This window comes from Bombus pascuorum, chromosome 14 (genome assembly GCF_905332965.1).
Source record: "Bombus pascuorum chromosome 14, iyBomPasc1.1, whole genome shotgun sequence".
Taxonomy (NCBI): domain Eukaryota; kingdom Metazoa; phylum Arthropoda; class Insecta; order Hymenoptera; family Apidae; genus Bombus; species Bombus pascuorum.
In genome coordinates this window covers 2,263,482-2,407,660 of record NC_083501.1, presented here as the reverse complement: position 1 = coordinate 2,407,660, position 144,179 = coordinate 2,263,482, and the positions used below count along the sequence as shown (strand labels likewise).

General features: G+C 40.4%; 6 protein-coding genes and 1 long non-coding RNA gene across 16 annotated transcripts in view; 3 read left to right on the top strand and 4 right to left on the bottom strand.

Annotated features, from left to right (window-relative positions):
- Nucleotides 1–11,194, bottom strand: part of LOC132914241 (ras-specific guanine nucleotide-releasing factor 2-like) — a 56,770-nt gene extending 45,576 nt beyond the window's left edge. For 4 of the 5 annotated variants that reach the window (XM_060973178.1, XM_060973179.1, XM_060973180.1 and 1 more), the window contains exons 1-4: nucleotides 10,752–11,193; nucleotides 7,266–7,493; nucleotides 5,295–5,425; nucleotides 4,474–4,590 (exon numbers count right to left, since the gene is read on the bottom strand). In XM_060973178.1, the coding sequence (XP_060829161.1) occupies nucleotides 4,474–4,590; nucleotides 5,295–5,425; nucleotides 7,266–7,293 (276 nt within the window). In that variant the 5' untranslated portion in view covers nucleotides 7,294–7,493; nucleotides 10,752–11,193. Of the gene's footprint in view, nucleotides 1–4,473; nucleotides 4,591–5,294; nucleotides 5,426–7,265; nucleotides 7,494–10,751 lie in introns of all 5 variants that reach the window. The other variant, XM_060973182.1, reaches the window with a different exon arrangement.
- A 6,414-nt stretch (nucleotides 11,195–17,608) lies between these two features.
- LOC132914281 (ubiquitin-conjugating enzyme E2 N) lies at nucleotides 17,609–19,875 on the bottom strand. 3 transcript variants are annotated; one of them, XM_060973272.1, is made up of 3 exons: nucleotides 19,573–19,875; nucleotides 18,363–18,637; nucleotides 17,609–18,228 (listed from the first exon to the last, which is right to left on the bottom strand). In XM_060973272.1, the coding sequence occupies exons 2-3, from the start codon at nucleotides 18,605–18,607 to the stop codon at nucleotides 18,018–18,020; spliced, it is 456 nt and encodes a 151-aa protein (XP_060829255.1). In that variant the 5' UTR covers nucleotides 18,608–18,637; nucleotides 19,573–19,875; the 3' UTR covers nucleotides 17,609–18,017. The 3 variants fall into 3 exon arrangements, with proteins under 3 accessions (XP_060829255.1, XP_060829256.1, XP_060829257.1); XM_060973273.1 differs by having other exon boundaries at nucleotides 18,363–18,621; XM_060973274.1 differs by lacking the exon at nucleotides 19,573–19,875 and adding an exon at nucleotides 19,214–19,555 and having other exon boundaries at nucleotides 18,363–18,623.
- Nucleotides 19,876–20,434: 559 nt separating this feature from the next.
- On the top strand, nucleotides 20,435–52,662 carry LOC132914240 (S phase cyclin A-associated protein in the endoplasmic reticulum). 2 transcript variants are annotated; one of them, XM_060973175.1, is made up of 15 exons: nucleotides 20,435–20,679; nucleotides 21,229–21,452; nucleotides 21,619–22,991; nucleotides 23,065–23,807; nucleotides 23,873–24,353; nucleotides 24,429–24,611; nucleotides 24,684–24,935; nucleotides 25,023–25,463; nucleotides 25,539–25,648; nucleotides 25,843–25,966; nucleotides 30,508–30,671; nucleotides 42,213–42,636; nucleotides 43,685–43,876; nucleotides 47,134–47,307; nucleotides 47,530–52,662. In XM_060973175.1, exons 2-15 carry the CDS (start codon nucleotides 21,242–21,244, stop codon nucleotides 47,608–47,610), a joined length of 4,953 nt encoding a protein of 1,650 aa, XP_060829158.1. In that variant the 5' UTR covers nucleotides 20,435–20,679; nucleotides 21,229–21,241; the 3' UTR covers nucleotides 47,611–52,662. The 2 variants fall into 2 exon arrangements, with proteins under 2 accessions (XP_060829158.1, XP_060829160.1); XM_060973177.1 differs by lacking the exon at nucleotides 20,435–20,679 and adding an exon at nucleotides 20,702–20,969.
- A 38,228-nt stretch (nucleotides 52,663–90,890) lies between these two features.
- On the top strand, nucleotides 90,891–126,967 carry LOC132914260 (insulin gene enhancer protein ISL-1). The gene is made up of 6 exons (XM_060973226.1): nucleotides 90,891–92,783; nucleotides 116,286–116,472; nucleotides 118,918–119,222; nucleotides 123,082–123,383; nucleotides 123,531–123,737; nucleotides 123,888–126,967. The coding sequence occupies exons 1-6, from the start codon at nucleotides 92,645–92,647 to the stop codon at nucleotides 124,122–124,124; spliced, it is 1,377 nt and encodes a 458-aa protein (XP_060829209.1). The 5' UTR covers nucleotides 90,891–92,644; the 3' UTR covers nucleotides 124,125–126,967.
- Nucleotides 126,968–127,068: 101 nt separating this feature from the next.
- LOC132914261 (sorting nexin-4-like) lies at nucleotides 127,069–131,439 on the bottom strand. The gene is made up of 10 exons (XM_060973227.1): nucleotides 131,249–131,439; nucleotides 130,146–130,252; nucleotides 129,780–129,996; nucleotides 129,597–129,702; nucleotides 129,387–129,496; nucleotides 129,186–129,323; nucleotides 128,809–129,019; nucleotides 128,595–128,727; nucleotides 128,373–128,487; nucleotides 127,069–128,289 (listed from the first exon to the last, which is right to left on the bottom strand). The coding sequence occupies exons 1-10, from the start codon at nucleotides 131,324–131,326 to the stop codon at nucleotides 128,239–128,241; spliced, it is 1,266 nt and encodes a 421-aa protein (XP_060829210.1). The 5' UTR covers nucleotides 131,327–131,439; the 3' UTR covers nucleotides 127,069–128,238.
- Nucleotides 131,440–131,673: 234 nt separating this feature from the next.
- LOC132914283 (uncharacterized) lies at nucleotides 131,674–133,824 on the top strand. Its single transcript, XR_009659549.1, has 4 exons — nucleotides 131,674–132,025; nucleotides 132,314–132,397; nucleotides 133,406–133,560; nucleotides 133,645–133,824. It is a non-coding gene; the product is annotated as an uncharacterized LOC132914283 (long non-coding RNA).
- Nucleotides 132,971–143,206, bottom strand: LOC132914257 (synaptic vesicle glycoprotein 2B-like). Of its 3 annotated transcripts, none has more exons than XM_060973212.1 (12): nucleotides 142,589–143,206; nucleotides 138,606–138,668; nucleotides 137,920–138,081; nucleotides 135,809–135,971; nucleotides 135,447–135,568; nucleotides 134,871–135,115; nucleotides 134,533–134,693; nucleotides 134,209–134,401; nucleotides 133,883–133,997; nucleotides 133,632–133,791; nucleotides 133,423–133,550; nucleotides 132,971–133,324 (listed from the first exon to the last, which is right to left on the bottom strand). In XM_060973212.1, exons 1-12 carry the CDS (start codon nucleotides 142,611–142,613, stop codon nucleotides 133,254–133,256), a joined length of 1,608 nt encoding a protein of 535 aa, XP_060829195.1. In that variant the 5' UTR covers nucleotides 142,614–143,206; the 3' UTR covers nucleotides 132,971–133,253. The 3 variants fall into 3 exon arrangements, with proteins under 3 accessions (XP_060829195.1, XP_060829193.1, XP_060829196.1); XM_060973210.1 differs by lacking the exon at nucleotides 142,589–143,206 and adding an exon at nucleotides 138,762–139,318; XM_060973213.1 differs by lacking the exons at nucleotides 137,920–138,081; nucleotides 138,606–138,668; nucleotides 142,589–143,206 and adding an exon at nucleotides 137,748–137,912.
- Nucleotides 143,207–144,179: the final 973 nt, after the last annotated feature.

Genomic DNA, 144,179 nt, shown 5'->3' with positions numbered 1-144,179 from the left:
AATATCCATTCCGATCCCATCGCAAACGTTACAGCCAGGACAGAAGGATGAAGACGAAACCGAGAGAGTAGTTTCAACCACCTTTCGAGACTAAGTAAAACGGAGACAATGCTAGCCGTGAGACAATGGTACGCTAAAACAGGACGAGCACTTCGACGTAAGAACGACGATGTTCGCCGTAGTCATTGTTTCGTGAACGCTCGTCACGTCAAGGCTAACGGCTGCAATTGATTTCTCAGTGGAGGATGCAAGGATCCTCCGTTTGAAAGGAACCTCTCAAAGCTCGTCTTGCAAACGGAATTTGCGCACACCAACGCTAAACTAAGTGGTAATTCCAGTTCGATCAAAGAGCTTCGAAGAGATTTATCGAAACAAAACGATTTATTAAATAAATCCTGCTTATGGCTGAACAAAGACTGTTGCCGTATCTTCTTTCCGAATTATTTCTCTTTTTTCTCTCACGCATATACCGAGCACGCACATCTACGCTTTTGAAATTTTTACATTCTACATATCGAAAGAAAAATCGTTGTCTGATACTTTGCTCGAAAATCGCAAAATAATTTACCAATTTCCACTGTTACTCTGCGTCTGTTCGTTCGTCGTATTTCATTTCATGAATTTTACATCCTTCGTCATCTCCTTTTATTCCATGACACCGCGTTAATCTTCGTTGCGGTTCTCGTATCCCATCCCAATATTTTACATCCTCAATTTACATCGGTTTCTCCTGCTATTAATTATCGTTAAAATATATCCCGTTAGCCATTAGTTGAGTGACGTTCGTTTCCTTTACCGTACGTACATATAACAGCTCTCTACTTTTATATAAAATTGTTCCCAAGTCGACGTTAATTTCTTTGTTAAAAATTGATTATTTGTTTTATTCGTAAATACGTGTTTACTTTGCAGCTTAAAATGCAGATGAGTTGGTCGATGCTTCGAATGGAACTTGTTTGTTCAAAGATCCAAATGCAATTTGTTCGTTAATCAAACCAAGTGCAACTTGTTTGCCACAGCTTCTCCACTAATATGAAACACATGGATCGATAGATCGGCGAAAGTTTCTAGCTTCGATCATCTAACACCGGCGATGTTCCATAAGAATTAGTTTTAAAATATTCTCTACAGAAAAAAAAAAAAAAATTGCTACAAGATACTTTGCCTCTGTGCAACGCACGACAACTACAACAACCAAAAAAGGACTACTAAATAGCGTTAAAAACCCAATGTCAATTGAAAGCAGTTCACAGAATCAAACTCTGAAACCTTAAAACGTTTCAAACTTTGTTCGGAACAGAATTTCGTCAGAAATTGAATCTGTGTTTTCAATTATCGCCCAGCAGTAGTACCCTTCAAACTTTTTCCACCTCGAAACGGACTTGTTTGAGGTGAGAGATTAATTTACACTTCGATCTCTAGTGGTTGAAGGCAACGATCATGGTATATATATATATATATATATATACATATGTACATTGTACATCGAAGCAAGTTATTCCCTTAATATTTTATTCTTTGAAAAGGGATTTCGCTTCAGGAAGCAACGAGAAGTTCCTGTTGTGATTATCACCACAGATGCATTGAAGTTAAATTACTATTGGACTCGAAGAACGGTGTTCCAGGAATTCGATTGCTCAGTCATGAGAATGGTTAACAGTCAAACAGGTGTTACGTTATAGTTAGGGAAGGAACCGTTTGTTCGCCGACTCAAACTCGGAGATACGTTGATTATTTGAACAAGTTGAGCGACATTTGTCGTGACGACAAAAGATCGTAAATACGTCGACTGTTCCGTTTCGCTTTCTGCATGGCGGTATGACTTTTTTCCAACTATTCTACTTACGTACAGCGATCGTTAAGCGAATGACATCGAACAAATATAATTCTAGCACAGTTGCTTAATTAATTAATTCTCATAAAGTATCGTTACATTTTCGTTGTTACGACGATCTCGCGATAAAGTAATCGATACGATGAGCGTTCGATTTAATAAAAAACAGTTATTACATAGCAGCCTGGTTATTTAGCTGGTAAATTTTACGTGAAATATTTCCAATTTTAATTAAATTGAATCATGTCAGTAGCTGTAAAAATATAGGATATGAACTTTATAATGTACGATATGCAAATTTGTGCGTGCTCACGAAACGGTATAAAAAGTGTAATAACGGTGCGATGATAAGCGTTGCGAGAGATTCGCTAAGTTCGTAATCGTTCTTTTAAGATGAAAATATTGTACAACGCATGTCGAAAAAGGAAAATAAAAAAAGGATTGACCTGGTGAGGTCGAGCGACCTTTGAATAAATCGATAGATCGGCTTACGCATTAATACGTCATGTGCAATTAGTTTACAATCATAAGCGTGTAGTCAGAGAGTGCTTTATCCGGTATAAATCAAAATAAATATGTAACTTTGACGATAATAAGCTTTTTTCGTGCAGAGTATTGTTTTCTCTTTCGTATCGTCCTTGATGAATACGAGAACATAAACGTGAATAATTAAAGAATTATTTTATAACGAGAGAATTATTTAATAACGAAGAAATTATTTAATAATGAAAGAATTATCGAATAAACATCCCTATCGTAATATCGTGAACTAGCTGCCTTATAAATTATTAACGCACTTTAAAGACGAAGATTGCGTTTTAATAATTAACAACAACTTGTTCGAGATTAATCGAGTCTTTGCAAAATTTATTACGTTCCTCGAACAGAGACAATGCTTTCCAACTTTCTGTCAACAATGACCTGTCGTTTATTTCTTACGATGGCACGAGAGAAGAAACAGTCGTTACATTGTTCTATACTACCCAACCAAATCGCATTCGAAATTCCAACGTTGTTCCGAACAAATACAATGGACAGAAGAAACACAGTATGCAAAACAGTCACGTAAAATGAATCGTATCAATCAGTTCCCAACGTACTCTGCAGCGAGCATCCCTTTTTCGTAAATCGCAACCTAACTTTCAAATAGCAAGGTACTGTAAAACAACCGTTGGAAAGTACTTTCACGATAGTAGTACCGTGACAAAGGGAGATCTGCCAAACAAAATATTCATGGTTGCTCGTACTCCCTACCTGATATTTTCACCGATTCATTCTCACGCTACAGAAATACAACGTATACATTTTATCGTATTTAATTTATGCATTACATGTATATTTATGTAAAGATAAAAGATATCGTGCAACGTTTTCGCAAATTCCATCGCGATATGTGAAAAGTGAGCGGAAAGATTAATCTTTAAACAAATTCAAGCATGAAACGCCATTTTCATCGATGATGTTCGGAAATAGCGAAAAGGAAGGTATCATTCCGATACACGATGCTTAATGGCAAACGTTCGTTTCTATAAAAATATATTTATTTTATATCGTTAAGTTGACTATCCCAAAATTATCAGACCGTATAATTAACGAATATCCTACATTGGTATACCGTTGTCGTTGGAGATATGTCATCGGATATCAGGTTATCGAGAACACGGCTCTTTATCTCAGTGGCTGCTATAGATCGTGGTACGTACGCTACTTATTCACGTCTGCCCATTGTTCGACTTGTCGTTGCATCCAGACACCGATTCCACCGATCCTAGCTGTCTATAGATTCTCTCTTTTCTAAATATCAATGTTATCGTTCTCGCGATTATTTTATCATCGTTGCGCAATTATTCCGCGAGTCTAGAGCAGTGCCGTTTAACGCAACCGATCGCATAAAACGAGTTAAATCGCGCGTCGAAAGTTATACGCGTAATTTTGATACATTAAAGGCCGCGTAAATTGCACAACGACGCATCGTCTCTGCTCGATCGACTCTACGTGAATGCACAAGTCGACAAGTGAGGTCATGTTAATGCGAAGACAAAGGGCTGCGAACCCGAATCTCGTGTACCAGGGTTTGCGTCCACGAGTTTTTCTAAAAGCGTACTCCACTTACACGTGGCTCGTTTTGCACGATACTTGACCCCAATTCCGTGCGTGCACGCGAAATACATGGGTTTAAGCTTAAAGCATAGTGACAGCCGGTCTCGGTAATCTTCAAAGGAACAGCGAAATTATCTGTACTTTGAGGAAAAGGACAAATGGAATTAGCTACGTGTACCTGGGCGCACAGTTTCTCGTTACGGATAGTTGGGCGTCGATCCGAGACTATATCGTTACGCCTCTGCCTATCGTGGCGGTTTAAGAACGAGGGAAAATTTTACGTACTATATTACGAATATGAGATTTTTATGAGAAACGAGGGGAAAATAAAATATAGACGATACGCGTTAGTAAAATGTTCGAAAGACCCTTCTACGTATTTGCTCGTGCAGAACCGAGATTAATTACCCGGCACGTTATAAATCATTGTTCGAAGAAAATGTAGAGAGGTAGGTTCGCACAGCGAATAATACGTATGTAACTGAACCCACGTAGACAGAACTGACACTGCGCAGGTGGTAAAAGCGGTATACGCTTACCTGTTTATCTGGCTCTTTGCCTTTGGCTGTGATGAGGCGATCGCAGTAGCAACCCTCCAACAAAACAACACCGCTGGGCCTCGAACAGCTTTCATTTTCATAGTAGAATAGCAAATTCTGTAACATATATAGCCATCGTCATACGTCTAGAACGAAATATAACGACATTAAATTTAAAAGCAAACTTTCGACTATTTCTCGAAGCGAGGGAAAAAGAGCTCGCCTGATGACGTGAAAATTTCATTTGCATGTTACGCGCAACAGTTTCTATAGGGTAAATGTAAAAGTACTTATACGATAACACGAGTTGAAGCTTCGAAAAACTGTTTGTTGTTACATTTTAACGAAGCGGAATATACGACCACGGAAAAGAATGAAAAAAAAAAAAAGAGAGAAAAGATAGGAAACATCGGTGGAATTGCATTTAAACGAAAAATTTTGTTTCTACGAAATTTGTAATTGTATTTACCTAAAAGCGATGGTACGTAAAAAGGAAATTAATATATGTATTAATTATCTTTTTATATATTTTTTATGTACAAGAAAAGCAGTTTCAAGTAGCGACGAGTAAAATTTCTCGGCCAGGCAGATTTTCCTAATTAGTTTCGGATACGCTGGTATTGCTACTTATCACGCTAAACCACCAGTTATCTTGGAAAACTGTATCGTTACGTGCACGCGTGTACAACTTCCACGCGAAAAGTTTCTCCGATTCGTTCAAAGAACCAGAACAAAAGGACGACCACGTCTCGGATTTTTCCCCTTAAATACGAAATTTCGAAAGGATGCTCGACACGAAAATCGGCGTATGTATCACTCACCTGATATAAAACGAACCATCGTAATTGCCACTTGGCCGAGTCGGCGGTTCGTTTGTGCAAATATCCAGTGAACGAGTGATCGTAATGAGCTTTTTCCGACAGCATGATGAGCTGCGAGTCGTTCACCCTCACTGAAACATACAACGAATATCACACGTGAAATGGTAGGAATTGTAGCCGAATCCATAATTTAGTCGTTCGAACGCAACGTTCCCAGTTACGTTATGCGCGTTCTGATGCTGCCTAGTTATCGTGTCATTTTTCTTCTCTGATGAATTTATTCGCCACGTTACCGGTCGACTTAACGAGACAGTTTACTTGGAAAAAACGCTTCGCCCTCGTCGATCTTCTCTGCCACCAACTTTTTGCATTTTACGATTAAACTTCTTGTAATTTTAAACTTTTCATCGCGTTTTTGCAAGAAGATACGTCGAAAATTACACGATTATTAGAAAATGCAAAACGACCAGTCGTTAATTCTTCTACGTTCTTTTAAATAATGCATCCGTTGCGCGTATTCTAGCATAAATAATGATTCCGTGAGAAAGTTCGACGTCGCTAATTTCCTGTAAAAACAGATGCAAATGACTCCGTAGAATTTATACAATATAGCGACTAGAAGTTGGTAATATGAATGTGAATAGCGTTATTCGATAACGCAAATGTTCGTATGGGTTAAATTGGCATAGAGTTTGAAATAGGTCTATCACTCATGCGCGTAATCTGAATATTCTTGCATTGAATTAACACGCGGCATACAAACTTGTGACAAGTTTTCACGCACTAACGTTGAATATCGAATTCCATGCGCGATTTCCATGCGCCATGGAATGTACGCTGTTCCTGTTCCTACATCTGCGGTAGTAACACTGTATTATGCTTTGAACAAATCAGCATCCTTGGTAAAATATTCCAGATACAATTTTTTTTACCTATACAAACATCGAAAAGAAAAATTCAAAGTTTGATATTTGGAATTTGCAGTCGACACGAAATTATACGATTTCCTAATGTCCCTTGGTATCCTCGATCAAATATCTCTGTTGAAACAAACGTAGAAGCAATTAACGAGAAAGATCTCACAGCGATCCCTTCTGGCCGATCTTTCGGCGAGCAATCTAAGTTAAGGATATTCCGTGACGCGTGTCTCGCACGTTCTCGATCCACTGAAATCTGAAAAACAGCGAGATTTGTTGCAGCACAACTTCGACTTAAACCATTACGGTACAAGCGAGGTAAAAGTTTGCTCGTGCGTGAAAGTGAGTCGACAGACAGATGTGATTTTTACAGAGGTCATCCATCATGGCAAGTTACTTTTGGTAGACCTGCAAGTATATTTCTTCGTTCGACGAGAAGTTATTTTCGCTTCTCTGGGAATTGCTTTATTTAAAACGACGAATGATATTTCACCGAATTGATTCCGAAACAGACGAGAATCATTTTCTAACGCGTCTTCACCCTCTGCGTGAAAAATTGCTAAGTATTGGTTGACCAAAGGCCATGGAAACGTGAAACAGGAGTTACCCTCTGAAGTTGAAAAAGTACAAAACTGGCGAAAACAAAGGGACTCGATCGTATTTCTTTTCGTAATCCGATGTACGTAAAATAGTATTTTTGACGAATTTGTAAAATTTCCAGGCAACAGGAAACGTAAACGTTTGACCGAATCGTCACATACGCGGCTTGTTTTTTCTTTTTTTTTTTTTTTTTGTATGAAAGTGTAACGAATTATTTTTTAGTAAACAAGAGCCACGAAGCGATGGTCAAACGAATCGCGCGTGTTCTATGTAAAATATTCAACCGAAACAAATTTTTCAGTTTAATATTCGTATTTTATCCGACTGCTATATTTTCGCAATGCACGTTTGATAAAAGGTCGAGCTGCAACGAATGCTTTTGAAAGACATATCGACCGACGCATAAATTGAGTCGAGAATGTTGAAAATAGCAATGACTTCGCTCGCAACTTACCAGTTCTTTGCATCTTTGGGCTGAGCATGATCACAGGTCGTTGGCGAAGCTTCTTTTCGACGATCCACGCGATAAATATTGATTGTCCAGAATACCTTGTATAGGGTGCGATGACGTAGAAAATAGCACCGTGCTGTCGTGATGTTGCGCACGGACGTTTATCGTGGTATAAGTATCTTAGGAACTCCAATTTCTTGAGCCTCTTTGACAACGCGTCCCACCACGGTTCTAAACAAGGCAAGTAGGAGAAAAGAAACTGTTCAACTTCTTGAATTATCAGAAACTTACCTACACTTTATAATAACTTGTTGTTCTACTCCTTTTTGAATATCATGTATACGTATAAAATGGTTCGATAAGCAAAATAGATTACAATCGCGTTTTAAAGGAAGTTTCAAAATGAAAGTAATAATGGAACAGGCCATGAATTTTATAACGAGTATGGTAATGCGTCTCCTTAACAACTTTTTCTTTCTTACTTTTATTTCAAACAAACTGAACTAGCAATCGGTGTATTTATCCGTTTCAAATTAACGTGAAGTGCAGCTTCATTCTAAATAAATACGTCATTTTCCAATTAATATATCGAGCGATATATTATAACAGGATTAATCATACCGTGTTATCAAACAAAGAAGAAAAATATACGATCGTCGCATAAATTGTATGCTTAATAATCGAAAACTGTATAACCGTAAAGATCTTATTTATAAAATCTTATTTATCCTGTATCGAACTGTGACGTTACCGTGACAACTTTCGATATTCGTATTAACGTTTTTATCTTCTGCGCGTTTCATACGTTCTATTTCTCTACGGTTCTATCTTCCATTGCTTTTTCTCTATGTTCGAGCTTGTGAAACAAAATATGCGAATAATAGCATTCGTATGTTTTCTAAGACAGTTAACCGTATTTTGATAACGGTAACTTTATATCCACCGATATCATTGCTTTTCTAAGTCTGTGATACGCGTACGAACGTAACGATAGAAATCACGAGATATTTTAAAACCGAGTGCATAATTAACCGTATATGAAAAATCGCATAAAATTTGAGGCCGCGTATAGACAGATCCGCGTTTGATTGTACATAGCTTTCCAAGAATATCTAACGTTGGTTCTGCAAGTACGTGCATACAGTTGGGCAAATGGACGTCGCATAAGTACTCTTAGTCGAAACTTTCTTTGAAGTTGTAGCAACTTACGTTTAGTTTATTTATGGCTGAATTCCTAATTTAGTTCATAATTTAAGATGCAAGAAATTTATGCGCAGAGCTGAATCTTTCGAAACGTGAAATACTGCAATGTAACGTGTCAAAATAATTACACGTTCTAAAGATAAATGTAAAAATTATAGCAAAGAAATAGTATAGGTGCTACTTGTGTAGCTTCAAAGTTGTTTACCCTTCTATTTCTTACGTGCGAAAAGTATAAAAAGACGCGCTAGATGATTGCTCATAGCTTAATCTAATGTGTACTTTCTAATGTAGTGTAACACGCTTCATAAACATTGCTCAATACATTCAAACATTATGTAAAGTACATGTAAATGCAATTTTGTTTAATACGTCAATTATTTCATATCGTATATTTTTATAGAAATATTATCAGCGGAATAATATTTCTTTATATAATAGTCATTGACGGCAAATAATTACAATATAAATAAATATATGTATACTTGTGCGTAATGAAATATTTACAATTAATTAAACCTTAATTTTAATAAACTGGATTTAGTATTATTGCGCATACACGGCAGGATTTCCCATTATTCGTCATATAACAACATCATATAACAATATTACAAATGATACATTTAAATCATTATATTTTATTTTGTAGATTAAGCTTATATTTATTAATGACCATATTGCTGCGTAATATTTCTTCTATAATTCAAAAACGACTTCTATAATTCAATTTCGACCGAATTTTTTATTTTTTCCGGCTTCTATTTCCTCTCATTAGCGTAATAAATATATTTGATTTTATTCGATCAAATAACACTCAGTCGTGACACGATATCCACGAAAAATTTTTTTCGAAAAAGAATATTAATGGCGTTAGATAAAAATTTGACGGTTCATTAGCGTTTAATCGTTCAAATTAATCGTATCGCGGTAGAATCTGTTAGACTTTCGATTAAAAACGCAGTCGCCTCTATAGCGAGGTATCTAAATAATTAAAACAGAGGAACGTTTATTTTAAAACTCTCATTTGCTATTTTCCAGAGTCAACTAAAAATTCCACATTGCTCGTCGTCGTCGTCGTTTAACGCTGTTCGATGTGGCAAACGAATGAAACGTCCACGTATCGGATTAACAGTTTTTTATTTATCGGAATATTCATTTATTTGTCAGAAAATCCACACGCTCGCGTCCTGTGATTCATGGAATTTCATTACACGCGCATCATTATCTTTTGCTGTCGACACGCGGTCCAGAGTTTTACGTTCCGTTTCACAAACGAGATTTGCTTCAGGCCGGATATTACACTATCGTTCGCTACGTCCATATATATATACATATCTACATACGTATGTGCGTGTTGCTTGGAGACAGTATTTTAAACTTTTGTTATCCTGTGATTTTTATCATTCGGAATCAAAAATTTCCATCGGAATCCGTGGACGACTAAATTTTTGTCCGACGATTGTAACTTCATAATATGACAAAACTGAGTGTAAAATCGAGATATGTATCTGTGTTCCTCCATATGTGTCGGTATAAATAAAATGTGGAAGTTTGGCAAAGATAACATCTCTTCGTATGAATAGAAAAAGTAACTGGATAGATTCAACTTTTACATGATATTCTTTAAAACTTATTATTTCAATTTTTATCTAACTCCACATTTTGCGACGTAGCAAATAACGTTTTCAACTGACCGTAGATTAAATCATGTTCGTCTCCCGCATTAAAATCTACACGACCATTTAGAAAACAAAAATCCACCGAGACGTAAGTCGCTAGACTAAAAACGTAGTCGTCGTACGTGACCATTGGTATGGTTCGATTTCAACTCTGAAACTCGTGAAGTACGTGCATATACGCATCGCGAATGCATAAGATCAAACACGTTCCAACTCGAATAGACAACGTTTATGGAACACCGGAGTGTAACGGAACATCCTGCGACATACCGACAGCCGTATCAAAGGATACAGCTTCCTTTTCGGTATACTATTCATTGGGAATAACCATGCGACAGCATCCACTCGACGACGCGACGCCGTAATACAACCGCATCAAACGAAAGAGGCGCTCGCTGCGGCAAACGATGCTTCAGCGGATTAATCGCGCGCAATTCGCACCGTTCGAACCGCATCGTACGTTCCAAACGAATCAATGAGCAAAAGAGAAAAAAGAATCATAAACCAAGAATAAAAGGAGAAGAAGAAATCGCAGAAAGGAAAGAAAGAGAAGAAGAAACGAAGGAAGAGGGAAGTATAGTATAGCGAAGCGATTTTGGTGACACAGTACCTGTTACTTCTTCCCCCGATATATCTATCCTCTCCAGTTCTCGACTGATGTTGCACCACCTGTTCGTGCTCCAGATTCACAGTCCCCCCTCCACAGTAGTCTGCCTCTCTAAATATATATGTATTCCCTCGGCCACGGATGTCCGAGGATGCGGCGGCAGCGTCGAGGCGGATCCGGCGCGAACGAGCGTGTCTCTGGTCGGCTGGAGAGAAGGTGCGAGGACCGATTAAGCGATTATTAATCGAGTTGGTCCGGCGAGCAGCAGTAACGAGGTCGGGCCAGGTGACCAGGACGAGGACGGCCGTTGTACGAACGAGAACGTGGAAACTGGTGGCCCGTTACCGGCACCCGACATGGTCGAGGATGTTTCGGCATCGGGAGTCGCGACGTGCCTACCCAGAGGCATCGCCACGGGTTCACGGGGCTGCCTCCTCTGCTCTGCCTTTTCTCCAACCCCAGAAGCTGCGCGCTTACCTGTCACTGCGCACACTCCCGCTGAAAGCCACCCCACACGACACGGCATGGGCGGATCTATATGTGGGCTAATTGGGCTGCAAGAAATGGGATCAAGTTCAATACGACCGACGTCGCGCCGGAATTGGTGAATCAATGCTCGTTCCAACGTTGCAATATCATTCGGCCATTGGTCATTCCTTCTTTTCACCCTTTTTCAATCGTTCCATCGATTTCCTTCTGCCTCCTTTCCTAAAAATAGAAAAGAATCGACCGATTACCCATCTGAATCGATCTGCGGATTTCATCCCTTTATATCTCTTTCTATGGGTTCGTCTAGAGAACATATTTTATAAGGTTCGACCAACCATTCTCCGAGGTATACGTCGCAGAATTATTATTGCCAACGACATAGGTCAGGTATTTTTTTACAACGTTCGAAATAGTTGCGAAAATCTATAGACACTCGGGAGCAGACTTTTAAAATTATACCATATTTTATACGTTGTCAAGATTCAGAAAGATACGTATATGTATACAAGGTTGATCGCGCTTCAGCTGTTAGACAGTTTTAATTGAATTATGCATATGAAGATGCGAAGAAGAATCTTTCTGATAAAGTGTTCGTATCAGGAACTGGGTGTACCGATTTATCACGTATAAGGGGACATAAATTTTGAATATTTACCGTGCAAGGCTTTTGAAAAATGATGTCTGATACGTTTTAAAATTAATGGTAATCACCAAACGATTTCTTAAAAACATGAAACAGCTACGTTACTTGTGACGCGTACATGCTGCGAATTCCATGTAGATATTTTTCAATATTTTCGTTCGGCGAAAGAAACGAATGTTATTGCTCGAAAGCAGCAAAACACTGGAAAAATAAATGAAAGCGATCAGATATGAAAAATATCATTAGCGCGTAACTGGCAATAACGAGAAGAATATTGTGAAACGTCAGAGAATTTTGAAGACACATTCATTTACCACCTTTCCTTCGTTTTCACGATATTGAGCACTAAATGAAATTAACACGGCAAATGGAACAAAGGATTAAAAATCGGTGGACTTTAAAAGAATGTTTGCATTGTTTTCGGGATACGCTAGTTTAATATACGTGAAAGTAACTTTAATGCTTGTATCTCTTAGGCTTTGATATTTCCTTCATACGTCAAACCTTCGTTACATTTTCTCGATTACCGCGTCCATGTAGGGTGGCCTATTTTAATTTATAGGGTGTCCCTAGAAGGAAAGTACCGCGTTAATGGTGGTATGATTCTAAAGCAGGATAAGACTAAGATGCTACACGATACCGAAGCAGTAAATAACCGCTTTCGCGTTAAATACAAAATTGCCGTTACCCGATCGAATTGTAATAAAACACGCTGATATCTAACGCTACTTTTAATAATATTCTATATTATAACCAGGTTTCCAGAAAGAAGCACGTTATCGCGCGACGAAACTTGCTCTACTTTATTTTCTTAAGCCGCGCGATCAAACGGAACTTCATTCTGAAAATTGTACGATATCTGATAAAGGAAAGAACGAAACAGACCCTACAGTCACTTCATAAACAAAAAGCCAGTTAGTCACCCTATATCAATATCGGCGAGGATAGGAAAAAGGAGATATTCATTGATCGAGTTACTCGCCTCCGGAATATCCTGATAATCCTCACCAACCCTTCGAACCTCCTGTGTAAAGCTCTGCGTTCAATCTTTTTCCATTCGATATCCTTTCAGCTGATAAGGTGAATCGAGTCACCCTGTGGTAATGGCGAGCAGGCAGAGAAATTAGCTTGAGGCTCCGAAATTCTGGCATCCAACTCTGCATAACTACCCTCCCGACAACTCGACTCTCCTAAATATCCGTGTCTCGCATCCCCCGTTCCACGACGCCACGCAACGTGCCGATCTTCCCCTCCTTGCGATACCACCAACGATCCAGATCACGTCGGATCGCCGCTTCAGGAGAAGGTCTAACCGAACATCCTTCGACGGACTCATTCAAGGAATCTCGAACGCGCCCACCTGACTCCAACAGATTTTTGCTCTGTCGGTTCAAACGACCAAGTTCAAACCGTGAAAAATGTCTCTACAAAGCACGGAAAAATTAATCACGCCGCCGGCAATTTCGCATCCTCGGGGAATTTCATCGTTGGTTACGTCAAAGAGAAACTTTGTATTTCGGTTACCATGGGTTATTTGCTTAATTACGTTCTTCATTAGCGTTGCGTTAATGAATAATCGTTGCGTTCCTTCAGTGGTATTACCTTTATGAAGTATCTAAAACTCTTTCACCGTAACGTTGGAAACACATTTCATCCGGTGCAAATGGGAAAGTTGCACAGAGGTGATCACTGATCATGTACCATTGATATATGATTCTACGAAGCTATTGAGCTGCTCACATTTCGACCGAGGCTCTTAATATCGTTGTATTAGAATCATTCGTGCATTCGTGTTATGACAAAACGATAAGCACGTTTGCTTTAACGTTGCGTATCGTGAGATATATTGCGATTATTTTTATATCTTTTCTAATTATAAATTGTTATAATTCCTTAGAGAATAGCATTAGGTATCGTATTAGAATGGTATCAGAATAGAATTTGAAGTTATCGCAAGACTTCTGAATTAATATCGTTCGTAATATCAGATCTAATTCAAATACAAATTACCTTGAACTTTCAAAATGTTGATTGATATAAAAGAGTATGAATTCTTTCCTTTTTCCTTTACATTACGTTTGAGTGATATGTGAAATGAAATTAAAGGATAGACGAGACGTAGCTAGGGTGGATATCCAGATAACAACCTCCACGCGGTGAGACCTGAGCACAATCATTATTATAATATATCACAATATTAATTTTTGAAATATAAAACCATAAAACTTTTTGTCCAGAATTGTAACTGATAGTAGCTACATATAATTGATAGATGAATTATGACTTATATAGTAAATAGTACAATCAAAGTACATTAGACTACAGCGAAATTCTTATTGATTCCAGAAACTGCAAATTAGCGGATCAGAAAGCTTTTGAATCTTTCCTATGATGTGTAACGAGATATTGCTTCTTTTTAAATAAATGATTTTATTCCTAAAAATAATTTCTCTTCTAGCTTTGGTTCTGTACACAAGAGAGGCTGCGTTTCAGTCATTTGTTTCATAATGAAAATAAACAGATAATATTGTAAAAGTATAGAATTTTATATCTGTAATTATTGAGATGTATTGTAGTTTTATCTTGTAGCTTCAATGTATAATATGTGTACCACCACAAATGTTGTTATCTTATTCTACGTCGAATCGATAATGTTGGGAATGACACTAAAATGGTAAACGGACTCGACCGTAGAGCTTCTGAAATACATATGTATATGGTGTATCATGTGTGAGAAGATTATTTAATAAATTATTTATAAGATTCTCAATGAACGTCAACGTTAATTTTAATAAAATAGCTTTGACTACTTACTTAAATAGAGTTCCTAATAAATTACAAAATTTCCTTCGATACCAGATTTATTTCGTTTGATATATCATAAAATGATTATTTTAGTTATATATATATATATATCTCACTGTGTTCTTTTCTTACATTAAACATAAATATCCGATTCTCTGCTCACCTTCTAAACCTAAATATGTAAAATCAGAAATTAAATATCAGAATCATCCCAAATTACGTACACACGTTTCCTAAATTTGTAATATCATATGATCACATATAGGTTGCATAATAAAAAAATAGTTATAAATTTAATATTTAAATACATTAAAATTTGTATCTAGATGACGATAATCTTCTTTTCCTAGTTAATTGAATGCCAAAAGCTTCACATATTATTCATGCAAAACAATAACGCGATCTGTAAAAAAAGAAATTATAATTTTATTTATTTCACTTGTTGCGTGTTATTAATTTGCGTTATTAAAAGGAAATATCACGAATTAGTCTGAATTATCCTTTTAAAAATACGTTTTTCTTTTCAACATACCAAAACGAAGGATTTTATCGAAATGTGTATTTTCAAAAATATAACGCATTAAATACTCAGCTTTTAAATTTTGAAATTAACATTACGCGCTAGTAATTTAACAGTTCTGGTTCTATTTTGAAAAAAAATGAACTTCTCTTATTACAAATTATTACTTAAAATCTTTACGAAATACCAAAATTATTTAATGTAAAAAAATTTTCGAATTACTTTTAAATAAATTGCGGATCTTCAAGTGCCTTTTTCCATGAGAAATCCTAATTTAAATTTCATATATTGTCTGTATCTAGCTTTTCTATTTTTCTTATTATTGTAAAGTAATTATACATTCTTGAAAATTGGCAGCAATATATTGGCATGTTAATATTGCTTTGTAATATATTTATAATTACCTCTTTATTATTGCAAATTATCTACAGATATTTTTCTTTTCGTGTAACCGATCCCAGTGTCCTTTCGTCACATTTAAATTAAGTATTACTTTTATTAAAATATTACTAATATATTAAGTGAATACAAATTTTGAATTGTTCGGAAATATACCAACTGGTTGTTTAAGTTCTATAATGTAAATATCGATCGATCAAATTGAAGATCTATTAATAAATACTGATTAACATAAAATTAAATATGAGCAGTTTTGTTGTAACTATTTATACAGCAGTTTTTTTTTATATTCAAGCATGGATGAAAACAATGTCATACTTCAACTTTTATACAGGTTTATCTGTTATCAATGTCATATTTCAACTTGTATACAGGTTATATCTGTGTAATCAATTAAATGACATTAGCAATGTCATTTTTTCGTACATATGAAATCAATACATTTAACTATATGTTGTGCTAATTATTAATACCTTTCGGTAAACAAACTACATAAATAAATTCTCAACATATTGTCTGTCTCACTTCTCTTATCTTATTTTATATATTAAATTTGTTTTCAACGGCTAAAATTAACAATAAAAAAATGTTTTAATATCAATTCAAATTCGCCTTTCTTGAAATTAACTAAGAAAAAGAAGTCCGTTGAAGCGGTCTAAAGACACCAAAGTATATTACATTCACAACCATTATTGCTACAAACAATTGCTGGTTAACAATTGTTTGAAAGTAAAGTTCAAAAATTAGCTATTAAATATAGAAGTGAGGCCCTAGCTAATAAAATAATGTTAACCAAGGTCTTCTTGGACTAGTGTATCAAGGAAAATATGGGTAAAGCTTTTACTATTCTGATACTCAAAGTGTTAGGCAATTTCTTATTGTAAAGAAACCTTGATATAAAAATCAGGAGTGCAATTATCATTATGATATTAGGAAAAAAAAACTATTATTCATATTCTAAAACTGATAAACAGTCGATTAAGACAACAACAAATTTTAATCAAATGATATACTGTTTGCTTTAAGTTACTACTCTCATTATTCAAATATCATCAAAAATATACAGGGTTTTACAAAGGATACTTTCCACTTTGCTACACTTCTTCTGCTAGAAATCATCATATCTCGTAAGGCAACGTTTTAACAACAGTTAGATATTTGTTGAAAGTAGGCAATCTACTTAACTTTAAATTTAATATTTTAATTTAATTATATTATAGTTTAAATTATAATTATGTAATTTAATATTTTTACAGAACATTAAGAATGAGCACTTTTATTTGCTCGCAATTTAAAATATTCTTATATCTAAACTAAATTTCACAGATCATCAAAAGTACATGATTAGACGTAAGTAAATTTTTCAAACTGTTTCCAACTTGTTCTGATTCAACCTTTATAAAAAGAAAAGAAAAGAAAAAATAAAGAAAATTAACTGAAAATGTTGTCTTATATGTAATTATATATATATATACATATACATATTATATATATATATATATATATATATATATATATATATATATATATGTATATATATGTATTTTTACACAGTAAAAATATAGATTAACATAATCATAGGACAGATAATTTTTCGCAAGATCAAAATTTTAAGGACAAATAATTGAAATTTGTTATGAATATTCAAAATGTTTTCTTACATTACATTGATAAACAAAAATCTGCGATAATGAAATTGTTATAATAGCTATACACTTCAAAAATGGAACTTCGCATTCGCGGATTCCTTCAATATTTTTGTACGCTTATTATTTAAAATAGTTAATTATAAATAAATGCCATATGTGTAGATCCCAAATTCAGTATTAGAACTTTCATTTAACATTGTACATTCACGGAAATGATAAATACATTAAGATTATCAGACAACCAGTTAGTAGACATTGAGTACGGAAAAATGTAATATTAGTATAATATAATGAACGATCCAGTACTGCTTTTTTTTTAGGGATACATTAAAGGTATCAAAATAAAGGCTATAAATTACTGATTGCACAAGCCATTTTGTAATCGTATTTAAAAAAAAAATCTTTACGCAACATGCTACATTCACTTATTTTTACTACAAAGGTATATTTTTAAGTAAAAACTAGCAATTCGTTAAAATTATACCTTCTTCCTGAAATAGGAACCTTCTTACGATTGACTTTTTCAACGTTAGAAGATTCTTGACAAGTCTGTTCGACAAACCGTTGAAGAAATCTAAACACATTTTTGTATTCCCCGCGATATAGAAAATACAGTTTCATTCTGTTTACTCTTACAAAACTTTTATTATTTTTATAGCAAAATTGTGGACACAGGTGCAGGGTACGCAGCTGGTGCGGGTAAAGTGATCGGTAAACTCGGAAAGATAGGGGTGACATCACTTCGCATCATGGAAAATCTAAGATCAGTTGTCCATAGCATATCTCCGAGTCCATTCTTTGGCATTGCGTATTGCTTCGCTTTCATTTACTTTCCAGAGTTCAGCGACGTCATTTGCCAAAGGGTCATCTGGATTTGGTGCACTTAAAAGTGCTTGTATTGATAATAGAACTGTTCTGATTTGAAGAGCAGGACTCCATTTATCTTTAAGAATATCCAAACAAATCCTGCCCAATCTATACAACAAATATAAATATTTCTTGTGCATTGAATTTTATTTATGCATTACATAAATTAACTTACTGAAATAGCTAATATAATTAAACAAAATTGTCAAAATAATTGTCATAAATTACATGTCTATAATTACCTGTCTATATTTGGATGATAAATTTTTGTAATGAATCTAACTTTAGGAGCAGACATTGGATAGTCTTCTGGTAGGAACAACTCAAGTTTAAAAAGTCCACCTTCAAATGGTGAATCTTCAGGTCCAGTTACTATTACATGAAAATACCTAGCATTTGTATCATCTGGTACAGCACTGATGCCAGGAACTGGCTCTTGCATTAGTCTTTGTGTTTCTTTGATAATCCTTCTTGGTAGCGCAGCCATATTTGATGAAACTCCTCTAGAAGAAAATATCTATACATCTTTTAACTTGCTTTCTAAATAAGAAATCCAATTCATTACATAAAATAATTTTGCTATAAACAATTTTGCTACTTAGAAACAAATAAAAGATTAATGCTATATGTTTATTACATACAAATATAAATTGTATTATACAGGTGCATTAATGAATGAATAATATAAACTAATAGTACTACTTGTAATATTCTTTACTTAGTAAAATACGTACACTATTTCAATACTTTCACACATAATTTACAGAGACATGAATATTATGAATAAAATATAACGTGTTACAATAATGACTATAAAGGCTATACAAAATTACATCATAAATATAAAAATATAAAAGAAAATAAATAGGTTAATATATCTAGCAAAACTTATTGCAAACTGTAACAGATATATCATAAACATACAGGTACATTATAATAGAACTTATAAATGACTAACATAAGAAAATTTAGGTTATCAAAGAATGTTTCCTTTTATTTCTATAAATATAATATACATTACAAATAAAAATTAAATCTTAAACATCCAAATCATAAAAATTTTTCATAATTGTAATAATTAATACGGGTTTACCGCTAATTGACAGCTTCTCACGGTACGTATAATTCTGCCGAAACTAGTAATCCTTAAGCCTTAAACTATTATATACATACTACAACTAAACAAACGATGCAATACAAATATTCCTTGTATATGTTATTAACAACGAAATCAAATAAATCGTTCAGAAAATGGACAATGGTATAACAATTGAATTTTTGCTGAAATATTTCTGCCAACCTCCAAAGCTGTTGCAAGGCTACTGTGTATGCGTAAACAAAGAATTCGTGCACAGAGTCACGTACCATGTACAACTAAGCTGCACAGAGTATCTCACATGTGTAAGAATGTCTGAAATATGAATACTCTATGTATAACAGTAAAATACGTACGATTATCTGAAAATATCCCCGCGTCACCCCGCAAAGTGTGGCAGATTGTCCGCCTCTCTGGAAGCCTTTTCTTCTAGAAACCTCGAGATCGATTTTTAATCCTATTTTCGCAGCACTTTCGTACTTCGTGATAATCGGCTTCGCAGCCGACTTCAAAAATCTGTCTGGGATCTATGGTGCAACCCCAAAAAGATATTTCAACAAAGTGTTAATTAAATTTCCACACGTAAATGTGTGTTACAGTTACAGCCCTCGCAACCGCTTCTTGCGATTCATCTTATCACGCGTTGATGGCGCTGCACATCAATTTACTGCGTAAACCAATTTAACAATGACTCCAAATAACACTCCTTCTCGTCGTACGAACAATATCCTAACTTTTAAATTTAATTAATTCATATATGTCTACGAGTAAAAACGTTCTTATGTAAATGCTCGGTCAATTTTACTCTAGTTTCGCACCTACGTCTTTCAGATAACCAATGAGCTTTCAGAATATTTTGAAAATGGAAGTTATTATTATTTATTATAATTTCTGTTGTTGTTCATAAAATATCAGTTAATAAATTCTATTTGTTGAATATATTTCAGTTTATCAAACGAGTAAGCACTTCTTACTTTTGAAATATCTTAGATAAAATTTGTATGCTTTTCTTAATATGTATATTACATAATAGAAATATATGTAAGACAAATTTGCATATATGTATGCATATATATGTCGTTAAGAACGTGATCTGAAAATTGTTAAAAGATCAGATTCAGAAACATGAATATATGTAACTTGTACACTTATTGGATTAAGTCATTAAAAAATATAGTTAATAAAGTGTAAAATAATGCAAAATTTATGCAACATAATATTGTACATAATAAATACAATTAATGACTATTTTAATTGATATCTGTAACTATAAACTGGTACTACGGTTGCAGTTTTTAATGCAGCAAGATCAGTGCAACCAACAAACTGCCGCGAAACTTAGGAGATATTTGTCATGAAATGTCTTATATTACTATTGAAATGTCAGTTCGAAGTTCTCGTTATTTGAAAACAATTTGTAGTCAATCGTTCTTTGATATTTTATAATTGTAATTACAATAAAAGTAAGTCGTGAATTAAAAGCATAAACGTTACCATAATTTGCAATTTATGTTGTGAAACATAAATAGATTGTGTCAATACATAAATACATTTATTAATTATCGTCTTATATATTATTAATAGTATTGATGTCGTTGATATATAATTGTTTACTTGTTTATACAAATAATCGTTGTTTGTTACTTTGTAAGGCTTAAGATATGAGTGACAGTAATATAACATAACCTTAAACTTGCAATAAAACATAAAATTGTTAATGTACTACAAAACAGTTAAAATGTAACGATTATATGTATGTAGAATATGTTCTCTTGAAGTTATTATTATTTCAATTTCTTGTCTTTTATTTAAAATGAAAGATATATATTTGTAACATTGCTAATAAAGACAATGAATCATTAGAATTTGAATTTTTTAGCATTTTTTCAATGTGTTGCTTTTTCATTACTGCTTTTTTATTGTTGTTTCTATCATTATTTTGATGCTTTAAATTTGGTTTAAATGTATCTCTATAATTCAGTAGATAATACTTGATTATGATTTCTTTATAGAACTTTATTAAAAATGGCTGATGTAAGGCTACTTATACAAGAAGAAGGTCGGGCAGCTAGGAATTTGATAGCTTTTAATGTACCAGTTGGAACAAACAATACCGAAAAGGTTACCAAAAAACCACCTAGTGTTCCAAGAGTATCACAGACAAACACTACTAAAAGATCTATGAAACCAACACCTAGAGTCAGATCAGCTTCTACTGGTCGGGATAAAAAATCTGGTGAATTGAAATTTACCTACATTAAAATTATAAACTTATTTTCAATATAAAGCAAAGTTTTCATATAAGTTTTGCATTTGCATCCATTGTTGTAATTATTTTTTAATCTTTTATATTCATAAATTTTGATGTACTAACTTAATATTCTTTTGTTTTGTTATATTAGAATTACAGGCAAGGTACTGGGCATTCTTATTTGGTAATTTGCAAAGAGCAGTAGATGGCATTTATCAAACATGCGAAGAAGATGAAAATATTTCTGAGTGTAAAGAAGTAATATTAGTTTTAGAAAATTATACCAGAGATTTCCATAATTTGATTGAATGGTTTAAGGTTAAATGGGCCTATGAAAATTCGCCACCACCCTTAAGACGTACTCCTTTAGCTTGGGAAGTTAGAAAAACTTCTCCTTGTCGAATATGGAATTCCACAATGATTCCAAAATCTACCAGTCCTTTACAAAGAATGAGTCCCACAGAATCTGTTTGTAGAAGCCCTGTGGATCAAATTATTTCAGAAAATAAATCTGTTACTGCAGACAATACAGCAAATCATATAAAAGGAGAATCTGTGCACAAGTTAATAAAGGATAATAAAGGTAATATTCCCAAAAATAATATGACAAACTTAGGCGAAAAATATAAAAATTCAATAGATAAAGGAATAAATCAATCATTGAATAAAGATAAATTAACCACAATAAAAATAAATAAAACTTTGGTAAAACATACTGTAGCTACTAAAACTAATAACAGCATTACTACAGACCAAAAAGCAAATGAAAGTTTATCTCGTGAAATGAAAGGTAAATTAGATACTAAAAGTGCATCTAAATCAGTTAAAGCTGGAATGCATTATGCTACCACTAAAATAACAGATTCTAATGTGATAACTGAAAAGAATGAACAAACAGTTTGTAATGATAAAGATGTACAATTAACTTCTACATTGACAGAAAAGGAATTTTCTAAATCTAATAGCATAGATAATAAATTGAATTCTCAAAATAATTTTCAAGTGAAGCCATTGGGTCTTAAAAATGATATAGGGCTAGGAAAAAATGAAATCAATTCTAAAGTAAAAAGACAAGCTACAGAAAAAAATATTAAAAATGTTGGTATAGAAAATGTTGCAACTGAAAATAAAATGACAGAATCCAATAGCGTAACAAAAGAAAATAGTAACACTATGGTGAATAAAAACATACAGAATATTACAAAGGTTTCAAACAAAATTAACCAAAAATTAAAAAAGCAATCAAGTGTTAATGATAGTGCAAACAATAAAACTCCAACAAAGCTTATATCCGATACATCAACCAGTAATTCATGTAAGGGATTAGTTAATACAAATAAACCAGCATATTCTACGGTATCGCAAATGAAGGTTATTAAACCAAAACAACCATGCCTCCTAGAAACTCCGAAATTTGTTAGAAGCAAAACAACATTAAGCGACAAAAATACATCAATTTCAAATAAAGCAAGACCTGGAACATCCGTTATAGTTAGGCAACGATTTCAATCAATCGACGATAAGGTATCATTACTTTCTTTTTATCTAATCGATAATCGTTTGGGATATACATTTATAATCATAAATTTTTCTTTAGATTTCAGAACAAAGTCTATTAAAAAAAGATCAGAATAGAGATATAAATGGTTCTGTAGAGGTATTAACAAAACAGACGCATGTAAAAACAAAAGAGGAAGCTGACGGTTGGCAAACGGTCCGTAGCCGTTATAGAAGAGGCAGTACATACAACTTAAATATGTCTACAAGATTTCATAAGCCAAGTACTGCAACATCGTTACCGGCGTTATCGATTGAAAGTCCTTCTGAAAAAAATAAAAAGAATTGTTTAACTCCAGATGGAAATGGCAAACAGAAACGGAAATGTATTGTAGAAAAAGAAGGAAAAAATATAAGTAACGAGGTAGAAAAAGTTAAAGGAGAATCAGTCGTAAACCTTACGATTAAAGATAAGGTAGAAGAAGTTTTCAAGAACACTGCTAATTTAAACGAAATAAATTCTACATCAATGATCGCAGCTATTTTCAAAAATGATGCGGAATTACTTGAAAAACGTATACAACAATTTATGGCTGCACAAGCAGAAAGAGAGAGAATAATTTTAGAAGAGGAAAGGAAGACAGAGGAAGCTGATTCGCAACGATCGCAACAGTTATCAGATGAAGAAGCGTCCTTACATAGACAAATTTTAGAATTAGAATGTGGTGAAACTGATGTTGACACTGAAACTGATGAAACAGATGGTGAAACGGTCCTTGAAATGGAAGACGAGCAAAGAACATCTCCTAATACAATGCCTGATGATGTTAGTTTAGAAGATAGGTATGTACTAATTTTCTTATTTTATCTTTTCTTTAGTATATTAAATTTAAAATCATTCTTTACAGATACGAAAATGTGTTAGAGGGAATGTCTTGGTCAGACTGTGTGGATACGCTTGCTCAGTTACGTGCATTAGTTGCTCGTCATCCTGGTAGAGCTTTAGAATTACATCAGAAATTATCGTCCCCATCTCGAAAGAGATCGTTACCTGAGACGTTACGACGGTACCAAGCAAAACAAGCTTGTGCGCAACATAAACGTCAAAAACTTTTAATGGAAAAGTCGCAAAGATTACGAGAATTGTTGAATAAAGTGAAAGATGTCAAAAGTGCAAAGAACCAATTAATAGAAGACAAAAGAATTAGAATGGAAACAAAGTTAAAAAAGGCAGAAGAAAATAGAACGCAACATTTGTTAGAAATAGTAAGAAAAGCTCACGACGAAGATTCTAAGTTAAAAGAAATTGCATTTATTAATGAACTTGAAGCACAAAACAAGAGACACGATTTTATGGCGCTATGTCAAGAACAAGAAGAAAGATTACAAGTACGTTGTGTATATCTATATCTTCGATAAGACAGATTATAAATTCTTGTATTATTCGTAACAATTATTTTTTAGGGAATTCAAGAAGAACGCCAACGCCGGCAGGAAGAAAAAGCTGCTAAGGAAGCTGCGGCCGAAGAACGTAGACGTGCTTTGGAAGCGGAACGGCAGTTGCGTATTCAGAAAATGAAACAAGCTCGTCGTGAACGCGAAGAAAGGGTCGGTAAGATGCAGTTAGAGAGAGAAAAAGAACGTCAGGTAATTATATTTCACGAATAATTATCCAAAATTTTAAAAATAATATCGATATTAAATTAACAAAATTTTAAGGAACTTGCAAGAGAAAAAGCAAGGGATAGAGAAGAACGCTTATCTGCTCTTCATGCAGCGCAGTTAGCAAATCAGGAGGAACTACAGAAGAAAATAGCTCAAAAACAGCAAGAATCAGCTAGAAGGCACGTTGAAAACATAGAACACATTCGACAAAGAGCAGTTGAATCTTCTATTTTAAGGTCGGAAGAAGTTCCACCTACGTTAAAATCATATCCTGCTCAAAAACAATGTTCTTTATGCGGAACTCTAGTGAGTATCAGTTTGTTAAATTTTATTTATATTTGTTGTTTTAATTATCAACTTATGTAATATTTAAATTTATTGTATATTACGTAGATACCCAATGAGGTATACCTGTTGAGCCATTTAAAAGGGAAAACACACGTCGAAGCAGTACGGAACACACACGATGGTCGAGAGCCATCACGAGATGAATTGCAGCGCTTCAATATATCTCAAATTCGCGATGTCCCAATTTCAGTCGTTGATAATAATAGTTCGAACGAGGTTAAAGCTGCAAAAGAGAAACAAAAAGCTTTAAAACGACGATGCAGAAAAATGAAACAGCGTATGATTCTGCGAGGTAAAGAATGGGAAGACAATCATAAAACAGATGCGAATCAATCTATCGAGTCGACTAATAAAGCAAAGTTTCGTCGAAATTTGAAAGAATTGGATCGATTGTACAACAATCATTCAAAGACAGCTTGGTCAAGCGTGGCCATCGCTTCTTTAGAACGTTCATTGGGTGAAATAACAAGAGCTTATTCAAAATTGGTAAGATATATTAATCTAAATAAAATAGTAATGTAAAAAGAATTGCGAATAAACCTTACATTTTAAATATTTTAGTGTTCGTTCGATCAAATTGTATTTCGAGTTTTAAATGGATTCGATATTTTAACTAATCTATTGAATTTGGGACTGCAAACACAAACCGCATCTCATAATTTACCAAACAAGTAAGTGTAAGTCGCTCTTTATGTTATCCGAGACAGATAAAAAATTACGTTTTATACTACACTCATACCGTGTAATTTAAACGTACAGTTTTGGAAAGATCTTTTTGATCTAAAAACTATCTTTACAATTACTGGATTATATATGGATATGCATACTATTTTATATCTTAAATTCAAATTTTCGCGTGTTTTAGAAGCATCCTTTCGGTATGCCGTGTATTTAAATTAAGCGTCAGTGAGAATGATACCAACATCGAAGCAGTTTTGTCAAGTAACAAAATTCTGGTCATCTTGGATCTTCTGCTTCAGCATTTAGAGGTACGTCGAGCACTACGCGTTCTCTAACTATTAATATTTGTTCGACATTTTTAATATTGACATTTTTATATTTATTTATATATATAATTCGACATTTGTTTATTTTCTTAAAGCAATTTCTAACGATACTTCTCAAATTTTAATGGACCATAACCGTGTATAAGTTTGAAATTCCTAGCTAGTTCATAAGAAAAGTATCTCAAGGTGTGTCGGCATCTTTTCCCGCGTGGTTATAGCTGTCTTATTTTATACTGGCACGTTGAATCATTTTTGTCTCGGTTGTATCATTAGTTATAGGGCACCTTGTAGATTGTAGAATGAATAATGTTGCGTGATCAGCGTGAAATAAATTGGGAGTCCACGCGACAGCGATACGCGAATGAATTTTCTTTCGCTGTGCTTGTTTTTCGGACTCATTTTGAGGTTGGTGGCTTGGAAATAAACGAAGGCAAAGACCATCATGCCTGTCCTGTCCGACTTGTCAAAATAAGGATTAAGAGAGTCTTAGGGTTTGGTTCGGCTTGCGTCCTCCGTTTTGGAGTTCAGAGTATTTAACTCTCTTATTCTGATCGTTTCTGTGTTGAACGCGAGTCGATAAGCTGGATATCAAAATCTACCGAAGAATTTCGGTTGTAAATATCGAAATGTGTGCAGGGGGTAAGAACTTTGATATGATACTTAAGAACATTTGCATTTCTATGTCTTGCGCCGAGTTTAAAAGTAGATTAACAGAGAGGTAGAAGTAAAGCTAATTATTCTGTTTTAATCAATTATTAATAATAAAGCTGTTTACGTTTGATTATTAATTGGCCAACGAGTATAGTTTGTGCGATCGAAGTTCACGATACGTACGAACGTAGTCTGCTTTATTCATCTCAACGTAAGAATCTTTATAAGTGTAAGAGTCAGAATTCTAAAACTTTCGATGCTTATCGATTCTTTCAGTCTATAGAGAAAATGCTACAGTGATATAACTCTGATGGATAAGTGAAGCGTAAAAGGGGAGAACGAGGTTGAAGGTAGAGAACCGAGGTTGAAACGTACGTTTCCACCGTACTGGCGTATCGGCGAATCTTACATTTTCATCTAATTTTGGTTTTTCGGAAGAAATATCTTATCAAACGAAAAACATTTCATTCTCCGTTCCATTAATTCCATTCTAAATATTTCGTTCTTTACAAACGTTCATTTTTCTTCTACTCCTCCTCTTCTTCTCTTTTTTCACAAAATGTTTGTTTCTCTCGTCCTAGTTGTCTTATCAATTCTAGTCTCTCGCTCTTTTCTCTCTCCTGCTGAAGGAGATCGGTTCCTATCGAATAATTTTGGAGGCTGCTATTGATAATCGTCCCCAACTAGGTTGCCGACTGGACGACCGGTGACTGGCCGTACGTTTGAAGTTAATCGTTTCGCTCAATGATCCGTCGTAATCGGTTCGCGAATTCACCGTCGTGATTTCAGGATCGATTTTTCACGCTTCATAGTACGGCACTGGCGCGGCGCCTTCCTTCTCCTGTTCCTCCCCCGGGAATCCCCCTCCGCAAATGCATTAGCGGTGAGAGAGCTTTTAGTGACGTCACCCACGCACATACATACATACACTCCACCCCCCTCCCTCGCACATATGTACATGTGCACACGGCTACACACGGACAGACGGGGGAATCAGGTTATACGATGAAAGAAGCGTGTGTTCCATGTAGAATGTGCGTGGGTACTTCTGTTGCCGCTTCCATCAAGCTCCGCTTTCGAGGAGCCGGCCTAATCTTTTGTCTCGTCCTCTATCGGCAGTTTTTCAACGACCTCTTTGCACGTTCCAGAATTCGGCTGTTCCTCATATTTTATCGCCGCGCGAGCTTTTCCCGGTTAGATGGTTTTAGCCTGTCCATGCGAGAACGTTCTTACGACCACGAATTTCACTCACCGCGATATTTTCGAGTTTATGGTTGGAACGTAAGAAAGCGTTCTCATCTGGAGGAACAGGAATTGATATACGTATAGCTGGAATTACTGAAAAATATCGTTGATACTGGAACTACCAAAGTCGTGGAAAAGACTCGAATTGTACGATTTTTTCTTAACTTGTTATTATTAACAATGTATCTGTATGAAATTGTTTTTAAAGAAAAGAAGAAACAAAAAAAAAAAAAAAAAAAGGGAAAGAGATAGAAGGAAAGTTAGAGAGAAAACAATATTCTCTAACGTCCTATTCGACTTTACATACGAAAGACAATCGATCCTTAAGTTAAATTAGGATCTTTTTAGGGAAATGATGCCTGTTATATTATTAAAGCCTAGAAAGAATCACAGTTTGGGCCATTGCACAAAGAGATCGATTGTTCTCTGGGGTCCGCGAATGCTTTCCAATCTCGTCCATTGGGCAAGCAAATTTACAATTTCCCGTAAGTCGTCCGAAGTTGCTATTCTTCCCCGTCATTTTGTCCCTCTCGTTCAGTCCTTTTTTGCCAGTGCATTCGTTCGCCTCTTCGAAAAGCGTAAAAATGCTATAGATAAATTCGACGATTCGGAATTGAACCGATTGCTCGTAAAAAAAGAAAAAAAAGAAAAAAAATGGGGGAAAATTCTTCCTCTTAATCTAGTCGACTTAGAGTAGCCGGGATCGAAGTAGAAGAAAAGCGGATTTGGTTATCGTATCGAGTTACTTGGATTTTCGACGTACTTAGCGCGAGGAATTTAAAAATTGAATCTTTTTTCTTTTTTGGGAAAAGAAAGGATATTATTATATCAGATAGTATTTCTGTTTAATTTGGGAGATTGTTTGTTGACTTTAGGGCGAAGTCACGTTTGAGTCGAATTATAAACGAAGCAACGAGGGAAGAAAAAACGATATATCACGTTTTTTAAACGCTTCCAATCATTTCCATATTAAGAAAAATGTACTTTTATTTGGTTTTGGGATTAAATATATTTTCATCGCCTTTTTCAACACTGTGACGGTATCGATGAACATTAGTTATTGGTTTTATCAGGTTTATTATCTGCTTTTAACAGATTTATACCTTCGAACTTTGGACTGGGCACGTTATTCCTCTTTAGAACTATATCGTATCAAAGTACCCGGTTTTAGCTACCGATTAGCATAAAAATTCGAAATTTATCAAAAATAGATCAATCGTATTTTTCCTATAGTCTTGGAACGAGGCGGGCCACAGGTTGCCAACTATAATTTTTATTTTCAATTTCGTTTCTCATGATTCGAAGGAAATGAAACGGAAAAAGTAAATGTACCGCAGAATTATTAAGATAAAGTAGAAGGAGGAATTTTCTTGCCGGTTAACATACGTGTTTCGTTTCCCATCGTACGACTTTTGGTTTCTTCGTTGCGTTATTCCGGTAAAAATGTTCCTCTTATGCGTTTTTGAAACTTTTATTCGGTAATCGGATTTTTCAACGTAACGCCATTTATGTTTCATTTCAATTACGCGGCTGAAAAGCTTTATATGGTAAAATATCCAGGCGAAAGACATTACTTCGTATATTTAAATGGTCTGGTAGAAACTTTTTTCCCCGTGAAATTCATCCAAAATCCCCCTTTTTCTACAAAAATGCGAAAGGTTCGCTCTCTTCCGTAATTTTCTCGTCGGAGGATATAACCTGCTCGATTATAGAACTTGAAAGAACTTGACGATTTCTGGTAACGCGTTTCTCGAGATCGAAGTTGATAATTCGTTGGTAAAAGAGGGAAAAGAAAAGGAAGAGAGTGAAAAATCTCGGGTAAAATGGACGTTGCGCGTTAAGTGTTAAATCAAGTTAAACGAGCGAGAGAATAACGCGGAGAGTCAACGGGTCCGTGGCATTGTGCTGCGCGACAATTTTTGTCCCAAAACGTAAACGAATACGGGGAAATGCAAGCCGTTAAGTGTTCCCCGAAGGACTTATCGAATTTGTCGAGACTGAACCGTTTAGGGGCCATATTCTCCAGGATTCTTATCGTTACCTGCTGACTCGTTACCTCTAATTTAGCATTTTAAATGTCGCCTATATGTATGTGTCGTTGATCGGCCAGCCGAGCGGGCCGGTATCAATGACTCAACGTGCCAGGAATTCGCCTTCTCCAGCATCCGACTGATCTTTTGGCTGTTTGGAAACACGCGACCACCCTGCACTGGTAGCTGTTCGTCCCAGTCGGACATTACGATTTCGTCGGAGTCAACTTGCACGATCGTTTGACGATCCTTTTAGAAAACCGATATCAACCTTTAAAAAGGACAAGTTAGACGAATATTTTCTTCAGGCAGGATGATGTTTGGTCGGTTGGCTCGTGATACATCGAATGATATCTTTCTTAACGTTGGTCGTTGCGATATCTTCGGCTTTTATAGGCTGATTTTTCTGCAAGCATTAGTAATCTTTAGCTCGTTTTCGTTTCTCGCTGTACATGTTGCTCGAACGATTCTGAACTGTGTAAAAGGCGAATGGTAGGTCGATGTTTCCACTAGTCTACGAGAAACTATCGTCTAGAAGACGAACGATATCTTATCGATTATTAATCGAGTTAAACGAATGAATTATTGTGTTGATAGACACTTGCGAAACTCGACGACCAGGTGCAAGTGCAGGAGGCATCCGGTAACTCGACCGGAAGTGGAATCGTAGCCAGCAGCCTGATGCAATTGCTGTGCACTTTGGTCCCGGAGGAGCCTTTCGAAAAATCGGCATTGCAAACGCGGGTCCAGGATATTGCCGGGTGAGTAGCTAAAATGCACCGTGTGTTTTCATGTTTTCGCGTTACGAGACCTTAAAAATTCGACGCGTACGTTTTCAGGATCGATCATACTTTATGCATCGATGTCATTTCCATTCTCAGAAAAGCGTGCTATTTAAAGTAGCATCGTGCATTAAGGAACAGCTGTCATAAATGCTTTCCTTGAATTAGAAACGTGAGAAAATAGACGAAGCAAAAGTAACATGGTAGCGTATTTTATTGGAACGCTTTGGCAATTCTGTCCGGCAGGAGAAGTGTGCCACGAATTCGTTTTTCAAAAGTGCTTTTCGAAATGTATCATGCTAGACTGTTTTTTACGAGTAGACATACTACTACTTCCTTTTCCAAGTCTTTTCAATTTACGAACAAGTCACCCCCGAATATTTCAACCGCTCCAAATACGTTTGTAAACGTAAAGTGGACGAAACCTTGCGAGGAAATTCGTAAAATAACGCGAGGAGAAAGTTTTCTGAATGTCGTTCGTTATTTTATTCTTTGAGACTATCAATAGAACGAGGCACTTTTCTGATACCGTTATAGTAATTGTCGTTCTAAGAGGAACCTACTTACACCCGGAAGCCTTAATTTTGATAATTGCGCGACACGGGGCCGTGTGAAAGCCTTAGATTTCATTTTTTATCGCCTTTCATAAAAACGTACAACTATTTTTTTTTCATTATAAATTCAAATAAACTTTTTCTGACTAAAGCGTAACATAAAATACGTTCTGTAATAACAAAAGTCTTCAAGGTGGATATTTTTATAGAGTATTAACGTTTCCACTGAAACGTCTATCTCATTTCCCTTGCATAATAAAATTACTTCTAGCATACCATTAAGTATTCATGCGGCAGAAGTTATGATATTTGAAATCTAATTGCGTGCATTAAACCACGAATATACCTATACTTGATTGAAATACACAGGTATCCTAATGAAATGCAAACATTGTTTATTCAAAGAAATATTCTAAGATATTAGAAACATTACGAACACGTAGAGAAAATAATCCTCATAATACTTTAAAATATAATTTTACATATTAGTAATTATCTTTGATAATTAAAATATTTTCCTCTTGCAACCTCGACGGAATAAGATATTAATTATCGTATTTATTCGATTTGAGATTAACGTAACAGAAAGGTTCGCGCTCTCCATTTACGCTGTCCATTTAAATTCCTACAAAATTTCCACCGTTCAACCTCTGTCGGTCCTATGTTGCACAAACATCGCGGTGCACGATTTCTTTGAGGCGGACAATGAGAAAAAACTTGAACGCTTTTGACGCGCGTGGACCACCCTATAGAAAAACATGACGGTTCTGTTGCGCGAGCTGAATTTAATACGCGAGCCACGCGGCAAAGTGACAAGGTGCATGCTGTTTTCGTTGCATCCTCTGAGATTCGATCTTCGAGAGGAAGAAGCGTTGCACCTGGGTCAACTTCCTTCTTCCAGACCCCCCAATTGGTTGGTTAATCCTTTCCTATTTACACGGAATCGCTTCCTTTCTTCCTGTTTCTATTATTCGAATTTCATTGTGTTTAGCGAACACGTATGTATTTAATTAAAATTTATTCGCACGCGTTAAATCCCCTTTGCGACAAATAGAAATCTCGAATTCCAATTTGACTGGGAAATTGCATATTTGTGAAATACACGTGCAAATTGTACCAATACTTACGTATGTCAGACACGTAAGTTGCGATTGATCGATGAATATCGATTTCGGAAATTATATTTTTCAAAAGTTATGATAATTATTACCGTCTTAGTTTCGTGTAAATTTATTTCTAAACATTGGCGTTTCTATGTAAAAGTCTGTCTGTGAAAAATCAGAAAATCGATCGACTCTGCAAAGATTATTTATCCAAACAAATTATCTTAGCCGGTGAATCTGCAAATTTTGAGTTTACTAACTGTAACGTCCAACGTTTGAATAATGAACGACGAAAGCGCGATCAGAGTGATTGCCGGCCGGTCGTTGCTAGTCGAATTATTATGATTAATTTCCTGCCGATGCGAGAATGGCCTAGTCACGATTTTTACTCACCAGCCAAGATTGCTTTTCGTTCGTACCTTTAAAGTGCGCAGATGTCTAAGGACGATCGATCATTTCGTACCTGGTAATACGTATTTGAGAATCGTTGAGCGCTTTCATCGTTGTTCACGGTTTGAAAAAATGGCCTTCCGCCTACATTTTGCGATTTTTTACAATACGATGATTCTCGTCGCTTCGTAAATATCTGATCCAAACGTAATTTTTATCGCACGGAAGTTGGAATTATCGTCGTTGGAAACGTCGTTCAACGAATTGATAATCATTTATAGAGCAAATATCATCGTAATTGGGTCGTTGTTGAAGTGTTGCCACTCGGAAAACAAGCATCGAATTGAACGAGATAAGCAGATAACACGAAAAAGTCAGCTATCAATTCGTCGAGTTTCGCAATCTATGATTAAAGAGTCGTATACACCGGCATCTCTCGCAGGAATTATTTCCTTGCTCTGAAACACGAGAAATGGCCCTTTTGTCGTAAATAGGTGCCACAAAGCGAGAGGCTTCGCGTAACGTGTACCATATCGTTTCCCTTTTTCTGTTGTTTCTTTTACCGAAACACGCGGTCCGCGATGCACTCCGAGCTGCTACGAATTTTAAATGATTCGCTATTACGCAAAGGAGATGTGTTTTCATCCAAAAAGTTCAACCGAAGTGACTTTCCGTATAGCCACGAATGTTGGTGCTTTTATGCTACGTAGAAAGCAGACATTGGCAATGTTGCAGAAATAATTAATCACGTTCGCTCGATGTTTTAAGACGTTGAAAGACCTAAAAGGATAACCTCGTGTACTGTGACTTTTCTCATGCTACGTTCAGCGACCAATAATTTCTGCGTAAATGAATTATACAAAAGTAATCCAAAATGTTCTCTTCTAACAGACGAGTTCGAACCAAACTCGAGATAAAAATTCCACGTTTCGTTCGCTTTCGGTGTAATCACGGAAACGTAGATTGCTCTCTGTGAGGGAATTGATTCGGTTAGACGGGTGAATAAAATAGTAAATAAAATTCGACCGCGTTTCAAAGATTGTTTATGGAGAAAGAAGACGAGTGGAGAAATACGCGGAGGCTTAGTTCACGATGTAATAAAATCGAGAACTCTCGAAAACGATGATAATCGGGGCTCAAGTGGCAATCGGTGAGGTAATTGTTAGAACGGTCCTAGAAAAATCAGTCGGTAAACACTCTTATTATTAATCCCGATGAGTTGATCGAACGAACGTCTACCGAGCTCATTCCCTTTCGCCTTCTGAGATGTTGATACAGCTTTAATCGAAGTAGGATCAACCGAGCAATTGGTAATTTACTTATGAGACGCGTGCGACCGTTTCCTGGCCATCTCCCCACCCGATTCGCCTCCGTTTTTCAAATTAATAAGATATTCGATGAATTAAGAAATGTAAACGTTGTACCGAATCTCGTTATTTACGAAGCAACGTCTCTTGTCGATGGTTTCTTCTCTTTGCACAAGCATCGAAAATACGGAATCAGGCGTATACGTCGTGTTTCTAAACAGTCGTAGCCAAACACAATTTTTCATTTATTACGCGTTTTCACCTCTTGTCAAATTACTTTTGTTCGTTCCACTTTGTTTTTCCGTGTCGCGTTAAAAAGCGAAAAAGTGGCGAAATTCTTGTTCGATCTTCCTTATTTTTCAACTATTAGGCGAATGATTAAGTCGATTCAGAGTACGTCGTACTTGTTTTTATTACACATTGTCGGTAGAATGTTGCAGCAAAGGAAACGAAAGTGTGTCAATTTGTAAAATCGTTACCCTCGTTACGCTAGCCTATTTCTCCCTCGGTGTAAATCACAGTTTACTTTCGTTAATTGAAACGGCCATGAAAGGAAGATGAAACGCTTTCAGTTTTTGTTTTCCTTCAAAATAAAATTAACCGGGCTTTCGATCAGCTTATCGATATTTGCGTTTACAGATGTGCACCTATGGATGGTATAAATTTAACATAAACAATATGTTTGTGGTAAATACCTGGTAAATATTATTTTTCCATGATGATATCCACATCGTTATATTCCGCCATGTTATACGTCTGAACCAAATTATCAGTAAACGTACCTCGACTAACTAATTACATTTGATATCGTAAATTAAAATTCGTATATCGTTGCGTAAATTACATATTTGCAAAATCAGCAGAAATTTCATTAGTTTGCACGTATAGGAAATCGTATAGATTTTGAAGAAATCGCCTTGTCTCTTCCGGAAAGATGCGTTCCGATATCGCGTTAATAGCAAACGCGTGTAAACTGTTATTCGTTGACACATTTATGATTTATTTGGAAGAAACAAAAAGAAGAAAAGAAAGGAAGAGGTTATCGTACGCTTCGAAAATATTTTCTTACGGTATTTTTTGAAGAAAGTGTTCTGCCGTTCGATTGTACATAGGCACAACCGAGCACTGTGTATTTATTAAATCAATAATCGTCGAAGAAGATTGAAAAGAAGCGGTTGCATCAGAAACGAAGTCTATCGGGGAAAATGGGGCCACAGGATCGTCTTTGCCGCTGCAAGTACGGGAAAAAGGCAGGGACGCTCTTTAGAACGGCCAAACGAAATTATTAGATCAAACAGTAGCGCCGTTATATTAATAAAATAGATTTCCTTGCTGTTCAAAGGAGAAAAAGGGACGTTGTCGTCTTCCACGTAATTTTGTTTCGCGCAACTCCCGGTTTAATGATGTCGCGCTAAAGCGCACCTTTTATTTATTTCGCGATAAAACGGCGTGCCATAATATAATACTTGTTCGTAACTTCGTCTCCGCAACTATTACGTTAGTAACTTTTTTATATACTTAATGACGCAGGATCGAGAGAATTAAGGAGAAGTGAAACTTTTCTATTCACATCTAACCTTACGTTTACAAATCGAATGATCTTTTTAGAGAAAAAGCGTAAATAGAAACGCGATGCACCTGCCATGGAGAACAGCTTAGAAGTTTAGGCGGGGCGAATTTGAAAGCGAGACAGAGGAGAGAGAAATCGTTAGTGGTTGAAGGAGAACGGGGCAGGAAGAAAAAATATCGCGGGGGTGAATGAGCGAGGCGGGTTGGGTACGTAATCTGCTAATGGACTCTCTCCCTTTCTCCCTCTACTTCTCTTTCGTCGTCCAAATTCACCCTTACTCGGCGTACGGCTGCCTCTAACCCTCCTTCGACCCTCCTAGACTCGACTCATCTCGCGATTCTCTCTACTTTATTTCTTCTTTTTTCTCTTTTCTTTCGTTTCTTTCTTTTTTTCTTTACGCGTTGCCGTTGTCGAAACCGTGTAAAATGATGTTTGGGGATACAGGGGGATTGCGATCATCCCCCAACGAACAATAGTTTTGGCCGGTTTTGCAACATTTAGTTTCTATTCTAATATTTTCTCCTTTTTGCACGCGAATCGTCCCGCGTTTCTTTGACATCCTTGTCCACTTTCTTTTCACTCTTTCGAACTTTGAACGGATATTCCAACACGATTGGAAACTGACGAATGAATCACTAACACCGGGCTGAATTAAGCCAGCTGATGGCCCTATGCATCTGCTGTCTAATTTCTAACCGAACCGTTTAAACTTCTATTTTACATGCCCGATTATACGATCCTAATGATTTATCAATATCTGTTCTGTTAGGGAAGCCTAACGTCGTGTCTCCAAACTTTGATTCTTTGCAAATCAAATATTCTTTCAGGCAGCAGTTATCTCGATTATGCAAATATACGTACAACAAAGTATCGTTCTTCCCTATTGCTTGTACAGTTTTGTATTAACCATTTTGTTGCTTACGTGAAATTTATCTTTGGTAACAAGCATAGATAAATGTCCCGATATACCGTTGTTGTTGTGCCGGTACTGTTTCAGTATTTGGATAGGTCGACGATGCAGCACTTTATAAATAACAGATCGAGAAACCGTTTCTATTTTCTCATCGTCAAACCGATTTACGTTGCAAAGTTAACACGCTTGTAATCACCGACAGCGTCGATATAATTTGCTTTAATCTTACTGGAAATACGCTAACATGGACTTCATTAATGACCAACAAATTGCTTTAGCTGGTTCCCAAAAATATCGTTCTACGTACAAGTATAAACCCTGCATAGAAAATACTCCATCTCTTATTTATAATTACCGTACTTTTGGATTTTTAATATTTCAATAAAACAGGGAAATTACCTTCGAGTTAAAGATATCCCAAATTACAGTTAAATACAGTTTCAGTTGATTTCATTTTGTACGATTTCTTCCATACTCCTTTTTCAGCGTTCGCAAATGGACTACGAAGCTTTTAGCAAGGGGATCATATTTTGTGGAAATAAAAAATATAAGCGCGGTAGAAAAACGAATGAAAGCTGAGAGAGAGAGAGAGAGGGATTCGTCGTTGTTTCAAACAGAGAAACGACTAGATTCTTGCGTCCTGAGAAAAGACAGAAATCGACGAAAATAGCTTTTGTTACGTATCGTTGTTACGCGCGTTAACAAATTACTTCGTGTCTTGAATTAATCGAATAATTAAATAAGAAACAGGCGAAAATGTCGAGCACGACGAAGATGTTCCGCGATAACAGTCAACGACAGTAATGACAACAGTAATGGGAACTGCGGGATTCAGGCGGTATTTGATCAGGTTGGTTAGGGTCGTGAATAGAAATAGGCGGCACGGCTGTTTCTGTTCCCATTCTACTCAGCGCCAAATTTCACTGCTCTCTCTATTATCCTTTCATAATGCTCCTTGTTGACAGAGACAGCTTTAAACGGTGCGAGAAAAAGCGCACGGTGATTTCCTTCGCGTAACATTCTCAACGTTTCGCTTCTTGCATCAGAGCTAGGTTTGTTTTATGATACGAATGCCAGTTGATGTTACCGCGTTCATCGAACGATGTTGTAAAATTTATAACGATATTTGCGTAAGATAACGGGAAACGCAAATTCCGTGCAGTTCCTACAAATATCGCATATTAGTCTAAATAAAATCTGCCCGTATTTGGTAATAAATATGTTTAATTTAAGCATACTTGTACATTCAAAGTTAAGTATTTCCAGGTTTATTCAGAGTTTTATATCGCATAGTTGATAAAATTATTCTTGGAACAATTTGAATAAACATTGGTGGAAAAGTATCAAGCAATCAGTGACGATGCATTTGAAGCACCCTATAGATTCGCATCCTTCTGACTGCGAGGCGAGCCGTGGCAGGACTCGATTGTGTGTATAGAGTAGCAGGATTCACCTCATCCCTCGGGCTACCGAAATCCCGGCGTGAATGCATTACGCGTCAACGAACTCGGAGTAGCAATATCCTGAGTTGCTGGATGTTAGAGTACGAGGATTATAATACATTACCAATTCGACGAACGCCTCGGCCATTTGACCTTGTTTCAGACTTTATTTCGCGTGTCTGTCTTGTACATTGGATTTCAACGGTTTTATCGGTGCACGGATGCGTAACAAAATGTGATTTTTATTAAACCATCGTCATTTTCCAAACCAGCGAGAGGTGGTCCATCGAATTAAATTCCCCATTGAAAGGATTAGTATCGTTAATTTTATCGAGACGTGGATCGTACTGTGCGAACAATTTTTTTTAAATAAACGAGCTTCGACGATGCGATAATATTTTATCGTGAATTTTTCCAAATATATGTAAAATATACGTATACGTAGCTACGTGTACCTACGTAGTATGTATTACATAGATGATCGTTGATACTAGAGAAGGCGAGGGGTGAAAAGGGGATGCTGAAGTTGGGTAGCTGGAGACACTTGTCAACGGCAGGCAGGGGGTCGGTTTCAGGGGTAGATCTAGACGACGACTCTGTAAATATTGTAACAAGTGTGCCATCGTTGCCACACGTGGCATTGATGTGCTTGGTTAATCGATTGGTCCATCGAAAATTTTCTGTTTTAATCGTGGAAATATTTCTGCGTATCCTGATATCGTATAATTGTAATTTGCAAGCGTACTGATAAATTATTTATTTTCATTTTATTTTCATATCCCGATGTCAAATATCAAACCGATTGTATTTTGACTAATTGTTTATTCGTTGATCCTCTTAGCCATGATTAATCTCGCATATGTTTGATTTATAATTTATTTCAATGCCATGAAATTCTGACCTTGCTTCGTACAAGCGTGTACAACGCGTAGATACGATGTACAGACGATGGAATGATTCAAACGTCAATGAAAAATACGGCCATTCTTCGTCGTTCCTCTGTTGATTTTCTCATCTCGTCGATACACAGTTGTCGTTTTCACACTTTCGCCATTTCGTTGAGCAAACATGGTCCATTGTGGATGCGGTGAATGATACTTCTGCTAGGCACATTTGCCGCCTGTAGAAAAGGACTTTGTTCAAGTCGATTCCTGCAAACAATCGAACCACAATCTGACGAACGAAGTAAGTACCGTGACGAATATTAAATAAAAGGTAGTTTTCTTCTCATTAAATTTTCCATTCCTCGTTTCCTCGTCCTAAAAACCAACGTCTATCTCGTACATTCAGCGTATATGTAATCCGGAAATACGTTAAAACATTCCAGACAAAATATATATAGAAATCTTCGAGTACTCCTGGAAGCAAATTAGACTATGGTCAAAGCAGCTCTATGCAGTTTTAAGCTCTATGCATGTAGATATACGCTTAATACACAGACGCAAGCTACCTATCAACGTAAAGCCACGAAATGCGACTGAAAACGTCGTCGTCCGCAAACTCATCGAAGTGATACGTATTCGTTCGATCGTGACGATTATCGGGAAAGTAGCGTCACGCATGTTTCTTCATGAATATGTAAATTAATTTGTCCTATTAGCCAGCTCGAGGTCCTTGGTCGTGCTTAAACATGCGCTCGCGTTGCACCACGAAATTACGTAAGCTGGTGCATCGGAGGCGAGCACCAGTCCGTCTAAAGATATGCACCCTTGTGCTCTCGCTATGAAATAATCATATGGTTAGCTAATGGCAGCGCTGGGGTAGCGATTGCTCGGCTGCTGCGGCCTCCATAAGGCGCTTGGGGAGAATAATAAATAAATTCAATGTATTTGCTCGAACCCCTCCGCAAACATTCAATGATAGATCGGAATCTTAAGGGAGGGGGAGCGATGATGCATGGGCCAGGGCCTCGTAATGGTCAGACGTGCGTGAAGATCGCAAGATCGGATCTTTCCATGCTTCTTCCGAATTGTCTGGCTATCGCGTAACTGGGCTACGCAATTGCGATCCGCAGATGGCTAATTTTCATTCGTATTCATTCGTAGCATAGTTTATGGAGTGACACCTCTTTCGTGTAATCGGATCATCCACGGTCAATTTTAATTTTCGAGATGCGTCAGTAGACTTGGCTCGTTCTTCGCTTAACGATTCGACTAATAAATCTCGTAATCGTCGATGAATCGACGGATTCTAGATTTCTGTGGCACAGACAGTTTATACAATTTTGCAAGTTACAAATTATTTATTGTCCATTTTCCAGAGAATCCTTATCAATCCTTAGCAATCAGATTTTTCGGTATCGTTTACGTTGCGGCGGAATCGTCGGAGGCTAGGAAAAAAGAAAATTAAATAGCAAAACATGTGGGTCATAGGATGGTCTTGTTCGTCGGTTCTATCGACTTTGCGGAATGCCAAGCAGCACGAATCGGAGGCGGATCAACCCGCCCGAGCAGAATTATTACATCCTGCAGCAAGGACACGGTCCCCTTACCGACTATCATTCGTGTTATTATAGGTTAAGAGGGTGTAGCTACGATTCGAGCGATTCTAATCCATGCGCGCATCTCGCTGCATTTTATTAGCGTATTTACCGAATCCCTCGGAGTACCGTCGAAAGTATCGGTATTATCGGCTGTTCGTGTTCGTCCATTACGTTCGTCGCTTCTATCATCGGAATGACGGAGCTTAAGCGCCTTTGCTTTTATACGTATCGATGAATTATGCAACAACAATGTGAATCAGTGTTGGTCCCAGCGTCCCACTGTCCGGTACCTTTCCACCCGCTTTATTAATATCGCTATATTTCGTAAACAAGTGAAATTTATTCCCGGTATTTGCCGATGTGCACCTTTCCGGTTAACGAGATAGAAAGGCAGAATTTCCATACGTTTCATACTTAAATTTATCAACGCGTATTCGCAAGATTTATAGGAATATAGAATACGTAGACGTACGTTACACGTCTGTATAACGTGCCACGAGTCCAAGTTCGAGGTATCGTCGTCATCCTGACGCCTTTTCGAAGCTTCCTCCTTCGTAGCCTCGTAGCTTACAGGTCCACGCACATTCCATTCTTGGCTTTCTCGCTTAAGCGTCGCTTTAAAGGGACGTGTCTTCAATCGCGCGTAATTAATAGCTAGCCTAACCCCCGGAACAAGCCGAATCGTGACGTATCAATCGAGCAACTATGGCGGCAGGACCGTTTCATTATCGAGTCTGGAGCAAGGGTTGCTCCTTCTTTCGAAAAGTCCCCGTGGCATAGAGAGCGGGAGTCCGCGGAAGTGTGCGTGTCGAGTTCAGTGGCGTCGGATTAGCTTGCAGCTAGTTATGATTAGAGGAGACAGTTGGCCCTCCACCGAACTACTTCATATTCGAATGCTGATCGGCGGCAGGCGAGCGTAGCCCAAGCATGTCGGTGTTTCGGTGGAAAGGGGGCGGCGATAATACGCACTGACAGCCGCGCACCCTCGACAACCCGGTCGCTGGGGGGTCACGAGTGAAAGGAAGGGCGGATGGGTGCCGTACGAGAAAAGAAAAACATATACAACAACCCGATAGAATGAGCATCGCATGCGCCGACGCTTGTTCCCTCTTCTGCCGGCTTGTGCGCGCAGAATTACCCACTGATGTTATAATCCTCTCGTGTTACGCCATCGCACATGCTGTCCTGTAAGCAATACATTGTTTTTTTTCTTCTGTCTCTCTCCCGAACGCGCCTCTTTTTGCCTGTTACATCCCCCCGCGACGGTTTATGACGCCAAATCTATCGGAACCCATATGCACACTTTGCCGCCGTGAACGAGAGACACGGTGTCGCCTGTTCTCTTGTATACCGATCGCTGTACACTGCGACAAGTCTTTGTTGAATCGAGACAACCGGAATTAACGAACGATCGACGTAACGATAGCGTTACCTCGGTGCGAATGAACGTCACCAAAGAATCGAGCACATCGACGAGTGACCAACACGAGGTGACAGCTGCACTCGCAGCTTTGTTTTAGAATCGTTAGTCGAGAGTTTAAAGTCTCATTCGCCGACGCTTTGTACTTTTTTCGACTTATTTCTTAATAACCTCTTGTCGATTTCTATGCTACCCGCCCATATATCGTTGCGTATTTTAACATAAATTTATTACGATAAGACGAGTCGTGATTTATGCTTGCCAGGGTAGATCACACCCGGCTCAAGCCGCTACAAATAACAGAGTTAGTAACAATGTTAAACGTTATCGGTGTTTCAGGTACTTGGTAGCAGGTGGATTGGTAGACCGAGTGTTTCGTCACAGTCGAGCTCTGATCGAAACCGACTTTTTCGTGGATCAGGATCACGAATCGCCAGTTTTGTCGTCGTCGTACGATCTACTTTATCGCATCTGTTGCCATTTAAAGAAATCAACGGATCAAGATGTGGGAAATATTCACGAGAGCAACAACAACGTCGAGCAGACCAACGTCGAGTCGCACCTTCTCTCGACGCTGGCCTCGGCCGAAGCTGCGGGGGCGATCGGTGCACTTTACGCTGCAGTTGCACTCACACCGCAAAATCAGAAAGGATCCTCTCCGACTCCTAATCAGATTACGGTATCCCAGCCTATAAGGATTCTGATCGTTCGCAGCCTTAGGCTACTTAAATCGATCGCAGGGCTCAACATTCAGAAATTACAGGTAGGTACCTCGACGTATCTTTTAACCGTTACTGTATATTCTGTCCGTTTCAGTATTTTCGGTAGCGTAAAATTTGTGCAGGTAAAATTCGCTTTAATAAGGTAGACTCGAAAGGAACATCGATCGAGAGTGATTCATCAAATACATACGAAAAACCTGTCCATTTGTTTTAAAAGGGAACGATGAAAAGTATCGTGCGAGTGTTAACAAGCGAGGAAAGTTTCCCTGATCAATAGGACACGACGTTTAATTAATTAACCAGCGTTTGATGTAGGGGAAAAGACAAAGGATCCGCAATTAACTCCTTCGCTTTGTTTCACGTATCAACTGTAACCTTTGTCGTGCCACTCTTTATCTTATACTAACTGCAAACTTTGAAAATGTATTTTCATCCTATCGATCGAACGGCGTTAATCTACGTTTCGATTAGCATTAATCTAAGTCTGGAGAAACTGAAATTTTCCCTGGCTGCAGAGATTAACGAAATTTTATCCGGAAAGTAAACTTGGATCGTTGTTCTCTCGATCAGCGTATCCTCTTTATTAGATCGAGTACCGCAGAAAGTGCAATAGAGATATTATATGTATATATCGCGTGTCGTAGGGGTTCGCCTGTCAAGATAGAAAGGTCTCCCGTGTAGTCTGCAATGGTCGAACCACGAATTGAATCGAAAGCTCGCGCCCCCGTCCACAAAAACCATAAGGGCTATCCAGTGTCCCATTGGAGAGCCTGCTGAGTCTCATGGGGCACCGCCTCGATTATCCTTGTGGTCCACGCAGCCGGCGTTTGTCGAAAAACCAACGTTTATTATCTATTCTCTTTGACTTTCTGACAACCAAGTCTGGCTGTTCTTTAATCTCCGCGGGAGTCTGTCTCTTGTTGCGTTTCAAAGAGATCCGTCTCGTTGCGTAGAGGCGATGGTTTAAGGACGTTCGACGTCTATTAATCGCGCGATCATTTCGCAACCAAGTTCCGTGAAAATTTTGAACGAATTCTCCCAATTAGACTGCAGGCAATTTCTTTCAGAACGCAAATCTTCTGATTTCAGAATCTCCTAGGAGCAGAAGGTACCAACCTGCAATGGCGACTGATAGCTAGTCATGTGATAACCCGATTATCACGAGATCCAATATCGCACAAGTCGGAAATTGGATCTGCGCAGAACACTAGTGGTACTTACATCCTGTCAGAACTGTTCCAGGTTCTAGGATATTTTGCAGTTAACAACCCGGAAAATCAGGTAAGCCTGCGCTCCGAAAGCGTTCTCCGAACGAAAGTCATTTCGCGCAATTTCCACGACATACGTGTGTTTCTTAGCGTGTAACATTAGGCGAAATAAATTCTCCAAGCTCGTAAACACGTTGGACGTCTACCAACGAGCTCGTTGCAAGCTCGATTCTGAGAAAGTTCCCAAGATCATCTACGGAACCGCAACGATTCCGCCGCATCCCCGAGGCGGGGGAAAGCAAAGCTGGTAACACGCATAAATCGTATAACGAGACCGTCGTTGCCCCGGATGGTCCCCTCGCAATTCACCAGCCGAATCGGCCGGCAGTTAAAGGTTAAAAGCGTTTTTCCGCTAGTTTCCCCGTCCCATATCGGATGCACTTTCGGCAGGCAAGCGCAGACAAGCAGCGGACCTTCTTAAAAAAGGCGGCGAAAGACGAATGCGCGACGTCGTCGGTGCACTCAACGCTACACATCCCGATGCATCCAGCACGCGCTGGATTGATGCACCCTCCTCGCCGGCTCGGCGCGGCCCAGCGCGGCTCGGCGCTGCGCGGCTGCACGGGGCTGACGTATGGAATGGAACCGAGTAAATATATCTTAACTGCATTCGGCCGTATATTGATGGGAGGTCCGCTGAGTGTGTTGTGTCTAACAGCTTCTTCCTTCTTCGTCGCGTGTTGCGGGCCGCATTTCACGCGAATGTACCGGGTGACTCTATCGCCCATTCCGCGAGTTGATGGATGATGGCTCGTGGTCCGGTTGGTTTTCGTTTCGGCGCTCGCTACACTCGCCGTGGATCGCGGATAAATACTCGGCGTGTCACCGATCGATATTTTCATCGATAAATCGCCGTACTGGGATTTACTGGCAGAGTGGCGAGACGTTTCCGCTTGTTCCGTGTAAACGATATATTCTCCTCCTTCGTGCGTCGAATGGCGCGGATACCTGAGGAACGATGTTTCGTGAAGAATATAGATTTAATTCGTTACTCGACAGAATTGTGTACGCGTGATATTTGTGGATCCTTTGGTAAGATTAAGAGTTGCTCGGAGATTTTACGAATACCCGTTGAGATGTTTACATTACGAACGCTCTCTAACTACTTCGAACGAGATGCTTCTTGAATGGACTTCTAAGTTAAGACTACTCTTCTTCTTTTGATGATCGATCGATCTATCCCCGAATTTAAAATCATCTCCTCGTTGAATATTTGATCGGATTTTCCTTTTAGAAACAACGTGTAGACTCGTGTTTGTTTTCGTCTTCCCGTGCTACTTCTTAAACACTGCAGACTGCATTAACACGGAACACCCTGTATGAATGGAAAAAAGAAGATATCACAACGTCCTAGATTTCACAGGTTCCAGTTTCTTATAATTCGAGTTTCAAGATTCAGAATATAGATTTCGGAAGACAAACTTCATCGAGCATCTTCGATGTCGTAACTTGTACGTTTCTCTGTGTTCGTGAAAACATGCTGTCATTTTGTCGCTGCATATCAGCTAATCGTCTTCTCTGAATTCCTCCCGAATATTCTTGTAGCCGGTACAATTTATTTCTGCCTGTTTCAGTAACTTTATTGCCAAGTTCGTGAGCAAACGACAAACACGCGTACCTAACTTTCAAGACTGCTTCGGTACAGCTTTGTGAGTCTATAATTATTCGAACGGTTACGAATTTAAGGTAGGCTACTTTTGACTGTTACCACGAATATTTCCTAATACCTATGCTATTTCGAGTTACTCTAAATAATAATCTGGTCAAAGATATTGCTTTAAATATCCGATGGTTGTCTCTAAGATAGTAAATTATACTGGACTCTGACGAAAGCAAAGGGTAGCTCGGTTAACGAGAATTCTATAGCAGGAAAAACAGGTATGTCTAGATAGAGATTGTCGGTTGAACGTTTTTCCCTCGTATTCATCGAGATATTTCTAGTCACGGAACAGACTACACGTGGAAATATGTGGCGCCTTGGAGAACGTCGCGTCGCCACGTCCTTCCTTTCTGCGCGACTATCGAACCTCGTTTTTGAGATATCGGCCTCTCGGAAATCACCGAAGTATTCGATCTATGCTGAAGGATATCGAGAAGGAACGACTAGCTAAGATTAGACCCCGTAGGTACAAAGCGCTTCTCGAGCATCTCGACGCGACAACCTTCGCCTATCGTCAGCCTAATTGTTCTGCTTAGAGGACTCCTTTCCCTCTATTTTTAGTCGCCCCCTCGAGATATCAGGTAAAAATGCGTCACCGTCAAGAGCAGAGGAATTGGAAGTCTTGTGACTCGTACGAAGGTTTCTAACGAACCGTATAAACGACCGAACGTTCTTTCTTCGTATTAGGGTGAATTTTCCAGTCAAGCGTTCTGTACTTGTTATCCAAGCAGTTTGCTCACGGCCTTTTAAATACGATAAAAATACGTAGGATTCACGATCGTCGTAAATCTAGTTGGCGGTTTTATGCCGCGTAAAAATGATCTTTTAAAATAACGCACAAAATGGTACGCGGAGGAAAAAGGTTTACCATAGAGTAGCGCGTAATTTATCGGTGCAATGTATCCTTCGCTTGACGTAACAGAAAATTACAAAGCGATACACTCGTTGACAACTTATTTTTGACAAGTTTCAGCGAAAGCGATGATATATATGTAATAAAAAATACACGTAATAAAAATTGGCAAGATCATCGACGAACATTTTCAATCGAATCGCTTTGACCATCGTTCGTCGGTTCACCTCTGAAACGTCGTAAAACGGTGAGATCTTGAAAACGGATTATCAACGCATTCACCTGATCGAAATGCACACTTGGCGAATCGTTGGAGCATACCAGAGGGTACGCGTGTAACGAGGGACGTAGGTGAGGAAATAAAAATTCGTAATGTGGGTACTTCCTGCGGGAGACCTTTTCACAGGTGCACAAACCTGTTCGAAGACACTCGTTGAACCGCAGATGTACGTCGCGACGTTCTCTTGTTCCTGAAACAAGAACTTGCCGCGTACCGACACCTGGATTATATAGGTGTGTCGTTTCCCACGATGTTTAAGCAAATTAATGATCTCGCGGCGCATTTGGCCCGTCGTAACCGATCATCTTCGTTCTGTGTAACGACCGTGAACGTACCTGTTAGCTAGTAGCTTCATGTGGGTGTTTTGCAATGGAAAACCAATCGTACGGCGGACCCGTCTGTTTGGAAGAATCGATTTAGCTATTCTCGTAGTTAACCGTTTGTGAATTCGATCGTAACGTTTGAAATCTGTTGCAGTTGGTACTTCAATCGGTTGGAGCAGGACCAAGCGTTCTTCAGCAACTGTGTACTCTTCCATTTCCGTTCTACGGTGCTCCAGGATTGACGTCATATATTTTCCCGACACTCTTGGCAGCCACGCATCAAAATCCAGAGGCTACAGCAATCCTGTCTTGCGAATTATCTTATCAGGTAAATCTCGTTTACTTCAAAGAGATTTTTACCGGTATCTCTCTTTTCAAATTATCCAAATTATCCAAATTTTATGAAATTTTAACTCAACTCGATACCTCGAATATTTTTCCTTTAACAAATTCTTAAGACGAGAACGATATTTTCAATCGCTAACGTTAGAAGACTGGATAAGCGAAAGAGAAAATTACAAACAAACCAAATCAATGTTCTATTTCACAGCTGCTGGAGGAGTACAGAAATTCGGACGATGGTAAGCTAAATCCGTTGGTCCGTTTGCTGAAGGACTCGGTTGATCCATAATCGTCCCAATTACGATTCTATTAGTTCGTTTAAGTTTCTTCAAATATCTTCGTTACACGCGATAAACTCCGTGGACGTAGTTAACCGCAGGACCATCGTTTCTATTCCGTTCGAAGAAGGTTCGGGGAACAGTTTTAAGAAAATTGTTGTTAGGTACGTCCATCGTTGGAAAGCTGTCTCGAGGCTGGTACTCGACATTGCAACCTATTTATACCGAATGCACGTGCTATTACATACACGGTGGGTAACTGTAAAAATTCGAATCGAATTGGCGAAGAGACTAGGAGGCGAAATTTTTACCACGATCCTATCACTTTTAACGGCCGACCAATCGAAGGGTTTTTTTGCAGAAAGCAATAATTGCGAAGAAATGCATTCTAATGCATCTCTTTTTTTTTTATTCCTTTAAACGTCATTCGAGCGTTCAACTTTCAATCGCTATTGCGAAAATCAATAATGCTGCTAACGATCGTCGATTCGTGAGTTCTCCTCGACGTCATAAACGCTTATCTTCAACGCGTAGTGTAGAATCCTCGAAACGTTTATACAAATGCAAAATTTCGTACGATAAGCGTATATGCTTGTTATCGAAAGTCGTTGACGCATTGCACGCGTTGAAATCACTTCTACATGTTTCTTTACTTTATGCTCGCGTCTGTGATAATTTCTTCTCCTCGTATGCTTATTTTAATAAAATTCTAACGTTCGCAACGTGATACGCGGCACAAGCTACGAAGTTCAAAAATGAAAGGAAGAATCTTTGTTTTCTTAATTACTACGATTTTATCACATTGAAATTCCTTTTCCGTGACTTTTCTTTATCAAAGCTTGCCGATTATTTTAGCAGCGCTTTCAATATACAGCTTCCACGGTCTTCCTATTTTATATAGAGATAAATGAAATGTAAATAGCGACGAAACGTTCGAAAATATGTGCTTTCTACCTGCGTACAAATTATAATTTCTCTCTGTGTAATTTGCCGAGCTCTAGATCGGTAAATGAAGTAGCATACTTTTTCGTGATCGACTCTTTGCTTCCTTTTTTGCGATCATTTCAGTTCTTCTAGTCGTTCAAGAATGACACTTTCTAGTCTTAGGCTTTTTTCCTACGGACATTATTTACAACGTGATGGAATCATATTTTACACAGCTTTTCTGTTTGCGTTATTAATCATATTTTTCCGTGTGACTTCGTATCACATCACACGACAAAAATGATAAGCGTTTATTTATAAATATTATTTTCTTTCTTCCCGCAACTTTTCGGTTGTTAGCTCTAAGATATTTATTTTTGTTGTTTCTCGAGGCGAATCGTTTTTAAAATACCAAATGATGAAAAAATTGCGTTAATATCGTATTTTTTTGGATACTCGTTACGAATACAAATTTTATTAGGAAATATTTTGCTTAGACGAACGAGATAACGAGAAAAATTCATTTGTTTCTGTACAAAAACTCTTCGGTTCCCTTTCAATTTCGTGATGGACGCACGTAAGCGAACAATTTTCATGCTTCAGACATCGTCGTTGATATTGCCACTTTATTTGGTAAATATAATTGATATTAATTATACAATCGTGAGTTAGAATTATCCGTTAAGAAAGTAAACTGATTATTTCTGATTTCGCTATTTCACCGTGTAATCGTTCGCTATTGCGTCGAAGATACAAAACTCGGCAAGTCCGTTTCGCTCGCAACGTTAACGAAGTGCAAGCCAGCGAAATACTCGTTGCCATGTTTTCGCAAATTCTCTCCACTTGCCGCGAAATATTCGACGCTTCGAAAGAAAACTCGTCGACCTTTTCGTTTTCGTTGCGTCATCGTTGGAACGATTTCCGAACGGATATTCAACTGAAACATTTCACGGGACATTAAAACGATTAAAAGCGTGCTTTCGTTCCCGTGTTCCCAATTACAGTCGTTCATGCATTTTTAGTCAAACAGCGTAATTTCCGTTGAAAACTGCTAAAGAAAAAAAAGAAAAAAAAAAAGTATCAGGTGGAAACGAGTTTAAAACGGACTTGCGTGTTTTTGAATCTAGTCCGGTCAGCGATTCGCAGGCTTTATAACCTTACGATCGTAATTATATTTGTACGTTTAGTACGTAGCGTATACTTGTTTCTCTCGTTTTCACGCGTGCCAATAATTCGTGCAAATGAACGTGTCTTTTGAACGGGCCTTTTAAACGTTTTTAGCTGTCGTGCAATGATCGAGCTACGACTCGTTAGAATTAGAATAACGTATCTCTGTGCGTATGTGAAACCACGTGAACCGTACCGAGACGATACAAATTTCTGCCCTTTTTACTCTGTAAGATGTGCCAAACGCAGTAGCCGATCCAGCTAACGTCAAAAAGTAAAACAAAAAAAAAAAGGAAAAAAGAGAGAGAGAGAGAGAGAGCAGGAAAAGGCTCGAAAGGCAAGAAAAAGACGTTTGAGAAACCCAAGATGTTATCGTGTATCGGCACTTTTGACACACTTTACATCGTAAAAATGCAGAAATTTCTGTGCTTTAAAGCGCACATCCTTTTTCCTGCTTCGTTTCGTCGAGATGAAGATTGTCACAGGAGTTATATGACAAGGATACGCGGTGGTGGTTCTCAGTTTCGTTACGATTTTTTACCACGATAGTTTTCTTGCAACTCGGCCACGACAAATAAACGAATAACAAAAAAAAGCAATAAACAGATCACGGTATAGCAATTTTGCTAATTGAGATCCATCCGTTTGAAAAATTCGTAAAGTTTCTTTAGCGGAGAATTTTTAGGATAACGTGTGCTCTCGCTTCGTTATTTAGTGGCAATCATACTTTTCGCGAGTCTCGCATAAACGCATGTACGTATTTAATCAAGATTGATTATATATGATAAATGTTTATTTATAAGAAATCGAAGGCATATTTTAATTTAAGTATACCAGCAACGCATTCAGCGCTACACAATTTCCTTTTTCGTTTATCGTTGTTTCTCTTTATTTACACGTTTTACTTGACGTCTTCTTTCGTTGTTTCTTGCTCCAATCGTATCTCGTTTTCTTTTTTGTTCACACCTCGCTTGTTCTCTGGTACATTCTCTATTTCTAACGACAATTATTTCGAGGAAATTCAAATTTGAGGAAATAAGATGCGAAAACCTTTGATACTTCGTAAGACAACACGATGTCTTACATTCCAGAAGATGTACATTCCATTCCACTACGCGTACAACTAAAAATTCACGTCGAAATATCTAAAGTATCCGTGACTCGAATCTCTTATCTTAAAAGTTATCGATGAACGTTGTAATTTATTTAGTTGCAATTAGTAGAAGATCTTCCAAGTATGGCACGAGATCCTGTTTCTCGGAAATACGGGAACGAAACTCGAAAGCCAAGAGTTTGTTATTTATTAATAATGTTATTGCAGTCGTATTGTGACGCTGAATGGGTTGATATAAAATATTTATCGATATTACAAATGCAACGTGCTCTTCGAATAGATATTTATTTCACAACGATATGAATTTATCATAGTGCAATGTAAGATTATTTATTATCGAAAGGAGACGGACGAAAGTGAGTACTTATAAAAAGGTACAGGTTTTCGTGGGTGCAGCGAACGCACTTGTGCAATGTCCTGCCAATGCAATTAATATTCAAGTATTATATATATATTATATATACTGTATACATATATTTAGCGAATATTTAACTCTGTATTAAAGAAGGCAAGGATCGCGTAGGTTAACGCTATAACGTAACTTTTCCGTAAAAGTTTTCTAGCTCAACGGCTAAACTGAAAAATCTTATTTACAAAAGAAAACGTGGAAACACGCGGACACACACAAACACACAGTTGCCCCTATTTGTTCTTCTCTTCGTGTTTTCCTCGACTCTATTACGATTTATCGCGTTGATTTTTCGATCGACTGCAATCAAGTTTCATTTCAACTTGCGATAAAATTGACTTCGTTTCCGTCATACAGGCAGATCCGAAGACGTTGTAATTCGTTTAAACAAGTTTCGTGTAAAGCCAGATTATTGTAAGTTGTTACAGAAAGAGATAATTGAACTTTTCGCGATGTTGGACGTGAGAGGTTGAATTTTATAGAACGACAAAGTTTTATACGAAATTCCACGTATGTATAATAAATAATCCTGCACTAAATTTTACAAGCTCGAATAGCTAGAAATAGGACCACTTTTTGGTCGCCGTTTGTTCGACAAAGGAACGAACGCGTTATTTGCGACTGAAAAATTCTCTTACGGAATTTATCTTGTATACGATCGACAATAAAACGAAGAAACATTTTAGGTACGCTGCAAAATTATCGCCGATTTAGTTGCACTTAAGCGACGATACGATGTACGAAATCAAGTTACATTGTAAAATATTTCTTCCCTTTTCTTAATTTCTCTTTGTCTTTTTAAATCGGCACCGATATTCTTACAATACAACAAACGTGTCAAGTATTCCTTACTTTGCCCATCTATAAGACGATTAAACGATCAAAACTGGTGAAACGTTTGTCGTTTTCAGTCTTAAATATCGTGTTGGTTCCTGTTGATCGATATGACGAGCGTTGATATCGACCGTCGCTCTAACGAACGAATCGAACAAAGGTAAAAATCGTGGAGAAAGAAGAAGAAAAGTAAAAGGAACGTTATTTTATCATCGCTGAAAACTAACGTTTAAGGGAAGATTATTGTAATCAGAGTACTCGCGTACCGTTTATATTTTCGAAGTAATTTAGCTCGATCGTCCCATGTAATAATACTCTTTCTTGCAAGCAATCTATGTAAAACTATGGCTCGGCGTTACGATACAAACTGAAAAAGAGAAAGCAGAAACAGATCGCGCGTAATAGGAAGCGCGTACTTGGCCGACGCTGCGCGCCTGTACGAAAATTTCACGATCGATCGTTCGCGATTCCATGCCTGTTCACCTCGTTCGCCACGACGTGTTGCGATTAACTCGCTGATCGATCGAAGAAACAGAGGTCGAACGTACGCTTTGTAAGGTTCGCTAGAAGTAGGAACGAAACTGTAAACTAATAAATTTCGACGAAGAAACTTTATCGTTTGTTCTTAAATAACCTCGTGCTTTTTCCCTTCCTTAGCAGCCACTAAATCCTCTAAACGAACATTTTGTCCCGTAACTTTTAAAGAGACACGTATTTCCTCGCGAGTGTATCCTTTAAAATAATCTTTCAATCGTTCCTGCCTTTTTACCTAAACGATCGTCTCGCTCTTTTTAACGAACGTTTCCAGCAATTTTACAGCGAATCTTACGTTTCTTCTATAACGTTCCGTTCAGTTCAGATTACGATTACTCTCCCTGCGAGTTTAACGTTATCGGTCAAGTACGATCTCGCTTTGCCACAATTTTTGGTAATCTCGTGGAACGCTAACTGGCGCCGCGTGACTTTAAATTCGCCGTCTAAACGAACATTAATAAAAACATGCTGCGTCCTTAGAACACGGTGTGTCATTTGCTTTTCATCCACCTGTCGAAACGTGATACGAGGTCGTCGCTTGGTTGAAGTTCGGTTAAGAAAGTCCACGGAAATGGCCTTATTTCGACGTTAAAAGGAAACGAAGTGGAGCCGTGGACGAATGGCCGAAATTACCGCAACGTTACTTATTTTTATTTGATATATTTGTTCATAAGTTGATCGACTTGCCAAGTAGGAACGGCGCGACGTCATGACGGGCAAACAACGCGAAGACACTGGTGCTTACGCGTGTGCACCGAAACGGGCCGCGCACGAATGACGTATGGAGTGCATAGGGTAATCTTTTTTCCGGAGCGTTTTAGCGTGCCGGGGTCTCCACTTTTTCCCCGAGCGTAATCTATAGGCGCACTTAATACAGCTGCTCGTCCCAACAACTTCCCCGCAGCCTCTTTTTCCTCCTCTCGTCGCGCCGCGTTCTCGCGCTTTCCTCGTCGTCTCTGTCTCCTCTGTGTCTCTTGTACGCTCCGCTGTCTCTGGGAAAAAGAGGGACCAGGGGAAAAAGAGAGCGTCAGCTTCCACTTAGCGGCACCGTACGATATATCACGCTCGGTCGCTTTTACCCTGTAAATTGTGGAACCGCGTTTCGCGCACAACTATACGCAGCCACGTGCAGCGACGCTGCTTTCGTCGCTGTCGAGGAAGAAGCTTCGCTCTTCGCAGGCAAGAAGCAACCAGACTACAGGGATCATCGATGATGTTTCGTACGTTGCTTAATCCACCAATTATCAAAATTATACCGATTAGCGTACACGCGTTAATCTGCTTCGACGACAGAAGCGCAAGATTGTTACTGTTCCTCGCTCCATCGTTGGTTACTTCGTTTCATTACGCTTAGAGATCGTAAACCCATCGACCTATCCCGTTCTCGTTAACGCGGCTGTTAACGGCAACCGATCGTCTATTTGGCACCGAACTGCCCGCTTTTTCGCGTTCTCTCTGCTTGGAAGCCAGCCTGGACGGATCGAGCCGTATCAACTTGCGTAAAAAGACTACGGTTCTTCTGCTGCTGTAACGACAGACGAAACGATGGAAGAAGGAAACGTCTCTGGAAAGGCAACCGTGGAAGGAGCGATTATCGGTCGAAAGAGGATCGATCGAGGAGACAGTGGCATTGCGCGTAATCGGCTCGCGCTATGCTAACTGTAGGCGAGAGGAGCGCGGGAAACGTTGGCGTGACGGGGCGCGTAATGACGCGGGTGGGAAGAAAAATCGAGTACGAAGAAGAAGCGACCGGCAGCTCGTTTCCGAAGAGAGAGAATTCCCGAGAATGGGGGCAATTTGGTTACCTGGTGGACGGACTGTTCCAGGTCGGGTGTCGATCGATGTTCATCCACGTAAAAGGGTGGGCGGTGGTACGAGGGAGCGGATGGTTAAAGGATAGTGGCGGCGGTCGGGGTTGTAATAAGCGTAATGGATATAGCAGGCCTGCACGCATGCCCTCGCCTCGCGACGACCAGCGCGGCGTGTTCACGCAGCAAAGGGTTGCTCGTATAATCGTGAGAACGCCCACCCCCGTCCGCCGCCTCTCTCCTCTCCTTCCCTTCCCCTCCCTGTCCCTCTGACCCTCGCGTGGCCCTCGCGTATCCCTCAACCTCGTCGTCTCTCAACCCCGGCTTTATTTCTTTCGCTGTCCAGCGACACGGCGCGCGCCGTTATTTTCATTATGCCTGCCGTTTTATTTCGATCTGCCGATGCACAGGGGAAAAACGCGTCCGCGCTCCAGGGCTCCTCGATATTCTGCTTGGAAAGAGCGACTCACCGAATCACCGGCCCAGGGGGGACACGCTAGGTGTTTCAGGATGAACGAAGATTAAACAGAGTGTGGTAAAAATAGCCGAGAATCGAACGTATTCACGCGCGCAGAACGGTTTCGCGGCTCACTGACTTTCCGCACGATGGATTAACGGCAGATCGATCATTTTAACGAATACCGTTATGATAGTAGTTAAGCACGTGCATGTAGTTCGCGAGGAAACGTTAGCTCCAACTTGAGCGCGTCGCGTGGCATAATTTGCCGAGCGTTCAAAGTTTCGGGAAAATAAGGAGACTAGAGGAAAGTTGGAAGAAGTTCGACACGGCGGCGGAATTTATTTGCCGTTTTCAATAATCTAAACGATTCGTCGTAAAGATATTAATAAAGTAGCCGGCACTTTGGTCGCGCCGACCTCTTCCCAGCGTGTTTCGCTTACTTTCGCCGCCGCCTACATTATTTACACACGACCAACGTATACTCGTACTTCTATGTATCAAAGGCTTGTTAGATTTTAACGCTTTAAGACTCGTCACGATCGGTCTCGCGACTCGTAGTTTCCCGGTTTGGTCGACAAGAGCTGGAAAAAGCCGGGGATTGGACATCCTGGCTGCTACACGGTTCGAGTTTGCGGCGGTTTCCGGTGAAAAGTTGGAGTTGGCTAACTCAATGTACCGGTTCGCTGGGTCACCGGAAGCTTTTATTGTTTTACAAGTTTACCGCGGCTTGGCGGGGCCGACTGACCCTGCCGGTAATTCGATTGCCGAAGACGGTACTTTCCTTGAAGAGGTTTCGCTTCGTTGCCCTCGGTTATCAAGAACGACCGCTTTATCCTTCGATCGCACGCTCGCGAGAGACTCGACCCGAAGCGGTTTCAGGATTGACGCGTCCAAAACGAAACGCGACAGACGCACGGTGAAATTTTATTCTCGATGACATCGTTCAGATCTTCGACGCGATGAAGCGTTCGCCGAGAATGTTCGAGCGAGAACTTGGAGATGATAAATAAAGACACCTCGTGTCTCGTGTCTCGTTAATCGGCGATTAAATGTATTTGTAAACGATTTTCCATGTTTCGCGGATCTGCTGAAAATGTTTGGCCAAGCGGAGCCTCGGCGTAAGACGTTACACAGCGCGCGATTGAAAGAGGAAACAAAGATAAAATGGAAAATCACTTTCTAGAAATAGCGATTCGTCGAGCTTCGGCGTTGAACGACAACGACGTTCGAGGACGCGTGATGAAAGTTGGCGACGCGTCTCGTGCAGGAGCAGGAGGCGAGATCGATTGATCCGCCGCTCTCCGTTTGTGTGCCGCGAAGGAAATAAAGCAAAGGGCGTGTTTGGTGTTTCCGTTTCTATGGACGCTTGACCTATTGTCTCAGAGGTTTAATTTTTGGCCCCTGCTCCGCACGACGTTCTTCTCCCGCGGCTCGTCCGCGTCTCCCTCTGTTTCGGTTCCTCCCACGTCATCGGGAGTCTTGCCAAACGTATTCAACGCTCGTACACGCGACAATGCGTCGTTCTCGTTGCGGGACAAGGCGATGCACAATGCGACAGCAATCAGGAGTCGCGCCCCTGTCAGCGGGATCTGCCTCTGTCCCTCTATCGAGTCTCGCCTCTCCTTCTATCTTCCCTGCCTCGCTCTATTTTTTCCCTTTTCTTTTTTCTTTTCTCCTCTATTTCTCCGTTTTTTGTCTCCTTTTCCCATTCAGAGCCTATGAAACACGCTGCTCAATGGGACAGACCGGGTCGGGAAGGGGAGAGGCAGATAAGAACGATTCTTCTCTGTTTCTCCAATTTCGCGGCAGGAGCCAGTCATTTCACGAGTCTATGCCGGGATAAGAGATTGCCGGAGGAGGCTGGACGACGAACGGACGACGAGAAATATTTTGAGATACGCAAACCTCGTTACGGAGGAGCAAGAGAAACACGAGAAGATAGCGCGAGACCGAAGCAGTCGTCCTGGTATTAGAATAAAAAGCAACATCCATTGCGATTCTATAGTGGTCGCGACCGTGAATCCTGGCGAAACACAGCACCGCGTCAAAGTCGACGATGGTTTTAACGAAAATAAAAGTCGTTCTCGTTCGAGCGTGGACGAGAATACAAGGAGAAACGGTTTGGGAACTGAGCGAACATTTTACGCCACTGTTGTAACGGGTGATGTGTTTGCCCGACCCGATGGATGGATGGATGGATGCTTTGCTTACGCAGGGAACGACGCACTGGGTAAACAACGATTGGGTTTCCTCTTCGGCCACGTCCTTCTCCTAGACTTTCTGCATCCTACACGATAGATCCTGTATCCGGCTCGTCGAAGAGAGGGTATCCTCCGCGGTTAGCAGAACCGATCCGATTTCGGGGGAGAAAAAGTGGAATCGACGGGCCACCCTTTTCTTCCTGCTCCCACGCTCTCCCTTTTTCCCATTGAAAATTGTCAATTTCTCGTCGTGACGTTCCCGAGATACGTACTCCGGGGGAGATGTGGGAAATTCTAGTAGCGTTCGAACGGCGTACAATTTCTTCTTCCTTGTCTATCCGTCGTGCTCTTGGTACAAGTGTACTTCTCGTATGATTTCTCGATTCCACGCGTTTCATCCATATCGCGTACGTATTTCGTATGAAACGATATCCACCCTCCGCATTTACGTTTTCGTTCGATTCTTCCTACAAATAGCGCGAGCCGTGACGAGGAAGATCGACGAACTTTCTTTTAATCATCGATGAACGATTCGCGCACGCGATGTTTCCATTATGAACACCGTGGTGGAAGCTAAAAAAAAAAAAAGAAAAAAGAGAAGACAAGAGGGGGCGTCCACCCTTCTTCTCGTCTTCATCCTGTGCAGGAAGTATTTCTTCCGAGTCGGTGGATCATCAGTCAGTGCGACGGCGAACAGAATTTCGCATCTGAATTTTTTCGCTCCTACGTTTCTAGTTCTACCCGATGATCCACGATGTGCCACGAATCGTTGCTCGCCGAGAGCTATTCTTCCGGCTCGACGGTTTCCTTTATTACGAATCGAAACGACTGCAAATTGCGTGGCCAATTTTTTACGACAGGCATCGCAATCTCGTTAACAGAATCAAAGGACAAATTCTTAACAGGATCGCCGATCGGGGTTTGCGGATTTTCGTCGATACCGCGCTACGTTATTGGACTGTATCGATGTTTGTAAGTTTCGAAAATATCGCGTATACGTGATCGATAGATCGAAGAGCGAATTCGTTGGCGTTTCTTCGGGAAGAAGGTCATCGAATCGTACGAGTCGTCGTCTCGAAGAAATCAGGTGCGCCGAGCAGGCAGCCAGGCAACAAAGGAACGTCTGGAGCGCGAAGTCTTGCGATTTGGAGGAGAAGCCAGCCCCTATGCAGGAAGTATTTCTTCCGAGTCGGTGATCCGGAGCGGAAATGAAAATTTCACATCTGAATTTTTTCACCAGACGTCCCATTCGAAGGGGGTAGGCCAAAGGACAATGGGAAAGCCAGCCCGTGTCACCCTTGCGTTAATTTCTAACGGGGCGTTCGCCCCTCCAGCCTTCGACCTTGCAGCCCTCGCAGTCTGAAACTATCGTTCGCCCTCTCGTCCCTCGTAGCTCCATCTCCATTATAGACTTCTTCGGGTACATATCCGGTGACCTGATTTAAACACCGAAGAGGTCCACTTCCTCTACTCGAGCAATCGCTCAATCGATAACCAGGCATCTGTTTCTCAGCTTCTCCTAAGGCGGCCTTCGCCACTTCGAACATCCTTGTCCTATCGCGTATGATTTCTGTACAAACGAGAACTTGGAAAATTTTTATCAATTTCAAATCGGCGCACAAAGGATCGAAGGTTGAACCAAACGTTGCGAATTATCACGAGAAATTATCGAAGCTTCGAGTAAGATTTATACGATAGGCACTACGGGATCGATTAACGCACACGATTCAAAATGATGATGGTAAACGATGCGGTAAGAACGGGTTTGAGCTACTGGAAATCGGCCGACTGGTGTCCCCGACGGGGAAATCCCACGTCGAATTCATCCTCTCATGGTGGTGTCTCCAGTCGAGCGTCTGCCATCCCACTCGTGATGATACTCCCTAAATAGCAACCCCCATGGAGACAATCAATCAGCTGGTCACTGGACCTTGACTGTGTCCACATTGCGCTTTCTGCGCTTCTCTCTCTCTTCCTCTAACGCGATAATGGGCGTGAAGCCCTTTCTCTCGTACGATTTCTCTCTGTTTCGTCGTGCTTTACGCGTAACTCGCCAGATCGGCGAATAGACGTCATGGACGGCTAGAGGGGCGCGAGCCTATGAAATAAAATAACACGTAGCTATGAATGGATTGGCGCATCTGCGATTTTTGACGGTCCATCGTTGGTCATCCAATCGTTCCTCCCTTTTTTTTTCCCCCGGTCGTTGTTCTTCGATGCTGCGAGACGCGACGCGATTCCAGGTAGCAACGTTCGACAATTCGTTCCGCAGAGGGTGCTGGTCCCATTCGTTTACGCGTTATGCCACGGCGAACGAAAATTACGTTGTCTCGGGAATGGAATCTCCGACGAGTTTGGCGCGGGGGAAAACGTTTTCGTAATTAATGAGGTCGGATAGCTGTCTCTAGACGAACGCGTTCTGTTTCGGCAAACGGAATTTTCAACGAAAACCAGCTACCTCCGCGTGACCGGGTCTTCGATCACCGATCATCGGACAGAAAAGAAGATACTGTCGATTGCGGACAACGACTTGGTACAAAGCGTCGGTGGCGGTAACTTAGCGTGCGTCCCTAGGCAGCTGAGCGCGAAGAAGCAGCTCCTCGCAATCTCGCAGAACCTACCCCTCCCACGGGGGATCGTTAGATTGCACGCGTTCAGCACGGAGTTGACATACAAACAGACGGCCAGTGTTGTAATTAACCGCAATCATCGACGGCAAACACACATCGCTCGCGTCCCCGTGGGATATCATTGACCGAGCGGGATATACGCGTAAGGAGTACATACGCTGTTCCTGATCAATATTTATGACCGAAATCCAAGGGTGGAGATGTCGGTTCACGAGCGTACGCCTCGGAGGATACGAGAACCGCGGTCAATATTTATGACAGCCGCCGAGCACGACGCAACGTAGAGAAGATTCGATTCGCCACGATCTCTCGCCAGATTTGTTTGACTTGCGCTCGTGCGCAATTCCTCTTCGTTGATCGATTTGCCGATCTGCGCCGCGACGATACCCAGTCGCGTGGCGGTTTCAAAAGCTCCACACGACGTCAGATTCCAGCCACGAACTTTCCATCTCGTTGCGATCTGGATCAACGATACGTTTGGATCGATCTCGCGGTAATCGATACCTCGTCGACCATGCGACCTATGCCGAACCACCTACGCCGCGCGAGAACAACGAGCCTACGAAATACGTACGACTGCACGATCTTCCACGTTCTCCGAATACTCGTATTCACGGAGTCGGTGGGGCAACCTTCGGCTTTCCCTTTTCTCTGTTTAAGTCCACCCGCGCTCCACTCATACATCTTCTTTAACGCGTTCGCTTTCGATACCCTTTTGTTGCTAAACTAGTAAATGTTTTATATAGCCGTGCAACTCCTCCCCGGCAAGGCTTGTAACCTCTCCTATGTACTCGCAAGACGACACAGATATGCTTTTAGCGAGAGTCAGGGGTGGAACGGTGCGTTTCCGAGCGCACGCGTCTTCCGGCCGACTATGTGCGTATATACGCATCGACGCACACCGAGATCGGCCTCGCATTAAGGCGACAACTCGACCAGCTCCTGCTACGCGACCAGGCACAGCATCGCCGAGAAGGGAAAGCCCCGTGTCGCTACCATATAGAATACAGCGGAGGGTTGCTACGGAGGATCTACTTGCACCAGATACTTCGACACCTGGAAAACTACTCGCTTGCCGCTGATTTCTTCGGGGCCAAGGGTTATCTCCTCGGGCTCGTTGTTGTCTGTCTTCGTTGCAGTTACCCTACCGTCGCCTGTATAAGTTTCGTCCAACTTGCGGAAGATGTATCTTACTAACGCGCAAACTCGATTCGTAAAGATTCGTATCGTAAATTGTAATCCTTCGGACAAGCACTGTACTATATGCCACGTTGCCGTGGTTTTAATACGTCTTTAATAGAAGTTCGATTAAATAACGTTGGTCGAATAAATCGTAATCCGCGTATAAAATACGATGGCGTAAACCGGCCACTGTTCGTTAAGACCTGGCGAATTTCAAAGTTTCGTTGCTAAGTTAATTGTTTTACGACTCCATTACCGAATTAGCTGTCTCTTGGAAATGAATGTTTGCGATGCTGTTTAAATCGGAACGCGTTCGCGTACCGATACAGCGAAATATGATCGCGAATATCGTCTGGAATCGCGCGGAATATCGCAAATCCGGATTATTCGCAGTTGGAATAAATCGGAACGAGTAATCGCAATGTTCTACGAACTGCGCGTTCCAGGAATCGCTTTTAACGATTTTCTTCCGTTTCGGTCGTGAAATTACGATACTATTTTTAATTAAAATTTCCTCGTGAAATGCAGTCCCTTGTTTACGAATTTCGTTAAAAGACGCGTTATTCCTGTATTGCATGCAAAAATCGAGATACAACATTTTAGATGGATTTTCGCCGATTGGGCGAAACAACATTTTACGTCGAGTAAAAAGCGTTTTTATTCCCGATAAAAAATGACGAATAACATCAAATGAACGTAGTAGAACGTTGCTTTTGTTCCAACATTTTACGGCGCGTATATTATTGCAAAGTTATGGTAAAAAAGTAAATGTTGCGTTAATGGATTCGGGAATATCATTTTGCCGGTAAAAAAGTAACGCGTATAAATTTACCAAATTGTTACATTTCATATCGAAAAGTGTTAGATTTTCAGAATGTGCTTCAACCAGCTACCTCTTTGGAAACTGCGTATCTAAATTCGTATTTTTCTATTTCCTCTTGGCCTCTAAATACTCTGTGATGGATGAGCAATGGATCTAATACGAGAATGATCGCTGCTGCAAATGTCAAGTTTATTTAGAATAAATAATTTAAGCATAATTATAATCCATACCGTCAGTAGACGTTCGTACAACGTTGCTTTTGTTCCAACATTTTACGGCGCGTATATTATGGTAAAAAAGTAAATGTTGCGTTAATGGATTCGGGAATATTATTTTGCCGGTAAAAAAGTAACGCGTATAAATTTACCAAATTGTTACATTTCATATCGGAAAGTGTTAGATTTTCAGAATGTGCTTCAACCAGCTACCTCTTTGGAAACTGCGTATCTAAATTCGTATTTTTCTATTTCCTCTTGGCCTCTAAATGTTCTGTGACGGATGAGGAATGAATCTAATACGAGAATGATCGCTGCTGCAACCGTCAGGTTTATTTAGAATAAATAATTTAAGTATAATTATAATCGATACCGTCATTAGATGTTCGTACAACGTATTCACGCAGATAGAATAGACAGCTCGAGGATGACTCGATAATAGCTCGCTAATAATAATTCGTACAACTTGGAAAATAACTCGGCAATCGCTCGACGATCATCTCGCTCGCGATCGTGTCCGCTTATTTCTACTGGTCGAGGGGAGTCGGAAGATTCGAAATTTGTTTTGGAACGACGGTTGCCCTCGTTGTTTTTGCCTAGAGGTAAATAGAGGTAGCTCTAATTTCGTGTGTCGAAGTATCCGTGATCCGAGGCACAACAACGACACGAGTCGCTCTCGCTTTTCGCCTCGCCTATGACTCGTGTGTCGCCACGCTCGAAACGTCTTGAAATTTACGAATATATTTTACTTTTCGCTAAAATTGCAATTCGAACGGCAAATTCTAACTAGTTTTTGCGTGACGCAAAATATCGCCGTCTCTTCGTGACGAGCATACTCGTCGAAAACAGCCAACCGGTCGAACGAGGAAATAAATTCAACGGAAAGATATGAAACGCGTTATCCAAACCCGTTCGTTGTCTGAAAGGGTTAATCGATTGATCTAAAAAAGTAACTGTAGCGCGCGTATATCGTAGAAAAGGAGAGTCGCAAGACCGAGATGGCCCGTAACTCGTCGAAGCTCCATTCTCGAATGGCTCGCGCTACAATCGAGCGTAAAGTGCAACATGTTCCAGATGGAAATGGAGACCGAGGGTGCATTGTGAAGCACCTGTTTTAGCGGGGCACGCTCGCAACCACCCCGCGCGCTTCTACAGAATCATGATTAAACCTCTCTGTCCGACTGCTACTCCGCCCCCCGATTTCGTCCCGTCTACGAATATCATAGGGTGCAACCTTCGATTCGACATTTGGTGTGATTGTCGCGAGGCGATGCGATGCCGAGGGTGCAGCACGGTGCAACTGCTCTAATGCTGATTTAATCAAAATCCTAGCTGCCATCCCTCGGGCCTGACACGGATTTACGCGGGGCCACTCTCGTAATCACGCGTGTTCTCCCTTTTTTCTTTTTCTCTCTTTCGTTACTTTCTTCCATTTGTTTATAACGTATAATTTATCGCAAAGATGTCAATCTTTTAAATCCTTTTAATAAGTTTCAATAGGCCGATAAAATCGTAGTCGCCATCTATCGAATCAACGTTTAGTTCGATATTTACCGTGATAGGTATTTTAAAACAAAGAAAAGAAAATTTAAAATATTGATCGCGCTCTTTCAACGTGTACCGACGCTAAAATCAATCTTCGGCTTCCCTAAATTCGACTACGTAAGACGGTCTTCCCACGTACGCACACAACGCATACACGCGTACATAGGTACATAGACGCGTTTGTGAATCTATTGGATGCACGTGTGTAAGTGCAGGGGCGGCATTAGGCACATATGGCCTGTATACACGCCGATTATTGCATTACCGATGTAGATCCAAGAATAATAATCAAAAGGGACACGGCCGATTCGATCATCAATCGGCAACTATACATCGACTAACCTACGATGCCCGCATCGTATATTAATCGGAAAATCTGCACACAATTTCACGCTTACTATATTTACCGACCAATGACTTCGGATACACGTTCATCCCTCCGTACGATGTATCTAATTAGGATATCAATTCTCGTTGGAGAAGTGTGCGAAACGTTGACGCTGGAGCGCGATATCGACGAGCATTTCGCTCGTTCGTCGCGATATCTTGTAAGAATATCTCGGCCTTTTAGAGAGAGTGGCGATTCGTCGCAGGCGTCGAACACGCTCGACGTGACGATTTTACGTCGGGGCTGGTTGCGCTTTTGCGAGACGACGAAATCGAATTTATTATCTGGCAAGAAGGGTACGCAGCGGGGACGTGTTTGTAGGGTCTTAATCGAATTTCGGTGGACAGAAATCGGAACGGACCAGTTACTTTTACCGGAGACCTTCCGTGGGACGTGCCGATGCTATTAAAACTCGTCATCGGAAGAGAAGCGACCGAACGGTTCGGAGTAATAATAATTTTCGGTTTTCCAAGAAGATCTTGATGCGTCGAAAGCAACGTTCGATGCTAAACGTCGGGACATCGGTAATTGTCTTCGGCGATAACGGAGAACCGATATCCAATCGATATTAAATCCATTATCGCTTTGCTATGGAAAATACAAAATTTGAAAGGAAAAATGAAGAACAAAGATAGAAACGTATCGGCGACGTAGAAATATTGCGAAAGGTAATCAACGGAGGGAGAGACGCGCAAGTTACGTGGAGATGGAGTGGAGAACCTAAAGCCCGCAATTCTGCGAACAAATTAAAGCTACGAAATCAATCGCGATAATCGCAAAGAAAGAAGGTAAAGGAATAGAAAATCCGAAGAAAGTAGGAAGAGATATAGGAAAAACTAGGTTTCAATAGAGTAATATACAATAGAGGAACTATAGTACGAATAACTAAAACTAGGTAAGGTTGTTGGCGTAAATATGGCTTAAGCACATATCGCGAACAAATAGAACGTAAATCGAAAGTCATCTTAAGCCGGGGATTGGTAATAGATAAATGAAAAAGAAGAATTTATTTTTGAAGCGTTCTTATCGTACGCGGTTTTGTTTCTGATCGATCCGAGACTTGGAAAACCTGAGCCCGAAGAAAAGGAAATGCCTGGATCGTGCAACCATGGGACGTTTAAGGTCTTACTTTCACTAAATCCTCGAATTAGTAGCCATCGAGGCGCGATGCAAGATAACGGGGATGTAGATGGCCAGGTAGATTAAGAAGCGACAGGCAAAGGCAGAGGCAGAGGCAGAGGAAGGTCGCCGAGCAGTTTAAGAAGCGAGCCGTGTCGAGAAACGCAGAGAATGAATGCAAGAAAAAGAGCGGCCTGGTCAGTGACGTGGCAGATGCAACTGTTCGATACGGGATTACCCTCTTCTTCTTCGAGCTGCCACTAAAGGCCTGTCTATCCTGCGCACGTCAATGATGTCACACGGTATAAAGTATAATATATTCCGGCGAAACCGAGCGGATTTTTCAAAACAAAAAACTCGCAGCGTGCGAAAGAAGAAGTCGTTCGCCGTGTAATTTCCATCGCTCGTTGCTGCGAAATGGCTCGCGATACTCGAACCTTTTGTACCTCTGTTCCATTCTGATCGACGCCGATCAAACGTAAAAGGTGGCTTCTAAAAGCCAAATCTAAAACATCCTTGAAAAACGATCGCGAATCTGCAAGCAACTTTGTTGTAGTAATTTACCGATCGCATCTTCCTTCGCCAGCCGCTCCGTCTTCCAAAGGAGTTCGTTACGCGAGGAAACTCCATACGGAGAAGCAATTTCAAGTATCTCGGCTGATGGCGAAGGACAGAGTTGCGGGCACCGACGAAATTCATCGACAAGAGCATAAATCAATTTGGTGGACTGGCGCGCATCACGATTTCATTAGGAAGGCCGCGATCGTACGTTCCCATGACACAAGTTTCGTGGAAGATACGTCTTGCATAATAGAGGGATGCACTTAGCGTTTCGCCACGGGAACCGCGCCGTGGCGAATCTCTTAACAAACACGCGGTAGTCTTCCACGAGCTCCACGGTGCATCATCCGCTCCATTAGACGTTCCCGTCGAATCGGCCAACGCAGTGGCGCGGCGGCGGCCGGAAGCTGTCGAGTCACTCGCTCGCGCGCTACCATTCATCCCACTGCGTCATCACCTGCTCTTAACCCATTGCTCGTCCGATGTTTTAACAGCGTTTCGACCTCGATGAAAATTCAGCGATCGCCTATGCTTCATTTACAACTCTCCGTCCTTCGACGTTGGAGAACGTCAGGCGGAGGAAAGATCGTGGGCGGTGAGGAAAGCGAGTTTGATATTCGCGCAACCGTTGACAGGCTCTGTACTGCGCGGAAACTTCAAATTCGAAGATCGCTTAATTTTCTATGGCGGCAGATTTTTTTTTTATTTTATTTTGGTTATTTTACAATTTGTCCTTGCGGACATTTGGTAAAGTGTTATATCTTGTTGGTGAAGAAAAAAAAAATATAAATAAAAAATAAATAATATAGCATGTGGGCGGCTACCCCCAGCGGGGTGCCAGCTTCGTTTTTTTTTTCTAAGTTATATCTTTTATGAGGTCTATTGGGTGTTTCCTTTTTAGTCTTCTTGCGATATTTGTTGTGTTGCACGTTTCAGCTGCCAGCTGGTTCGGGTGTGTTTCTATTCTTGTTCTGTATTTTGTTGCGAATCTGGTAATCTCTCTATGGCGGCAGGTGACCGAAAATTTACGCGTGTATCTTTCAACGTTACTCCTTTTACCGTTGTCCTCTTCTTTTAAAGGGGATCAAATTCGATCGTAATATTCGGTTAAGCAAGGGAGAAAAATCGAAGCTGAATATTTTCTCAATTCTCAACGAGCAAGCGATCCCCGCGATAATTATTTCGCTGTTCCGGTCATCGAGGCTATCGTTGCGCATAACGCGAAGACGCGTAGAATTCGGAAAAGCGTGTTTGTCGAACGCGACGTCTTCGAACGGACGGGTTCCGTTCGAGTTCTCCTGCCGGATGGCAATTCCCGATGGATAATAGATGACCGCAGCGAGACACTCGTTCTAGACGGTTTCGATTTCAAGGCAGGGGCCGATACGGTGGGAAACCGTGGCCGAATGATTGCTATACGCCACGCGGGGGAGTATGTACAAAGGGTGCAGTAATAACGCGACATTATGCTTTATAATGTGGATCATATTCCGTTCTATCGACGATCGTTAAAGGTGACAAGCGTGAGAGAGTACTCGCTAAGCGTTCGCGAATCGTTCTCATAAAAAATTCACCACGATCCAAAGAAATAATGCACTTTCAATTATCGGCGGAATAACGTACCTCGTAACGTGTACACGTTTATGTTTCTGACCGTTAAATTACACCGATCACGATGACCAATCGTGATAATAACCGTTGCCACTCGGTATCTTTAGCTAATTCATGCACGATGCACGTTTCCCCAAAATGCGATTTCACGTCGGTTTCGAAAACAGCCTACGAGTACAAACGTACAGCTTGCAATATATATTTACACAGACGAAGAAATACATAGACGAAGGCGTCTTCTTGCGTTAAATTCGTAGCGATCGTGGCCATCCGCCGATAGATCAAAATTTTACTCACGAAATCTTATCTAACGATCTACAACCGAACGGCGCGCCGGTTGGTTCAACGCTTGTTGAACAGAAGCTCACGCGATTTTTCACCTCGCCTTAAACGACGAGCGTTGCCGCGCTTTCCATTAATCTACGCCTCCTTCCCCTCGGAGTTTCTCTTTCCGGTAGAATAGCTTCCGTTCGACCAGAATCCTACAAGAAATCACAGCAAGAGAACGAATCTGTTTAAAGATCGTTTCTCGCGTTTATCACGCGGTACTTCGTTTTTAATGCCATCTCATCTTTTTATTCCCTATTTAACTTTAATTATATGTATCGTTAATGTCGTTGTTTACCATTGTCGCAGCTGTGTGCAATGTTTATCGTTAACGCATAATTTACTTCACGAAATTCACTTCGGATTGATCGCTTTAAAACAAATATATTTACGACACGTAGGTAATATTTCAATTGTCCTACCGTTTCAATCGATATTTTGGTCGATTATGGCACAGTTATAAAAATATCGAGATAAATAACGCCTTTACGGAATATCGCAAGGTTTCGTTTCATTATGCAAATAAATTCAAATATTTGTACATTTCTAATTAAACGATATCCCCGTTAAAATTTATTGTATAAATATGTCTGTTTAACACGAGTGGCATGCATCGGATACAGAAATTAATTATTTATGGTAGAAACATGTTTTACGACGGTGCATGCTGCTTATCGGCCGACTAAACCTACCAATTTCGATTAATAATTTTGAAAACAAATAGGGAAAGTTATTCGACGCTAGAGTTTCTCACAAGTTGCTAGAAAGCGCGAAACTTTTAATTTCTCTCGATATACGTTACGACAGCTAGCAAATAGAGACAACAGAAATAAAAATGAAAAGCTAGAAACCAGTAGGATGTAAACCGAAAAGTGAATCCGCGTAGAACAAATCTGATCATGCACCGTGGATTGCGTAAAACCGAGATTGTACCGGTTAGTTAAAAATACTGTCGCGCTTTCCTTCTGCCGTGTTAAAATGGATAGCGGATTTTTTTTCAACGAGAACAAAAAACGAGAAAATTACGTATCTTCCACTCTGCTAATAGAGCTATTTGTTAGGAAATACATCGATTTTCCAGCAACTCGATAATTTTCCTGCGAAAGATCTTTCTTCGAGTAATTCGTAGTTTTTTCAGACGTCGTTTGTTCCACAAATCTACGTTTCAAGTAGCTGGGAAAATTCGGACGCTCCACTCGGCTCCGCCCAAAGTTCGAGTTAATCGAATAGGTCGAATAATACTCGCACGCCTCTACTAGCAACGACTACCCTATCGTTTTACGTTAATAACCACTGTCGCAACGCTTACCTATCGAATTTGCGATTAAATAAACTGCAGTGGAGTATACGAGCCAGTAAACGAATGGCATCGCGGTTTTACGTTCGTCGCTGTTACAAAAACCGTAGCCCTTCCTTTCTTACAGACCTCCCTTATCCGTGGCATCTAGACGCACGCACGAGAGACCAGGAAAGCACATGGAGATGGAAATATCCGGGCAGGATCGCGTGGTCCCTGAATAATTAGTCGATTGTCCCGTCCGTGGCCGGAACCGAACCATCAATATTTTTATTGCTGGCCGACCCCCGTGAAGCGAAAAAGAGGGGCAGGAGGTCGAGCGCGCAACCCCTGCGGTTCCCTTCTCTCTTTCCCTCTGCGTGTCTCTGTTCTTTTCTTTTTTTTTTTTTGCGCGTGTCACGGCTCCTAAGGGTGGGCGATGCCGGCTAAGTGATATCCTTCGTACGTGATGGAGGGGGCGACATCACGCAACGCGGTTCCAGGATCCTGTTTGCGAAGAATAGATCCTGCCAGGGAGAAAAACTGCCACGCTACCGAGACTCCGGATAGATTAATGGATCCTGAGGACACTCGTCGTCGTCCGCGTCCGACGAGTCGTCTCGAGCACGGAACAAGCCAACCGACTGGAGGTGTCTCGAAACGCACTTGAAGACGGAGATGTTCGGAGCTCTTGGAGCCTTCCGGATCGCGAGATTCTCGCGGCTCGAATTGACCTCCGGTGTGGAAAAATGTGCACGAAACGAAACGTCAAAGAACGAACGAATCCGCGAGAACGCTTATTACGGATTACGGAACGTTGGAGCGGTTGCAAGCTGGCGAACGGACAGAGTCGCGGCACGTGACGTCACGGTAGCGTCAATTAGGCGTCACGTGGCCGAACGACGCCACGCGTTATTTGTCAGCGTCCCCGGGAGAAGCGTGCAGTCAGTTCCTGCGAACACGCAACGAGAAATTCTCCACCTCTTCCTCTGGGAATAGCGCTGTGTGGCTGAGACACAAGAAACGGAGAAAGACGCAGAAGCTTCGAGTTAACGTCGATCCACGAATTCCTTCTAGCTAACGCTAAACGATCCTTTCCATTTTCTTTCCGCGAATCGCTCTTTTACTTTCGACTCCACGTTGTTACTTTGTCGTTCGTCCTCGTTTAAGGCCATCGAACGCTACTCTCCTTGCCGTCGATGGTCTCCTTCTTCCAAATAATCTAAAAGTTTCATCGGACTCCTCGAGAAAGAAGAAAACGCGCGAGCACTCGAGTACAGAGATACGGAAACTCTCGAACGACCGATTAATCCTCGATGCAGCGTGCACGGCCGTTAGGACGATCTACAAATTCTGAGCAGCGACTACAACCTCTGACACAATGCCGGCTGATTGGAAGTCACGTGTCGGTGGCAATGAATTCGAATATCGAGGTCACGTGTCGAGCCGCGTTTCCGTGAACGACGCAGCCAAAAGTCACCCCTAAATGCGAACCCTAAAATGCACCCACCCTCTAGCCAACGTCATTCCGCGTGGCTTCCAGGAGGAGGAGCCCGTTTCCGTGATCAAACATCGAGATAGTTGCGCGCTTGGTTTCATCCTTCTCTTCATATGGGTATTTTGCAGAGAGACATTGACTCCTGCGATCGTAATTCCGACAGGTAGTACGAAGGATAATTTTCATTTGTAATTCGACAGTGCCGTCTTACAAAATTCGGACATTCTTATTTAAAAGCCTTATTAGAGTTGGCGAGTACGATAAAAAGTAGCAAGGTATTTCCAGATCGGTGGATCGAGCGAGACTAATTGGATGGCTGACACGTTCGTTGGATTTTTAACGTTGCTCGGTCGCTCTGTTCAGGGAACGTTACTTCGATATCTCGAAGGCTATTTTGCGCGGACAAAGGTCGAAATACAGGAAAAAGTGTAACGTGCGTATTGTGCGAGAATGAAATTTGACTGGATCGTTGGTGGTCGAAATATCGTAGCGAATTATTCAGGCCTGATATTTTTAAGTGGCAGAGAGGTGACAGAAACGTACAAACAGGGGCAAAAAAGAAAGAAAGATAGAGGGTGGTAATGAATTAATTGACTTGTGGCGACGCGTGGCCGGATGCGCGGTAGATCGTCCCCGACTTCCGGTCGCGGTGATTCTTTCCTTTCCCGACGTGGTTCCGATCGAAAGCCACAAGAACGCTCGAAAGCAGGACAAAGCTTCAACGTCGCTCATTGTCCTGGAAAATATTTATCGCGTCCGACGTCGAAGGGTACGAACGACGTGGAAGCTGGATTTCTTGAAATCCTTTTGCTTCCGTTGCTCCTCCCCGCTATAAATCCTTTATCGTACCGGCAGCGTATTACCGCTTACGATTCATACGTCCGCGTGCTGAGACACGCTCTAAATGGAGTCATTAGTACGAGTATCGTGGTGCGTCAACCGGTGAATCAACCGGAAAACGATGCCGCTCGTTAGATACAAGGACAGAAGGTTCGAATGGACGAGAAAAATTAACCGACTAAAAATATGTCTAAGCGATTACCAATTAATACGATGCGATTCTAAACGACTCGTATGGATGATCGTCCCTGGCGCTTTACACGATTGCGTGAAATAACAGAAAAGCGTGTAAAGAACGGTGCGTACGATGGAAACCCCAAACTAAAGGAGGCCGAGCGAAATAACGTGGAACAATGGAAAGATTTTAGAATCGATAAGCGACGCGAACTCATCCATCACGAGCTACCGCCTCGCACCTTCCAATCTACGATATTCCGGAGGAAACAAAAAGAGAAACACATTTTGGAATAACAACTGTCGCTTCCGTCAAACGACAATCCGGCCAATTCAGCGTAAAATGGTGCAGCGTCGCGGCTCTGTATTCCTTTCACGGGACTCGCGCCTGGTGGATTTATTAGGCGTAGCCTGAACTCGGTCGGTTTATCAACGGCGTGATCTCTTATCAGATGTACTCGCACGTGAGTGCCTCGGTGGCGCACGAAGAGGCGAGAGGTGAGGTGAGGCGAGGAGAGGAGAGGAGAGAAGAGGAGAGGGTGGCACACGCTCGATGGATGCCATATGGCCGAGAAGGGCAGCTGTTGATCGGATCGTAGGCTCATCATCGTCACTGGCCCTAGCCAGCTCATGCTCGCCGTTTCTACTTGATTTGCAGATGGCACAATTTGTATGTACGTTCTCGCGTGGGAGGATGACGCAACGATTCCCGCTTTCTGATAGAAATTCCATCGTGACGAACGAAACGCGGCGATTACACGCGATAAAAGGGAAACGTTTCGATACGCCAATTGTCACACGCAGTGAGATTCCGCCTCTTTCGGTTTCGTCGATAAACGCGCGTCTTCGTCAAGTAACTTGGCGAAGGTAACGAAGATAAGAGAAAAAAAGAGAAGAAAAATACTAAGAGAAAAGGGAAAAAGGCGAAGGAACGAGAATGAAAAACGCGAACTAGTTTACCCGGTTGATTTCTCAGGTACGTATCGACGGGGTAAGATAAAAGCGTTTGGAAAGCATACGAAAATATTAACAGTTGCGCGGAGTCGATAAAAGAGATAAGAGGAACGATCGCGTGCATGAAAAATACGAGAACAAGCATGATAAAACGTAACGGATGCCCTGTTTGCGCAGATAATCCCTTTTTGATCCCTTTTATGTTAGCAAACAAATCCATTCTCAATGCGCTGGCAAAGCTTTGCAAACAGATGATTTGAAATCCGCGATCGCGTTCTAGAGCCTCCGTTCGACCGTAATCGCCACGTATTGTAAATTGATTCTCCGTTAGCTTCGTTCGCCGTAACGAATTTTCAGATGGTATCCGATAGATACTGTTTAATTATCTCCGTTATCCTGCGTTCTAATTCCGTGGCGAGAGTTCGAGGACGCGGTCGTTTCTAGGACAAACGATTGCTAATCACGGATCCCATTTAAAATATACAAATCGCATAATATTCGCGGTGCCATTAGCTAATTACCTCGGGCATCGTATCGTTAAATATAGCAGAGAGATAGAAAAGAATTTATGTTCCAACGATTATAAATTACCGTGACTGCAAGCATGCGGTATAATTAAAAGAAAATCACCTTGAGTCGTGTAGGTAAATGGACATGTCGCGGCAACACGAACGAGCATGCTGTGTAACGCGTAAACGCGGCAAAGCACGTAACGATTATACGAATTTGCGTGTTAGATGCTCGTCTGCGTTCCATCCTGGCACACCTAACTATCCTGACATCCCTTAACCGTTTGTTCAACCCCTGGCCATCCCGTGGTCAGTCAGCCAGTCAGTTAGTCGGATCCTTGCACGCGATGCACGCATTTGATTCCCCGTTTGAACGACCCGATCCGCCTATTTATTGCTCGTCCGCGTTTCAAGGCTTCCTACGTTGATCCGTTTTCTTCTATTCGATCGTCCAATTACGCGGCTCGTCGTCGATCGAAAGGTCGACGTGGAAAAACATCGAACCAGCTTTTTCCGATTCTTCGAGATACCCGAAACGAGAACGAAAGACGAGAGGAAGGCGGAACACGAGGATTTCTCCGAGGTTTTTGTCTACTGGCGACGATTACGGCCTTTGAGCGTGAAAGGGAAGCCAGTTTTACTGGTTCACTTTGCAGATGCGGCTGCAGATGCAGCTGGTAGGATGGCTGCATCTATATAGATAAAGCAGTTATGTCTATATGTCGTGTTTCGAGACGCGGGACCGTGGCTTTCTCTATCCGACCGACAAAAGGGCAGCCACGGATAAATATGTAACTATAAAAAAGGATAAATACTCACGGTCAAGAGTCAATATTGTGAGAGAGTCCCTGTCAGACATCGTTGTGTCTGAGGTGGATCCCGTATTTAGGAAGCACCGCGCGCATTTTTATCCGCCTTCCAGGAAAGCATTTTTCGACCTCATCGAATCCCTCGGCGAGAAAAATATCTTTCCTCTCTTTCTTCTATTTCCATTTAAACGTAATCGTAGAAATTTTTACCCGACCATCGTGTCGCGCGTGTCCGTTCCATCTTCCACCGTCGTCTATTCGATAAACTTTGTTGATCTTAAACTTATCGTTATCGATTAATTATCGTGCCAACGAAAAGCAAAATAAGGACGGAAATTATTCGTTAACGCGGAGATATCGACGATCGTCGTGATGTACGCGCGTTACGGCTGAACGTTTCACGAATACGTTTGAACGTTACGTAGTTGTAAAATATCCATAACGAGCGTGGCAAGAAGATAACGAAATAAGCTCGATCGATGCAAAAGTTTTGCCGCTAAAAGCTTTCGGATCGCTGGTAAATTTGTCACTGACCGATTATAGCGGACAAAAAGAGAAAGAGCAAAATAATCGTCGGTTCGCATTAGGGATCCATTACGTGGTGGGTCACGCGTCCAAACACGTATTAACCCCCATGGAGTTTTACGTCACGGCGAAAGCCCTTCTCTCCGCGCGCTAGATTAAGCTTGTCAACCCAGAAACCTGCTGCGCTTCGCGCTCTTCTCCCCTTGCTTTCTCGATTCGTTACTTCCGACGTCAGATCCTCGTTCGAGATTCGTTTGTCCGACAACCTACGCGTTTCGCGTAAAAAGCGCACGCTAATCGTACGCGGGTACGCGCGTCTCGAATACAACGGAAAAACGAGCGGCCGCAATTATTCTCTGACGGTACGGTTTAACTTGGACTTTTTTTATCACGTTTGTTAGCATAATCACCACCTTTGGTCCTTCGCCAGCTTTCCACCTGTTCATTAGGAGACGCATTATCTTTTTCAACGAGTTCATCCCGTGACTTTTTACGCAAAATGACTCGATGCGGTACTTTCGTTCGACATTTACGACTTTAATTTCCCGCTGTTAACACAATCTATCCTTTGGCTGACGTTACATCTTCCTTAATATTATCCCGACACGTGTCAATTTATCTGCTTAATTAATCACCTCGTGATGCCGTTTCTTCGTAACAATGTCGCAACGTCCGCTCGTTAAAGTTCAACGTATCAAAATTCAAATCCTCAAGAACGACCTTCTTTTTTTTATTTAGATATTTAGAATGCTCGAATCTTCGGCAAATCCTAATTCCACAGCGGTATCTTTCGCCGATGAATAATTTACGTCAGCTACGGACAGTTGGGAGAAGCGACGCGTGATTTTATCAAATGTAACGCGATCGTTCTTTTAATTACGATATGGAAACTCTGAAAAGTTATTGGTCCCTGCTAGACGTATCCATTACACTGGCAGGGTGGCGAGCCAAAATATTAACCCCTTCCTGGTCCTACAGCAGCCCTTGCTTGGTAGAACGGCAATGCCTGTGTCGCCTCGAGCCAAGTACGAACATCGAAGACCGTATCTCTACCCAGATGGAAAATTCGATGCGTTTCGTGTCCGTAGAAAAATCTTTCGACGTATATCATTACCGACGTGGAGTATTATTCGCCGTCGCGTATTATTTCGGTATTATATTTGTAAATGTATTTCAGGATTTCTTGTATTTCAATCTGCGCTCTTCTCGGGCTTTCATAGACGACTTATCATAGAGTTTGACGTTCCATCTCGGCCGTGTTGTTCCCACAGTGACGCGAAGGCATCGAGATCGAGATATAGATGCTCGTAAGTAAATTTAAGAGGCGCGATCGCATACACGATCGAAAATAGAAAAGGCCGTTAGTCTCGTAGAACGATCCGTGCGGCGAGGAGCGACGTTCGAGCTATTATTTCCGCAGAATGCAGGTGTTGCCTTCGCTAGACAGGACTAGAAGTCCTCGAGTGGAGTGGCATCCTACCCTAGATCAAAGATCCGAGCCGCTGCTCCATTCATCTGCCTAACTAGCAGTCTGGTCGAGTGTGCCGTTATATACCGAGTGACACTCTACACCTCCAGCAGTCACCTTCCATATCCCTCGTTCAGTTTGCTCATCGACCTTCACGATTCATGGCCGAAGACGCTGTTTCAACGATTCGTATATATAACGAATATTTAGCTTTTTATTTAGCCGAACGTCGCACGGTTCGCGTTTGGTCGAATCGATAGCGACAAGAAAGCGAGACGCGGATTATTAAGAGAAGTTGCGATTGCAAGCGCGTTTCATCAATTTTAAACGCGCTCTTGAATTATATTTTGCTATGCAACGATGCAAACGCTTTTTTACCTCTACATTGTTTCAAATCGTTTGATTAAGAGAAGTAGGTGTACTTTTTACGATTTTATCGTGACGGTTATATCACAGAGTTCTTCGAAAACCTACATTAATGCGAATTGCTGACAACCACCCGAGTAAATAATACAAAATAATATGCGAAATAAATAAATCTCAAGATCCGATTGCCGAGTGAATTAATTTCTTTTCGCTCTTAACAGGTCCGCGCTTTAGTGAACGGTCGAGAAAGTAAGGAAATTCAAAGTTGAGAAAGATCGTCCGAGTAAACGCGTGATCGTTTGAAAGATGGTAACGTCTTGCCAAAGGACAGACTGGCGAATTTTCCCAACGATGCGTTCGCAACCTGAAAACTCTTACGAACGATAGAATCAACGTCAACGTGAAAATTCGTATCTATCGATCTGCGGCGCGAAACTTGCTGCCGCTGCTGAATTCAAAATTCGAAATTATGTCAATCACGGCGAGATGCCGTGGCAAACGAAAAAATTAGCGCAGCACAATGCACGGGACGGCTGTGGACCGTCGAGTCGCAGAATCATAACGCTTTCATCGGAATTCCCTTTCTGCGATCGCCATTCCAGCCATGAATTATTATCCTCGGGCGTGAGTCGCGGGTTTAAGCGGCTCTGGAAACGGCCGATCGATAAACTCGGTCCGCGCAAGTCTGTCGCTTTTACGGTAAATACCAGTCCACCCCCGCGTGGAATATCGAAGTACGCACGCGTATACACGCGTGCACCTCGATACACACCTGCAGCATCGAGTTCCCGGTGACTTCGGGGCAGGCCCATCCCCCGTGGCCACAGGATTCGATCCAGCCGAAGTCCTTCGACCGATCGTCTATCCCTGCGACCGCCTTCCACTCTTAACCCTTCATTTTATACGCGTGCCAAAAGGGAGAGTCTTTCGCCTTGGAGTGGACGCGCGGATCTTCTTTAAAATCGCAATTCGTTCGACCACGACGTGCATCGATGCGGAGCAGAAAGCTAACTAACGCGATCTCCTCGTGACAGATTAAACGCGAAAATACCTAAACGGCCGTTTGTTCGGATCGTTGCATTCTTTACGATTCTTCGTCGTCCTTCTACGTATTTAGGTTTTCTATTCGCAAAGAGGTTTCTCGTCGAATCATCGATGGGAAATTAGGATACTGGAAGGAATTTTTGTTACAGCCGTTGGGTAGTAGGAAAAGATCGTATTCGAATGCGATAGGTGTCGTCCGATAGGCGAACAAATTTCTACTCGTTCTGGCTCGATATAGGCGCATGGAAAACGCGGTCTCGTTAGTAAAAGTTTCAATTTGATAGTCGATGTTCGATCTCTGTGCATTTACAGGAATTACTTAGATTCGAGGTAAAGGTACTTACTTAAGAAGCATTTTGTTTATTTAAAGTGTAATTTCGAAAGCTTTTTAACTCTAAAAACTTGGAATTTCTTACAGGTAATGCAACGGCGAGAGAATTTATTCTGTTTCCGTGCAGGGAAATCATCGGAAAGCTTTGCTAGTTTAATTCCTAGGAATAAAAAGGAAACGGTTAAAATTGAATGCCGCTTAAAACTGTTATCTCATTATCATATGTTAAAATAACGTAATATTATTACATAAATCATGAAACTTGGCGGTTCTATTTAAATTGCAAAATCCTTCTGTATTATTATATCGCATTATGTTTGAAATGCATTAAACGAAAGATTCAAGGCAAATTGAATCCGCTTGTCGAAACTTTTTAATTTTAATATCCCGCCAAGAAAAACACCACCAACTGCCGCCTACTATTTGTATAAAAGGATTAATATCGTTGATAAAAAGAGCTCGTATAATCAAGCAGAGATCGCGTTAACCAGTCAAGTGTTTCGAAAACAACGTTTCGAAAACTGCCAACGCTATAATTCTATCTAGTTGACAAAACAAATAATTTCGTAGCGTCGTCACCTCTATAAACCCCTGTCGTATCCTTCGAAATAGTGCTGCCTGTATCAAGATACTCTGCCAAACTGCAAGAGCTTTCGTGGAAAAGCATAGCCACGTGCGTATCCAGCAATAGCGTCGTAATTTCCACTCTGACGTAACTTTGAGCCTGTCCTTTGCCCTCAAAGTACTCGCGCGGACGCTTCCGGAGCTGTCAAATTCATCTCACGGCGGCTCATCGAGGAGCTCCGTCTTCCGCGGAAGCATCGAAAAGCTCGCTTACCGCTCGACCACCGAAACGCAAAGAAACGCGACAGAAAGAAATAGAGAGAGAGAGAACTCTGCGATAGTTGCACGTCTCGCGGATTGGTCGGAGATTCGGCGCGTTCTCTTCCGTCATTTGCGTCCGATACAAACGAACGACGTCGTTGCGATCTCGCGTGGCTGAGGCTGCGCGACTCGCCACGTCCGTGCGTTTTCCAACAACGCGAGCGTTTCTTCGACTCTATGAAAACGTTGGTTAACAGTTGGCAAGGAGAAGAGGCGAAAATAAAGGCGAACCGATGCGAGAGAGGAGGAGTGATCGATCGAGAAGGTGGAGCGAATAGGTGAGGCCGGAGGAAGAATCTATATAAAATACCAGAGGACACGGGTATAACAAGATGTTAAGCAGTCGGTCGCGGCGTTTTCGGGAGGTTCGGCTGCGAGGCGGGCGGGCTGTAAAAAAATTGGGACACACGGTCGTCGTCGACGCGAAGACGAAAGAAGAGAAGAAGAGAAGAGGAAGGTGGGTGCGGGTCCGTAGGAAGGGAGCCAGGAGGCACGGACCAGTTGATGGGGAGAAGCTTTTAGCCCGGCTAGATGGTGCCGAGATAACGGCGCGGCCAAGTGCAGAGTGCGCCGTTGCTCTGCCACTCGTTCCATAGTTGTGTGCACTTCCACACGTACAGGCGCACGCGCGCGCCTTCCTCCGCTATATTGCTCCGTTTTCAGCGCGGTTCGACACCGCGTCTGTTATAATTTTGACAATAACGCGCCCGAGTCCGCGCTACGCCTCGAACGCCACCGATTTCACTTTTGCCGGTAAATCGTCGCTGCAAAGATTCACGACCATCGATCCGCTTGATTAGAAGCCGCGCGTAGTATAGCGCCGGCTAGCGACGAACATAAATTTTAGGAAGAACAGACCGAGAAATATACCGTAATATCTTCTTAACGCGATTCTTACGCTTGTACACAGTTATCTATACGTATTTCAAAGGGTATTTAACCACTTGCGCTACCAATAAACTCACGGTTGCGCGTGCCGTGCGCTACGACATAACGCGCCTCGCCGCGTCTGCGAGTGCAATCTTTTAAACAACGCCTCAGCGCGTTGGTAGGGTCTTACATAAAGAATTTTACTCGGATATGAATAAATACTCACGGCAATAATAGCATTTTACTTATTAAGAATCTATTCTGAAATATTTCCAAGATTTGCAACTGCAGCTCGACAAACGAACGATCCGACTGTTAGCCGACGTGCAGCGCGCGTCATTTTTATTTCTGCGACAAATGCCTATCGACGTGATATGCACGTCGCTGGCGATTTTGGAACGAAAGCATCTGCCACGTCTTTCTAGAGCAAGTGGTTAACTCGCGTACCTCTTCCGGGGCATTTCACGCGAAAAATTTTTACCTGAGCTGCCGTTACGACTATTTAAGCATCCGTTTAAGCTTCTTACGTACCTTACCGTTCCAAGCCATTCATTTACGACTGTCCCTGCTCTAATTACCAAGTACGTCGATGGAATAGATAGGTCAGATATCGTATAACGAGTTCGAGCATTCCAGTTATCCCTTGTCTTGTATCTTTAAAATCATACGCTTTAACGATGTAGCAATCCTCGAAAGACATTCCCATGGTGACTGTATAGAGTTTTTAACCGAGGTTAAAGCAGAGTATTCGTGTAGAATTTATTATTTTAATGGACGCTAATCGAATGTCGGAATAACACCGAACGAATTTTAGAAACTACCGTAGGGCACGAAAGCAATATTTTTATTAAAATCTTGATAACAGGATCTCTTTTTGAAAAAAGAAAATGGGGAAGAAGGACAGAACTATGTGTATTTAATTAAATTAAAAAGTTGTATTTATGGATCTAATATTACCAGGATATTCTAAGCTAGGATATTCGCGAAATCGTTTCGGTCGGGTTATTTAATTCCGATTGCGAGGAAAATCGTATCGATTGCACTAAGAAACGATTAATGGAAACTAAATTCGATTTATATAACTATCGTTAAGAAACATTTCAGTAATTCGATTAACCAGCACTAGACGCAGAATAAAGATAAATCGAGCGATTATAGTCGTTATCTGATATTTAAATCCAATAATTCTGATTATCAGCGTTTCCGACATTATTCTTAACTATCAAACTAAGACGCGGGCAAAAGCTTCATCAATGGAAAAATCTAATCGATCCCATTAGCGGATATCAGCGATTGAATCTAATTGCAAATAATCGAAAACTGCGTATAAACTTTTTTTTTTTTTTTTTAATTTCATTTTGGTTATTTTACAATTTGTCCTTGCGGACATTTGGTAAAGTGTTATATCTTGTTGGCGAAGAAAAAAAAAATATAAATAAGAAATAAATATAGCATGTGGGCGGCTACCCCCAGCGGGGTGCCAGTAGCGTATAAACTGTCGGAAAATTCCGAACAAGGATGAATTCAGATTCTCCGATTACCACATTTTCAAACATCGAACGCTTCGATGAAAGTACCACGATCGTATCAGCTACGTTAGTACGTATCTGTAAATAAACGATACTTTGTGCATTCCCGCGCCTTCCTGAAAATTAAAATTTCAAGCGTATGACAATATCGGAGACAATGGCGGTTCGTACGAACGTGTTAAACATGGAACAGTTATTTGGCATCGGATATACTTTTATACGATTAGACGTCGGTCTATCATCGGAATAATTGGATCGACCAATATCGAAGTTAGATTCGTCGTCGTTTAGAAAATGACTGCGCACGTCACAAGGAACATCGAGACTAATTATTTCGTTGAATCGATCCGACTTGAAAAACAGCCATTTCGATATAACGTGCAGAGTTGCATTGGCGATGGCACCGAAGCACACAATGGTCAAATAAAAAGAAGAAAAATGTTATTTGATGTTTGCGGATCCTCTCGGTGACTCCATCCGCGAGAGAACTGTTACGGCCGTACGATGTTTCCTTTCGAAAGAAATTATTTTTACTCGAAAATTTACATAGTCCCAGAAATATATCTGCAAGCTACGTTTGTATCTTCAACCAACGTAATCCTCTGATTCTAAGACAAACCGCTTCGTACACCGTTGTTATACCATTGTGTAAAGTTGTAGTAAACAGAACTACTTAATTACGATCCTAAGTCGTCCCAACTCATCCCTATAGTCGTCTTCTTTGCGGATCTCAAAAATTCTTCCGGTGGTTGTCCAATTCCGCCGTAGGTTATTCCAACAACAAGTTAGGGACGTTCCTTCGGTTGAACAAAATTGTTCGTTACATTGGTACGACCGTTGAAATTATCAGAATCTATTGTATTAGTCACGTTCTATAGCCAGAGGTATGTTTTCGAGATCTACAACCGTAGAAGATACGACCGAAACTCTGGAAAAATCATCCGATCGATCGTAAGCTTGCAATTGCCCAAGGCGATGAGGATGACCAAACCATTGGGAACGGAAGAAGACCCCGAGGGCAATAAGCAGCAATGCCTGCTACCACCACGGTAAATGTTTAAGTGCGCGTCGTTGCGCCTTTATGACGCATATCCTGTTTTCGAGTCCGAGACTCAGGTAGCCGGCGACCTTTTCCACACTGTGTGGCCAGGAAGTACCTTAAGCACGCTGAACGTCAATCGTAAACGAGGATACAAATTCTTGACCGAGTCGCTGTTTGCCGTGACCACGTGGGAACGAAGAAGCTCCTTTGGGTTGATAATGAGACGTCGTTGGCTAGATGATTCGGCCGGGACGACGAGAGACAGCTACGATCGTAGGATTGCAGTTTTCACGATAGTCGTGGTAATGTTAGCTGTTACGAATTGTATTGGATCTCGCGCACTCGCTCACCCGGCAGTACACGCAGCGAACGTTTGAAAGTTCCAAAGAAGCATTCGCGCGATGACGATACGCTGGATCCTGACGCTCGTTTACGAGACAAATTTGCTTGCGAGTGCGAGATTAATCTCGCTCGTTCTTTCGATCTATAAGTCGGATGTACAGTCACGTAGGGAGGTTTACGAAGGAAAGCAGGTTTTATCGGAATAGTAGGAAAATACTAGAAATATTATAAATCGTTCCAGCGTTGTTTGTTCAGCGGTAATAACAACCCTTCGTATCATCGACTGAAACGAAACTGCAACGTTAAGAAATTTGCGTTTGAAAATTGGCAACTATCGAGATCACCTGAAAATAGCATTAATATCGCGAATGTTTCGTTATTGTAAACAAATATTTGCGATTCTCTCGTATGGGAGAAGGCCTCGAACGATCAAACGACCGATCAAATAAACCAAATGAACACCGACAACTGTGAACGACGGAGAAGATAAATATCATGTTTCGATAATTATTAAATTTGCCCAACGATTAATGCTATTTGTCGCGACATTATTAACACCGCAAACCTCGGTGTTTGAACGAAGCATGGGAAGGCCGTTGCCCGTTGATCGTAATCGTTCTATCGTTCGTTCCTTCTCCAAGATCGGTATAGCGATTACTCGAGCACGGTACGTTTCCAAATCAAAACATTGCGGACACGGTTCGGGCCATTTTCGAATTTACAGCGCTGGCTGACCTTACCTTCGTAATGGCTACTCTCGTTAGTAATTTATGGGTAATTTTTCAACGGTACACAACCTTTTTGCGCTTTCATCAGATACGAAAGATCTCCAGATTTGACATTCGATAATTTGCAAAAGCACAGAGGCTAGCGTAACGATAACGTGGCAAGTCAATAGATTCGAATTATCGGTGAAACGTGAAATTTCAAGCTTCGTCGAATCACGAAACTTGACCGATCAAGAGGAAAGTGAATTTTAACACGCACAGAGTCTTTTCGTACCGTTAATTTCAGATACGGTTTCCATCGTACACGAGTCGAGCCAAAGTATTTCTATATTTACATCGTGCCATCGACGAATAGGACGAATGCACGCGTCAATCTTTAACGCGAGAGTAAACTGACGTTTAATTTTATGCGACGAAGAATCCATGAATTATTAATTGCGAGCAAAGAGAGTTCATTCGTCAAATTCAACGTTCCTCTTCGCGATCCATTTCCCTTTGGTTTGATACGCGCGCAGTTATGTCACGTAATTAATTGCATTGTAAAAATTATTATTCCAGCGTGATTCAATTGCGATTTTATCAGCAAATTAAGCACACGTATTATAAATCTCATTTTCCATTGTTTTCACCTCCGATTAATTAAAAATTTAATAAACGTTACGTAAGAAGAAAATGGTATTGATCAACGCGATACGGAACGGAATATTCAAATTAAACGTGATTTATACGACTTTATCATAGGACGGAAAAGTATTTCCCTTTCGGAGATATTCCCTTCGATTAATAATCGTTACGATATTAAAGTGTTTCTGCCCCGTGGCCATTTCCCATATATCAACGAACAGAGACGAACGTTTCTTTCAACGCGACGAAAAGTCCAAACTTCGAGTCAGTCTTTCGCCGTAACGTCACGCACTGTCGATTTCGCGTGGATGTAACGCGACTAACCGAAAATTACAACCGCGTTACGTCCGAGAAAGTTGACGATATTTGTCTATCGGCACGCGAACGTTGCGGGGTCCGCGTAATCCGCTGAGATCCATCGTTGACCGAATTAACAAGCGGAGCAGCCGAGATGATAGGACAGAACTGTTGGCGGCGGAGAACGGAGCAGCGACGAGGGTGAGAAGAAAAAAGAGAAAGACGTCTGGGTATGGGTCCTTAGGGGCGGGAGGGCGGGAGGGCGGCGAGGGCAGGCAAGGCACAAAACCTACCACGGCTACGGATTAAGGCTTTCTTCCGCGCTGAGGCGCCCGGAGCAACCGATTGACCTCCATATTCTCGGCTGCCTGAACCAGAAGCAGTTCTGAGCCGCTTAAGTAGGTAGGATTTGCTTTCCTGCAGCGACGAGTGCCTCGCCTCGCCTCGCTGAGCTCTTTTACGCAAGCACAAGGCGCCACCTCGTGTTTTTTCCTGTTTTCTTGAGCGCGTAACCGTTGCTTGCTCGTTGCTAAACTTTGATTTATCCGTGCACGTTACCGCGTGCTCGTGGCAAGTTAAAAAATGGCAAATAAGAGACGCGTGAACCGCAGGTGAAATTTCGTTGGAAAAAGGCGCGATCGCGCGTGCCACGATCTCTCGATCGATCGATCGATGGTTCGTCCGACGAGTGACGGCGAGGAAGGAAACGCTTGGAAATTAAAAGTCGCTTTATACGTGGCAAAGTTTCAATAAAGTCTGATTTGCGATTCTTCGAATCTGCAAGTTTTCATTGATTTATGTTTCGAGAATGGCCGATTACGCCCATACGCTGTTACGCGTTTCCGAGATAATTTATTCATCGATCTTCGTGTTTATGACTTTCGTAGGTTTATATTCGAACGGTTTATGCAAAGTTTATCTCTTGGCGGAATTGTAAAATACACGTAAAACACGAAGGAATATATATTTATATTTTGTATCGCGATGATTTCGATATTTTTATATCGCCAGTATGGAACTTGGCGTGTCCATAAATTGAAAAAGGAAAAAACCGATGAAAGATTCGACCAAATGCATCGAATTGCCCGCGTAATCGAATGAAGCATGAGCCCCAGAAGTTTAATTATTCGAACCGGCTGCCAATAAATTTCGTTAAATCGCGTCGTAATTTTACAGTCATGCGAGAAAATCATGAAACTCGACGTTTATATATTATACATTCTCCTTCTTTATCTACAGCTCGGCCGTTCTAAAATGATCGAAAGCATGGAATCGCATTTTTTACACAAAACCTAAAGACAAAAATATGTTAATTCGAACGTTACCAAGGACTCTCGGAATTCGTATATTGATCATCTCGATACGTTTCTACGTCGAAATAAAAATCCTCCCAACTTCTCTCGGATTCTGTACTTGTGTATTACGAACCGCGAACGGCCAATAAACACCGGTCAATTGTATAAAAATTGGCATCCAAGTTTTGCAATTATGCAGATGTACAAAACAATTTTGTAGAACCGTGAAACGTAGGAGAGGACAAGGCGAGTGAAAGAGAGAGAGAGAGAGAGAGTGACCGAGAATCGAAGAGTCGGACGACGTATCAAGGCCCGCGACAAGTTGACATTTTTAACCCAAAGAATCGAACTTTCTCATTCTCGATCCAATGAGACTTTTACCGACCTGCTCGTTACGTTTCTCTTATTAGGACTGCACCAAACGCGATATAATTTCGAGCACAGTTGCTCGCTCGATAAAGGATAATTAGCTACGATATCGGTCAGGAAATATAATTCCAGTTATATCGTGTTCGATGTCGTTTTAATCGGAAGGATCCTGTAAACATTTCGCTTTTGATTTGGTACAATTTCTTCGTACCTTGGTCACTGTCTCCTTTTTCTTTCCTTCTCCTTCTGCTTGCTGCGCGATTGGCCAGTGTTTTCCGATCGATCATCTCGATTTTCGTATTTGCATAGAAATTCCGCGCGTATTACGAACGGCCAATATACAAATCGTTCGATCTGCGTACTAAAGGTGGACCGACGAGTGAACTGTGGAAAAATCGACACGGCAAAATGCTAGGCGCGTCCACGCGTATGGTATCGCCTAAGTATATATTTCTTCGTAACAGTCACCGCTTTTGGCGAGACTTTGCTTGAATCGACGATGCTTCGCGCACAGACCGGCCGGCTGAAAGTGATTCAAAGTGGAGACGGAACATCGTCCAGGTAAGCGTACCTTGACTTGGTAGATTTGCGAAGCAACAGCTTCGAGAACAGCGACATAAATAAAATTAGGCTGCGAGAATTTTTGACAAACTCGGACGAGCGTTTGAAATATTGCCAAACTTCCCCTGGGAGTTTTCTTCCGAGGCTCCGTATGAAAATTAACTGCGCGCGACGTATCGCGATCTCGTTAGTTGGCGTCTAACTTTCAGAGAGTTCATCGCGATCTACGTAGACGAGCGTTCTCGTCTAACGCGTCCACGCGATCGACTGCAGCGAAATTTTCATCCGGCGTCCGAGGTTCGTCTCGTTGGAACTTCTTTCCGGCGTGAAACTTTCGCCGATGAAGCAACCCCGAGCGAAGAAGCGGCGCGCAACAAGCTCGTCGGATTTTTCAACGCGGCGAAAATTACTGGATCGAACGGGGCTGGTGGAATGGCTGCTCCTCGAACGTTTCCAAGTTTATACGTACGAGGGACTGGTGAATTATTACGCAGGGTTCACATGGCTTCGACACTCGAAGCAGTTCGAAAGGGAACGACGAACAGAAGGGAAAGGAGAGAGAGAGAGAGAGAGGAAAGAGCACAGAGCAAAGGGAGCATCTGCCCGGGATGCATTCGGCGCTGATAGCTTTGTCGGCTTCTCGCTCGTACACGCTCGTACGCGCTGAGCCGCTTAAGAGGCCTCTTCTTCGTCCTCTTCCTTCTTCGCCGGCGTTGCTACACGCTTCACAAAGCAGCATTGTATGTATATGGCAGAGTCGAATGCTACGTATAAGTAGTTATAAATATACAGGGTGTAGGTGAACGAGTGGCCGCGAGTTTCAGAAGGAAGGGTGGGTTTTACGCGCTGAAATAATGCCAGCGGTATGGATAGGTTGTTTACGAGATGGATATTAATTATTGGCGGTGTCTGGAAGTAAATCGTGGACAGCGGCGCACGAAAGGGGGTTGTTGAGGTTTTTTAAAGGCGGTAGCGAGGGGAGCGGTCGAGGTTCGTTAGATAGCGAGGCTCGTGACGATGGAGAAAGCAACGGTGGAAAATTCGCACGGTAGCTTCGATACGTGTTTTAACCTAATTTGAATCTTATTCGAATCGATCGTTGAATTCCTTCTCGAACGAAAGTTTGCTGCCAGAGACGCGGTAAATCGTCGAGTCGTAGAAACGTGCTCCGCGTTCACGGTTAATCCGCGATCACTGCGTCTTACTCTTCGCGGTTATCACTCGCGTCTGCGGTACCTTTTTCCTACTCCAAACGATTTTCCAGCAAATTAAAGTTTTTACCGAATCGAAAAACAGCCCTGCCGAGCGTCTTTTTGTTAATCTGTCACAGAGCATTCACGCTTTGTTCCTCGTAGAGCTTCTGGCAATTTTTTATCCTAAACAATATATTATTTGCTCGTATCTACGCGAGCAGAACAGCGAAATATCAGAACGTGTTTTACAGTTTCGCGAAACATACAGGTAATGAGAGTGGCGTTCGCGAATGGAAAATACATATTTAGGCTGCGCCGTATTACGATGAATTGTCGTTCACGACACCGTAACAAAATCAGAGGAAAACGTAAACGAAAGGAGATGGGAGAAAAGTGGGAGGTTGCCGACAATGGACAGACTAAACGTACCGAGATCCGTTCAGGCCTCGACGTACGGATTAGCCTGATGCACGTGATCGGTGAACCGCAGAAGATCGTCCTTTTTTCGAACGGCAAATCACGCTTGGCCACTTCGAGGCTGCTCTTTTTTGCGTAACCGTCTTTCGAGCAGCGCTTGCGGTGGAATTTTTGTTCGAACGACGCGAAGATCCTCGTCTAATAATCTGCACGGTCCGATACGTATCTCCTAACACACAGCTTTCTTTTCTAGTTAGTATTGGAGGCATGCGAGAATATTTTACTAGAAATATCAAAAGATGAGGGAAGATGTATAATTTGTGCGTGACGCGTGTATGGAAGAAGGAAGAAGGAGAAAAAGGTTGAAGAAGATTCGGACGTTTTCGAACGCAACGACGTGGCGTGGAAAATTATAATAATATAGACAAATTACAAATATAACGTTACTTGGTTTGGACAGTTATCGATAGTAATATTTATCAGTTTTAAAATCAGGCGGTAAATCAATTGTTCCACGGTAAGATAAAATATCAGCAGGCAGCGATAAGAAAACGCGAACCGTGCGAATAGCAAGTGGATACGAATTCGATAATTAAATTAATCATCGATCGGCGGGAGTGCGCATCTTACCACAGAACGCGAATTTAAAGATTATACGATCGTCATCGTATTAATTGCCGCGTTACATTTTGAACAATTAACAAAGCGCGTGTAATTCGTCGAAACCGATGCAATCACGATTTTTACTGTAATTTTTCGTTGATATCACGCTACGTGTGCAAGGTGAGTCTTCTGACACGACGACTTAAGGTCACCCGTAAGTTACTCGAAAGTTATAGGAAGAAATATTTCAAAGAAAAGTTGCATGGTGTCTAGGGAGACGTTTTCACTTCCTTGCTTCTTTAGCCAGATATTAGGGTCACTTTTGGTCTTTTAAATGGAACGTCCATGTTGGAATTTAATCTCAAAGTTCAGATTAATAACTCGTGGTAGACACAGTGTTTATGTTGAAATACTATTCAGTGATGTTTATTAAACAGAACCTGATGTATATAAGCGAGTGACACGATTAACAACCGTATGCAAGATTGTCGATCGTTGGCCAGTTACTGTCAGACTAGACGTTTTTTTTTTTTTTTTTTTTATAACGTTTATTGTCCAAGAAGATGAGTATTACATGTGTATGTTATTCACAATAAACAATGAATTTCGGTTGTAGGGTGGATTAGGCAAAAGTACCGATACGCGTCGGTACGACGTAGCCATGGTCTAATATGTGTCGTGGGTTTTCGGTTTTTGCGTTTATTTTTTTGTTTTTTTGGGTTTAAGTCGCATTGGTGCGTGATTTTTGTGTATTCTTGTGTGTGTTGTATTTTGTCCTGAAACTTGGCCGCAAAACAGGACTCCTCGGTGTGTCAGACTAGACGTAGACAGTAACCCATGATTGCTTAAATATTTTGAGCCCCACTCTCTATACAGTAACGAGTATGACCTGTGTAAGTGTCCTGTTCAAATGCCTGTGTGGCTGTCCGTGTAAGGGTATTTATGCCTGTGCGTGAAATATCGTTGTATTCCAACAGTCCAACATTTCTTTGCAAATTCGAACAAATCGTCAAATTTTGCGTAAAAAAGCGTTACACAAAGTGGGACGTTAAAGTCGTGTCGAGGAAGATGCTACACGTTTTTAAGGCGTCACAGCATTACGATCTCCGGTAACAGTGAAAAATACGATACGACGAATGCTTATGGCCTTTCTAGTCGATCTGCGATTAGATACGTTTGTGAAGCATGCAGTTGTAATAATTTATCTGTTACATACTGTAAATGTTAGTAAGAAAATGTTTGATTTCTGCGTTCGATACCAAAGTGTAAGACGCGTCGCGTTTATAGGTAGATACGCTATCGATTTATTTTCCTATTTTCCAGCGATCGTCCGGCTCGCGCGATAGGAACCGAAACATCGTTCAAAGATACAACGTCCACTTTTGTTGCTTGTCTGTTTCAACCAACGAAAGAAATCGCCATTTCCGCCGGTTTCGAATCTACGTTCCGTTTCAGACGCAGCCTGCTCCAGTTTGGGATATTTTCGTCGGTTCGCACGCAGCATCCGGTCGATTTGTTTTCGAATTCTCTTTACTTCGAACGTGTCGATAAATCGATCGACCGATTGCTCGTCGCGGAATCGGTTTAAACGATTAGCGAAAATCTGCAAAGCGCAGGTTCGCGTGGAGTATATAGTTCTCGGAAACGTATTGCGATCTAGATATCGTTAGAAAAATTGGTATTTAGTGTGAGAGCGAAGACAAGGCCGAGACAGGAGGTAGAGTAAGAATAGAAAGCTACGATTCGCTCGCATTGCGAGGCATTTCATCGAGACGATGACAGGCAGGTAGGTTGAGAATGGAAGAGAATTCCACTTTGCGCGGCTGTGGAACATTCAACGTTGTTAATGACGCATCCTCTTTAATAACTCGACCTATACGTAAACGATTGCACGCGATTAAGGCAAATCGAGTATCTGAAATATCGTAGCGCAAGCTGCGTGTACGAGTTCTGCGACGTTTCAGAATCGAACAAAGTGATTGCGCGTCTTAGGCATTCGAATAGAGGCAGTATCACCTCGCGATATCTAATAAAAGATATAAAAATTAGGCGATATTTAAACGTCTGTCACGAACGTGCGACGAGCGTATCATTTACAAAACGGATAAGTAAAACGCGAAGCCAAAGATGTTTAACGCTTCGATAGAAGAGAAACACATTGGTCGAATATTTCGTACGACGAGGAAGCTCGAAGCGACGCGCACCGATCACCGAATTCGACAACGTACGATCGAACGAAACACAAGCGACGAGGAAGACGGATGAGGGGCGTTCGAACAGCTCGGGGAAACAAAGGATTCGAAGCGCGCGGCGAATCGATAAAGCGGTAAGATATTCGCGATCGCGCGGCAAAGAAAACAAGAAAAAGGAAGAAACTCGTTTAGAAGCAAAAAGCTACGAAACCTTCGTCGGTACCCGAGATCTTTCTGCGGGAGAGAGCGAACGTCAAAGGAAAATTCAACGGAAAAAAGAAAAGAAAAAAAAAGAAAAAAACAGGGAACGACCAGGCAGACGTATAAAAAAGCTGGCGAACGTAAACAGCGGTGGAAACTCGGCGATGATAACGGGTCTCGCTGACCCGTGGAAAGAACGAGTGTAGATGGTAAAGTGTAAGAAAAAATGGCGAGATGGACGTACGCGGCAGAAGCTGACGAAGTAAAGGATGTTGCGCGAACAGCGGCGTAGCATCTTTTGGTGGCCGTTTGAAGGAGTATCGCGTAGAGAAGCGGAGAAGAGAAGCGAGTCGGGGAAGCGATCGGTCGGTGGCGAAGCTGGAGGACCGGCAGGCACGGCACGGCGCGGCGGCGGTAACGGTGGCGGCGGCGGCGGCGGTGGTGGCAGCGGTATCAGTGGCGGTGGTGGTCGACGTAGGAGAGCCAAGAGCGAGAGGACGGGAGAAAGAGGCGAGATAAAAGAAGAGGAGAGGGTAGGTACGAATCGATTAGGTCTGTCGGCCATTTTGTTGGCGGCTCGAGCCGGCCAAGTGTCCCACAGCTGCCCCCAGGAGGCGTGGAAGCGACAGAGTCGACTCCACCGGGAGAACGAATAGCTCGACGTCGGCGTGGAATCGAGGCTCGAATTCTCGCCAGCGGATAGGACGTGGATGAGCGGGTCGAGTGGTGGGACTGAAATCGGAGTGGGGTCGAAAAGGTCGACCTCGAAGGTGGGAGCATCGGCTGGTTAGGTTGGGTTCTATAGGAACCTAACCGGCAGTCAGTGCCTCCTAGGGCCCCGCGCCGTCAGTTTCGTTGGTGTTGCGTCGTGTAACGTGTCCTCTCTTTCTCTCTTTTTTCTCTCTCTCCTCCTTTTTCTTCCTCGAGCCCTCTCCCTCTCTCCTTTCCATCCCCTTTCCCTCGTGCGTATATACTTTTTATTTTTCTTTTTTTTTTTACTCGTCGTCACGATCAACGCCGTCATTGTCGGCCGCGAGTGATAAGGAAATAATAATCGCACACACGTGCCACTTTCCACGTTTCTCGTCTCTGACGGATGCCGCGTATTCGCCACTTTCTGTCGGACCACGTTCGCCATTCTCTTTAATGGGATAGCACAGCCGATGTTCCGCTCCGGAACACTTCTCCAAGAGATCGACCAAAACGGCACTTTGGATTCGGTCGAGCCGTAGGTAGACGAACAACGATTCTTTACCGTGCCATCGACGGAGCGAGGAGTCTCGGGGTGCCTAGACCGGTGATCTGCGCAGCGATATTGGAACAACGTCTCCCGGGTCGGTTAAGACAGTTCCGCAGAGACAGAATGTTTACGTGACAAAATGTTTATGTGACAGGAGAACGTTCGAAGGATCGAAGATCGCAATACCCGTCAGACGATACGGCAAACGCGATAGGAATTTGAGAAAAGTAATCTGTGCCGATAACATCTGTGCTCCTCGGTAGTAGTAATCGTTTTCGAGAGAATCGCGACCAAATATCGACCAGGGTAAGATGCAAAGGACGTCGTTCGCCCGGAAGATCGCAAAATGGCGTGGGCTGCGGTAAGCTATCGCTGCGAGTGCGAATCTTCTCGCTGAAACCGTACAAACCCGATTCGATTCGTTCGTTCCGGGGACGAGTGTCTGTGAAAAGGAAATTCCACGACCAACATGGCTGTGACGGAATTCGCGCGATAACCAACGTGCGAGACACAACGAGTAACGTGAAATTTCACCAATTGCACGAGCTACGGTTGTTCTGCGGCGGATAGTCGATAGCCGGTGGAAATTCTCGAGAATGAAACTACGAATATTTGTCGCGACTGACACGTGCAATTGCCAACCGGACGACACCGCTGGATGGGTGAAAGCGGGCCAGAGGCGAAGGAAACTGAACTAAATTTTGTCACGACGCAGCCGATTCGTCCGAATACCCTGGACTCGAGCGCAGACTGGAAATATTCGTGCGTCGTTCAACCAGCGAATCGAATGTCGTAACTTTGTAAAAAAAAGGAAGTGGTTTCCGGTTGGTTTGGTGAGTCGACGATTTCCTTGGTGGACTTGATCGGGAAGAGAAAGAGAGTCGGTTCGAACGTCGAGACTTTAGTCAAATTCTGTACAGAAAAGTAAGTACGGCCGACGGTCGTACTTGGCACGAAGGCCTCAAGATTGCTCGAAAATCGTCGAGAGAGGTGCGCAGGGCAGGAAGAGCGATGGAAATCGGGGGTGCAGCGATGCAGAGGATGGCCGCTGCCGGAGGGCCCGGGCCTCTCAGCCTTCAGGGCCCTCCAAGGTCAGTGAAAATCTCACCCGTTAACATACAGGACGAGCCCGGTGACCTCACTTCTCAAAGTACGTATACCATCAAACGTATTTTTTTAATTTGCTCGGATTACGCCATACATTCTTGCGATTTATTTACAATTGGTAGAGAAACGAAACAGCTTTAAAAATCCTATCCGTTCGATGTATTTAAATATCGTTGGTCAATGCGCGATGCGATATCGCTGTAAATTTGTTATACAGATACATTTACACACAGGTTGCGCAATTTTTTACCTCAACAAGCTGTTTGAATAATTTTACCTTTTATTTGCTCTTCGCTTCGCTTCGTCTTCTCGTGGTCGACTAATTAGGAAAAAAAAAAAAAAGAAAAAGAAAAATCTAGGTAGATTTGAATAGTTCGTTGAAACGGGGGTTCTGGAGTTATCCTTCGATTTACGTTAATATTTTAACCTTCGTCTTATTTCGAAAATCTGTAACAGCAAAATAACCGAGTCACGCTGTAAAAATAAAGCGGCTAAACGATATTTTAACACAACCAATGAAATTCAAAGACACGTTGGAACGATAACAAGGTGCATCAAACGCTAAATCGATCCTGATTTCTCTAATATTTACATAGATAGTAGCTTCGTTGAAACGACTAAAATGCATAGTAATAATCGTATCGTTGAAGTAACAGCTATGCGGTAATTAGGAACGTTTGCAACCATCGTCTGAAACTTTTTAGAGTAAATCCCTCGACGTTTCAAACATTTCGGATAAAATATAACGGTAAACAAATAGTAACGGGAATTGGGTGACGAAGGTCGAGTCAAAGATTTTCCCCTTGCATTCTCCTTGTACTTTTCTAAAATTCCAATAAAATAGAATTTATAAATTATTTATAAATTAATGCTTACGACGAGCAAATTCGATAGAACTAAATCGTCGCGATACGAACCTATTACCTGTCTTGCTCACGTCCTGGCTGCGAGTTTTCCATTCGAGAAGAGAAACTTCAAATCGCGTCCGATTATTCTTAATACCCTTTGATAGCGCTTAACGAATCATCAACGCGATACTGTGAAATTATTTCGCGAAATAACATTTCCCTGTCGCCGTTCCATGGCGTACATCGTCGTGGAAACGTTGGAATACCGTAGCGTATTGGAATACCGTACACAGAAATTGTCAGGAAAGGTCGCGAATTCGCGTACGACTGAATCGAACGAAATACGACGCAACCGGCCGTCGCGTGGCGCGTCGCTTGAAACTTCGCATCGAACTGCGACGAATTTCCTTCGATGTTCGTTCGAGGTCGATCAACTTTGTGCTCGTCGATTACGACGTGTTTCCTAGTCTCACGAGTGCCGGTGTTTTTGAAAATTGAAAATTTTGAAAATTTCGCGTCTGGATAATTCGCGTTCGTAAGTTACGAACGTGGGAATCGACAGTACGTTGGCTCGTCCACGTTGTCGATCGTTGCCACCCCTCGAGTCTGATCGTTCACGGAAGAATTGTCAGCGATTTTGGAGGAGTATCGAAGAACGTTTCGGTATTCGGCAACGAAACAGCGGAGGATGGACTTGTCGGTGGTTGAACTTTAAATAGCAGCGTCAGTGGTCGCCTTGCTAGCTACGGATTCCGATACCCTTTGCAATTAGCCGAAAAGTGCTAGAAACGGAGGTTTGCGCAAATGCGAAAAAACGGGCGATGTTCTCGTTAAAAATTCCAAACGAGGGCGAGCTACAGGACGCGAAAGTCGGAAGACAGTAAATTGCGTTGATCGCGGACGAATACGAAAAGAGGCGAGGAGAAATCATGGTGAAACGATGGGGATGGAAAGCGACGGGAAACTTGGAAGAATTATTTCGATTAAAATGCGTTTTATCGACGGTGATCGTACGGGACGAAGCGACGCGACGATCCGTTTATCCATGTATAGATAATATCGCGATATCGAATGAAACCAGGATCCATCAATTAGAATATTTTCCGGAAATTTTGATGCGAGTCGAGGCCAGGCATCGTTCAATCCGATTACCGGTTTCCCATGTTGCTATGTATAAAATATGCACCGACGCAAATTTGCTTGGCCCGGTGTTTTCTACGATTTCGCGTGGCTGTCATGTCCGCGTAATAGCCTTACGTGTTTGACAAAAACAATTTAGCGAAACGCGCGAAATAAAATGGGCATCCTGCTGAATAATTCGTATTTGCAAATTTTCAGCTTCGTGACACGTACGAAATTGAAACCGTGGAAATTTCGTGCGTTGTAATTTTTAATAACGAAAAGTGATACGGTAACGGGGGTTGTGAAATTTTATCGTTCCACCATTTGTAACTTAACGCGACAGCATGTGAATAACGGTTGAAAATAATGGCAGATTCGTTGCTCGGCGGAATATTTTTGCACGAACGTTACAAAGAGTTCCGATCGCTAATTTTGCTCACAATGGAACCTCTATTATGCGCGCGTTTTAGCGATCCAACGATTGCCCTGCTTCCAGATTTTACTACTCGGACGCGGTTTCTTCTCCGAGATACCAACGATTATACTACGCTTGCCGTTAAAAAATTCAACCACTGCGTCACCGTGGTCTTTGCGACTAAAACTTTCACAATGGTTCGTTGTTTTCTTACGGCCTTAAGATTTTCGCTGTTGGAAACGCTTACGTTCTCGAAGAATTCGGACAAAGTTTAAAAAATTTGCGGGCGCGTCGTTTCCTCGTGTTACCCAGTAACGATACAAACGCGATAAACTTTCGAGAGATATCGCGACGTAACGTGACGTAAAATTATAGCGGTGTAGGGAAAGATAAAAAAAAAAAAAGAAAATCAGATTCGCGTTTAAACGATTCGGTTTAAGATCTGAAAGAGTTCATCGACAAAACTCGACCTCGTACGTGCATCCTCCAATCAGATAATTCGCTAACACGATCTCATAGTCGCAGAATATTCAGTAGCAAACAACGATTCCACGATAACTTACTACCGTTTCGACGTTACGTCGTGTTACGCCAGCTTGTTTAACATGTATTTTCCGTGTTTCACCAAGGATTATAGATCTCGTACATCGATCGTAATTACCCTGGCGGAACGTTACATCCAGACGTTTATCTCGCGTAATGGCAGCGCTGTTGCATCGTTTATGAATAAGTCGATGGGCGCTAATAAGTGCAACTTCTACTCCAATTTATCCAAGTGGAATAAACGCGCGTTTCCAACAAGATCGACGTTATTTATATTTTCTTCTACGGGGACTTTTTTCCATTTGGAAAAAAATAAATTCGACGAGGCGAGAGACGCAAGTACGTGAGAGTACGTATCTCACAGACGCGTTGGTGAAGGATGCGCGAGGCGCGTCGCAGATTTTCTTAACGGTCGACGCGTTCCAGCGGTCAGTTTTTCGAACATCTGTCCTCCTTAGTTTCAGTTTGAACGGCGAAAGATAAGAAACGTCGGATAATGCGAGATTGGCGCGCGCGCGATGCGGACGAAAAGATGGGCGAAGAAACGTGGCTTTAAAGTAGAGGTAAAGGAGATCGGTTGGAGCGTTTGATTTCGAATAACTATTTAGAGCAGCCCGAAAGACCGCGGTCTTATTGTTAGTTCGAATTCCTTGAATTCACTTCATTTGTTTCTACTTAACTGCCGAATAGCCGGCCGCCGAATCGGTCCGCACGGGTGCAATCAGAAATAAACTCAAGCGAATCCGGTCTGTCACCTCGACCGATTTCGTTAGAGACGCGATTTTCAAAATGCTGGAAACCAGCTGCTCGGATCGCGCTTCGTCCGTTATAAATCTTTAAAGCGATTTTCTGGTCGCCAAAATTATAGACCAGCGGCTGTTAAAATTCCCAGTTTCTACGCTGGGAATCTCGAAACGCGTATCGTGGAATGCCGAAGGAGAAGCGGCTGTCTGATTTAGACGTAACCTCTGGTGCGCTGCGAATAGTCGAAAAAGACGGTTGAACACACCGGTTGCGATGATTGCAAAGTGGTTATTATTAGGATGTATAAAGCAACTGAATACTTATTTCCTATTATTCTACTTTTCTTTATCGCTTGCGAGTAACAAATCGCTGGCAATTTTCGTTTCTTCGGCATTCAGCGGTACTACGAAAAAGTAACGAACCACGTTTATAAGATGTTCGTGGCATTTGGCAAGCGTGAACGAATATTAACTTTAAAACATATTTAAACAATATATTACAAGCGTACAAATTTATTGAATAAATACAAATCTCAGATCCGTGAACTTCCACTACTGTACAAACAAAGCACACATCAATAACGAAGAGTATATTTGATTTCCAGGATATTCATTTTCACCTAGCAACGATTAATACGACTATTTTTCGTACGATCGTCTCTTTCGTTAAATCGCCCGTGTCTCGTTAAGAAAGCGCGTAAAGAAGTCTGAAAATTGTCCTATCGAGTAGATGCTTAGCGTAACGCCAAGAGGAAGAAATCGACGATCAATTGTCACCGAACAGAACGCAACTTGCGTCAATTTTAATTAGCGGTTAATACATTTGCATGATTAGACCCTGAAAGTTACGCGGTATCGGCATTCCATGCATCGAAAACGACCACGACATTAATGCTGCGATTTCTCTCTCAATCTCTCTCTCTCTCTCTCTCTCTCTTCCTTTCTCTATCTCTCTACCATTCACTGACACGTATAACTTTACCTGACGTCGACTTTAAATATTTAAATATCCGTCTTTCTGTTTTACCTTTCTTGCTCTCTCTCCCTTTCTCTCTGTCTCTTTATCTCTCTCTCTCTGTCTCGTTTCTATCCGATACCAAACACATAATACGTAGATTGATAAAGGAAGGAACGACACGAAATTATATTTTTATAACGTACATTGATCGTGAAGTAAAAGATTCGGTAAGGTATGCGTATCGTAGTGACTGGCTCGAATAATGCATATTCTAGAATCTAGAATGACAAGTATCATGTTGTACATTATCTGGTGTGAATAACATATCGATATATGTACAGCGCATAGTATCAATACTGAATAGCGCATACTACGCAATAATGTGTTATTATATATAGCACAGAGTATAAATAGTATATCTATTATCTTGCGTTCGATGCGAACATCATACTATATTCTAATAGGTATTTCATAGATTTGCTATGTACTTTGCATTGTAAATAGCATACTATCGGTCAATATCGAATCTATGTGATGTAATATTACGTAGCTCGTAACATAAATAATGTACTGTCGCGGCGTATTCCGTGTGAACGATGTACTATGTGCTATCAATTGGCATCAACGAACGATATATTGGCAATAACGATATATTACATATAATGGTACTCGCCTATTGCTATTATTCTACGTATATCACGATGATTACATACTACGTACACTTTTCCGCGTATTATTTATTGTTTATCGTTTAGATACGTTGACGACGTAATTGTTACGAATATAAAAATTCGTAAAATACATATTCAATAGCGTGAGATTTACAAGTCAAAGTGGAAGAACAATTACTTTAATCGTTTCATTTTTGCTTACCGTAGAGAGAATCTTTTGCGCTAATCGGAAACGAGATTTAATTATGTTGGTTCATCGAGTCGCCGATATTCGGAATCTCTGAATGTATAAAAAATAAAAAACGTAACTATATACGGAAGAAGCGTAAAACTGTCGTTCTTTCGTATCGTTTCCTTTGTTCGAAACAGTCTTTCGTATAATTTACATCAACTGACGTTGCGACAAATTACCAATGACACAGCCTTCGCGTGACATTGTTAAAATAATCTTATACCTACTTATAACTTTGAAACAAATGTCGCATACGTAAAATGTGACGTTTTTCGAATAAATTTCCTATCTATATAGAATTTGAATGTTTCTCGGTCGAAACATATTTCAGTTTCTTTTGCCTTTTCCAAGAAAGGTGATTCGACTATGCCTATATCTAGGCTGATGTAATTAGCTATAGTTAAGATTATTTCATGTTGTCGGTACAATTATACGCGCAACGCGTATAAACTGGAACTTTCGAAAAGAAAACTGTAACGAAAAACATTATAGTAGAATAGCATGGTTGAAAGAAACCGAGTTTTGAATTAATTACGAGTAATTAACGGTGCAAATATATAACGATTTCTAATTATAATACTAAACTAGTTTATATCGACGATAAGTACGGCAATACTGTAAACAAGCGTATCTATAAAGATTGAAATAGAGTCACGTGGATCCACTGCATCATACAATAACGATTACCACACAGTCGTTGCTGTAAATATAAACTGATAATCAAAAAATGATCGTTTCCGTATTGCTACGCGTGTCGTCCGACTATTTCGTCAAAATGTAAAGCTGCGATCCGAAGGAAGCGCGGCTTGACGCGTATCGTCTTAACCGAATAGTCGTGGAATGACAGAAAGGATTTCTCGTCGTATAATCTTCGAACGATATCATAGCGCTGCTTACGCTATCATATGCTTACAGTCTTACGACGGAACTATATAATTCTGAATATAATTCTCTAAGACTACTTTTAAGACTACGTTATTTTTACGAGAGTGAATATAAACAGGCGACATTGGATGCGCGAAATTGACATTGCGTTTAAATTTAAATTTACGTCCACGCAAGAAGAAGTTCTCGTCTTCTAAATAAAGAAATCGCGGCCACTGCCGGCTGATGCTCTGAATGTCGGACAAACCATTCCGAGTAATTCTCAGGAATCCCTTAAAAAACAATATAAATCGTAGGAACGATGAAACGCTTGCGAAACGACGAATACTCCGATGGAAATGTTCATAGATAGACCGAGCGTGATTTACCGACGAAGGGCACCGTGCGTGTCACGGAGCGCGGCCAGTGCTTAGAAAAGGATAGACGAAGGTTTAGGTGGAAATCATCAGCCGATTAGAGTGCAGATGTTCTCGTACGGAGATTATAAGCCGTTTCCACCCTCTGCAACGTTCTGGCCCAGGGTCCTTGGTCGTATGGGGCCGGTCCAAAGGGAGGAATAGGAATAGCTGGATGGGGTGAGCTTGATTGAATTATCATGAGTGTTTGCGGAACGGCGGCCTGCAATTGAATTAGGCCCGGCTCTTTTTTCTATCGGCGTACGTAGACATCTATCAGTGTCTCTCTAGGAGCCCTTGCTTTTAATGTTAATCAATGCCTTCGCCTCGTTTCACCGGAACGACCGACGTCCCTCCGACTCGCTGCTGTTCTCTAAATAGCGAACGACGCATCGACGAGTCGTACTTGCCACCCTTTGTCACTCTCTTTCTCGATACATATTTTATCCCACTTTTCTCTATTTTATCTTCTCCTATCTTTTTATACTTTTACTCTACGCTTCGTTTACACTTGTTAGCCACACTGTATACATATAGCTATCTGCGATACAGGGTGGGGCGATAATCGTAGTACAAGCGGACAAGGGGGTGATCGTACGCGACAAACAAATTGCAAATATAGAATAGAAGCTTTTCGCCTGACTCTTCGTGCTCGGGGAGATCGACTTTAGAAATTTGTCAAGTATACTTTGAATCGTTAAATACGATAGCAGATTATGAAGGAAAATGAGGTAAAGAACGTGAAATACAATTTGTCCGTTTAAGTCTTCGTTCTCGAAGAAATAAAGTTTAAACGCGTTTAATTGCGAGCTGCTCATGTACACGCGTATCATAAATTCTGTTTCACGTTTTTCGTTGATCTCCGAACGTGGTTCGAATCCCCGTCGATTATTTGCTCTTGTTCAGTCCGGAATTAGGCAAAATTGAAGTACACTCGTCAATGTTCAAGGTCGATTTTCTCAAAAACGAAGCGTCCAACGAACGAAACGTTGTGCCGAACCTTTTCCTTCTTTTTTCACGTAGAGTGACCGCCTGCCCGATCGTAGTACGATCACCGTCCCGCTCTGTACAAAGTAACTCGTTTCGTGCGAGTTTGTTGACTCTGACGAATAACAAAATCGCTCCGGATAAAAATGTTTCTTGGTTCGAAATTGTTGCTCCGAAAATCGTTGATCAGGTCGACGTTCGTTTTACGGCAGAAGGAAGGTAGCTTCGTTTTATCGCACGTTGCGCGTAAAGTCCGTGAGAACAAATTACACCTTTGCTCGAAACTATCGATAAAAAAAAGTTGTTAAAAAAGTGAGAAGCTGTTGTAAAAAGGAAATAAAACACGCGTGTGACGGCGATCGTGACTCCTAGCGATACGTTGAAACGTGTCTAACGTACGTTTGGCACGATGCCGCCTGTTAGAAGAGTCGATCGTAACGAGAAAGAAGAAAGGTAGATTTCGAAATGGAAAACGCTAATTCTCTGTTAAATAATTCTGCAAAATCTAAATACAACGAAGTCACGAGTTACGTTGGAGTAGTACCAGGAAATAAAAGCAAATCGCGTAGAGATATTATCGTACGCTATGCTATTTCAACTCCTCCTTCGTTCGATGTTAGAAACGCTTACATCGAACCTGTTCAAATTTTCTACTTCATTGACGCGATGATAAACCTTCGGGATAATCGAGTCTTTTTTCGACGTCATCGCGTCTATATCGAATTAAACCGTCTGCCAGAGCGATGAAATCTGGCGAACAACGCGATAATCTGTGTTCGTCGTGCGATTTCGAAATCCATTATTTTTCGTGAAAATCGGATTTCCTTCGTGCTGATTCGAGAAATGATTCAGTTGCTCGGAGAAACGAAACGCAGATCTTTTTTCGCTCTGTGTACACATCAACTTGTATTATCTCGATACCGTAATTCTTTGTCAATGAAAAATGTTTAATATCGATGGGAATAAAGAAACGAGGCAGAGTGTAACGAGAAAATAAGAATATTTTTATTCCTTCAAAATGCAGAAATAATCTGCGAATAACGTTCATTTTAATGAGATACATCAGCGTGTACGTATAAAATAGTTGATTTGCTTCGATGATCTAAGAATAGTCTCCGAACGATTGATTAAGAACACTTACGATAAGATTTGAAGTAGAAAGAAACTGGCACCGTTTTACTCACAAATCTAAAACGAAATATAAGGGTATCGTATTATCTTTATATACACGGTCGATTTAACGTTTAATTTGCTAGTACCGTCGTCGGCTATAGCAGTTCTTTGGCAATAATTATATTCCTTTCGTGTTGTATTTTCCTGTCGCGTAAAACAGAAAATTCGCCCAATTAAAATCTCCCCTCCCCCCGTTCGTCAATTAACAAATCGAATCCACAAATATTTGTTAGGAACGAAATATGGAGGAAACGGTACGTCGTACGATACTTCCAAAGTTCAATCAATTACGTCAAATCGAGCAAAGTATACAATGATTGGACATAAATGAGAAACCAGGCGAAACTTTGACTCTACCCAAAGTACGTACTTGTCTCTTAGAAAAAAAAAGAGAAAAAGAAAGAACAGAGAATTAATCGTGACGTCGGATCGGAGTCGAGGATGAGATTCTTGTCACTTATCGGACAGTCGGTCAATTCGTCAACCTGATAACAGCGATGTTATCGAGCGTCCGATACTGGAAATACTTTTTCCTTGGAAGCGGTGCGTCTTTGATCTGCCGAAAGCACCGATTTCTCCACGGCATTCGTAATACGCGAAGGATGTCTCCGATTATCGATAACTCTATGTACAAAACGATTAGACATTACAAATCGAGAAATGTCGTTTTTTTCCATATCGGAGATTATGTGAACGAGCCAGCGACTTCATCGTTCTGTTATTCCGATAATCCCGGAATATACACACTTCCGTCAATATCTATATAATTTGGAAATATTAGGAAACATTAAGAAGGGTAAACGGTACTCGTATGTTCAGCTTTTCAATTCTATCGAATTAATCGTCGGTGACAATCGTTCGTGAACGATCGCGTCAACCTCTTCTCTCGTCTCGATACTTTGTACGTTTTTGCTCGATCTTTTCGAAACACGTGGCGCAACGTCGAATAATCTTTCTCAGCGAGGAGAAGAAGCAAACCTTGCCACTCGTGCTCCCGAGTTTCTAGTAAAATCTTCTTAGGAAATTTTATCGAGTCAACTGCGAACGAAGGGAAGAAAAGCAAGCGTAAGTCGTAGCCTCGTATCTACGTGCGGTGTACGAGAGAAAAAAGGAAAAGAAATGAAACGGAAGAACGACGGTCCGTGCTCGTTAAAAGCAACTAATGACAGGACCAAATCGATCGCGTGTCGTAAACCCGAAGCCTGGCGCCGGCGTTCGGGCCCGGAAAGCTCGGTTTACAATGGCCGCAAAGAAGGTCGCGGCTGGCGGGAGTCTCGTCAGGCCTTCTGGACATCGTTCTCTCAAAAACAGGCAAATGGCCCGCCGATGACCATAAGCTGTAAAACCGTGTCGGGATACCGGTCGATGAGCCATCGTCAAGGTCTGCGCCTTGTCAGGATAGCTAATTTCGTAGGGAGAATTAGGAAGCCGACCCTTACGCTCGTGGATACTACTGTGTAATCACGCGGAACGAGACGCGACCAACGTTCGGCCACGAATGTCATTTGGTATCGCTGCCGAGCATGTAGCTCGGTAATTTGTTGGGTGCTTTCGACCGATCGAACAAGATGCCGGCTTCGGCAAATTTTCGTCGCCCCTCCCTCCGACCTTTGAATAAATTTCTTCGCGCGTCTTTTCGCTATCTTCCTTCATCGAGCGACGAATGCTTCGCTTCGCCGGTTTGTACGTTTGCACGAAAACCATCTCCTCTCTCCGAGGCTGCATTTTTTCACGAGATGGAACGAGTCTCGAAGTTGCTCCGAGCGGGCACAGAATGCAAATCATAACGGCAACTTTAAGAATATTCGAAAGGATATGTAGGTAAGTGGTACGTAGATACCGTGCGTAAGTAGGCGCGTACGTTAGTTTGGTAGTAGGTTTCCAAACATAGAGCGAGCATTCGGTTTGCGTACGGCTAGTATTTGATCCACGGAAGCGAACAATTTGATTTTTTAACGTCAAACGTAATTTTCTAATGGTAATTTAGACACGGAGGGAAGATATTTATATTACGTTGGAAACCGAACTGTTCCTTGGTATTTTCATCTTGGCTACTTTCTTCCTCGCGTCTCGTTACCTTCGATGAATTATAACCAAAAGAACCTTTCGAACAGTCGTAATTTTCTTACTGCAAAAGTACGTAACCAAGCCGCGTTTAAAATCATCGTGATTTTACCTGCTTGATTTTATGCGTCATAAAATACTTTGGAACTCGGATCATTAAAATATCATAATTTTATGAGGGATTACTATATCGTATTGGAATAAAATACATCCGTAGATACGTGCGACTCGTGATCGTTTAGGAACAGAACGCAAGAACCTTCTTAATCTCGGTGTTCAATAAAAATTTCTTTATCAGTTTCTTTTATTAATTTTTGTGGGCTATCAGCGGCTGCGAGCTATCCTACTCGTAAAAATTTGAAGGATATCCTTGGAGTCGATGTTTGCGCAACCAGTCGCATCGATTATGTTACCGTATCGTAAGATCTCGTTAAATTTTTGCCGAAACTTCGTAGGATCGGAAACATCGATGCCCGAATTTTGATTTCCATCGACTCGAACCTTTAAAATAAAAACCATAAGAGACCTTTCCTAGATGAAAGTCGATTTTTCTAAAATAATCCTATCGTTGCAAGATCGATGGAAGGAAACGAAAGTTGGAAAAATTGCCGCTCCTTCGTTCCGTTGGCTAACAAGTCAGGTGTACTATTATGCACTGTTAAAGTGCCGGCATAGGAGGAAGTGGAGGGGATAAAGTGCAGTCGGAACATGAAACGATTAGGATCGGTTCTCGAACGGGTAGGAATCACGTCGGCGTCGGTCCACCCACGTCGCGCTTATAAATATTGACAAGAAAATTTGTACCGGTGTGTTTATTTCCCTCGTTCTTATTTTATGCGCCGAATAAAACGAGAGAAGTACAATTCGAGAATTTCGCCTTTAACGTAATGTATTCCGTTGCAAATTGACTTGTTCAGAAATGTTCGACTCGATGTTCCGAAACACTCGGTAATTTATTTTCGGTACGTATAACGCGCAACAATTTCCTACATACGGGAAACGAGATTGATAAAAAAAAAGACGGATTACCAAATATCTGTAGAGGATTCGTAGAGAATTGGTAAATAGGGAACTTGCGACCCGTCAAATATATTTGAAATAATTAAATAAATATAAACAAATAAGTAATGTCGTAAACGTATTCGCTAGACAGTGTATAATCGCTCGCAGATAACTCGTAGATGCTGATAGATACTGGGTATATACCGAACTCTTTTCGGTTGCGTCCGTTTATTTATACTGGCCGGGGGAAAGTCGAAAAATACAAATTTGTCTTTGTTCGACGGTTGCACGTAGCGGCGATATTGTTTTGCCCGGAGTTTATTTATTATTACATTACGTACATCCCAACGATCTTGATACTCCGAGGCAAAACAACAACACGACTTAAATTATCCTCTGCTCATGTTCCGCTACATATCGGTAAATGATCGACTTTCGAAAATTGTTTATCCGGGACAGAATCTAATTCTCGCGTAGGAAAAATTTACGCGACACTTTTTCAAACTTTTACGCTTCGCCGTGCTTCCTCGTCTTGTCCCATTCACCGAACGCAGCAACGTAAAAAATTCACGCGTTTGCAGCGAAATCCCAGCGCAGCAACCATCGACGACGGTACTCGTCACGCGATTCCACGAAATTTCCGTGGCGAAAGATAACGGACGAATCGCATTAGTGGCTGCAGGAGGATCACAGAGAGGCAAAACTCGCGTCCCTCGGGGAGGATCCGTCGCGTAAATCGCAGAGTCGCAGCCGCAATGGCGTAAGGCCAGGCCAGGCAAACATTATCCGCGCGGTTTCTCGAACAAATCGAAGTACAGCCTCGAACTCAGATAACAGGGAATAATTTGGCAAGTCGACGCGTCAAAGTATAAATACGGGTTTTTCGTGCGGCCTTTCCGCGAGCGAGCGAGCGAACGAGCGAACGAACGAGCGAACAGCCAGGCCGGATGGGAGCCGATTCGAGGAACCGAGTCACAGTCACACGAATTAGAACCTGCTCTCGGCCGACACCGGGGCGCCGGGTGGATGCAAAGGAATGCCAGTCGGACTGATAAAAGCCACCAACAACACCTACATAAATTTCGGTCCCGGGGATATCTAAGGACGACCTTTCGTTCATTTAAGCATACATCCTAAATTTAGTGGCGGCTACGGTGTGCCGTATTGGCCTCCTCGGATATGGGAGGCGCCTGCTTTGCGTGCAGCAGCTCGTTGCTCCGTCGCGACGCCGCGTCCACGTTCCTTCGTGGACGTTATCGTTATCCTGACTCTGGCCGGCTTATTATTCCAGCGAATTGTTTCGAGTAAAGGTGACTCGCGGACACGGGAACACGCGATCACAGTTCCATGTTCGTTCCAAGCGATTCCAGATTTTTCGTGGCGAACACTACGAGCCTCGATGACTTCTTTAAAAACGATCTTATCTTCCAGTTTTCCATTGTGAAATGCGGTTCGCGAAATAATACCTCGACGCGTACGTTCGATCGCGATACGTAGGTACAACGAGGCAGTTCAACGCTGACACGAACAAGGTGCGGAATGATTTTACGCCACTTTGATCAACCGTTCAATTATTCGCCCGTTATGCGTCCCTGGATACACCCGCTCTGTCTTCTAACCGCTTCTTATTGCCAAAATCGAAACGTACCTTTCCTCCCGTTAATATTTCTCGCTAGTGTTCGATCGGTATACGTTTGCCGGAATATACGATGAAACGTTGATCGATGGCAAGAGAGATCAATGCTCGAATCGAAAAACGACATGTTTAACGGTAAATCGAAAGAAGGTATCATCGTGGATGAAACTAGCTGTACAAGATAATCGGAAAGACGATGCGTCTGAGAATCCGGTCCTATCGTTACTCCGGATAGTCGGTTTAAAAATGATATTGGACGAACGCATTTTACGCGCGCACGAGCACGATCACGAGCATATACGGTATCCGGAGTCGAGGCTGGAGGTATCCGGAGTCCGGACTCGCGACTTGTAAGGTGCATTCCCGATCCTGCTACGAAACCGGCCAGGCCGCACAAAAAAAGGGAAATAATTAGCGGAGGTGTTAATGAAATACCAAACGAACGCCGTGGGACACCGGGTCGGCGCCTCTGAACTGCCAACCAGACATCCTCGACACAGTCCACGGCGCCGCGCCGTTTTCTTTTCCTCGTCCTTCTGTAAAGCTGCAACCGCTACTCTCTAACGTATCTGCTTGTTCCTGGCCCCCTCCCTCCCCGTCCTTTCTCCGCGTTTCCATCTTGCCACGATGTACTTCTCATCCGACACTCTCAACCCTTCACGAATTTTTCGACTTTCGACGAGGAATGCCTTGTCCACCCGCTCGGAGATCTTCTTGTTACTTGGACGGAATCTCCGAACTGATTATCATAGATCTGCTTTCGAACCGACGCGGTGCTCTGCTCCGAGCATCGAACGTGTCGCTGTGTCGCGCCTCACGGATATTTAAATAGCAACGTCGGTACATCTCGAATAAGAGGATACCGGCTGTTCGTATTGTGAAACCGAAAGTGACGACTCGACTTTAGAAAAGGGCATCCGTATTTCCAGCACTGGAAGCTGTCCGACCGTTTTATGTAAATACGTAGTTTAGTTATGATTATTACGCTATTGATACACCACGTGTATTTAGTTATCGTCGATGTTAGCTCTGTCTTCGATGTTCCGCGTGATTTAAGCGTGTCCTAAAAAAAAAAAGTACCTTGTAAAGTAAAAGAAACGCACTTTGTTCTTCCTGCGTAATATGGCCTAGGCCCTTTCGCGCGATAATCTACTTTCGTCGCATGAATGGTTCTTACGATTTTACGCCGAATAGAACAGAATCGACTGGTTCGTAATTTGTAACTCGCGGCTTGTAAAATCTGCCTATGTTAATCTTAATTTAATTCTTCGCTTTTTGTTCGAATCTAGAATCGTCGAGAGGAATTTCTCGAAAGGTCGTCGCAATGGTCGAACCGCGACAACGAATTTTGAGAAATTCGACGTTTAACGTACGTCGATTACCATAAAATTACATAGTTGCTCGGAACGTATATATCAATGATACGTTACTTCCAAAATACACGGTTCCCTGCAAAAGCTAACAAGCCAATTAGAATTAATGTATATGTATAGAATTGCGAAAAAGACGACGCGAGAGCCATGTGTCAAATGCACTATTCACTGGTTTAAATCAACCGTAAATGTATGCGTTTGTCCGTGATTAAGTAGATAAGCTGAATTATTCAAAATTTCCTGCTCGTTATCGAGTTTATTCTAAACTTTCTACCAGTTTAAAATAGGTATATCTGAGAGAATACAAATTTCGTCTACTCTGATACCTCTTCCAAAGACAATCGCCAATCGAAATACCTTAGAAATAGATGAAAAGTTGCCTCGGAATAAGCAACCGCGCGACATTTTTCGCAAGCAAAAATTCGTTAACGATCGAAAGGTTATACCGTCGGAATAAATGCAATATTCCGTGACAAATTCTATATATAAATTTGAAAGAAATGTGCAAGTTGAAACTGTGATAAATCGCTGTAATAACGAAACATATGTCGCGCTGCACGTATGAAATAAATCAAAATCTTCGTACGTTGTCGTGCGTTTCCTTTCGTTGCCGGGCTTGTTTAGGAAATAACAAAATCAATTTCCACTCTTTTAATTATTTCCAAACGATCTGTCCTCTCCGCCAAACAAAAGTACGTGCGTGTTTCTTATTCGAACAACGTCCTACGCTCGAGAAATTACATCGAACTTTATCGAGAAAGCATCGTGCATAGAGTGCATTATGGCATTCGATGATCGGATTTCCAGTAGATATACCTAACGAAATATTTCTAGTCGTATTCTTTTTCTTTTGTTCTTTCACACCGAAACGCTGCCCCTAAGATACTTTGCTCTCTTCTTTTTTTCTCTTTCCCCTCTATCTTTCCTGGCGTCACTCTTGTGTCCGGTCCTCTTATTCTATTTATGTGCCTTCTTATTTTCGTACCCCTCTTCACCGTCTTATCTACCTGTTCTAAATTCAGGATTTTTTATGCGGCTCCCATCGTCCTACCGTCAAGGGGTTATCCATCGTTCTAGAGGCGTACGCGGTTCTCGGAAGTACAGATTCTATAAAACAGAATGCGTCTGGATCGTGACTGGTTCGGACGTGCGTCGAAAACGTCGTTGTAAAGTTAAAATAACGAAACCGTGGACACGCAGATGCGCTGATTTATCATCGGTGCGAAGATGTCTCGAAAACTTAAAATAGATGATAGAAAGCGAGGGTTTATCGACTTTCACTAATGAAATATCGCTGTAGTGGCGGTGCTAGTCGGCAATAAAACTTGGTTAACACGTTAATGTGTCCATTAGACGAGTAGGGGAATCGGCTCGTAAGAAAGCTGATAAATAATTAAATAGAACGATTCAATTTCGTCGATGACTTTGACTATTTGCGCCTTGAGCTTTCAAGTTTCTACGCGATGTACGTACGACTCGTAAAAAATAAGGAACGAGAGTTACTTTTAAACAAAGGGGATGTTATCGTTGAAATAATTCTGATAGTAAGATGAACGAGGTAAACAAAAATATACGAGGTAGCTGAGCGTGACCTTAAAGCTGACGATGATTCGCCACCCACATTCTACCAGTAGCAAGCTACTCTAAAATCCCAGCTTCTCTCGTCCTTGTCCTTTTTTCCTTCTCCATCCTATCCCGCTTATCGTTATTATTTTTCTTTCGTCTCGCAGAACCCATTTTGCCGCCAATCAATCCGCTTTGATTTATAATACCTACGTTGTGGTTTCGTAACGCCGAAGGAAGATACACTTTCGAATATGGATAATTTAAAAATAATTTAGAAACGTAAAAATACAATTTCCAATCTTCAAGTATAGGCGACTGTGTTAAGATAGCTAGAAAATCAGAGAAAGAGAGAGAAAATTATTATATCCCATAAACATGTCACCACGATTTGCAAGCGATACGCATTACGCGTGTTATGACATTTGCAGCACAGTTCGATTTCTCTCGAGTCGAGATCTAAATAAGAAATTGAGGGGAAGAATATTTTACGGACAGGCTCGACTCCGGTCTGTTAGATTTGATTAAGCGTTCGTTATCATCGCATACGTTATAAACTCGTTGGAAATACGATATTAGTTTTCCCATAGACGAGTTTCGGTGCTGCGCTTTGCAGTACTTAATTGACAAGCTCTTTATTTACTTTCTTAACGAGTTGGTCGATAAGACTCGGAAAACACGCCAAAAGTTTCCGTCTTACCGGTTAAGTTTGCTGAAACATCGCAGAGATCGTTCGATTCGAATTTAAAGTCTTACCACAAGCCCGGTAGTGCGTACATCGAGCAATACGTGCCGCGTGTTTTGTCGTTAAACCTCGGATGACACGACGTTTCGTCGCTTTCGATTATCCATTTTGCGATCATCCGCCACGACATCGTGCGATCGCGCGTAATTAGCCGATTTCGTTCTACGTATTTCGAATTCCTCGCGATATCAACGACGAACAAACAGGAAGCAAAACGATCTTCGATACGACCAAATCGTTCATCGATCGTTAACTTTACGGTAACGAGCGTTTCCACGATGTTCGAATAAACTTGGCCAAGTCGCTTTGCGATCAGTCGAGAATCATAAACGACGTTCTATTATTTTCGTTACTAGGCATTTTTCCTATCAGCTCTTTACGTGTGCGTACATGAAACGTCTATTTGAGACTTTATCGTACCATTTACTAATTCTAATAAAGCTGATCGACATGCAGCGGAATTCACGATGCAAACGAAACAATTACACATCGACGAGGAAAAATACAAAAAGTGGATGAAAAGAAAATTCGCCGAATCTGTCACTCACGTGGAACGTTAACGTAACGAGTAAATACCAGACATTATAGTAAATTCGTCATCGCGAGAGGCATCGTAAATCCGAACGTTCCATATTTATAAGAGACAGAGAGAAGGAGAGAGGAAAGGAGAGAAAAAGAGAGAGAGAGAGAAACACGTCGTTGCAGCGTTCGGTGCATCGGTGTATCGGTGCACGGCCAGTTCTCGAAGATACGAGCTGCTTGTCGTCTCTGGGAGCTAATGGGACGCCGCCGACACTCTCTTCTCTTTCGAATCTCTTTGATCTTGACCGAACTTGCCCTTGCCTCTACCTCCGCGACTCCTGTCCTCTTCCCGCTTCCCCTCGCCCCTGCTTGTTCCCGACTCCGCGTCCTGACCTTATCCGCAGCCTCCTCGGGATCTTCATGGTGGTCGCGAGTCTCATGCGTGTATACGCCGTTGTAAAGCCAAGATCCGGTAGAAATGATCGATTTTTGCCGAGTCTGGAAGTCAGGTCGTTTGTCAAATTACTTTGTACTTGGTGTGATTATCGTGACTCGCGAACCAGAAAGATAATTATACCTTTCGCGTGGCGGTGTTGCGTTGGATTTTCCCAACTTAACGAGGCTTAATGCGCCTTTTCGATTTGTTGGCAGATACGTTCGCTTGAATTTCGGGATGTGCCGAGATTAAAGTTAATTAAAAATTGATGGGAATAGATTGCAAGACGTGTTCGAGAGACGCGCGATAAATCTTCGAATCAAGGTAGAACGTAGGACGAAAGTAACGTCTGAAAGACTGCTGTCCAATTAACAGAACGCGTTGAACGTTGCTTAAAAAAATATATGTACATATTTAGTTGTGGTAATAACGGGAATGACATAGCTGGCATAAGAGTTTCGCATAGTACCGTATATTTACGTATATATTTTCACGGCCGGATTGCTCCTTTTCTCTCTCTTAAATCCTTATCCACGCACACGGTCGAAACGTTTCAGGGTGGCCGTAAATCTCAACCCTTTACCGCGCGCATTTACATCTGGCTGTACGCGCGTGGATAGAGCAAAAAGAGAGAAAGCTCATCTGTAAGCTTATCCGCGCTATCGTGTACGGTACGGATGTTCTTCTTATTTTCCAACCGGTTGGGAAACGTTCGCAGGGACCCCGTGTTTTTACCGGTTTCGGAGTAAAATTTCGTGAAGTCGGAAGCCAAGTAAGACGCCTCGTTCTCGTCGTAAAACTCGCGGTATCGCCATCGTTCGCAATATTTTTTCTCCCTCTTTCTAATCGTATACACGATTTTAACGATGATCGTTGTTCCATCTTCTTCCTCTTCCTCCGCTTCAAAACCACCTTCGAATACGTTGTTTTATTGAACGAGGAAGTTCGATGGGATTTCTGACCTTTCGCTTCTTTTTATAGAAACGGGAAATATCGAATGACTCGAAGTTACAACCGAAAAAAGCAGATTTTCGCAACAAGTTTCAGCTCCGCTATATATATAAAGAAACGTATTTCTATCGCTCTACTTTTATACTCTGTTTCTTTTTTTCTTTTTTTTTTTTCTTATTTTATATTTAAATACAGAGATACACGCGGAAAACATCGAAGCGACTCCACTTAAATAGCATTTCGAGCGTAAGTTCGTAAACGATAACCGTATCTATTATCTGGAATCGCATCTATTTACGCTTTTCTATTACAGTTTTGCATTTTCATCGACCACTTAACGTCTGCCACACGCGTGCCAACGGGCTGTTACACGCGTAAAGTTACGTTATAAGCGTCTAGTTATAGAAAGTACCTAGAGAAAGAAGAAATAGCGTTTGCCGAAGCTTTCTACGAGCATTAAGGGCTCTGTTTATCAATTCGATAGGTCTCGGTTACTGTTTCAACCTGCTATTGGGAGAAAGAGGTCATATCGTAGACCGCGAGTACGCTTTTTATCGTGTACACCGGTGCATGATAGATAGCACATTGTAGTTGCACTTATCAAACGATAACGTAAATTACAGCCTACGGTTAAGTTCATGTGGCACGGTGTTGACAAAAGCGAGCAGATTCGTATAAACTTGTTGTCAACGCTGTCGCTTCTTTCAGAAAAATAACGTTGTTTGACTTACAACGGTGAAGCAGAGACCCATACCTACGCTTGTACGTTTACGGATACCTTCTAATATAAATAAATTTCTATGTCCTACGTACGCTGTACTATTGTGTCTATGTTGCATCTAGTCGTACCGTATCGGACAACTATAACGTATAGAATATCGAAAATGAGACGGTATAGGAATCTAATAATATTCTAGAACAATGGAATATTATTATTCTTCGATTGAAAGGCGATATCGTGCATCCTAGTCGTCGAGTCCGTCGTACCAAGTTTCAAGAAAAGATTTCATAATCGTCACGATACAAATAACCTTCTGGACTGTCTTTTTTCCAAGTCCGTATATATCGATCGTACGTACGATTGCATTTTAAAATCGATATGAAACGCAATTGTAATTGTATCTAATTAATTCTACGTATATCATCGTCTATGCGCGTGATAAGTTTTCACGTTCGTCTATAAGCTAAGCAGGAATTAATTAGCAGTTAATTTATCGCGACGATTATTATTTAGTCGTACTCCTTGTAAATGCGCCTCTACATAATATTCGTTGTCATTCTTAATATTTACGGCTCCTTTGACAGTTCTTTGAAATGTTGTAGCATAATTCAGACATCGCATTGCAAGATAAAATATAGAACAGTGTATCATCGTGCACAGTACCGTGCAAAAGTTTCTAGATCGCGTGTCAAGTGGAAACGTTTTGTTTAAACGAACGAATATAAACGGATTTAGTATTACATTAATTAATCGTTAATTCTTCACGATTGCCATTGTACATATATTTAGTTGACGTTATAAGATCCGTAATATAGACAGTTACGACTGTCGTACAGTATCGCAGACGCGTTAATAGTTTGGCAACTCTTGGCTCGATATTTCTTACTTGACTGTAACTGTAATTTGTGTATACCGTTATTTTTAGTCGATTGCATAGCCTTGTTTCCTCTATCTACAACAAAGTAATAATTTCTTTTCCTTGTCCTTTTCCCCACTCGTGTTGGGTATCGCACGTAACGTACAATATTTTCGTTCGCGATCCTCCAACGATTTAATCATTTCCAGAATAAAATATCGAGCGTCGATCGTGCAAGCTCGTCACGAAATACCTTCATTACGATACTACGATCATCGTTACGATCGAATCGTTCAATTACCATACACCATACATCGAAGAATTACTTACTCGCAGAAAAAGCACCCTCGGTTTGGCAAACCGTGCAAGGATGAAAGATCAGAAAATAGAAAATTGAAACTCGTCCGTTGTTAATCGAAACGTAAATGAAACGCGAGCGTCTCAAGAACGCAGAGACAGATAAGCGAATAAAAAGCGCGACGTGGTGCGTCGCGTGGAAGAAGAATATTGCGACAGGCGTGTGATTTCGGAGCGAGCGGAAAGCGTTGACGCGGAATGATGCATCGAAATTTATTATCGAAGCTGGATTCCACGATAATCGCGCGCCTCGTCTCTCGCGTTGAGTGTAAGAGACGAGACGCGACGCGACGCGACGCGACGCGACGCAACACAATGAGAGTAAGAAACGCGTTTCGCGTTTAGGTTAGGCTTCGCGGTTGAAAGGAAAGAAGCTGCGCGCCGACTCGATGGTTTCAGCCACGGAGATCTGGGCGGAGTTTCGAGCTACCGAGCTGAAAGTGCACCGCCCAGCTTCGTCCCCTGTTCGTCCTTCTGTGTTCACCATTCCTCTCTACGGTGATTCCCACCCTTGGCAGGATTTCTTTCGCGGTTCGCGTTCCTAGCGCGCAAACGCACCCCGGCATATACCCACAAACTTCAGATAGATGCGCGCCACCAGTGGACCAGCCACCGTTGCACCGCGTCTACTTACGCCCGGCCCGTCCTTTCCCATCCTTTTCCCCTTTTCGTCCTCCCTCCTTGTCCATCATCGTCACTCGCATCCTTTTTCCATCCGACTCGATTCGTTCGAATCGCATAGCCAAATCTATACAAAGACAAAGAGAGAGAGCTTTTACGATGTTGGGATGTATCGATGTAGAAGGACGCGTTTTGCTGAATATTCGTAGACGAGGAACAAGTGGATGTAAAAATTTCGTCAGGAATAGAAAGTTAACGAAGGACGTATCTTCGATGTCAATTACGTGCGAACGATTTGAATAATCTGAGAAGGAAAGAAACGATATGAACGACGTTTAACGATCTCGAGTCTCCTTCCTACGAAGCATTTATTTTTATCGTGCCACCCGTTGTACAAGCGACTTGCGAGGGTAAATCAGATCTCTGGCAAACAATGGGCTTCTCTCCGTATTCTTTTGTTCCCGTCTGCGCGTTAAAACTTATCAATAGCCTTTCGGTGAAATCTCGACTTGCCCGCTTTTTGCACGCGTCTCACTCGCCGAAACAAAAGATGATGACTGTAATTTTCGCCGCACGAGTGTCTGCATTGGCAGCTGAAACGACGCGACGCCAACCTACGTGTTTTCTGTGCCGCGACAATGCAACGAAAGTAGAGGAAGCCAGTTGTCCGTGGACGCTTCGTTCGAAAGCACGTCTATTCAACGATGCAAGTTCGTTTACGAAATCGTTTCTATACCTCCACGATTCACAAGATTCGACTTATTCGCGTGGGCTGTGCTTGTAAATACGCAATACGAACGACCCAATACCGAGCACTTTTCTACTCAAACAGAAACACGCTTCGCAGCTTGAAATAAGATCGATAGTGATCTCCGAAGGTTCGACACCTTGAGAAACCTATTTTAATCGCGATAATTTTCCCATAGGATTCCGTACCATTTTCTCGCGGAATAAAGAAAAATATACGAAATCCCGTTCCTTCGTAAGCAAGACGTGGCTAATAAGTCTTGGAAAGAATAAACGGTAGCTATTACACTTAATCGACAGTATGATCCGATTATCCTGTGATCGACTACTCGAAATTTCTTCGTGTTTTGACGACTTAATGTCGTTGTTAGCAACGATCTTGTTGTACATACTTGATAGACAGCCTGTTATTATCGAATTGGTGAACAAACGAAACGAGCATTAATTATGCGTTCAATCGACGTATAATCGTTCTTGATAGACAACGCGATCGCTGTTACCAGAGATCGATCGTATTCTTTTACAATTACATTTAATATTTCGCAAAGAAGCGAACTATCAGTGCTCGTGCGTTTGAAGCTTCGGGATAAAGGATCCTATGTACCTTATTCGATGAAATCTAATTCGATGATCGAAAATGGAAATAAGGTCAAGCGGAGAGTAATTTCACTGCAAAATTAATTCCACGTTAAATGAGACGGTTCTCGGTATTTTACAACGTTACGTAATTATATACGCTGTTGAGTAAATATTTAATTACTGCTAAATTATTTGGCGAGAATAATTCCATTTAAACGCGCAAGAGGATTCATCCCGCACTCGTTCTCTCGAGTATTTGTAAAAATTAATCAATCAGTTTTCTCAATTATGACATTTTAATCGTACGTTGTCGTACGTCTTTCGATACACGCGTGATAGTTGCCTAATTGCGTACTGCAGGTAAGCTATGTGTTTGTAACGGAGGTAATTTGTTTTGCAGAGAGCACAAGTTCTCATTGCGTGGGATGCGGCGGTCGAATTCACGACCAATGGATCTTGCGAGTTGCACCAAATCTGGAATGGCACGCCGCCTGTTTAAAATGCGCGGAGTGCCAACAATTTTTGGACGAGCACTGCACTTGCTTCGTACGAGATGGGAAAACTTACTGTAAACGCGATTATGTCAGGTAAGACGTTGGTTATATCTTCCACACGTCGATTTCGTTCTTTTTATTTTCCGCTCATCTATCCCTAATTCATAAAAGATATAACCTAGCAAACACGAAGATGGCACCCCGCTGGGGGTAGCCACCCACATGCTATATTTTATTTTTATTTTTTTATTACCAATAAATAAGATAAAATACTTTACCAAATGTCCTTCAGGACAAATTGTAAAAACTAAAATAAACTAAAAAAAAAAATCTTTCCGTAATCATCGACAAATATTACCTGTTTTTTCATACGATAAACGTTCCAACCGCGAGCGTTATTTCTTTTTATGACTCTAAACTCGTCGGACAATTTCGTTCGTCCTTCTATACGCGTAATTGGACGGTCGAAGGAAATTTTTACCATTAAAAGTGCGTTATTTTCGACTAAAACGAGATAGAGGAACTTGGAAACCGATGGCATTCTCTCGCGCCGTACTCGCTCGTGGCCATTCGCTCTTTCCGATGCGCGTTCGCGAACACCGAGATCGGGGAGAAATAAAAATAGAAAAAAAAAAAAAGATGCAACAGGACGAGCGAAAAGAAGAAGAAAAAAGAAGAAAGAAAAGAGGAAAGTAAGAACTGACAAAACGTTTTTCTCCGGAGTATTTTTATCTAACATACACGAAGTAGAAACTACGGTCTGCATGCGAGGAAATGCATCCGTAAGAAAAAGCGTGGTTCACACGTGGTTGCCTCGAATTTACGCAATTGAACGTAGTATTTCGTTTCGCCAGGAAACTCTCGATTCCAAGTTACGCTAAAAATGTATACAATGAAATTTCTGCTTTCAACGTAAGAGCGTACAGTAGCTAAACGTGTCCTTATTCCACTCGTCGCGTCACGTTTGTCGATCGTTCGAATCTCGGTTCATCCTATTTTTTTTTTTTTTTAAGTTCGTTTCGCTGAACGATACTTTTGCAATTCTTTGATTTATTTATTATAGCGGAAAGTTAAACGTATCGAAGTTTCGAAACTCGGGAAAGTAGAAGAAGGCGCGAGCGAGGAACGTAACTCAAAGTGAGAGCGCGTTGGAATCGATTGGACGATGCTGGAAATCGAATGATACGACATGCCGTTTTAAATGCAATTCGAAACGAATGGCGAGAAGAAAGACAGAAGTTTTTAAAACTCGCAGCATTGATCGACACGAATTCCCCCCGCGAAGACGCGAACATGTAGCAAATATTTTTCTGGCACGGGGACAGGCGGTTTATTTGCATTGATCCATCGAACGTCGAAAAGCGTCCGAAACGAAGAAGAAGACTGGCATATCCGGTCGACGCGGATTTGCCAGGGCTGAGCGACACCGATGACGCCTGTTTGTTGTTTCTGTCGCCTCGTACGAAAAGTCGAAACAACCGTGGGGTAAAACGTTTCCTTCTGGGTGTTCTTCGACGCAGACGTCCTTGAGTAAATTTGGTTGTCGACGGATGGAAAGTAACGCAGCTTAAAATTACACGTTAAAAAAGTTTTGCCGCGATTCTGTCCGTTTCGATGTTACAACCACGTTGTAACACAGTATCGACGAAGCACGTGTTCGCGTTATCGATCTCTCGCGAAATAATCGCAATTAATTTTTCGCTAAAACGATTTTCTACGATTTTACGTTCCACGCAAAAATCACCGCTGTGATATCAATGGCGAGTGAATTATGGACGAAACTCGGTGATATAATTACTGGAACAACTGATAATTAACCAACCACGTAGCATCAGAATGGAATTATCTATCGCATGAAACTTTTTATTAATAAAATTCGACAATTTAGAAAGCACCGCTAATGAATGCAATTTAGTTCGTTCGGTTTCTCCGAACGAAGTGCTGCAGGCAAGCACAATTAGCTTGAAAACCGATAATTAACTGTTCGATCCGGCAGCCGAGTAAAATTTCGCGGAATTATACGTAGAAGTCGATGCAAATGGAGACAATAAATAAATTTGCAGGTAAATTTAGCTAAAAAAAAAAGGTGATAATTTCAATTTTTATATTTAGCGGAATTAGTGGGATTTCAGATGTTTGGCGCGAGTTAGGATAAATCCTGCGATCTATTGTTACATCAGGTTTAATCCGGTTTTTAAAATCCTCTATCTCTTAACACCAATTTGTATACCTGTTTTTTCGTTACTTTGATACTGATAATTATTCGCTCTATCATAATGTATTCCTTATTACTAATCCTCGTCGCTAACACCTAACAGCCGAAAGAAAAATAATTACCTAGGGCAACTTACTTTCTCTTACAACCGACACGGTGCGGGCTTTCCACACCTGCCGTTAATTCGTAATCGATTTTGTCAATTTTTTCGGTAATATTTTAGCCAAACGTTTCTAGTACCAAAGTCCATAGCGAAACTGCGAGAAAAACGCGATCGGAAATGAAATTGCGAAAGAATCGTTAACACAGAGAATTTGTTTCAGGTTGTTTGGAACAAAATGCGACAAGTGCAGCGAGTGTTTCAGCAAAGACGACTACGTAATGAGGGCAAGGAGCAAAATTTATCATATAAAGTGCTTCCGATGTTCAGCCTGCATGAGGCAGCTAGTTCCTGGCGATGAATTTGCCTTGAGACAGGATGGCCTCTTTTGTCGACACGATCACGACGTTCTCGAGGGTGGGAAACTCTGCTCGGGGCCTGGTGGTGTTCCTGGAAGCGAGAACAACAACAACGCGTCCCTTATGAATAATAATCATCATTTGCACCCCAACGATGGCTCGATATCAGGTAAAGAAACTTCTGTCTCTTTCGTCAATTTCGATCTACGCGACGGCAATGCGAGCGATATTTGATCGCGAATAGGAGGAATCGGTACATTAATCTTCAAAATTATATCAGTATGCTGATATTTGCGTGATTGTGTGAACAATCATCCTATGATGTTAAAGATGCTACTAACTTTGTAACAAGAGCGAAAGATTGGGAATCTGTAAACTACAATTTCACTGATGTCAACGCTTTCGAGTGCGATGGCCACCAACGCGTTGTCGAGTGCAGGCCAAATATCGATGTCTTGATATTTTGTAGCACCGCGTTGATGTCACGCGGTAAACCGACCCTTTGCGTAAACTTTAGAAAGATGAACTTTTTAGCAAAAAAAAAAAAAACGTCAGTGACTGGTTAACTTTGGGAGTAAATTTATGCGGACAGCAAAGTGTTAATATTAATTATAAACGATACATTAAACACATTCGTATTACCATTATTAGCAACCTGAAAGATTAACCCGATGACAAAGTTCGGCAAACGACAATTTGACGGGATAACGGTACCGTGACTTTTATCGCGTCGACAAATGAGCGTAACCTATTTGCGGATTACATTGTCTGGACACGGGCTACCGGGGCACAAAGAGCAAATTTGCAAAAGGGACTTCGCTCGAGGGGAAGCTCAAAGGGCCCTTCTGATGCAACGCTGTTGTATTAGGATCACCGGTCATAATTAGGTGTTGATAATTGAAGCCTTTAAGACCCGAAAGGCTTGACCATTTCCCTCCTACGCGGCCGGATTACACAGGATTAGCGTTCCTCGAGCTAGTCCTAATATATGAGCACACACTGTCTGGAGATCGGTTGGATTAAAATATCTAATAAGCCTGGCGAGCAGATAGTAACTTAATTATATCGGCGCTGTTTATTTCGTGCGACGTCCACGAATTCGCAAATATAGTTTAACGAGATCTAACGGAATCGAAACGTGACTAGCTGATTTAGCGATAGACGAATCGCTGGATGGAGGTATCTGACGGCATGAAAATTGTCAAAACTGTTAGTTAACAGCTGGCGGATGTTTCGAAAAAGGCTCGTATCTCCGAATCTAAGAGATTGTTCTCCTTTCGATGTCGTTTCTAAACGGTTAGCAAATTCGTGAAGAAATTCAGGAAGAAAAATTCAAAGATTTGCGACAGTCACATAGAGAAACGTCAGAAGTGGCGATGGCTTATTATTTATACATGGCCGCGTCTACTATTACTAATTCATTATTTACACGCAGCGGCGATAAATTATATTTGGACGAGGATTCTAACGACGTGGTACGAAGCTGGTTAATCGGTGATAATTGAAAATTGCGTAGTACGGGACACAGGGCGTAGCTGAAACGTTCACTTCTAATTCTCGCGTAAACAATTTCATGGAGGAGCGGCGCGAGCCGCGTATTTTCCATGATGTTTGTCACTTGGCTTCCTTATGGAAATGGTTGCGCCTAAACCGTCTTTTCCCGATGCACGAAGCCCACGGGCCACGCACCGGCAACGGCAGTGGTTTGACAACTCTTTACAGGGGAACCGAGGTGTCAAATGTAGCACCTCTCTGCCAACTACCGTGGCACATAACTACGCACGATCTCCTTCATTTCTTCTTTTTATTTATGGACGTTTATTCAACTTTTTTTTCCCCAACCACCGTCCGGGAGTCGCTTCCTTTTTCCTTAGTTTTAATGGACCGACCATCCACGAATTCACGTACGCCGCCGTTCGATATTATTGCTCGTCTATCGTTACGATTTTATGCCTTCGAAAGAAACGGGGATCAGTATTTTTCTCGGCTGGATTTTATCGTTTCATCGATGATCGAGGCTTGGAATTAATAAGCAAACATAAACGTTTTCTACAAAGTATAACGTAAAATATTCTGGTTATCTATCGAAATATTTCTGACGAGTTAAGAATTAACCAACAACCGACCAATCTTCTTTTCAACGCGAGCAAGAAATTTCTCCTTCTTTGTAGCACATTCGGACGATAAATTCTCGCATTAAACAAGCAACGCCGTGAACACCGCCATTACCCTTTGAACCGTTCGCGATTAGCAAACTATAATAAATGCCGCAAAGTGGTCGTTAATTATAATCAGTTTCATTCTTGCCGCCGATTTCTTCCAGCGTTTTCTCATCCACGAGTACCTACTACTCTCCAATCATTTCGACTCTCTCTCTCTCTCTCTCTCTCACTCGCTCATTCTTTCGGAAACGCGGTTCTGCCTTTGTGACCGCTTATTTGGTTAGGACGCAAAAATAGACGCAGGATTTCGTTTGCTCGGTTGCCTTTTCGTCTTACCGTTCGCAAACATTCGAAATTCGCTTTCGTGCGGCTACCAAATCCTTTCGAAGGACACCGCCAAGGAAACTGGATCCTTATCGCGGCACGAGTTACTTATTGCTCGTTAATTGGGAGTTAATGAAATTCAACGTTCGTCCCTCGTCCAGCCGTTTACATATGGGTTTCGCTGTTTGGTCGGCTAAAAAGTGTCCGAAAGGTTCGTGCTTCTTCTTCTTCTTCTGTTTCTTTCTTTTTCTTTTTCTTTCTGGTGAAGTCTCTGCGAAGGAGTCGTTTACTGATCGATGCGACTAACAAGGGAGCTGAGCCTGAAAAATCAAAACCTCCTTCTTTTCCTTTTATATCCTTCGTCGGTTTGTGAAGAGGTTCGACATAAATATCCGACAATTTCTATTTGCTCGTCCGATGATAATGGATGAGATAAAGCATGTAGTACATGGATATGGGGTGTTGATGAATTTTCACCGCATAGAACATTAATTTAAGGGTAGAACCAGATCTTGGGTTGTGCGTGTACGCGTTGCGACAGTTCGGTTTTACCTCGTTCTCAGCGAATTATTTTTTAACAGCTCGCAACAAAGACGACGTCGATCGTCGATTATACGAATCGGTATCTCTCTTCCTTTCCGATAATTCTTTCGTTGTGTCAAAAGTATTTGGACGAAATCGTCCTGTATAGATACACGTTGCAACGGACACTCTCGATTCGCATACGATTCTTATAAAATTTTCTCCAAATCGAAACACAGTAATCGAAACAGCGTCGACGCTCGAAACTTTTCTCGATCGCAGTCCATCTTGCGAAAACGTCGCCAAAGACCTTTCCGATCTCTCTTGTCGGACCTGGTACCGATCACGGAATCGTCGCCAAAGTTTGCTCATCGACAATATTGTCTCTGGCCTCTCGGATAGTCAACAGGCATTCGTCTCGGCGTTCTCCATCCGCCATGCTGTACCACTATCCGGATCTCCCATTAGCTGGCGAAGAACGTTTTGCAGGACCGGTTAGGACGATAGTCGCAGCTGGACATTCTACTCTGCATTCTCCTGATTTAGTCGAGCTACTCTTCCCCGAGAGTTGGCTTTTTTCCAAACAACCGGCGAATCGTTTCGTGCAATAGCCAGTGGAAGCAAACAACGGAATCGCCATTCGTTTCGGCCTTTCCTTCGACTTCTTGAATTATTTCTCTCGTTATCGCGCTTCTACCTCTTGGTATTTTATTCGACCGTCGAAGAAATTTTTTACGCCTCGATTCGATCTACTAACGATACGTGAACGCGATTCGATTTATTCGTAACGACCACGACGCTTAAGATAGAAAAATGTATTTATCTAAACGATACGAAAGTAGGTATATATATATATATCATGTTATTTGCGTATCCGATAAAAATTTCGAAAATCGTGCTTGGTACAGTGACGAAAGCGAGAGAGAGAGAGAGAGAAAGAAAGAAGGAAGCGAAACTGTGGTAGAAAAATAGAGGCTGGAAAAATCGAGGTGAGTAATCGTGACGTTGATTTGTTCGTAGATTCCGGGTCTGAAAGCGGGTCGCACAAAGCTGGCGTGGGTGGTACTCGAGGATCGGGCGGCCATAAAAGCGGCGGCGGTTCTGACGGCAAACCAACCAGAGTTCGCACTGTTCTAAACGAAAAGCAACTTCACACACTGAGAACTTGCTACGCCGCGAATCCGCGGCCGGACGCCTTGATGAAGGAACAATTGGTGGAGATGACGGGGCTGAGTCCACGCGTGATAAGGGTATGGTTCCAGAACAAACGGTGCAAGGATAAGAAGAAGACGATCGCCATGAAACAACAGATGCAGGAAAAGGTTGGCATTCGAGTTTTGCCATTTCGCTGTTATCGTTTTCGATAGAGACAAATCTTTGAAGCGCACCGATCCACGATGCATCGTTTCTATTCGCCGTTGTCGTATTTCGAGCCACGATTTAACGAACGAAGGTGTTCTATATTTCAGGATGGCCGTAAATTAGGTTTCGGTGGGATGCATGGAATTCCTATGGTGGCTAGCAGTCCCGTACGACACGAGAGTTCTATAGGGATGACACCGCTAGAAGTTCAAGCTTATCAACCACCGTGGAAAGCCCTTTCAGACTTCGCCTTACATACCGATTTGGAGAGGCTAGATCCTAATACTCCTTCTTTTCATCATCTGGTGTCGCAGGTAATTATCGTAGACATATTTCAAATAAAAAAAAAAAAAAAGTATCTCTGGTATCGATCGTATCGTCTACGAACGTCGGTAGCGTTTAGGAACGGTAAACCTATTGCACGATGCGATATATCCATACGCGATTAATATAATTCATTTCAGATGCATGGTTACGATCTTCACAGCGGACCACCACAATTACCACCGCCAGGGATGCTCGGTGGACCGATGAACGATGGCGGAGGCGGCGGGGGTGGTGGTTCTTTGCCACCCCCCGGCCCACACCATCCCAGTAGCGGCGGCCCAGACATGGGGCAACACCCTGATAGCACAGATAGCTATGTAACTTACCTCGAAAGTGACAGTGACTCTCTTCATCACGATACAGGAAGTCCATAGTGTTGTGCAGTGTGGCCAGAACGAAAGTGTCCGCTTTCTTCGTGGTCTTCTTTCAATAAGTGCTTGAAGAGAATCGTAGTCTGCGAGAACAAATAGGACGATTACGGAAACGAAACAAAAATTGCGTTATCGAATTGCGGCTTTTTGTGCAAAGAAGCCTGTGACCCTTTCGCGCTTAATTTCATAATCGAAGAAGAACGCGTGTGAAACGTTGTTTAATCGAGAGAAAATCTTCCCTTGTGAGACGAATTGGTGTAAAAATTCGGTTTAACGACGTGCCATTAACTCGATTCTTCGTTAACGTTAAAATTATTCATCGACAACGCGAGTGTCACGTTACGTGGAAAGTTTTGAATTAGAAGAATTCGGTAGAAATGTTGCGGTTGATTAGTATTATTATTATTATCAATTGTTTCTCGAAATTACTATCGATGGATCAAAAGAACAAATTTGAATTTCCACGCGTAAGGGTTGAGAAATATCGTAGTTTTCGATAAAAACAAGCAAATTACAGGAACGATATAATTTGCAGAAACACGAGCTTAAAATAGCGGAACGAGAAAACAATTATTTAAATTTCTATTGTTGTGCCGATAGAAACGACCGAAAATTACTGTACGATATGTAAAAAAAGAGAAATACGTATCTGAAAAACTCCGATTAATTTTTGGAGCGAATAAGTAAAATTGATCATTATTTGACGTAGGTATGTATTATTTTACCAGATCGTAGCATCGAGCTCGATATTTCGTAATTAAACACTTGTGTCGTGAACGAGAAAAATTCGATACATAATGAACGCATTCACTCGCGAGAAATCTCAGGTAGGATATGTATAATGATTCATGAACGATATCGACAAGCGGATTTGTCGATTGAATAATTGCTCGTTTGTTACGGAACGGTAATGATATTTAACGGAACAGGCGAAGAAAGTATGTAAAATACTGCGCCAATATTTTCAAATGAAATACACCCGTGTAAAAAAATCGATTTCTTCGCGAAACTGACAATGAATAATCGAATAATTGCGAATTAAGGACAAATTTTATCATGATTATTGTAATTTCTAAAGCATGCGAAAGGAGATTGCAATAAAAGACGATCAAACTTATTGTATGTCGAGTTGATTTTACCGTTGTATCGATGTCTTTGAACGAAATTCGCCCTTATGCACTGAAATTGTATTGAATTGATAAAATTGTGATCGACGAATTTCATGATAAATATGAAAAATGTATTTATTAATTATCCTTTAGGTACATAGGATTATTTAACTATTTAATAAATTAGAAAGGCGATTAATTCGTTTGTTTATTCTTTATACAATTTCAGTGTATTGTTTATGGGTGAAGGGGTGCAATAAGTATAATACATTTTCTTAGGTTAAAGTATCGCATTAACATCGAAAGATATTAATGTTTTGAAATTGAATGAATCGATTAAAAGTGCTCGAAGGTGTATCTGAAACTCTGTTCTGCACCGAAGTACAGTAATTTCATTGAGGAACGATGATTCGATTGATCGCGATAGCTTTTTTTCCGAATGTCATTTTAGCCAGTTCGAACGACCAAAGAATGCTTTTATCACGATAGAAAGACGAAAACGAAAAGAAAAGGACGAAGCAGTGTCATCAACAGAGTTGGACAAATTTGTAAATCGCCGTATATAAAAAGTAAGAATTGACGTGGAAGAATTTACACTGATAGATAAAACGTTTACTTCGATAGCTTTCTTCGTAATGTAATCTTTCACCTTTTGAATTACAGTACATTTTTTACGACATAAATTATTTTAAGCAACGGAATAATTATTAAACATTAATTTCTGCAACGGTAAAATTAGGAGGAACCATTACAAATTCCTCGATCACAAATTTTACGTAACAAACAAAATAATATTTGTCGATCGATCTAACCAAATCGATATACCAAAAGCAAGTTACTTTAAAATCTATTACACAATACCTTATTTATTGCGTACAACTTTTTAATTGCCTAAATCATGCTTGAAAGAACTTCTAAAACTATCGGTGACAAACATTTATTCAAATAAAATGTATTTTATCGGTTACAAGAAATATGTATCTATACACTTACCTAACATGATTTACTGATTATCAGCCATTTTTATTCCAACTCGTACTTGTCGTTGACACTATTTGCAACAATTAAAAATTTTCAGATATAACAAAGTTTATTTTTAATAATATCTATTGTATTATCTATTACAAAATAATAAAACAGGTTATATCTTACTTTCCAACTCTGTTCTTTCGTCCGCATTGTTGTGAATACAGAAGTGAACGACTGTCTCACTGTAAATATAGTTGTGTCCACTACATATAAATTTGAATCATGATGTACCGCCAGGCGCAGCTAATTCATAATATTGATTACACGAATAGCCGAGTTATGTATAAAGGATTAAAAAAAAAAAACATAAAAAATGCAAGTAACATTGACGATAGCGCATTACCCCCTGATTTATGTTGTAACAAATCATATTGTAAACGCAGGTACATATGTACATTCGATTAATACCAAAGTGTGCGAAACTTCATGTGAAGACGGAAACGCACTGAATTGTATTGTAAATATCGTCTCTAACCCTCCCCTTCCTCCTGATCCTAACCTCGTTGTCGCTAATTAGTGGTTCGTTTTAGTGGTGATTCGTTTAGATGTTTGTATAGAATCGTTCCATCACCGCTCCTCTCGTAATGTACATGTTTTGAAAGGGAGAACACCGTAGACCTAACATTTTCGTAATCTATTCGAATCGTCTTCGAATTTGTATAATATTTCTATACCGGCGCACACGTAATAAACTGTCCAATTAAATTATTTGTCTTCCAATTAATTCACAACCTTTTCTTCAATTTTTCAATTTATGTCTCGAAACAACTTCCATTAGCAAGATATTTTGTAGCAATAAAAGATCATAATGTTGTCTCATATATTTTATTTAAATTATTAGGAATTTCTTGTACAATTAATTGTCGCCAAAAGTATTACAATAAATTTTGTTCAAGCTAATTATTCATTACAAACAACATTAATTATTCGTTATAAATATTGTATATATTAGATATTTAATGAAAAAAAATATGTAATTTATCTTATTTAATATTATTTAAATTATATTATTGATTTTAAGGAGTATTAGTGAGCAAACATACGTATAACATACATATATTGTGTGATGTACCTTTAAACATATTGATTACACCTAATTGAAACAAAATTTAGAAAGCTAAATCAAGAAAATGATTGTTTTTTTATCTAGTAAGAGAAGAAACCAAGAAAATTGTTACCGTTATACAGGAATAACTATACAACTTTAACATTGGTACAATAGACATCCATTGATTTTAGATGCAGTACATTGCAAAATCTATGACTTAAATAAATTCTTATGAAAACTGAAAAACAGAAGAAGAGAAAAATTAATATACAATTTAAACTACCATACTATAATATACTGAACCAGGTATATACGTAGAAAACATAGTTATTCACACGTAGAAAATAGTATTTCAAATCTTAAATTTTTATCATTTATCAATGAGATTGAGGCTCCTAAGTATTACGAAAAATAAATGCAACAATTGTATCGATAAATGAGATACAAACCGGGATTTAATCGACGTCAATGAAATTCAAGCCTATTGAGCAGATATAAGACAGTGTATAAAAAGTTACAGCAACGATTTTTCCAACTTTTATAACTAACATTCTAGGGATTTCACTTGGTGATTTATATTATATATAAATCACACAGATCTTGACTTATGACAACCCTTAAGTACTGCCTGAACATTCACATAATTGGTTAATTGTATCTTACACGTACAACAAGAACATACTAAATATACATATAAATATTAAATAATGTCTCACATAACTATGTATATATCCAACATGAAATGCGTGTATATATAATATATATGTATATATAATATTATCTAGTCTAACATTAAATAATAAAAACAATCTTGTACATTGATGTAATAATAAGCGTACAGTATGAGTGAGCTTACAATTATAGGAATGTATATCGCACGAAAGATGTGGAACAATTATTGTTCAGTGTCAGCTTGAATAAGAAAAGATTTTTATGGCATACTTTCCAGACAACTCTTGATATGCTGCCAAGCTTGCAATCCCTGCAATTATTTATAGAAACATTGATTCATCTGTACAAAGATAGGTAGTAAATTAGTTAAATAATAATATACAAAAATGTTACCTTTCTAGCAAGTTTAAATTGTAAAATGCAGTAAGCCGCCAAAATTTCTTTTAGATCTACCACCTTTTGGTGTTGAAATCTTTCAATGTCCATCATTGCTTTAATAGAGAAAGACCTAAAAACATTACATGTAAAATATAGAGAAACGTATTACACCTAGTTTCATAGTATATTTTTTATATGCTATAAGTATATGTAAAATATTTGATTGAAATATATTACTTTAAATCTTCATCCACCCGCTTGACGGCTTCTTCGTGTTGTGCAATCCTTTGTTCTAATTGTAGCATTTTTAATTCACGAACTTCTTCTGTATCCACAGATACAAATAATCTTGACATTAAACCAGATTTACCTACAATAATAAACTGCATTAGCTCCAGAAATTCCCATATTTGTAAATTGGATGTTAACAGTACTTAGTATAATTTAAAACCTTGTATAACTTTTTCTTTTTGTTCAAATGCTGTGGTTAAAGCATCGTGAGCTTCATCTTTGGTTAACTGTAAAGCTTCCCTTCGTTTGACAACTGCTTGTAACGCAGATGCACCAAACAACCATTCTTTCAACTGATCTGCAATTAATTCCTCTTCTTCAAGGGTTGTATCTATTGTAGCTGCTAATGAATCCAAGTAGTGACCCGATTTCTAAGAAAACAGGCGCTGTAATGCAGTGCGCTTTGCAATATATATACTTGTAGCATAATTCAATTATGTTTTATCATTTAGAAATTTCTTGCAAAAATTGGTAATTCTAATGTTTCTAAAGATATAAATGTTAAGAAATATTTATAATATATATAAAATTGAATACCTGTAGCCCATCACCCATTTCTCTTTCTATGGCACTCCATTCGCTAAACACACGACCATAATTTGCATGTAATTTGTACAAACTGTGTTGTTTTTCTACAAGTCGCGCACGTACTCGAAGAACATTACATAAATTATTCTGAAATATTGAACAGATATGTACTACTATAAAACCTTTACTTTTTCTCAATGCTGAACATACCTGAAGTTCAATTCCATAGTTTTTGATTGTTTCAAATCGCTTATCTGGTTTCCTTAATCGCACTGCTACACTCAGTGCCTTTAATTTTGATTCTACTAATTGCAAATAACCTATCATAAAACAGTAATAATTACAACACTCGTTATAAATGTATAAATAAATAATGATACAAATAGATAATAAGATATATACTTCTTTAACAGAATATACCTGTTTCTTTAATGCTTTCCCTCCAACCATCTTTCTGTTGCAAAAATCCCATAAAATGCTCATCACGAGACAATATAGGATGCGAGGCTACCCTCAATAGGAAATTCTTAGAAATAAATTTATTATAAATACCAAATACATATCTTCAAATAAAGAAGCAATGAATAAATATAAATTGTATACCTCAAGACCAACTCTTCGTCTATCAACAAAATCTGGATCAAATGTATCAGTGGTAACCTTTTGCCATGCATATAAAACTTTTTTTTCTGGTAATGGAGGCAGTACAATATACGGATAGGAAATTTCCAAATAAGCTCGGAGTAGTTCAAATTCTGTGTATCGGCGCCATAGAGAACTTACTTTGGTGAGTGCACCTTTAAAGCTTGGATCTGTAATTCTACAATAATATTTAATACACACACATGTATATATTTCATAGATGTTAAAGTAAATTTTGCAAAGACAGACAATTTAAAATTAAATGTACACAAGCTTAAAACGTTCTTATTTTAACTTCATTAGATAAAGAATAATAGGTTCACTTACTTAGTCTCAATGAGGTAGACTGTATAAAACTCTCTTAAATTCAATGCTCCATTTGCACGCTTTTCGGTTTCAACTATAGAGATTTCCATGTGATCAAGCAATACATCCTAATATAGAATATAAATAATGAGTTTAAGGTACAAAAAATACAACTGTTTTACTTTTTATATTATATAATTTATAAAAGTAGATTTAAAGAAAAATGACAAGTACAAATAAATAAAATTTATGTAAATAATTATTAACAAATATTAATAACACAATTTATTTTTAATATTAAGTATCAATATTAAATCATATTCAATTAATACAAGGAAAACAAATGAACTATTCTATATTTATTAAGTTCCAAAATTAAAAGTAAAAAATTTCATAATTTGCATTATTATCATTAATTACTCAATAAAATAATATCTTGCAATAATATCTGAATTTAAATTGCTTGCATGTTAATTCAAGACATCATAGGTTTAAATATTCTTCACAAACGCGTATGTAGATACCGCCAACACTACTATAGTGGTACTCAAACGGATAATTCATGACCTACTTTGATGCTTTTCCAAATAAATTAAGAAATCTATATTTTCTATTGTAATAATACAAGTAATTTCTTTCTTTTAAGCAATCTAGTATCATTTATTTTTATTATTACGTATCATACGTTTAAGTAATACAAATTTATAAAAATAGCTTAAAGCTAATTTATACAATGAAGGAACACTAGAAAATTTGACATATTAAAAAAATGTAGCATAAATTAAACAATAGTAAAACATAGATATAAGTTATTAAAAGTAAAATTAGAAAATAACGTCGATAAAAGAAATAAGAGATTTAGGACAACAATAACAAAACATGAGAATCACTGCGCGTCACTTCGATTCTTTCACAATATACATACATATTCTGTGCAATTATCTAGTGCTTTTTTAACTTAAACAAATATAATTTCGCAGTAATTTAACTTTGCACAAATATTACGATAATCATAATATCTAGAAACCCGTTCAAATAAGAACGTGTTTAAAAATTATAGCTTCGAACGACGTATTGATTTGGCGGACGAATTGAAATGGTCAACTATTCGAAGAGTTTCTTACCTCCTTTTGTGTCTCCATAGTAGTCATGTTCGCGTTTGACTCCCTTTGATAATTCCCGTTCTGAAACACTTCTTCCATGATTCTGTATCGGCCTAAAAATCTACGAAGCAGCAAAGGAACTTCGAAGCCTTTCACATCACGTCCACTTTCTCCATTACTGACAGTGTCACTTTATTCAATAGAGCGCTGTACGTTGCAGCAGGTTAAATTCCCTTTAAAACGTTCAATAACGAGTCACTAATCCGTTTACGAAAATGTTTCGTTAATTACATTAACATATTTATCGTAATCTTAATAATTCATTCGTAGTATAAAGAATTCGTTTAAACATATTTATATCCTGCAAATAACAGCAACTTACGTAGTTTTTGGTAGTGTTCTAGGGAATTTTAAGAATTGCGTTGAAGCCGGAAGTTTTCGAAACAGATGCGTCCAATTGATTGCAAATTGCAAGAGATGGAATAATTTGCGCATACACTATTTTAATGTTTATGTGCGCATGCAAAATCGTTTCTTTATAAATATTTTTCGATAGTTTGTAGATACGTCGTTAGTAAATTCAGTAATTTTAATTTCTGGAGAAATCACAGAAACACAGCGAAGGTAATTAAATATAATAACCACTGAATATATGTTTGCTTATTTAATAGAAAGAAACAACTTTTCTGAAATCGTACATACGTACTATATATATTTGTATCGTCGAGCAAACTGCGGCATGATGGCCATTCTAGTGTTGTGATCATAACAGTAAGACGTGTTTAGTATTACTTCGCAGTACGTAGTAATTTATACCTTTATATTTATTCATCGTTCAAACGCATATTAGTCTTAATTTTGTTTATTAACGCACGCGTTTTACGCAATAATTTACTATCATCTATTATTTTTTTTTTTCTTTTGATCTTTTTGATTGCCACATTTTACCGGCAATTACCGATAATCGGTAGCTCGTATAATGAACTTCCGAAACGCAATTTAACCTTAATCATCGTTTCATCTCTAAATAATTTGTTCTTTTCATATATTTATTTTACATTTAAGATTTGTTCTCTTCTTGTGCAGATTATTGTTTGATCGCTAGGGAAACTTCGAAACATTAGGGGGATGTCACAGACGATGAATCTGAAAGTTTTTCATGGATATTTGGTAACGTTTGATTTATTTTAACACACGCAAACGTATTTATGCGTCAACTTTTTTCTTTTTCCGGGTAATTGGTAATATTTATTTAGTATTCTACAATTTATTTAGTACCTGAGATACATTTTTAACCAATAATATTAACGTAATTAATACTTAAGTAGTAAGTAAGCAAAATTCTATTCAAACCACTTTTTATATTTTGAACGTGTTAAAAAATTTTTTGAATTGAAAATAATTTTCTAACTATCTTTTATGCGATTAGAAGATCGAACTGACTGTTAGTAAATCTCTGATTTTAAAGATGTAGTTTTTCCAATTGCGTAGGACACTTATGACTGTTAATACTAAGATAATAAGAATTAAGAAAGTAAATTCAGAGGAAAACGAGCTATTACGTTCTTTAAAATAGTAACAGCGAAGATTTATTACATAGCAATATTGCTTCTTTTCGTTACATCGCCTCTGAATTTTACGATATTCAATAATTATTTTGCGAATTAACGACATTAATTGCGAGTTAATGTATTATTTAATGATTCACTGACGGGCGAGGTTATTAAATCTCGAGGATAAGGGGTGTTGTAAAATTATGTTACGCCATGCAATCATGATGTTTATTAAAAACGACACTCAGGCCATGCATTTGTCTTGCGAAGTGTTTGGATTACACGCATACGTATAAAGTGATGAAAATACCTTATGCTACACGAGTGTAATTGTATTGTATTTACATATTTACATGATGAAAAATCATGCACCGAAAATTATAATCGACCAACGACCAGATACAGGGTGTGTATTTACAAGCGATTCTTTCAGCTACTATTAGCTGATTACATTTTAACCATACACATTTTCGTCAGGCAATCTGCTTTGGCTTATTCTTCTGCGATTTTTTACGTGGGAGGATGGTCACTAGTAATGCCGATACTAAAAAATTAAATTTGTGTGCAATGTACATATAAGAATATTATCTCGTAAGAATATCATTTTATTATTCATATACCAAAGGATTTAGGTGATTTTACCTAGAGAGGCAGAGCCAATCATAACGAAGGGACCCAAGCAGGACAAGTCAAACAGCACTGGAAACAGTAAGTTGCCTATGACCGCCCCAATTCTGCCTACCATCATGGTTAGACTAACTGCCATAGTCCTGAAGAAAAGTATGAAATAATCGATGAGATACTTGAGACGTATAATAAATACATTGCTACAAAATTATATATCTTTGTACCTTAAACACGTAGGGAAATTATCGACGATAACGTTTATGACACAGGCACCACCTATGCTCGACATGGCTACGAAAACTGAACACAAACCAAGAATACTGTTAGTGTCTTCAGCCCAGTAAAGCGAGCCACAACAAGCAGCTGCTACAACGAAACAAGTTGCTGCAACAAATAGAAATTAGAAATTATTACGAAGATCAATATTTTCTTGTACGTTCCTGTACAAAGTTTATGTCCACCGTAGATATCTCACCTATAAGTTTCTTTTTTCCTACTACAGTAATGAGCGTGCCTGCCAAAGTATATCCTATTACACCGGTAACCGCAATCACGATAGAATTAATGAACACTTTTGAGTTCAATTCCACCTGAAACGAAGCACGCGTAAAAAGTTATTGAAATCTTCAACGTATACAAAGAAAAACCAAAAGAGAGAATTAATAAATCCTTCGTGAGTACGCGTAACAAGCAACGATGTATATCGCACTACCTTAATCTACACCATCGCAATGTAAAAAACAAAGAAATGTGTGTAAACAAGGAATGATTTATTGTATTTGTATGTAAATAACGTAATACCGGTACGCATGTGTGGGCAGCATTTAGAGTTTCGTTTACAAAACTCGTTGAGAAACTATGATTGGCTCCTTGTTGACCTAACATGTAACAGAAGCGCGGCTGCGAGCTCGAATATTCGTATTTCGAATAGTCATTCTTGAATTGTTCCATCATTGTGAATAATTGTGGCATCCATAGTCTAATCGAATTCGATCTATAAATTGAAATTTCCTCATTGGTCAACGTTCTTTGTTTCTCCTATGATTAAAGTCACTCACGAACGTTGACTCTTGAAATATATTCGACATGATGCGAAGAATTCAAAGTTCAGTTGACCTAACTTACCCTATCGTGGCACCCAGTTGAATCATGCCGATTGCGATCAGCTTGAAAATGTTTGGCGATAGAAAGAGTGGTTTGATCTGTTGCCAGCAGGAACGTAACTTGTCCTTTATCTTACTGTTACTCGCCAGCTCAACGGAATGCTCGTCATCGATATCTTTTATCTGAAAACGAAGGTCACTTCGAATTGGACTTGGTATCGAAAATGAACGAATGAATGGTCACGTTAATGTTATGCAAAGAGCGAGCATGAGTGGAAATATAATAAGTGTAATTGGATCGCGTCGAAATGCAATTTGCAATTTTTCGTGGAAAACACTGAAATATCGAACGTTGCTTACTGGATACGTGTCTGGATTCTTGCCGGTGTTCACCGAGTATATCTTCCTGAAAACTTCAAGAGCCTCTTCTCTCCTGCCTTTCAACAAAAGAAAACGCGGGCTCTCGGGGAATGCGAAGAACGCTAAGCAGGCAAGAAACTCTGGCAACGAACAAATCGCCAAGAACACACGCCATGAACTGATCTTTATGACCCTGGTCCAAACGTTAATGGTCCATTTTTGCGGTATAATTAACCAGGCGATGCCTGAAACCAAATATTTCCCCCGTTTTGTGCGGATGAACGTAAAGTAAAATAAGAAATGAAATCGAAGATCTATATTAAAGACATTAAAAAGTTTATCCCAGTCGACACATAGAATTTTCTTCTATCTTATAGACATTCGGTGTTGTCTATTCGTTAATTGCTCTTCCTTTTAGTTTCAATCGATACAGAGATTAGGAAAACATCGCTATATGAACGTATCGTAATTTTCCCTTAATGAATCGCTTCGATGGTCAAAAGGAATAATTTCCAAAGCTATGTAAACACGTTAGAAGAATATGAGAGCAGGATATCGCGATTAAAGGGTACTCACATGGTAGAGAAATATTTCCAAGCGAGAAAAACACCCCTAGCCACATGTAGGTTCGAGATCGCTGCGCATCATTGTGCACTTCTGCCAAATAAGACATCAGAGCGGCATACGGGCCGGACATGCTGCAAGCGTGAAAAGATTATTATCGAAATTTGATATTTTTTGAAAGAATCAATTTTAGCTGCCATACGAATCGCCAATGGCACGGTAGATTTGTAATTCTGTATTAAGCTACGCGGTTCGTTTTCATTCGTCAGTTGCACGATCGATAAATCGTGCAGCACGTTAACGTAAAGATAGATACGAATCGTAGCGATCGAAGCATTAATATTTTCATTGCAATGATGGTTGTATCAACTTACATTACGCCATCGAGAAACTTGAACAAAATTAAAAGCCACGAAGTATGCGAGAAACAAGCCGTCAAACTCATGATTCCGGCGACCATGTAACCGTAAAACATTATCTTCTTACGACCAAATGTATCGGTCATAAATCCCCAGAAAAATGAGGTGCTGATCATACCTGAAACCAGCCAAATTTTCAACGATAGTTGGGAAGTTAGATTTCTCGGTTGATTGTATGATACGTACTTTATCGATATGAATCATATTATGTTTATTCATTATATTTACAGTAATTTGAACGGATAGGTAAAAAGAAAAAGAAAAGAATTTCGAAATTGACTTTCAAAGAATATACATAAGCATATATCTAACAAATGATTCCCTATAGGAATAAAATGTATATACATGATCGATTAAATCCTAAAGTTACTTATTATGACGAAAGTAAAATTAATATAATTCGATACAAATTTTGATGTAAATCGTGATACAATAAAAGTGAATAATCTTCTTATTCGAAAATGAATCAGAAACGAAGGATGAAGTTTCCCGGTGAAAGATATCGTTCTAAACAAAAGCTATTGGAATTGTTCCAGAAATACGGATGCAGATATTACGCATTGTAAATCATATTGGTTATGTTTGATATAAACATTGATCTTTCCGTGGGACTTTCCGTTTCCATAAATTCTCATATCTTTTTTACCTGTTCCTATTGTTGTCATAATATCAAGTTCTTCGCAGTATACTGATATCAAGCTTCTCCGTTAGAGAGTTTTATTATAGGTGATGTTGTGCGTGGCATTATCAACGAGTTATTAATTAATACAATAAAGAAACGATAAGCTGCCAAAAAGTTTATTTTCTCAGAATACTGCGTCTTATGCCACTCGATTCCTTTGGTATAAATTATACAGCCTTCCTTATCCGAAATAATATGAAAAGAAAACTGTTTCGATAATAAAATTTCCGGATAATAGAACAATCACTTTTCTGAATATGAAATTTCATTTATTCAAATACAGTTTAAGATTAATTGATAGTTTCTTGATAGTTTCTTATGGATCCAATATCTTTTTAGTTGCTAAGTCATAATTGCAAGAAATTGCATAGAGTTACGTTCTTTTTCCATTTCGAATCATCCAATCGTTCTTTTTCGAACGTCACGAATGCTTCGGTACGAGAAGGAATCTCTTTTTTACCACTTTTGTTTGTTGTTTCCATTTGTATAAAGTCATCGTTATTATCGTTTTTATCGCAATGAAATCATTTCATTGCATCAGTATATTTACGGTTTTTCTACCGTTGCCAGTTGTCACAGGGATCCATGTGCTTTACATCATGTTTTTGTTTTTCGATGTCTGTGACTGCGGTGGCTTTTCCAACACCATGTACTTTTGCCATTTCTATTGCACTTACATCTTTTGAGTTCTTTAATCTTGTCGTTAGTTTCGTACGAAATTTTTATAATCAGAATTCGCTCGGTCGAATAAAGGAAAGAGTACACTCCGCGTATGAACACTATTAAGATATGAACATATTTTAAACGGAAAATTCCGTTACTGGAAAATATTACGTTCGGATGTATAATAGAGATAAAAAATTAGAAACTCGTAAAGTATCTCTTCGTTTCTGATTAAGCTACTAGTTTGCGATAATCTTAAACAGGTGATAAAATAATCCACTCTCTTTTTCTTAAAAAAATTCCCAACATCTGAAACCCGATAAAGAGACCTTTTCAAAGTCTTGCTCTCTTACCTGGCAAACAATCGACAATCTAAATTACGTTACAGTAGAAATAAAGACGGAAGCAATTTTAAATTACGAGTCGAACGATCGCTCGCCGATCTCGAACGCGATTTCTCGTCGCTCGAAAATCGTCACTCGAGATCGTTGCCCACGCGAACCACGTAACCAATGCACGATGAAGTACAAGAGTGTGTCATTTAATTACCATGTCCGTACTCGTACAAATACATTCCCTAACGAGTCCGTAGCGTACACCATGTGTGTTCTAACCAGAAACTCGAAGCGTACCAAATGCGCGCTTTGATTCTCTGTGTCTTAAGCTCAACCTGTAATTACAGTCGCGGTTACGTGATTACGCCAATAAATGAATATACCACCTGCGAACGTCATCGAGTTGAGTAGACCCTTGTCGAACATGGTGAGCCTCAAGTCGCACTCGGCCGATGGTAACACGTACGACATCGCCGATGACGAGAAAATACTGGAGAAACTAGCGGGCAACACGGCCAACAGCAACAAGTAGTTGAATTTTCCATAGCCTGTCGAAAAGTTTTGCGTGTACATGGATGAGTGCCAGACGTCGTTCGATCGATCAAAGATTCCAAGGAAAACCATTCGATTGGATTCAATTCTAAGTCGGATTTCTATCTCCCTCTTTCTCTATATATATATCGTATCTCTGACCGTTTGCTTTTCTTTTTCCTTAGAAAAGATGCTCGTTTCGATGTTACATCGAGGAACATCGTTTTGTTCGTTTATTTCATAGATGTTACGAAAGGAAAAGAAAATAGAAATTGTTTGAGAATACGAACAGCTCGAAGCTCTTGGAACGTTTATTTCCTTATTTTGTAATTTGTATAATTGTTTCGGTAATTATGTATATGCATCGTTCAGGATTTAACAGTTTTGAAAGATAAAAGGAAAAATAAGCTATTAGGTCATTTGGAATTTTTACGCGTTTCTCTTTTTGAATTTTAAATTTGAATCGAATGAAATGATTTTGAATGAAATAAGACGTCGTTTTAAGCGAGAGCGAGGAATAAAAACATCGATATATGCTTACCGGCATTAGTTATTGCTCGTTCGAAATCTACGGGACCAGACTCCTCAGACTTTGCGTCTTCACCTATAACAAGACACATAGTACACGATTATTGATCCTTTACAATAAGTTTTGTATATTATTATATCAACGTTGTAAAACAACAAAGTAACATACATCGCAAATACTTGTAGCTAAACATTGAAAGCATATCGAAGAATCGTTTAAACACCATCATTCACGTAATACGTTTAACAAAATAAATCGTTACTATTAACGATTGAAGTTAGTAATTGGAAGATAAAAAAGAAAGATTGCTTAGGATTGTATTCTTTCTGTAAACGAACGTTTACAAACACAGAGTTTGACCATTTATAAATTTGACGTTAGTTTCATTTTATGATATTTAATCAGTACTTATTTACTTTAATTTCACGGTATTTGTCCTTGTTAAACACGATTTATGTAAACGTTTACGTTACAGGCTGGCAATAAGTTATTTTTATTATCGCAATAATCGAATTATCGTCAACGAGCGACGGATTTTCACTAAAGATATTTCACTCGTCACTTTATTATAAATTACGATTTATAGCGATCGGTATCAATTGTGAAAAGTTTGACAAAAAATATTTGCGAACGCAATTAAAGTACGATAGAATCATATCATATAAAAGTAACATTTATTCGAATAGGAAAAGAAAATGCAAGCAACTCGCAGCTGATAGCATTTAGTAAAACGTAGAATCGATCACTATGACGCTGTAATACGTTTGACAATGACTAGATTTAATGGTGAGATGATGACCGAGAAGATCTAACTGAAGAATTAGTATATACAACAATAATTCAAGTAGAATACTTGTTTACACAGATGGTAGCTCGTTAATTCCATATATCTGTAGAAAAAATGTATAAACACATAGCGTTTGAAATTTTCCAAATTCTTGTATATTGTATTGCGTGTGTATTACACGTCCGCGCAAACATAGATCGTATTTTTATATTTCTTATTCATTCGTTTCTTCTTTTATAATTTATTTTACTTTTATTTTTATCATCTTGCAAATGTACGTTTATTGTGTAAAATCAAAACATGTTGTAGGATATTTTAGTATTTATATTGGCATTACATTAATAATTATTTATATTAGTACTTATACAGTATTTTGGTATACTGTAAATTAATTAGGATTAATTAGGATATTGGGAAATACTCTTCGAAGCAGCAATTTTTATGTGCTATATCACGTTTAAAAAATGTGGCGCGATAGTAAATAGAGTTTATCAACCGAGAAAGGAACGAATAAATGTTTTCATTTGATGGAATATCTACATAGTTATGACATTTAACATCTTGTTTCACGGCATTGAATGGAAGAACAATGAACCATATTAATTACGTGAATAAGCAATTTTAATTATGATTGACATGCCCCTGAAAGTAGATATAAAAATGTAAAGATATAAAAATAATCTCGCGTCACGTATATTAACATATTATGAATTATCGTTAGGGACTTCTGTTTTCCACGCTGCCTACGAAACAATTATAATCTATTTGATATAAATCGAATTAAAAATTCTCCGTCGATCTAAACACGTATATTTCTTAATGTTTTCAAATCTAACGCGTTTCTTATATTCTGTGAAAGTGAGAGTACACGTGGTATAAAAATCAAAAGATCGATTTAACACGTTCGTCGTGTTCGTCTCGAAAAGAAATCGGCACGTACTTTTACGATACACGTGTGATACGAACTGCATACGGGATGCAGATTAATTATCAGGAAATTTCGAAAAATATTTCCGTAACGATTCGTCCAGGGTACGTGTGTCGGTCTATCGTTCGTACTTGTTTATGAAAATTATTTGCTAACATGTTACATATAGAATGAAAAACCGGTCGTTTGAACGAGCATTTCCCAAGTAGCAGTCGCAATAAGATATTTATTCCCATTTCGTCTTTCGTGTCGACAGAGCCAAATAAACGTTGTTGGCGAACGATTAACCAGCAATTCGTTTTTCAGTTTCATTTTTTAACGTCGTGTAATTAAACGCTATAAACATGCAACTCGAGTATTCCATCTGGTTGTCACGAAGCAAATATACATAGCTACGTACAGAGCATTGGGAAACCGTAAATCTGTTAGATGCATTCGATAATGAAGGAAAATTCCGTGATACCGCAAGGGGAAGTAGCGTCGTGTTCTATGAAAATAAATATTAATAAACCTACTATCCTTCTATTGCTGGGACATTTATCATATGCAAATGATTATCACCTAGTTATCGGTATATACATATACGTGCTGCTTCAGTTTCGTAATCGCAATAATTATTGTCAGGTAATCGATCAGATAATAATATTTGAATATTGTAATCACAGGTATGTACAGCGCGCTGCTGCAAAGAAGTTTCGCGGTGCGACACAGAGGCAAGGGAGGTATTGTTCCCTATCGCTCACCGTCACGCGTTGTTATATCGTTTTATTTGCGTATATGACACTTTTGGCCAATACGTGTGCTTATCTTTATGATCGTGTCGAGTCTGTCAGAAATATCCAATATTCCTCTCGCGGAACTTTTCTCGAGCAGTGTATAGTATATTTTGAAGCGACACGACCGTGACGCTTTCGCAAAAAATTACGTTAAACTCTAAACGATTAAACAATCTAACGAAAAATGTCGGCAAACGTGTAAATCAAACGTAAGGTATTGCGATGGAACGACGTTCGAGCAACGTTGGGATAACATTGGCAGATACGAGTTCGTACACTTTCGGTTAAGTTTTTATATTATTTATATGATATTCGAGTAAAATATCGGTAGAGGAAAGAAATATACCGAAAAAGAAAGAGTAAAGGCGTTGGAGTAAAAGCGCTTGAGATCATCGGACTTGTATGAGATCCCTCTACGAAATAGTATTTCCGATAATACGTAGAAGGTGAACGAAGTTTATGGTTTTCCGATGCCATTGTGTTTTCGCAATCGTTTCTTTGTTTATTTTATTATAGCATCGATATTAAATTCCAGGATCGAGTGATTGCGTAAAGTAGTTACACGAGTTAATTGATGAACGGTAATCGAAACAGGTTTGAGAATTAATACGTATAAAAGTAAATATGTCATTGAATCGGTTGAATTGGCTGATTGATCATTTGAAATTTAAATATAATCCATATAGTCTACTTTTTTAAAAATTACGATAATTACTACAATCTTGGGATAGCAATAACAAGGTATTTACTACTCGTGCTTCGATCCGCGATACGATCTTTGGTGTAAAAGCAACGCTTCGTGTGTTTATTCGGGCAGACGTCTGAAATCAAATCCAACAAAAGCGAGAAAGCTACGGTTTTACGTGACTTTTGAAATAATTCGTGTCGCACGCAATACGTGATTTCTTCGCTTTTCAGTCTGGTTCATGACAAATGTGATAAACGGAAGGAAAAACATTATTCATGTGTTAATTCCTCGCTAACTTTTCTGTACAACGTTTACGACACCGTTCCCACATTTTCATATTTCCAAAATTAAATTCTTTTACTAGTTTTTCACTGAAGCGTGAATGTGCGGCACGAGTTACGTCGCGGTCCTCGGTCGATTTTCCGCCCGATATGCAAACAAGATTCGAGCTGGGTAAAGATTTCATGCGCAAAAATTTGGAAAGATCATGCAATTCTTCGATCTGACGAATACCAAGGGCGGCGATTCTGAATTCGTTTAATTATCTGTTACGGTTAATTCGAAATTTGAAACGTCGCTGAACCAACGACAGCCGCGTAGGTATGTGCCGCTTCGTTTATTTCAGATTGTTTAATCGACAAATATTAAACTTTTACGTTAACGATATTAATTTTCATAAACGTTAGAATTTTCGATTAAAACGCGATTGAAAATCTGACATTGACAAAGCGGCAAAAGAGGAAGAAAGTAGCAAAGGTATCTCCTCCCACCAAAAAAGAAGAAAAAGACGCAAATACAACTCCTTTACGAACTTACCGCTGCACTTCACCGACGGATTCATTAAATATCCTGTTTTCCTCCGACTCCTGTGATTTTGTGTCTTGAGCCAATCAGTTAGCGAAACAGTTGTCAAAGGGGAGAACTCTCTTCCTTTCTTACACACACGCGCGAGATCCTCGCGGCGAACGACGATTTCTCTCTTCCTTTTTCCTTGCGAAAATAGAGAAAACAGAGGGTAAAAAGGAGAAAAAGGGAGGTAAGAAAAGAAAGGGAGGAAAAAACAAAGCGGAAAAGAGGCGATGGGTGCGCGCTTGTAGCAACCGCAACGTGCACCGTGAAGAGACGGAGAAACTGAGTGTAATTTCAGCTGCACGCACTGCACATGCCTGCCGCGAAACTACAATTCGCGCTAAAATCAGACAAACGCAAAAGCCACCTGCGACGTGTATGTAAATTCGACCCTGGTGGGGCGAAACAGGTTGTCGAAGCGAATCGTACGAGCGATAGACAAAAAAAGATTCAATTCCACCCGCACTGACACATCGGTCGATCCGCCATCGCGTTTCATCTTCTCAACATCTTTATTTTCCCTATTTCAAAACTACCCACTACCTGTATCCAGGATGCACAGTATTTTTTCCTGTCAATTCGTTCCTATCCAATTAGGACATTGATATTAACGCGATATTAAGAAACAATTACTAAAGTAACACTAGCAGCGTCGATACGAGAGCGATGCTCTTTGGTACTTGACTCGTCCACGTTGCCACGAATTGTAAGTGTAAATATGGTCTTCCAGAGGTCGTGGTCGTTTTTGATAACGTTATAGGAATTCAAGAGGGATAAAGAACTGTTTTTTGGTTCAGAACTGTTGGACGAAGTTCGAAATTAAACTCTGGTTCGTCGTGGAAAACTACTCGATGACTAAACGTAACGCGATAATTTTCTATTGTTTATCGATGATGAGCCGTATTATCGAAAAGATTTTATACAATATAAGTAACGTAATTGAAGCAGAGCTGGATGATTTTCCACGATCGATGCGGTTTTACCGCTTTATTCTTGCGCACTTTTGATTTAGACGCGTTAAAAATGCGGTAGTTTCTTCCTTTTCTTCTTACCACAAAGTGTCACGTCTGTTTAGCGCGGTTAGTTTAAAACGTCCTTTAACGATAAACGCTGTAATTTAAATATTGCAAAAATTCGCCGAACCGATAAAAATGTTTAGTTTTTAAAAAGAGAGATTAACGACAATGTTACTTAACCTTACGAAATTGAAACAAAACATATGAAAAAAGAAAGTTACGCAAATATCTATGTAATTAGCGTCGTCCTTATAGATAAACAACAACATAACTTGATACTACGCTATCTGCAGTAAATTTAACAATTATCCAAGATAAATTTCTACGAAATGAGATAAGGCAAAAATTTCAGATCAAAGGTTCCTTTCAGTTCCAACCTTTCTGTTTTATTTATACGACATAAACTTCGTATGTGCAAAACCATCGACAAAGTTATTCGACGATATCGAGGACTTATCGGTATCCTCGTATTGATCGAAGAATAATTGGACAAATCGTTCGTTTCCATCGCAAAATTAAACTGCTTCACCGGTAATAACGTA

What these genes read in the sequence shown, in the direction of transcription:
- LOC132914281 (XM_060973272.1), bottom strand. Translation starts at nt 18,607, where the DNA reads ATGGCTGCGCTACCAAGAAGGATTATCAAAGAAACACAAAGACTAATG. An exon ending in TATCATCCAAATATAGACAG is followed by an intron (nt 18,229 to 18,362) that starts GTAATTATAGAC and finishes TTTGTTGTATAG; the next exon opens with ATTGGGCAGGATTTGTTTGG.
- LOC132914240 (XM_060973175.1), top strand. Translation starts at nt 21,242, where the DNA reads ATGGCTGATGTAAGGCTACTTATACAAGAAGAAGGTCGGGCAGCTAGG. An exon ending in CGGGTCCAGGATATTGCCGG is followed by an intron (nt 30,672 to 42,212) that starts GTGAGTAGCTAA and finishes TCGGTGTTTCAG; the next exon opens with GTACTTGGTAGCAGGTGGAT. An exon ending in TTAACAACCCGGAAAATCAG is followed by an intron (nt 43,877 to 47,133) that starts GTAAGCCTGCGC and finishes AATCTGTTGCAG; the next exon opens with TTGGTACTTCAATCGGTTGG.
- LOC132914260 (XM_060973226.1), top strand. Translation starts at nt 92,645, where the DNA reads ATGGAAATCGGGGGTGCAGCGATGCAGAGGATGGCCGCTGCCGGAGGG. An exon ending in TGTAAACGCGATTATGTCAG is followed by an intron (nt 116,473 to 118,917) that starts GTAAGACGTTGG and finishes AATTTGTTTCAG; the next exon opens with GTTGTTTGGAACAAAATGCG. An exon ending in AACAACAGATGCAGGAAAAG is followed by an intron (nt 123,384 to 123,530) that starts GTTGGCATTCGA and finishes TCTATATTTCAG; the next exon opens with GATGGCCGTAAATTAGGTTT.
- LOC132914261 (XM_060973227.1), bottom strand. Translation starts at nt 131,326, where the DNA reads ATGGAAGAAGTGTTTCAGAACGGGAATTATCAAAGGGAGTCAAACGCG. An exon ending in GGAAAGCATTAAAGAAACAG is followed by an intron (nt 129,497 to 129,596) that starts GTATATTCTGTT and finishes GTTTTATGATAG; the next exon opens with GTTATTTGCAATTAGTAGAA. An exon ending in AATTTAAACTTGCTAGAAAG is followed by an intron (nt 128,290 to 128,372) that starts GTAACATTTTTG and finishes AAATAATTGCAG; the next exon opens with GGATTGCAAGCTTGGCAGCA.
- LOC132914257 (XM_060973210.1), bottom strand. Translation starts at nt 138,822, where the DNA reads ATGATGGTGTTTAAACGATTCTTCGATATGCTTTCAATGTTTAGCTAC. An exon ending in AAGTTTCTCGATGGCGTAAT is followed by an intron (nt 135,569 to 135,808) that starts GTAAGTTGATAC and finishes TCACGCTTGCAG; the next exon opens with CATGTCCGGCCCGTATGCCG. An exon ending in CTGCCCACACATGCGTACCG is followed by an intron (nt 133,998 to 134,208) that starts GTATTACGTTAT and finishes GCTTCGTTTCAG; the next exon opens with GTGGAATTGAACTCAAAAGT.